Genomic DNA, 144,179 nt, shown 5'->3' with positions numbered 1-144,179 from the left:
CGTGGGCGCAATGTCCCTGTCATAGTTGTCAGACAAAACATTTGCCTTTCCAAACAGCTCATCATCTCCTGAGAGTTGAAGGGTAGTACTACTACTACTAGGCCTTTAAGTTCCCAGAGAAACATAGGCCATCGACGAAGTCCCTCCATCCTCTCCTGTCTTGGGCCATCCGCTCCAGTTGTTGCCAGGACAGCCCTTCTCTCTTCATCTCCTGTTCTGTGGTTCTTCTCCAGGTGGTTCTCGGTCTGCCTCTCTTCCTCTTGCCCTGTGGGTTCCAGGTTAGGGCTTGCTTCGTGATTGACTTCTGTCTTCTGATTGTATGACCTATCCACTATCATTTCCTCCTCCGGATTTGGGTTTTTATTGTATCTTGTTTGGTGAGTTCCCACAGGTTGGCGTTTGAGATGGTGTTGGGCCAGTAGACTCCCAGGAGGCGTCTGAGGCACCGGTTGATGAAAGTCTGCAGCTTAGTGAGTATGGTAGTGGTGATCTTCCAGGTTTCTGAGCCATATAGTAGGGTGGACTTGACGTTTGAGTTGAAGATTTGTAGTTTGGTCTGGAGTGAGAGGTTTTTCATCTTCCAGATATTGTTGAGCATGTTGTATGTTGTCCTTGCCTTTCCAATTCTGGCTTTGGGCATCCTCCTCCGTACCATTATCCACAGTAATGATAGTCCCAAGGTATGTGAAGCTGGCTACTTCCTCTAGTTGGTTTTGGTCCATGGTTATGGGAGTGATGTTGTTGCTGTTAATTCTCATTACTTTGGTTTTTGATGAGTTAGTTTTGAGCCCGAGCAGAGCAGCGGTATCCTCTAGCTTGCCAGATTTTTCCTGCATCTGTTGATATAGTGAGCCAGTAATGCCAGGTCGTCAGAGTTGAAGGGTACTGGGGTGAAAAGCATAGAAGAAAAGCATAGAAGACATGACAGGTGAATACTACTGAATCTTTGGGAAAGCTGGCTGATTATGATGTCTAGCTTTAGCTATTTTCCGACTACATCCTGCAAAATAGTTTACAATATCTAACCTGGCTGCGTCCTTAGCATATAGGCCTATACGTGTATTTTATGACGTTTAATAGCCATGTCTAAATGCATTCGATTAGGCTATACCAGACAGTAAACGCTATGTGATTAGCCTACCATGTGGGCCTCATTGCCGTCAGGCTGGGGTCAGACGTAGCGTTCTCCTGAACATTCTTCGCCACAAATCCAAATGAAGATTTTGGTTTTGCCACCCTTTCATCCTGCTCTTTGCGTTCATGCCACTTCCTGCAGCCGCTTTTGTGTTTGAAGGGCATGGGGTAGCCTACTTATCGCTTACTCAACACGCAATGCAACACAACACAGGATGGGAAACAATCGCAAAAAGTGTGGGTGGGCTATAGAATCTTTGACAACAAAATTACCCAAACATACTTGCTATTTTTCCATGGCAATATTACTTTATAAAAACGAGACTCGTATTATTTAGCAAAAGGCAAATGAGCCAATATTAATGATTTGCTGTTGTCAAGACTGACTATTGTTAAAATGGTTATTGGGCAAATGATAGCTCATAATTATGAATAACTGTCACCATAATTGAGAAATGTTTGCGAATTGATGGGACTGGATCATACATATTCTGCGATTTCTCATAGCGGGGGGCCCGGTCGGTTCCTTAATGTTAAAACAAATGTTTCGCTTCTGCGATAAGATCAAGGACGGGCCCCCTTTCGCCACGGGCCTTAGTGCAGCTGCACTCCCTGCACTCCCTATTGTTACGCCACTGGCCGCACTCAAAGTGCTACAGACACTAGGGAGAACTAGGCATATTCTAACTTATAATTAACTAATCACAAGTTCACTAGGAACATATTCACAGAGCACAGGTTCACAAGGAATATATTCACTACACAGGTTCACAAGTTCACTAATCACAAGTTCACAAGGAACATATTCACAAAGCACATAATAGTATCCACACAGCTAGATACCAATTCCACTTAGCCTCACAGCAGGTAAGTGTTTTCAGCCTCTCAAAGCCTATCATGCCTGTTTCCAAAGTTCTGCCAATGCCATCTCAAAACCTCATGAACATGAGGCACCCTTTAAATAGGGCATCCAATTGGGTTTAATTGAACCAATTTGGTCTCCCGGGTCCAGCCACTATAGTGGGGGAACCCGGACCCAACCATTGTGGGAGTCCACCCCACACCAGGGCAAAACTCCTCATAAGTCACAGTGAGAGGCAGGGAATACTGTCATTCAAATGTCCTTGGCTGTTTACTCTTATGTCTAAGATCTCAGGTAAAATATAAAACATGATGTATCCAGGTCTCATGTGGTGTAAACATTTAAAATGTTTGTATTCATTGAAACACATTGGAACTACATTTCCAATTTGTTTGCAGGTTCCTACTGGGGAGATGAAAAAGATGAAATATGTATATCTCCAAGCTAAGTTTCCAAATCACCTTCTGGAGAAAGTGGTTCTCATTTCTTTCCAAACTGGATATATTTTTCTACAAACAGACAAAACAATATATACACCTTCAACCACAGGTGAGATAATATCACTTTCCTCACCATCATCAGCACTACAAACTTTTTTTGGGGGGGCGAATTTCAGACCAGGAAGCCCTTTGCCAATTCCTGAATCCACCCAGGGCAGAGTAAATGTCAGTGGTCAGAAGTTAAAATCACACTGTAAACATACAATACTATTAATCATCTGCCTCTCCATGTGCTGGACAGAACCCCCCAATGTTTTTTTCTTAATGAAAATTCCAATATGGGGTATTAAACGCACACAAATTCCAACCGCGGAGCAACATCCACATCTTTCATTAGTGACAGCCAGATAAGGATACTGTGCCCTAAGCACGGAATTGTTTGTCAATATTGTTAAACCACCATACAAACATTAGCCTGGAAAATTGCCCTCCATTAAAGCACCACTATACTAACATTTTGAGGTATGTTGTTATCAGTAACTACTTTTGGTATTATCTTCAAATTCATTTTGATGGCATATGGCCATGTGAAATATACATACAGTGGGGCAAAAAAGTATTTAGTCAGCCACCAATTGTGCAAGTTTTCCCACTTAGCGTCTTTGAGTGTTAAAAAAAGCGCTATATAAATATAAATATAAATTATTATTATTATTACTTAAAAAGATGAGAGATGTCTGTCATTTTCATCATAGGTATACCTCAACTATGAGAGACAAAATAAGAAAAAAAAATCCAGAAAATCACATTGTCTGATTTTTAAGGAATTTATTTGCAAATTACGCCCTAATCTGAAAGGGCAATAAACTGTGCATTACAAGTGTGACATAATGGTAGTCTGCAGATGGCAAACCATCAAGAAGAGAGGGGTAAAGAAGTAATGTAATTTGCATACTCAAAGGACACCAGAGTGCTGGGAAGCTTTTCTGGGACAGCTAAAATGGCATATTGATTTGTGGGTGTGCTGTTTAATTTGTGTCTTTTGAGCCAATCATATCAACAGGAATCCTGACATGGTGTGACGACAAGCCACTCCAATTCAAGTCCAACTTGAAAATATTTGAATTCTTTATTGTCATTACTAAATATGTTGTGGGTTGAACTGATAAAAGCCCAGCACAGTGCAAAGTACCAAAGTGTGATCATTGCATGTATTTTCTTTATTGACTACTCTAGCATGCAAGGGGGGGGGGGTTGCATGCTTCTGTGTGTGCGTGGGTAAGACAGCTCCCAGCATGCAAGGAACTCTTTGTTGATAAGAATTCTATCTTGGAATAATGTGATTATACTTTGTGTCTGGTTTTAGCCTGAGTCATTTAGTTCCATTTAGGTGAAAAACACTTTGTGACTGATTATGCGGTGGAGAAAAGAACATGCTGTGTATGCGTTTATCGGTACACCAAAAACATTAAGGTCATCTTGAAATCATCGTCTTGTGAAATAACAAAATATTTGATCATATTTGCATAGCTTAAGGCAACATTATGCAACAATTTGACACTTACTGAGGTATGGTTTTATAGGCAGCTAATTTTGGTAACTTTCTCAAATTCACTCTGATAGCATATGGTCATGTAAAGGACAAATAAACATCTGTGTCTTTCCCACTAGCCATCCAGGATATGCACTATGTAGTTGTGTTTCTGTCTGTAACACCCTGAAAAAATGGAAGAAAAGTTTTAACAGCATGACATTGCCAGCCATACTACCAAAAGGCACAAGTTGGTGTGTTGGCAAGTTTCTATCAGCGCCAACTGTTTGCAAGGTTTTTGCATGCCTTTTAGGTAGTTAGCTTGCTAGTTTTGGAACAGAACTACTTTAACTGCTTTAAGAAGCCATTTGGTAGCATTGACAGTCAATTTCAAGTCGAAAACTGAGTGGTCAATGTTATGCTGTCAAAATGTGTACAGATTACATTTAATGAGCCTACCAGACATTGAAACGCATATGCCGGTTACATTTCAAAGATGGAAGTGTCGGAACGCCAACCTTTTTGATTTTACGCACCCAAATGAGGCGTTGGTTCGCCCTCGAAGGCACTTATGTCTGCACACATTTGTTTTGATATGACCAAAGGAATGTCCCCTAGTAATCAAAATAGCTTTACACAATGCGCTTATTTTATTTAATATAAGAACTCACCGTTAGCATCTATGTTTTGAGGTTTAGTGCTAACCAGAGAAAAGGAAAACTTGCAGCATTCACAACATCCATACTCTACATTTGTACAGGTTTTGATATCTGATGCCTTTTTCCCCCCCCATGTTTCATTTAGTTAATTATCGGATATTTGCCCTCAAGCCAGATTTCACGCCATCCAGTTCAACTGTGGACGTGAAGATAATGGTTAGTCATGCTATACACTTTGCTTGTGTTGCCCGAAATTTCAAGATTACAGTTCTATAAATGTTTGTGCTCATATGATGTAAAAGGTCGGGATAGCCTTCGCGCTTAGAGCAAGATGTTAGCTCAGGAGGACTCAGGAGGTTGAAGATGTTAGAAAAGATGGGCATTTATTTTACCCAAATAAGGCACAAAGGCAGTAAAAACAATGACAATACTTAATCAATATAAATAATACCATTTCCAAAAAGACAAATAAATAGGCACCATAGCCTCAATACAAATATACATAACACAAGTCGACTGTATCAAAATGACCACATTAGCTGGCCAGTGAGAGCTTGTAAGGCTTACGCCTTATTAAACACAAACACTCTCACAAACAGAAAAAGGCATGTTAAAAGGACCTAGTGATGTTACAAATGAACCCGAGGGTTCGGAGCTTGTGTCGCTAAAATGAAGCACTTCCTCACCGGAGCGCGTATTGAGGCTTGTATCGTTTTGCCGAGATTACGTCACCGGTGACGTTTGAAGCCTCATTTGAATCAAGTGCTTCACCAAGTGGTTCGCTCGTTGACTTTTCGCGGGACGCTTCGACTATACGACGTCCCAAAACTCATCTTGTATTCGTGGTATTGTCAGTGGTTGGAGAATTGGCGATAGTTGGACATTTAGCTGTAGTTGGAGATTTAGATTGTTTGGTGTTGTTGGTAGTATAGAATATTTGAGATAGAGTTATAGAGGTATAGGAAGAGAAAGAACTTGATCCAGTTGCACAAAGCACTTTCTCCCCCTTTTCAGTGCCCTGCACTGACCAGTTGTCCAAAAGCACTCATTGGCTTTACAAAAGTACTGACCAGTATTCAAAAAGCACTTTCACTCTGTTCCAACGGCATAGAGAGTTAAGATAATTAACAGGCTTTAAAAAAAATCTAAAGCACCGTTTAAAATCCACTTTGGTCAGGATTTCGAAACTGATCAGATCAACGTTCAAGACGACGTCGCTTACCGTTGTGCCACCATATATTTCTTGATGTTCAGATTGAACTATTATTAGAACAATGAATACAAAAATAAATCCTTAATTGTCATTGTATTCGCCTACAATGAAATTTGAATTAATGGAGAAACGTTTTCTTCCACCATACGTTTGTGTGCATGTTATTTTAGCAGGCCTTGCGCACCACAACAAATTTAACAAATTCACTGTCCCGAGAAAATCTTTCTTACACCGAATTTTATTGACCTGCAGGTGTCACTAGAGAGCGAACGACGCTTCGAGTAGTGAACCTTTTTTCGACACGTCTGGCTGGAAAGCTTCGAGGGTTCAGAAAGCTTCATTTCGCCATCACTAAAAGGACCATTGTAACTAGTCCATGAGAGCTCCAAAGACTTACGTCTTGTTAAACTGGAACTCTCCTGAACAAAGGAAAAGGGGAGTTAAAGTAGCCAAGACACAAACCTTAATTGGCTCAAGCCAATCAAAACAGCAGGTGTGTCATCGGCACAGGCACCAACACCTGTGGCTCACAGCAGCCATACCTTAGCAATCAATGTCCCAATCACCTGGGAAACACAGGCTACACATGGTAGCAATTAGGCTCAATGACGGCATTGCCGACACATATTAAAGCAGCCAAAATACAACAATCTCATTAAACATAAATCGGGTTATCCCGGGAGTTTTAAAACTCAAGCATATAGCGCCCTCTTCAAAACACAAACTTAGAGACACTAAACACTGGTAGGCAAACGGTATGAAATATGACAATTTGATGTATGATTGTTAAACCAAATAAACTGAACATTTCAGAGACAAGACATTGTATGTTTGCTGACTTTAACTGAACAAAGACATGAACATCTAACATACAACATATAACACATACACAAAACACCTGCACCCATAGTCCAGGCAAAATAGCGTTTTACGACAGACTAATTGTAATAGAATTTTTTTCAGCATAGATCATTTCTATGAGGTGTCCAGAACAACATACTAAAAGTCCTAAGAAATCCAAGTTGAGGAAATATGTTTAATTCTCATCAATCTGAGATGTGTGCTAATAATGCATGGTAAAAATATGCCTCAAAATTTAATTTTTTTCCTTTACTCCTATCAAAATGAAACTTTACACAATGAAAGTACCCATGAAAAGTAAACATTTTTGTATTACAAGTTTCTTTTGAAATTAATTTGAATATGCACATGAGCTCCACACTTATTGAATATGTCCATAGGCAGAAACACCATTCATATGTATGACAAATACATCGGCCAAATCTTCATCCTATCATCCTACTGCCAATGGGAGATGGCAATGTTGCTTTTAGACTGGCCTCTAACCTGAAAACTGCCTGGCTTGGTAGTACCTGCCAGGGGTATGGTGTTTCTGACTATGCAATCAGGACATATTCAATAAGTGTGACGCTCATGTGCATATTCAAATTCATTTCAAAAGAAACTTGTAATACAAAAAAAGTTACTTTTTATGTATACTTTTACTATGTAAAGTTTTACTGTGGTAGGAGTAAAGGAAAAAATTAAGCCCATTGGGTGTATTTTGGGCATATTCGATTAGTGTATAGCTCATTTGCATATTCAAATTCATTTTCAAAGAAACTTGTAATACAAAAAATGTAAATGTTCATGGGTACTTTCATTGTGTAAAGTTTTATTTTGATAGGAGTAAAGGAATTTTTTTTTTTTTGAGGTGTATTTTTGCCATGCATTATTAGCACACATCTCAGATTGATGAGAATTAAACATATTTCCTCAACTTGGATTTCTTAGGACTTTTAGTATGTTGTTCTGGACACCTCATAGAAATGATCTATGCTGAAAAAAATTCTATTACAATTAATTCCATTTTTGGCTCCAAAATGGGCTATTTTGCCTGGACTACCAGTCCACAAAAGCAGCAGCCTACAGGCTGCAGTGGCGGCTCACACAGGTGCCCCGTCACAATGGTTCACATTGTTGATTTATTATTGTTTTAGAACCCCAATGGATTTGAGATGGAAAAGCTTTCGTTGTCGGCAGACATGGGAGTCATTTCTAAATCCTTCAAAATCCCTGATTATACCAGGTTTGTGCAATATTCCTCTCATGGCAGTGATAGATGTAGATAGAAATGCTGTGAACATTTTGTCATCCAATTATTATAGTCAAAGACTGCAAAAAGTGAAAGGAAAAATTGACATCGACATTGGCTTCCATATACTGGACAACAACTTAAATATACTACATTTGTTTTTCAGTCAGTCAGTTAACCAAACTTTGACCCCCTCTCTGTTTGTAGTTTTGGGACTTGGTCTGTTGTGGCAAGTTTCTCAAACACCCCACAGAAAAACTTCACTGCAGAGTTTGAAGTTAAAGAATACGGTGAGTGAGTAGTTTTTCAAGTGCTCACAGTAAGGATGGGTAATGGGGGAAACTATTGGAATTGGCACTTTTAAAATTTAAATTGATAAGGCAATGAAATAGGGCTACATCTTTTTTATTATTTATATCTACATCTACAGTAAATATACCTATTAACGTCTGTTTATTCCATTGCATGTAGAGCAACTTAAGCATGACTCATTCTACACTACATTAACTAGCACATGGGGAATTAAATGTCACACAATTGCCAATATGTCTTGTTTGGTACTTTTTACTGATCGATAGTTCAATCATCCAATCCACCAAACAACTCAAAACAAGAGTAAATACCAATAGGACAATTTTGGCACATTTTGCTTGGGTGCTATCCACATACTCAGCTGTGAGCTCATCCCACAAATGCATGTTCCTTACAAATGCAGCACCATTTAAAAGGGAAATAAACAGACTTTCCAACGTTAAAAGATGTATTGCGAAGGAGCATTGTTACAACAAAGAAATAATCTACCAAACACAAATTCCTTACTTTTTTTGCTATGTTAATTTCACGCTATGAATATGTGTCTTAAAGGGTTACTGAACATGCTGCCATTTCAGCTTATATTTCCACAAGACAAAAGTTAAGATTTCATTTTGCAGTCACAGTTTTACAAATTACAATTTTTTTGTGTTAAAGTTCTACCAAGCTTTGAGATCTCACTGAGTCCGAGGAAAACTTTTTACTATGTGGATGACAAGTATCTGATTGTTGATATTGAGGCGAGGTAAGAGTGAAAGGTGATGTGTGACTATATTTCTCATGTAGTACTTATTTATCTTACTAGTACTTCGCTCTGATAACACTACCATTTAACCCGGTGAAGGTATTTATATGGCCGAGCGGTGACAGGAGTTGGGTTTGTGATGTTTGGAGTGTTGAACAACAACCAAAAGAGGAGTCTACCACGCTCACTTAAGAGAGTACAGGTGAATGTCATTATGAAGAATGAATACATACGTACAAACACACACACGCAAACACTCACTCACAATGCAATCATTTTAATAATAATATGTAACATTTGCTGACAGATCAGTGATGGGAAAGGCGAGGTCACTCTGCAGAGAGAGGACATTGAGAATGTTTTCCCAAACATGAATGACATCGTCCATTCTTCAATATATGTGCATGTCAGTGTGTTGACAGAAACAGGTATGTATTGACCAACAAACTAGAAAATGTATAATAGCCATAAGCAACATTTATCCATATACATCCATGTATTACTATAAAGCACATGACGAAGCTTCATGGAAATACAGTATCAGTAATGAACAAGCACACGATCGATTGATAGATCGATCAATACATTGATCAATAGATAGATACAGTATATCTATAGATAGATACATGGAGTGCTTTATTGATCTCCAAAGGGATCATACACAGTTAACACAAAAATCACACAATGAGATAGGTAAGAGAAATGCACAATATATTACATATATAATATATTGTGCATTTATCTTACCTATCTCATTGTGTGATTATATATATATACAGTATATATATATATATATATATATATATCTATATACACACACACACACTATCACGGAACAGCCAGACTCCGAGATAGGAATGCTTGAAAAAGAGTTTATTGCAAACAGAAACTGGAACTAAGGCGATGAACGTAACGGGTACAAACTACAAACTATATCGGGAGCAAATGTAATCCACAGAAAAGTCAGGGGCAGGAATGACTTCCTGGAATGATCCATATTACAGCGCTCTCTCCAGAAAAAGCTCCAAAGGTTCCAGGAGAGCCCCCAGCACAGCCAGCCTTCTAAATCAGTCTGTTCCACTTCTTAGTGTCACTGGCTCCGATGCTGTTGTCCCAATAGATGGCTGCAAATAAAATTACACCTGACAACACAAACTGATTAAAAAAATGCATCACCTTACTGCACACTTTAAAGGACCCAAGCCTCCTCAAGAAGTAGAGGCTATTTGGTTCCTTTTGCAAACAACCTCAGTGTTGCATTTCCATTCCAGTCTATTGTCAAGGGGACCACTATAGTATATTGGTACTGGAACGAGACAGCCCCAGAAACTTTTCCTGACTCGGCCAAAAGATAAAGACCAGTCTCTCCAGCTGCCTCTTCACCTAGCAACAGTCAGGTGGGCGGGGCAGGTAGAGGGGGACTCTAAGACCACATTTACACTTAGCCGGGTATTTACAGAAACGAATATTTCTGCCCCTCCGTTTTCAAAAATAACGTCGTACACACAAGGTTGGTATAAAAAAAGTTTCTGTTTACATGAACCCGCATATACGCCTCCAAGCGCCATTATAACTTTGCCAAACCTGCACAAGTAGGCTAATCCATTAAATTGGCTATGAATCCTAGATATTTAAGTGTATTTAATCTGGGCTACCACCAGGGGCGGCCCTAGCACATTTGGCGCTCTAGGCGAGCTTCACTCCTGGCGCCCCCCCCCCCCCCTCCCCCTCAAACGCTATTTTGCTTTGTAAGACTGCAATTATTTCACATAAACACAACAACGATCGCAGCAAATAAACTGTGTTACCGTCACACACCTGTATAAACTCAGTCCCAACACAGAACAACGACATGCAATAAGAACAGTAAGGAACAGGTACATCGTTAGTGCATTATCACACATAGAAAAGTATATGCGCCCGCCGCACGGCATTATGGGGCGACTATGCCGGCATGATACAGTCAGTATTATCATTATTTGTTAAATTTAGCTTTGTGGCGAAATGTATTTCCTCGCTTCAATGTCATTAAAAGAATAGGCTACGTTACTTTGCGCATAGGCCTATGTGATATTGTTGGAAGAAGTTTGATTTGTAATTAGTTGCAACAGACGAGGACCTGTCGAGCGACTGTTCCCATAAATCCATGTACATGTTCGTCATTCACAATAATGTTTGATAACCCCCTGAAGAAGTTGTATTAATGTTTTCCCACGTGTTGTCTATCTGCTCATTATACACTGTTTCTCCAAAATCAGTTTGATCTCTGAAATACTGTGTTCATTAGTGTTTTCATGATAACATATTGTAGCAACCCTTAATGTGTATTGTACATCATAAGTGGACTTCCCTGCACCTTGCGAGGTTGTAATATCATTACTTTCAACTGTCTTCCCGATGGTAAAGAGATATATCGATAAGTTATGCGATCCGGACCGTCTAGTCATGCGCGCGGATGGGGTTAATCCTCTTCAGAAGAAACATACACATTCGCACCAAATGTTTCGCTATGCTAGCATGATCTAACAACACCAATGAAGAACATACCCCTCCGTTCTCGAGTTTTGGCTCATTTTACCATAATGTTAGATGATTTTTTTTATGTCAAAATATTGGTTGGAGATATAGCAGGAGCGCCAACTTATGCGTCCGGGAAAAAAAATTAAAATGGTGTTTTTTTTTTTCTTTTTTCGGGCGCATTATTTGGCGCTCCCCCTCTAGATGGCGCTCTAGGCGGCCGCCTAACCCGCCTGTAGGAAAGGCCGCCCCTGGCTACTACAACAGGTAGACAAGATGGAATGGAAAACTCGTTGTCCACTGGTGAAAGGGTGGGGGATACCATTGTTAAAGACAATAGTCACTCACTGGGAAACGGTTGAGATTCCGTTAGGCTATAGGGTTGAAAGAATGCAATCCTGCGTTTGCCTTAACGTATAAATGAGCACTACCTTGCACCCATGATCAGTAAGCAAACTAACTGTAAACATAGGACGCTCACATGACATGATGCAATTTTAGTCGCATACTGTGACGTTTGAGAAACTAAAACTCAGTTTGAACCAGTGCACACGCAAACACAAAAACAGAGTTTTCAGAAATCTCCACTTTGGCCGGAGTTTTTAGGAATGATCGTTTTCCGTGATAAAACTGTAGTTTTTGTGTAAATGAAAGGCCAAACCTCATGAAAATATCTGTGTTTTCCCACCGTGTAAACGGGATGTAAGTTCCTTGGTGTAAGTTAAGGCAGGAGGTATAATATGTAGATGTGACTTGGTTGAAGTCCATGGTGAGGGTGGATGTTGGGGGGGGGGAGTCTTTGTGTGAGTCTTTGATCCCAATCAACTGGTTGTATGCAGTGGCGTCAGAAGGTGTTTCACATTGGTGGGTGGGGGGTGGGAGGGTATGATTCCATTAACGATAAGTTATGTGAAAAGAACCTACGTTTCTGCTGTTTGTATTGTATGATGGGAAAAATGTTGACTCGCAACCCTGTGAAAGAAGATATATAGAGAGATAGATATATATACATGTACGTATATTGGAAGTGTTTTAACTTGTTTGGGGGTTCAAAGTTTTAGTTTGAAAAGTGATGGGGACATGAATTAGATTTGACATGTTCCTACCTGTCAGTATTATTATGAGCTTAGACCAGGGGTGGGCAATTATTTTTCCCAGTGGGCCAAATGAGCAACTGAAAATATTTTGGAGGGCCGGGCCAAAATGCCGAACTCAATTATGCATAATATAAATTTTATTTCTATATAAAAAGCAGTAAATGGCATTATTTTGACCGCTGGTAAGAGTGTATGTTATTATTTGGCAATTCAAATGTGACTTTGGCTTTCAAAAATATAATTTATTCAAATTGGATTTCCAAAATGATAAACAAAATGTGAAACATTTGACTCATATTCAGTCACATTAATAACAAAGGGCAGTTTGAGTTTCATATACTATTGAAACAAGGATTTTCTTAGCTTTCCAAAGACATCACATCATCTTTGTAGCCAAAATTAACAAGACAACAAGTCACTGAACTGTGTAACTGTGTAAAGAAAAGAGTCCCAGTTGTGTTGCCTTTTTGACTTTATATGTCTATATCAGTGGTCCCCAAACTTTTTAGGCCCAAGTTCACCAACCTTTGCCTTGGTGAAGGCAAGATCTACCTATTGAGGCGTTGAGAGAAAAAAAGACCGTCCAGAATCCAAACTGCACTTACAGCTTATCTTTGTATTAGGCCTAGTTGTAATTGAATTAATTCAAACACTTTGGTCTAGCTTTCAAATTGATGTGACCAAGTACACATTTAACCAGGGGTTCTCAAGTATATCAATTATCAATCCATCTCAAACTATTTCCGCAGCCCATATAGAGCCACAGACAGCAATTATTTTATTAGTTTAACGCTGAAACTGTGTCAGATTTCATCTTCATATCCAATTTAAAATCTCTATCTGTCTGCAATACCGCTCGCGGCCACTACGCAACTTCGGCGCTCTCACACTTGCCATGCATACACAGTAATACAAAGCACACGCAGCATATACTATTTGGGCAAACCTGGATACAGGGCTGTTAACAATGTGTTTTTCGCCTGGAAGTCTCTAGAAATCTGGCGCCTTATTCAATTTCAAGTTCAATTTAAGATTTTTTATTTTTTTGGAGATCGTCAGGGAAAGTCTCCGAGATCGACACTTTGATCATGATCGACGGGTTGGGCATCTCTGGCCTATATTAAATATTTAATGTTTTCAGAACTGTGCAAAAAAAATCTTGAAATCTTTCGCGGGCCGGTAAGAATCACCCGGCGGGCCGTATCTGACCCGCGGGCCGTACAATGCCCAGGTCTGGCGACAAATGCACCTAATTTCATAGGTTAACCCACAAGGTTGTAGTGTGTTAAAACTAAAATGTTAAAACATGCTAAAAACTGCTAATATACTGTATGAAAATGAGGGGCCAGTCGATACAGAACTCTGCAGTGAGAAACCTCATTCCCCGGTACTACAACAACAACAACAACAACATGACAAATCCAGGGATTTTAGCTAATTATTAGCACCCCCACCTCAGGTGTCCGAGGATATTTGCTATTCAAGCCCAGTGCGGAACTATGTAGATGTAAAACCGCATAGCTCCATCCCCACCTTGACTGGTAAGACTCAACAGGATTTTGTGTCTCGCACGTATTCTTAGGGCCTCATTTACTAACATTGCGACCGCAGGGCAAATAGCGTCTTTGCCAAACCGCAAATAGCGCATGGTATTTTGCATCCTATTTATCAAACCAAAGAACCTCGTCGCATCACCTGCGCCTAACACCGCCCATCAGTGTTAGCGCCCCGCTAAAATAGGAAAGAAAGTGCCTGTGTTTTCCTGCCACCATGGATGATGAGTTAAAATTAGAATAAGAGCTTTTGGCTGACGAGGTTACAGCAAACTAACTCAGGTAAATATAGAAACTCATACATATTTTTCCGTTTACTTTAGCCCTTCCGTCCATACTTGTGATCACTTTGAATTCAAGACTGTCTTTTATTGGTGAGCTGATTTTGGGAAATTAAACTTTTCAGTTAACTTTGAGTTTCTGGGTTTATATGGTTACCCCTCAGGGTGCCTGTGCAGCTTCATATTAACGAGTTTATGTTCACAAGTTCATATTTACACATGAAAAGACACAGGCAACTGCAAACTGTTAAGATGGTTTTCTAAGCTAGAGATAGCTAGGATAGTTAATAGCCAGGTTAACTGATCCATAGCACCCCGTTAAATAGTCTGTTAGGAGGGGCCACATGAGAGAGTGGGACTGTCGTGGAGGGCTGGACCAATAGGCTGAACTCAATTCAGCATGAAAAATTTGCATGTTTTTGCAGTATTAAAGGTGTGCCCAGAGGGCCAATACACATGGCACACACACACGAGAGAAAGCTTGCAATGTAATAGTATACAAGTTAATAGTAATATACATTTTTATCGTTTAACGTTTGAATCCTAATTCCGCGGGCCGGTCAAGGAAAGCCAAGGGGCCGCAAATGGCCCTGGGGCCGCACTTTGCCCAGGTCTGTTCTACGTAGTAGGCGATCACTGTACCGGGTGTGCTTGAACTATGGGTGAAAATACAGTTTAAACCATACAATTAGCGGTGATTCTGGGTAAGACATGACCGAACATCTAGCTGGTGGGACAATTTTGTATATGCCAATATATTAAATAGTTTATCCAAATGTAAACATTTAAAAAAATGTTCGTGTTTTTCAAATTTCTCGCACACACAAAGTTTTCATTCAATAGCTGATATGTCATGCTGAAACACCTCTTGTTTCGTTACTAATACATAATCAGGCGCACTTTACACATTTCCTCCCATCTCTTTGCGACGAACACCCACTTTCCCTTGTACCCGCCCAGCAGCGGTAATCTAAAGTGCGCCGTCTTTGTAGAATACTGTTTTATGTTTGTACCCCCTATTTTACGCCTAAAACTGGCGCATTCCTGTGAGTAAAAGAGGCCCTTAGTGTGGTATGGATTTATCTGTTCTGGGAGTGAGCTGGGGGATCTGCCAATTGGGGGGGACTTGACACCCCTGCCCCCCTGTTTCCAACACTCCTGTGTATGTGTGTGTGTGTGTGTGTTTGTGCGTATGTGTGTGTGTGTGTGTGTGTGTCTGTCTGTATGTGGCTGTATACGTTTTACCATTTTGGTGTGATGTTCAATGTGATCAAGGGGGCGAGATGGTGGAGGCAGAAAAACGAGGCATTCAGATTGTCACGTCTCCATACACCATTGACTTCAAGAGAACCCCTAAATACTTCAAGCCAGGGATGCCCTTTGATGTAACGGTAAGTCCACCCCCGGTATCCTCGCTGAGGTGTGACATGCTCAGCACTCTCAACAGCGACTGAAGGGTTAGAAAAGGCAGAATTAATCTGTGACTGCTTTTGTCTTCACAGGTCTTAGTAACCCAACCTGATGGAACCCCTGCTCCAGCAATCAATGTAGTTATCACACAAAAAGAGGCTGCAGAGGAACACATAAGGAAAACTAATGATAATGGCATAGTGACATATAGTCTAACCACACCAACTGCAGAGAAGCCACTAAAAATCGAGGTAAACTTAATGCAATTATTGCATGGAATAATAGTGAAATCTTATCTTCTGTTTACACAAGCTATAAATCATCTCGCCAGTTTTAGTAAATATTTTTGTTTAACTCAACAAGATAATTTTTATTTTTGTTATTTTCAAGGTTCTAAGACTTCAAGATTTAGTTTTCAGATATTTGTAACACAATAGTATTTGTAATTAAACCAAGTGGAGGTTTCGCTCCACACTTCCGTTGTGTGCAAATGGATCTTTTGATGAATTGCTCTAAATGATTTCATTTTCAGGCTAAAACCCAGTGCACTGACCTCAAAGATGAAAGGCAGGCTTTACAGGAAACAACAGTCATTCCGTATAAATCCAACGCTGGGTCCAATAATTATCTGCACATTGACGTTCCTGCAAGACAACTGAGTATGGGAGAGAACTTCAAAGTCACCTTGAACTTTCCCCGATCTTCATCACAAGACCTCACATATATGGTGTGTTGACAAATACACACACAAGTTATTGGATGTTCATGTGCTGGACTGCATATTTGGTGTTCAGGTTTTTGAAGTCAGTGTAAGTGATAATAGAAGGCATTGTGTGTGTGTGCGTTTGTGTGTGTCTCTGTGTGTGTGTGTGTATTCCTAACTTATCTGCACTGTGCCACAGCTGCCAGAGTCCCTATCCCTTGCATATGGCACAAGGTTTTTTTAAAGTAATTTTTTGTGGGAGCGTCCTTCTTAAGAGTGTAGAGAGACACAGACAGCGAGTATGTTACTAGGAAATGACAGCAAGTTGGATCGGAACGTGGGCCCTCATGGGCACTTGGACTTGTACTGCTAACACAATTCCCTAGAGAACATCATGCATGCATTTTTTCAAACTTTTTTAGACCAAGGACCACTTAGCCAATAAAAAAAACTTACGGAGCCCCTGCCTCCTACCAAGACCTGTCGCCAGACAATTGTGAGTGGCACGTGATTTCCGCGGGTGGGCTCTCCTTTTTTACGTACCGGTAGGCTAGTTATAGATATGACAATGCGCAAGGAAAAGCATCCGGAACACTGCTCCAATCGTGACTTGGTTATGTTACAAACTATAGTTCGCTCACAGCCTCATACTCCCATACTCCCAGGCTACTACTGGCTGTGTTCTCTTTGTTCTGAGTTATATGTTAGAAATGTCGCAATAATTTACTTTTGGCCGTCGCGGACCATTACAGGGCACTGGTGCACCACCAGTGGTCCACGGACCACACTTTGAGAACCACTGCTGTGTAGTGTACAGAACACATTCTGTCCTGCGAAAGGCATTAATCTCTTACAAAGTTGAGAAAGTGAGAAGTGCATTCAGCCTTTTGTCCACAAAATGAAAGACATGAGTCAATTCAATACACAACATGAATGATCTGTTTTGTTTTCTGTGCACAAAACAAAATGTGCTCGGTTTTATATGCATCATGCGTTCTGTATAGAAAATAAGGTTGTCACACTTGGTGCCCAATAGTCCTCTGCCTTGAATCATCACATTTGTATTGTTCTTTTCATATTCGCCCACTTCAGAGTGTCAGTCTATGTTAAGGCCTAGGGTTGCCAGACAATAAGGGAGGCAGAGGCAAGTGATTGCATTCAAAACGGTGGTATTTATTTATGAACTGAATAAACTTGTTCTCCAAAAAGGTCAGCGGAACAGTCATCCGTAGTGTTCAACAAACAGCTCCGTCAGGGTGTAGTTCGAATAGCCTCCAGAACAGTCATGGAAGCAGCTCTTTTAAAGGTCACGGCTACACCTGCGTGCCGGGTGTAGCTCCTCAGCTGATCAAGAACGGCCCCGCCCACCTGCACACCTGAATCCAAGCGCTGGGGAGCAGACGATCAGATATCAAACAGAAAAGGCCCAGTGGGCGTCACATCCCCCCCATAAGAAAAATCACCTAGGATTTTAGATGGGTGGATACATTGACAAGTTTGACAAACAAACTCAAAATTCAGTTTATCACACAATTTACCCCAATAACCACAGCAGATTGTAAAGCAATAATCCCACATGCTTGTATTGGGCAATTCAGTACAGCTCAAAATTTGACCACAGGCTTAGCCTAGGACCAACAAACCTAAGTAACCTACAATTCGTGACATAACCAATAATATCAATGACCTCACTAACAACACAACCACCACCAGTGCTCCCAACACCACCATTATAATGTCTAAATTTAACACCAACACATTCACTCCGTTACCCTACACATACGTGATCCTTGGAAGCAAGCACCCTGGCCTACCACACCCCCAACATTCCGGGCCCTGGAACAAAAGGGACAGACAAGACAGGGAAAAGCATAGCAATCACATACGTTTACACACTAGGGCACCAGCGCGTCCGCCATCACATTCTCCCAAACCATTTTCCACTATAATAGCACACCTATTTATAAACAATAAGTAGCACACCGCTCTTTCAACGTCACAACTGGGTTCATACGTGTCTACCCCATCCAGCGCTGCCACCGCTGGCGGAGGGGATGCAGACGTTTTGCGACAATCAGAACATTCAGTCCTGTCCTCACCCGATGCTGCCACCAACGGGCTGAGGACAGGGCTCAAATTAGTATACCCATCTGCAGAAGTCATTCCATTTTTGCCAGGTATACGTCCACGGTCGAACGGTCTAAACGCAGTGACAATCGGGCGAAAAAGGATAGACTTCGGCATTTGATTAGGTTCGCCAGTCAATAGACAAGTGTGACAGGTCCATACATGAGACGCGACGTCTCTTTTCACTCGAGGCCAATAACAGTAACGCAGAACCCGATCTCCCATATGACCCGCGTAATCATGGGCACTTTCCAAACTCAACTGGCACAGCGAGGATGGCACCCCCACCTGCCAAACATGCCCACAAGGAACCATGCTATGTTGTGTGTATCGACGCACTAAAATGCCGTCTTTTAGCCGATAAAAGTCATCGACTTTACCGTTATGCGCGTTGTCGAACAGAGGCTGTAGCGTGGAATCAGTCTGTTGCGCCTCAAACAGCTGCCTGCGCGGGATGGAATCCGACAGACCAGCCAATGGGGTCAGTGCAGAACTGTCACCACCAGCTGCTTTGGAGGCAGAGCGACTGGCTGAGCGCGCTACAGCCGACCAAGGACACACCCGGGGAGTCTCACCTACGTCAAGGACAAGTTCGGGCTCACCGACTTTCATATGCGACACATAAGCCCGCACACGTCCTCCGGCCAATCCATTCCCCAAATTCATATCAACGTTATCTGCTAGGGCCACAGGGCGCACACCCAGAAAGATTCCTACGCTGACCAACTCTGATCCTGAGGGCACTTTATGCAGAGGCACGGACAAAATGTTGAGGTTTAATGCTCGAACAGGCACCGGCTGCCCAGAATCGGACGCAGTAGAGAAGGGCAAAGCTAGCGATTCAGCTGAACTAGTGTCCCGAAGTATTTTAACTGGTACCCTTTCTCCATCAGCGGTTGGTGACACCAATTCATCACAAATAAAGGGCGCAAAACTCTACGAGGGGTTGGTTTGCATCACCCTGCTGACTAGCGAGAGACACTGCCAGGGCTCAGCCCTTCGCACAAACCCGGGGCTTTTCCTTACCCTTCAGTACCGGACACTCATATTTACAATGGTCTTTCTCAAAGCAATAATTGCATATTTTAATTGGGTTGCATTTGCTCTGAGCATGGGGTTCAAATTTGCTAACAGGCCTAGAGGCCCCTTCAGATAAAACGTTAAGTTCTGGCTGAGCACTCGGAAACTCATGATCACCATGGTCATCCCCAAAAGACTGTTCTTCGATCAGCTTTAAGCGTTTACGCTCAAGCTCCAATTTTCCCCGCTCTAACTTTTGCCTCCTGAGTTCACCGTCATATTCAAATTTCAGGATGTCTATCTGCAGCAGTGGGAGCTCCTTCTGTAGGTCGTAAGTCGGACCAGCAGGAGGACGGAGGAAATCATCCAATACGGCTATTATTCAGATTAGGCTATACGAAACACCCAAACAGGTTTACGAGTCACCAAACACAATTCTCCAGGTCAAAAACCAAAGCACAGCCTACCCATACAACTCACCCAGACCTACACCACAATTAACCTAGTCTGTCTTCGGAGGTTGCCGGGCTCGAGGCAACTTTGCAGCTACCCCCCACGGAAAACCTAGTCTCCCCCGGAATAGCCTCCCCACCACCAGGATTTTACAAAAAACAATAAATGAGTGCCCGATGGAAGAGACTGAAAACAGTTCAGCAGGGCACTCCTATCTGTCTGGGGAAATAGTATGCGTTCAACAAACACGGCTGGCTTTAGACAACCACTGGAGAGTTATACTTGCAAGTTATCAAAATAACAGAATTTCAAATTCAATATCAATATTCAATATCACGCCTCTCGCCCCCCACCAAAAAAAGGAATGACGGAAGAGGTTAAATTTCCAAAACACGTGCAAAGTTACTTACGTGCCAACAAATCTCTGCAAAAGCGAAACAATCAAACGTTAGTTCGACGAGCCCCCATTTTGTTAAGGCCTAGGGTTGCCGAAACAATAAGGGAGGCAGAGGCAAGCGATTGCGTTCAAAACGGCGGTATTTATTTATGAACTGAATAAACTTGTTCTCCAAAAAGGTCAGCGGAACAGTCATCTGTAGTGTTCAACAAACAGCTCCGTTCAGGTGTAGTTCGAATAGCCTCCAGAACAGTCATGGAAGCAGCTCTTTTAAAGGCCACGGCTACACCTGCGCGCCGGGTGTAGCTCCTCAGCCGATCAAGAACGGCCCCGCCCACCTGCACACCTGAATCCAAGCGCTGGGGAGCAGACGATCAGATATCAAGCAGAAAAGGCCCAGTGGGCGTCACAGTCTACTTCCAATTTACACCAAGCTTTGTAACCGACATCAATTCACTAGTAGTAAAATTGGTCCCCTTTCAGCAGAACTTCCTTCTCTCCAACCATTCCTCATGCTGTTTTGCTTGATATGAAGCTTGTTTTTTGATAGAGATTATTTACAAACACTGTTAATGACTTAAGAATATAATCATCAAGTGACTTGTATTAATATGTTCCTTGCATGAATCATCTGCTTATGAAAGCAGGAGCATGGCTTTTCTCTGTGTGTGTGTATCTAGAATATTAGGTGCCACTAAGTCTGGATATGAACAAGAGCATGTTTAGACCAGAGGAGATAAGAAAGGAACTGTGCTTCTTCCGACCTTGTGCAAAACTGCCATCCTTGCAAGACAGGGAGCCTCGGACGTGAGAAATCCACCACGTGGTTGTCCCTGCTGAAAGCTAAACTTCTGACTATACCTTGAGCGAAGGGTTTATCATGCCTTGACTTTAAGCCTCGTGCTTGGAGGGGAGCCCGATTGCAATTGTCTTTGTTTGTTTGTCTAATAAATATACTTTCATACAGCTCCGGAGTCCTGAGGTAACTAGGGTGAATTTTCACCTATCATGTTTTTATTCTATTCTGGTTATTTTTTCAAATCCACATGACATCCAATTTCATCAATCATCAATGGTGTCCACTCTCTTATTGCTGAAAATGTGCGAACCTCATTGACAATGAATGACAGCTTGTGAGTGTGCGTCTCTAATTGAGAAAGCAGTAAGGATATGTATAAAATGACTAGTCTTTTTAACATGTGTTTTCCCATCAGATCCTAAGCAAAGGAAACATTGTTACAGCAAAACGGTACAAACTAAAGGAGCAATCTATAGTGGTCTTGAACTTAGATGTGACCAAGGACATGGTCCCCTCCTTCCGTATCGTGGCGTACTACCATGTGGGCTCATCTGAGGTGGTGTCTGACTCAGTCTGGGTGGACGTGAAGGACACCTGCATGGGAACGGTAATATTTTAAACTTAAACATATACAGTATATATGTAATTCAAATGTATTTGTGTTATTTACAGAAAAAATACCACATATTACCCAAAAATGTAGATTAGTCATTTAGCCAGTAAGATCTACATATGTTGTAGCAAATTAGGTCTTTGCATTGCAGTGCAGTCATTCTCACGCTTCACATATTTTTGTTTGCTCACAGTTGACCATAGAAAGGGGGAAAGGTACAAAGGAAAAGGGCACTCTCAAGCCCAAGGATGCTTTCAAACTGAAAATCACTGGTGATCCTGGGGCGAAAGTGGGTCTGGTGGCTGTAGATAAGGGAGTCTACGTCCTCAACAACAAGCACAGACTCACCCAAAGCAAGGTCAGAGATCTCCCACTATCACATTCATGCAGTGTATGATGAATGTGTATAATTGTATGTGTATGTGTATAATTGCATGTGCATGTGTAGTAGAGGCGGAGGGGCCATCGGGACGACCGGGAGATTTCCCGGTCGGCCGGCAGGCCAATGAGCTCAATGAAGCAGCCTGAAGACTGCACGCAGCCGTGGGAAGTTCATGAGCGGCCTATTGAGTTAAAAATAAATGTCAATCAAGTCTTGTTCCCGTGAAAATCGCCATGTTCTCCGACAGCTGAATCCAGTTGTAGTCCAACCAATATTTATAACACTAGTTGTCTCTCTACATCTCAATCATGGTGTGTGTCGAACTCACTTTCATTAATCCAGCCTACTGATTTTTGTTTAACCTCCTTGATCTAATTCTTCTTATTCATACGTTTTATAACTTTCATGACCACAAATATAAATTGGCCAGTGATTTAAATAGTTTTTTTGTTCAAAAATTAATGTTGAATGGTCGAAGCAAAGCCTCATGGGAAATGGCACCTGCGTATCGCTCTGCCTTTGTACAGTGAACGTAACTTGGGCCAGATTGGCTCGTTGTGAGCCGGTGGTGGGCCGGTGCCGACAAAATTGTCCCAGTGGATTTTTGTGTCCCACTCCGCCCCTGATGTGTAGGATTGCATGTGTATGTGTAGAATTCCATGTTTTATGTGTAGAATTCCATGTGAACATTCCCAATAGATCTGGGACACCGTTGAGAAGTTCGATACTGGATGTACCCCTGGCAGTGGTCAAGACAGTATGGGTGTTTTCTACGATGCTGGACTGGTTTTTGAGACCAACATCGGCGGAACGTTAGTCAGGAAAGGTATCTCTATCTTGTCGTGACGTAGACAGCCAGCAGTTGATTATGGCTCAAAACACTCAAAGCAGATGTAACTGAATGTGTATACAATGTGGAAAAGAATATATCCTCTGGAATTCATAGTCAAGTGATTGAAAATATCAATATTGAGTCCAATACAGTGTTTCTATAGTTCCCAGCTGTCCCTCTCCGTCAAACAGAAGACGCCGATCTGTCACTATAAGGGAGGTCCAAACCACACTAGGTAAGATATTTCTCTTCATCGCGCAAAAGTGAATTTTAAAAAGTGTCATACCTAAGTGTATACCCATTACAGTAGTATCCAATTGGTGTACATTATGGGGCAGAATTACCATCCTTCACCCAATTTTGTGTTAAAAAGTGTTGCAAGTTGAGCCGTTGTGCCTAACACAAAATGGGATGTGACTAATATTTTCCAATTTTGACTTATTGCAAATGCATTTATAGGATTGTCTTACTAAAAGTGCAAAGGCTGGCTTGAGAGGGTGGGTCTACCAACAAACCTGATCGTAGATCACGCCATGTTGGAATTTAAAGCCTATCAAAACCAGATCATCTTTCTGGCACAGCTATAGCTAAAGGTATTTTAGGTATTGGAGAAGAGTAAAATCATTTGCTACAGAGAGTTACAGTTTGTTCTTAAAACATTTTAATCTATGATGTCTAAGGTAAAGCGATGTCATTCACATGCATTTAATGAATAGAAAATGAAACAGCAATATCCACATCAACAAAATTGTTGCCCATGCTTATTTTTTTTTCCTCTGCATTCTCCATAGTTCGTCAATGGCTTTAGTGCCATTTCATTTTCAAAAAGAATTAACTCCTGTGCAAAACAGTTCTTTAAATGGCATCTGCCTTATTCAAATGAATATTATCGCAATTGAGTTGATCTGCATGAACTGTGTTGGTTAATATAACTAAATATGCCACCACCATAGTTGCCACTTGTCACAAATCTGTGCACAATTAATCTTAGTAATTATGCCTTTATAAGGGTTTCCCTTACCTACCAAACACTTTCTGTGTGTTTACCTGACCTTACCTGACCTGACCTGACCTGACCTGACATGACCTGACTATCCATCTATCCATCCATCCATCTATCCATCCATCCATCCATCCATCTATATATTCATTCATCCACTCATTCATCTCTATGTGTGTCTCAGCCAAAAACTATACTGGCGTGGACAGGCAGTGTTGCGTTGATGGGATGAAGGAAAACATACTGGGCTACTCCTGCAACCGTCGGGCTGAGTTCATCTTCGACGGCCAAAACTGTACCAAGGCTTTCCTCCACTGCTGCCATGTAATGACTGCCTACAAGGAGGAAGAGCGAGAGGTGTACCTTCAACTGGCCCGCAGTAAGCCACCCTTTCAGATTACATATTTATTCCCTCAATTAAAATATGAATCGGCCCATTCCGGTTTTAACCACCCTGTTATGCTCAAATTTGTCTTCACTAACCTTATTTTCACTTCCCACTTTGGCACTCACGGCTGAAATTGATAATGATGCAAAAAAATCTATCTTTTTTTTACATCCGATATCAGGCTGTTCACACCTTGCATTAACATGTGTCTTGGGTAATCCTATCACAAGTGGACAGCTCTAAGGACTAAGGACTCTAATCAGCTCACACCTTGTAACGATCAGTGTTTTGTACAGGACTTAATAGCAGACTCAGAGACAGGGATAAAGAGTAAATCAAAACGTTTTACTTTCAGAGTTCGGTACACGATAAGGCAGTCCAATAATAAGTAAACAAATCGAACAAGTGGCAGGCAGCGGCAGGGGTCGATGTAGTTCAAGTCCAGGTTCTGTACACAGGTGGACGGCAGACGATCAGGCAGAGGTACAAGTAGGGAAGAGGCAAAAGTAGAGTTGAGAAGGCAGGCAGGGATCGGTATCACGAGGAAATGCATGCAACAAATCAGACATCTTTCATTTATGTTACACAGCTAACAATGCCTTAGTTACACTGTACTCCAACCACGCAAACTGTTCCAACCAGCTTTTACAAAAAGTCCTTTGTTGGACATGCGAGGTGGATATTTCTTTTCGGACCATCCTGAGCGTTCATGCTAATGTCACTGATGCTGCTAGCACCATGGTTAGCACCCTCAGTAGTGGTGCAGGGTTGCCCACCTTTATCACAACGTTCCTCTCCTTAAAAATCCACACCAGATATCCCTGGCATTTCTCTTTCTTCTGTGTCACTCTCGTTTCTTAATCATTCTTCCAAACGTGGAAATGTAGGTAGCAAAAACCGATGCATTGTTGATGTTAACTCGAAACTACCAAGCAGTAGCTTGCACGCTTTCTCCTTCCACTGTGAGGCAAGTCAGGCAATGTCAACGTTGACGCGTGCGACGTGAAGATTGGGTCAAAGGTCATGACAGCATGATTGCTATGTGTCCAAAACAGTCTGTTAATTTCAATCTGTTATAATTGTATTTTGTGAGTTAAATATTATTATCACACAATAAATAACGCAGGATGAAATTAAATAACAGTAATAAATAAACAATTTTTTTATTGGGGGTGCTATGGCTAATCCAGGAGGAGCTAGAGCACCCCCTAGCGCCGCCCCTGTTCATGAGCATGGTTCAAAGACGCGCTTGAAAAGTATGGAAGTTAACTTTGGTAAAAGTTTTTGAAGGACTGAATATGAACGTCCCGCAAAGGACCACAGGTAAAGGTTACGGCAACGTTTTTGAAGGACGTCCTGGGGACGTGTGCTGAGAGACCAAATCAGAACGTTCCCTAAAATTCAAGTTCAAGTTCAAGTTCAAGTTTATTTATACAGCACATATCATATTATATAGGCTACATAGACACAATGTGCGTTGAGATAAACAAACATAAAAACTATAAAATGAAGTGTTAAAAACAAAAGACCTATAGTCATGAAAAGTTTGAATTCCCTTTTTAAAAGAGAGCACTGAGTGCGATGACCTTAACTCCAGAGGTAGGCTATTCCAGAGGGTTGGGGCACAGTAACTAAAGCAGGGGTGGGCAATTATTTTTCCCAGGGGACCAAATGAGCAACTGAAAATATTTTGGAGGGCCGGGCCAAAATGCCGAACTCAATTATGCATAATATAAATTTTATTTCTATATAAAAAGCAGTAAATGGCATTATTTTGACCGCTGGTAAGAGTGTATGTTATTATTTGGCAATTCAAATGTGACGTTAGCTTTCAAAAATATAATTTATTCAAATTGGATTTCCAAAATGATAAACAAAATGTGAACCATTTGACTCATATTCAGTCACATTAATAACAAAGGGCATTTTGAGTTTCATATACTATTGAAACAAGGATTTTCTTAGCTTTCCAAAGACATCACATCATCTTTGTAGCCAAAATTAACAAGACAACAAGTCACTGAACTGTGTAACTGTGTAAAGAAAAGAGTCCCAGTTGTGTTGCCTTTTTGACTTTATATGTCTATATCAGTGGTCCCCAAACTTTTTAGGCCCAAGTTCACCAACCTTTGCCTTGGTGAAGGCAAGATCTACCTATTGAGGCGTTGAGAGAAAAAAAGACCGTCCAGAATCCAAACTGCACTTACAGCTTATCTTTGTATTAGGCCTAGTTGTAATTGAATTAATTCAAACACTTTGGTCTAGCTTTCAAATTGATGTGACCAAGTACACATTTAACCAGGGGTTCTCAAGTATATCAATTATCAATCCATCTCAAACTATTTCCGCAGCCCATATAGAGCCACAGACAGCAATTATTTTAACGCTGTTTAACGCTGAAACTTTGTCAGATTTCATCTTCATATCCAATTTAAAATCTCTATCTGTCTGCAATACCGCTCGCGGCCACTACGCAACTTCGGCGCTCTCACACTTGCCATGCATACACAGTAATACAAAGCACACGCAGCATATACTATTTGGGCAAACCTGGATACAGGGCTGTTAACAATGTGTTTTTCGCCTGGAAGTCTCTAGAAATCTGGCGCCTTATTCAATTTCAAGTTCAATTTAAGATTTTTTATTTTTTTGGAGATCGTCAGGGAAAGTCTCCGAGATCGACACTTTGATCATGATCGACGGGTTGGGCATCTCTGGCCTATATTAGATATTTAATGTTTTCAGAACTGTGCAAAAAAAATCTTGAAATCTTTCGCGGGCCGGTAAGAATCACCCGGCGGGCCGTATCTGGCCCGCGGGCCGTACAATGCCCAGGTCTGAACTAAAGGCACTGTGTGCAGCATTGGTGTTTATTCTTGGGGTCGTGAGAAGACATTTATTGGAGGACCTTAGACAACGCGATGGAACATAAAAATAAATCAAATCGGAAATATGGGGTGGGGCAAGGCCGTTAAGTGATTTATAGACAAGAAGGAGTATATTAAACTCAATTATTTGTTGTACAGGGTTCCAGTGAAGTGATTTAAGAACAGGGGTGATATGATTGCATTTTGAAGTCCTAGTGACTATTCTAGCAGCTGCATTTTGGATGAGTTGAAGTTTGTTTAACATCTGTTTTGTTAGACCAGCATAGAGTGCATTTCAGTAATCTAACCGACTTGAGATAAATGCATGCAAACAAGTCCGATTTAAGGCTCATGCATACGTCCCACAGAGGACCACAGGTAAAGGTTTTGGGGACGTTTTTGAAGGACGTCCGGAGGACGTGTGCTGACAGACCAAATCAGAACTTTCCCTAAAAGTCCGATTTAAGGCTCATGCAAACGTCCCGCAGAGGACCACAGGTAAAGGTTACGGGGACGTTTTTGAAGGACGTCCGGAGGACGTGTGTTGAGAGACCAAATCAGAACGTTCCCTAAAAGTCCGATTTAAGGCTCATGCGAATGTCACGCAGAGGACCACAGGTAAAGTAATGGGGACGTTTTTGAAGGACGTCCTGGGAACGTGTGCTGAGAGACCAAATCAGAACGTTCCCTAAAAGTCAGTTTTAAGAATCATGTGGACGTTACAGAAGGACCAAACGTAGACTTGCTACGAACGTCAAAAACGTTCTGGTAAGGTCCTCTAGCGAACGTTGTGGCGGGGACCAATTGGGGACGATTGGGGACGTTGCGAATGTCCTGTCCAGGGGACGTCCCCTGTTTGCAGGGTTGTGATCCGTCCACACCAGGGAAGGGTGTTCAGCTCCCTCCAGCCAGTGGCTCCACTCCCCCAGAGCCACCTTAACAGCCAGAAACTCACGTCATAGTTCCTCTTGACAGGAGAGAGTTTTTGAAAGAAGAAGGCGCAGGGATGGAGTTTGTTGTCCGCTTGAGACCTTTGTGAGAGGATCCCCCCGATCTCTTAGTCTGGGGCATCGACCTCCACCACAACTGTTGATGACGGTCTGGAAGAGTGAGGACAGGAGCCCAGGTGAAAATCTCTTTCAACCTCTTGAACGCTTGTTCAGCCGGGAGGGACCACAGAAACTGGACGTTGGAGGAGGTTAGGGCATGTAGCGGAGCGGCGACTGAACTGAAATTCCTAATGAACCGCCTTTAGAAATTGGCGAAGCCCAGGAATTGCTGAAGCAGCTTGCAGGTTGATGGTTTAGGCCACTCTGTGACAGCACTGACCTTCGTAGAATCCATCTGAATGTTATCCTCCGAGACAATGAATCCTAGGAATGTTATGGAGGGGACATGAAATTCACATTCCTCAGCCTTAGCAAAGAGGTGGTTGGCTAGAAGGCGCTTCAGAACGTGCTGGACAGGGCCGGATTAGCCAATGGGTTTTCTGGGCACGGGCCATGCAGATCGTTTTTTTTTTTTTCTTTTTTTATTAAATAAAAAAAAATATATACATGTATTTATTTTACATTTCAACAAAATTATGTGATTTATTGGTTAACAAATAAAAAAAAAATGTATTTATTTGACATTTCAACAAAATTATGTGATTTATTGGTTAACAAATATAGTAACTACCCGGGAATATTTCTCTACTACAGTATGTTGCCTTGACTGCCCTGCAGCACTACCTAATTATAATGAACATAACCATAAGCTTGCGTCACCATGATGTTCTGTTGTTGTACCCGCCCATAGTAGTAAGAAGCGCAACGCATTTTCAGATGAATGCACAGAGCACGAAATAACACTAAAAGGACGGGAGCGATTTCAGACATTTGTGCCCAGTGTGTGATTTGTTAATCCGGCCCTGGCGCTGGACATGTTCAACGTGAGACTCTTCATCAGGGGTGAAGATTAAGATATTGTCAAGGTAGACAAAAACAGACTGGTTCAGCTTGTCTGGGAGGACATCATTCATCACCAGTAACTGAACTACGGCTAGAGCATTTGAAAGACCAAAAGCAATCACATGGTACTCATAGTGGGCACTAGGGGTGTTGAAAGCTGTGTTCTATTCATCACCCTTCCTTATTCTCACCAAATGGTTGGCATTTCTTAAATCCAATTTTGTGAAGATCTTATTCAACAGTTCGAAGGCTGAAGAGATGAGAGGGAGGGGATACCGATTCTTGACTGTGATGTCGTTTAAGTAGTCAATGCAGGGGCGAAGTGTCTTGTCCTTCTTATCGACCAAGAAATAGCACGCCCCGCTAGGAGAGGAAGACTGCCGAAAGAGACCATAAGCCAGGGTAGACTCTATGTATTTTGTCATAGTCTTCAACTATTAGACAAAGAGTAGAGGCGCCCCCTAGGGGGTGAAGCGCCTGGTACCAGATCAATGGCACAGTCCTAAGGTCTGTGAGGCGGTAAACAGGTAGCTCTTATTTTATTAAAAACCTCCTTGAGGTCGAGATAGCATGGTGGAACCTTGGAGAGATCCGGAAAAACAGTCCACTGATGCTAGGAGAACAGAGGAGGCAAAAGAGTGAGAGGCTGCAGGGGGTTCGGGAAACCCAGGACATGACGAGACCGTGGAAGGAGGAACTTCTGAGGCTGAAACTGATGGCACGCAGGTGAAGGATCAGCCAGCAATGAAGTGGCCCAGCTGGGCACAGTATATGCACCTGCCCTCTTGAACACGACGCTGTCGTTCCTCTGGAGTGAGTTTGTTACGTCTAAACGGTAATACTTCCTCCAAAGCAGTAGGTAGGTAGGTTAAAAGTATTAACATGAGAAATCGCTGGGACGCTAACAACACGGAGGAAACTTTGATGAACTGGCAACGATGAGATGGGGCAGACAATCAACAAGACGGAGCGCACACAAGGGGCAGAGCTTGAGATATGAAGACTCCATTTCTCTCTGTTCCTGTCAATACAGGCCTTACTTCCTTTATGCCACCATTCCCCCCGCGCACATATTCAGCCTATAACACTTGAAATTGTGAAATTGTCTGAATTCCATTGTATTCCGTGTCTGCTCATTTTGTTCACCCTGAGGTAGATTGGTGGCTTCAAATTAGTGAATAATATGTGCCACAAGTGACCCGAACCTTCTAAGATTGTTTTTTGCCAGCCATCAACAGAACAAAAGACAAAAACTAATATTATTTTTAGGCGATTGGGCGAATGAGCGAATAATGTGACAGGCTCTAGCGGAGGTGTGTGAGCAGGGGGGCGTGGTTGGAGCGGAGTTCAGTGCAGACGCAACATGTTGTCAGCGGTTCTTTTAACAGTGCATGAAATGCCCTGTATTGTTATTCCTAGGCTTCTTCTTCTTCTTCTTCTTCTTCTTCTTCTTCTTCTTCTTCTTCTTCTTCTTCTTCTTCTTCTTCTTCTTCTTCCCTTTTTCTGCGATTAATTCAGCCCGAACCGCTTAACGTAGAAACTTCATTCAAACTTTGTCGCATAGGTCTTGTGAAGGACACTTATGCTATGTATTTTTCACTTTTCTAAACTTTATACTTTTTAAGATATTAAATAAAAACGAATCTAAATTTTCCCATTGACTTACATTGGGCCATTATGACATCATAATAGGGTCTTTAAACTGGCTTGCACCTGTGCTTCACTGACAGCTGCACCAAATCAAAGGAACCTCTTTTCTGTCCCTCTCAATTTATCTGTAACTAGGAACATTAAGACACCTTCCATTCTCTACTTTTTTTTCTCTCCATCTTTCTCTCTATCCCTCTCAGTCTACTTTCTCTCACACTCAATCTCTCTTCTTCACTCCATTTTTATCTCCTTTTTTCAATATTTTCACTCTCTTTTTCTCTTCCACTCTTCTTTCCTTCTTCCACTCTTCTTTCCTTTCTTCTTTCCTTCTTCCACTCTGCTTTCCTTCTTTCACTTTTCTTTCCTTTCTTCACTCTCCTTTCTTCTTTCCTTCTTTCACTCTTCTTTCCTTCTTCAGCTATTATTTCCTTCTTTCACTCTTCTTTCCTTTCTTCACTCTTCTTTCTTTTCTTCTTCCACTTTTCTTTCTTTTCTTCTTTCCTTCTTTCACTCTTCTTTCCTTCATCCTCTCTTCTCTCCTTTCTTCACTCTTCTTTCCTTCTTCCACTCTTCTTTCCTTTCTTATTTCCTTCTTTCACTCTTCTCTCTTTTCTTCTTCCTTTCCTAACTTTTGCATTTCATGCACTGGTATTTCCTTCAGGAAATGCATTTTCTAGTTTTAATTAATGGTTGTTCATCGTTGTGATCATTGTCGTGTTTATTTGAAAGAAATATAGTCTTGCAGGGCAAAATACAGGGGAATTTGGGCGATTTTGATGCACAAAGTAATGTTTCCGTCTGAAAGTTGCAATTCCATTCTAAAGGGTACATTCTGTGAATCCGTCTGTTTTCCGCTATCACAGAAATTCGTTGGCTCTTTACTTGTAACTATTATTAAGCTGAATATGAGTATACGTTAGTGTTTTTGGCAATGCGACTTGGCTATCCAGACTATTTAAAGCATAGTCTGAAAATGTAATGGGCTTTTTCACTTTGAAAAGGCAAATCAAATGTTCTCCCCACGTACCCCTGAACCACTTCACCCCAGGGGTACGCGTACCCCAGTTTGGTTACCCAAGCTTTATCCCCTCCTCCTTATCTACATGCCTTGAAATGCCCTTTTCAGGAAATACAAATCTAGATTTGACATGAACCCATTGACTAACCACTGTACTTCCGCTTCAGTGTAGCCCAGGACACATTTGCATACATACTGCTGTGCTGTGCTAAATGTGGACTTATGTTTCTCAAATCGGATCTCAATGCATCCTGAGTTCTCTTGGGGACATTCACACATGTACTTAGATCTGTCCATTTATCAACGGATCACCCAAGACACTTTTCAATGCCAGGTGTGAACAGGGTCCAAGACTATATTCTAACACATCTGGTTACCCACAATATACAAGGTGGCCGCCTATGTCCCTCACTGATACATTACAACTTTGTCAACAACGCTGTCTTCAACTGACCATCCTTCATTTAACACTATTTCAGTGTAGTGCATTTAAGAGGGAGCCATTTTATAACAAAACTTGAAAAATATGAGAAGTTCTGGCGTTGATGGTTACAGAGGCCATACATACGTGTTCTTACTACAACACCCTGGGCCTACTGTACTAGGAAACACTATATATGTTGTGAGATTGTGTGTGGGTGGGATTGTATGTGTGGGTGATGTCTGTCCACATGTGTGTGTGTGTGTGTACCTTTGGTATAAGGTGACATTGATGAAGATGAAGATATGGATGAGGATATGGATGAGTATAAGACCTCCCGTTCACACTTCCCAGAGAGCTGGTTATGGGTTTTGCGGGACCTTCCCAACTGTGCTGAAAATAATTGGTATGCTAAAGTTTACTTAATTTTCATGGGTCATCCTCATGTGTGTCATTTTGTTCCAAGGGATTTTCTTGATGAGCCTAGTTAATAAGGTGTGGAGACCCAAGGAGTTTAGTAATCTCCTTGCACTGTCAATATTTTATCAAGTTGTTCTTGCTCTGCTCATTTTTTATCCTTCTCTTAATGGGCCAGGACTATTTATTTAATTTATTAGATTTTTTTTATGTCTTGGCTCTCTGCAGGTGTCTCTTTGAAGAGTGTTGTAGTATTCTAGCCTATCTTATAAACACGTATAAACACATTTACTTCTGTTATCAGAACTCTAAAATACTTGGTGCTTGCCATTCTCATTTCTGGATGTTGTTAGTCTGTGCTTGTCATTTGTTGTGTTTCATGCAGATTATTACATGTCTTATTTTACCTAACCTAACAAAATCAAGATAATGAGACATTTTAGATTGTTGCAGGCCTAACTTAACACCAAACATGACATAATGTCATATTTTTAGACATAATGGGCCCTATCTTGCACCCAGCGCAATTGACATTGTCACCGACGCATGTATCATTCCTATCTTGCACCCGGCGCACGGCGGGATTTTCCCTCCAGAGGCGCGCGTCGAAATGAACCTGCGCCGACATGGGCGGGGGCGGAACAGAGAAGGCGTTTTTTCTGGCGCAAGTGGTATTTTGCAGTTTCAAAACAACGCCGTGCGCCGTGCACTGTTGACCAGGAAAGAGCTGGTCTAATGTCACAGGCGCATTGTCTAGAGTCTGTGGCGGGTATTCAGACGCTATTTTAAGGGCACGTGTGCTTGCCCGTACAGTATAGGACCTATAGGCTACACGTAACGGTACTTCTGTCATCTACACGAGAGATTTACACCAATTTTTTGGCAAACCATATATGGGCCATTCTACCGAATTGGTGCAAAGTCAGGTCGGAAATATTTGGATTTTTTTTATGTTTTATTCCCAAAACTTTGTCCGTATGTATATTGTACCATATCTAAAGTACACTTATCTAGTAAAAGAACAGTCAATTTTTATATTGTATTTTCAGAATGTGTTGGAATGTTTTTCCTCTTCCAAAAATTGTCACTACCGAAACATCACATTTACTATAGTAAAAAAGTATTATTATTGACCTGTTCAGATTGTGTTTCCTTCCCTTCTCTGAAGAGTATTTTTACAAATATTTCTTGAAGGTTTTCACAATGAAATCCATAAAAATGAATTTTTTACCAAATTTTCAAGTTCAATTTATACAATTCATCAAAATCTAAGTGCAATATTTCTTTGTAAAATGCTAAATACTGATCATATTGATTCCAGAGTTGTTCATTGATGAAATTGAACATACATTAATCCAATCAGTATCATAACATTTTAGTTGATTACTCAATATACTTAATTTTTTACAAAACATCCTGTGTTTCGGTAGTGCTGCACTGTTTCGGTAGTGACATCCAGTGTTTCGGTAGTGACTGCACTGTTGGATGGATGTTCATTTCTCTCCCAAAATCTTCCAAAAGGTGCTCTGGGCCGCCCTTTAGTCCACACAACACATTTATTTAAAAATTATGGGATTGAACTACTTACCAATTCATTTTGTCACTACCGAAATCATCTGGTCACTACCATATGTTTCGGTAGTGACTGTTTCGGTAGTGACAATTCTAGCTAACTTTAAGCATAAATAAAGAATTCTAACAAGCACACGGCATGCAAACACATCTTTGAAGAGGTGAACACACATACAAACATAAGATTTTCCATGAAACCCCAAAAGGTTTACTTAATTGAAGAAAACATGCGTTTCGGTAGTGACAATTCTTAAGGTTACACGTCGATTTTCAGACTTTGGAACACATTTATATAAAAACTATGGGATTTAGCTACTTACCATTCAACCATGAGGGTCAGAGATGCAGTGTCACTGCATGGTCAAAAATGCAGAGTCGTGGCTAAAACACAGGCTCAGCCAATGGACTAAAACTCTTGTGTTTCGGTAGTGACATGAAAACTAGGGACATGATTTTTTGAGTATAGAAAATTGATTTAAAAATTAAACCCACAATAAATCTAAATATTCCAAGTTCTGTTTCAACCCAATCATAAAGATCTTTGAAATTAAATCATTGAAAAAAATCTAAAAAAATTGAAAAGTGTTATTTAAAGGCATTGAAATTTAGATGTCAGGGTTGGGGACAGCTACTTCCCAATAGAAAGTACCCTATAAATGATGATTTTGTATATATTTAGCTTATCACTATCTCATGTAATGCATTGGGTTTATATAGACCATAACATTTTCTAATTAAATATCTATGCCTAAATACCTAATTGTTTTGTAAATAGTTTTTATTGTTGAGGGACTGCATATTACACGAATTCGGTAGAATGGCCCATATAATTACAAGGAAAATAAAGTATTTACCACATGAGGAAATCATTGTGATATCCATATCCAAGATATTTTAAAAATAGGCATACATGTAGCGTACACATTGACCCAAATGATTCAGGTTAATTGTAATGGCAGTGTTGTACCCGATGCAGCACCCTCCGCGGCAGATGCACCCCCTCGATATTTAGGCCGAATCTTGATTCTTCCCCTTGCCCCTTTTGCTTTGTCTTTGTCTTGTCTTAACCCTAGCACTTGCAAGTGTAAGGGCCAAGGGCTGAAAACTTCCCCCTATGAAATGAGACGCCACTCGGTTTCGGGTACGTCACTTGGCGTCGCTGGATAATACAGGATGGTACATGTAAAGCACAGGTCGATGTCTTCAAACAAGTGCTGTCATTCACAGATATCAAACGGAGTTCGCGGATAAGTTATCTGTAGACATGCGTGACTGTATGAGCTATGAAACTAGCGATTTAAAAAAAGTTTCAATTATGGTTGCAAATATATACGACTGTACCAGACTGTCGTAATTGTTTTGTGGACGGTACATGTAAAGCACGGATCGATGTCTCCAAAGCAAGGGCTGTCATTCATATCAAATATCAAACGTAATTCGTGGATAATAAAGTTATCTATTCTGTACACATGCATGGAGTCAGGCTAGTCCTAGCAAGCTACCATATAATCCAATGAAGTGGTGGCATACGCGCTAATTGTAACCTAAAACTACCGTTTGAAAGCTTCAGTTAAGACCTACAATACTATGCATAGTTCGTGTAGCACATTTCAGATCAAACCGAGTCATTATAAACATATAAAAAGTTGTGTAGATAGCTTTATTCATGTAAAATATTCCTTGCTTCAAGCAGCCATTTTTAAAAAAAAAATTCCAGAGCCTTTCGCTGTGTGCTCTGGGATAGCCCTTGGAGGAGCAAGGTAGCTCTCTGATCAGCTTAAAAACGAGGGCCATACACCACTTAATCTTACCCCTTAATCTTGATCAAATTGGGTATTGAGACACCACTAGCTCTCACATGAACGCGCAACTTCAAGGGTAAGGGGAAAGATAAGGGGTAAGGGGAAGTATTGAGATTGGGCCTTAGTCTTGTGAAACGCTGTGTCAAATACATTCAACTTGCTCAAAGGAAAATTAAGTTAATTCATTTTGTAGTCATGGCTGGGGTAGGCTATATTTCCACAGAACAAAAAGGTGTTCTTTTGCGTTCGCTATTATACGAGGTTTTTGGAAGAAAAACATCGGTTGTTTGTACTCTTTAGAACAGTTATAAAGACTGTAATCACTTGTGTTCTTCTCTTCCATCTCTTTCACAAATAATGAAATCGTAGTATAGTATTTTACCCTGCGTTTGTTTAGGCGAACTGCTTTCCTTTCCGATCAAGCGAGTGGTACGCGCTCCCTCGAGGGGGTGCATCTGCAGCGGAGGGTGCTAAATCGGGTACAGAAGTATGGGTTCCCTGGCGTCCTTGGCGCTATAGACTGCACCCATTTTCACATACGTGCCCCCCCAGTGTTTTACACAACATTGCCATGAATCATGGATGTGTCAATGACATAAATGAGGATAGATTAGAGGACTTTAGAAGACGTGAGGTTGAACTGCATGTGTCGATGCCATTAAACCGAAATGCCCCAGCAGCAGCACGAGAGAGGAGAGCTCAACTGACAGAAGCGCTACTTCCTCTATAATGAGGTAAGCAAACCATTGCCATCTCCAGTATTGCTTGAGCAAATTGCAATATTATTACCATGCATACATAACCTAGTGATTCAGTGAGGGGGAACCCAAAACATCGGAAAGTATGTTTTTGTGACTTTTATTTCAAATATGTTGGCACCAAAAAACGAATGCTAGTAACTGAAAAAATACAAACGAGAAATAAGTAGAAACATTTCTCCAAACAAGCATGGGAAAATATTGCCGTGATTGTTTCTGTTAACACACGTTCTGGTGGCCTCACGGTCTTCCTCCAGGTAATTCCGCCATTATAATAACAAGCCGCTATGGAATATGCGCTACTCGCTCTTAAAGGGTATGTGAGATGACGCTCTGATTGGTTTATTGCATATTACGCCCAAACCACACCTATTGCTGAGTTACCTCCTTTGGACCAACCCATTTGACACCTGCGCTGGCGCAAGTGTGTTTTTTCCGCCGTTATAATAGCAAATGCGCCATAGAGCCGCCCACACAGCTACTTGCGTTTGGCGCTGTCCTACTTGCGTTTGGCGCTGTCCTACTTGCGTTTCTGATCGTTAAAATAGGGCCCATTGTCTTAAATAAACGGAAACAAAAATAAGTTGGAACATGTACAGCACATGCAGAATTTTAAGATGTCTTCTTCAATAACCCTCAGTGATGAGACATTTCACACAGAACTAAGTGCCTTCCCAGACTCTATAACCAGCTGGATAATCACTGCTGTCAGTGTTTCACACACCAAAGGTGGGAATCATCATTTGTTAATTATTACCACTATACACTATTTGTGTTATTTATATCAAATCATTGAGTGTGACATTTGTGGTCTGTATAGGTATTTGTGTGGCAGAAACCTTGGGTTTGGTGGTTGAACAGGATTTTTTTATCAATCTGAAGCTACCCTATTCTGCTGTACGGCATGAGCAGATAGAGATCAAGGCCATTATTCATAACAACCATGATGAACCCTTAAAGGTGAGCCGTTTTTTTTTTTTTCATTCTGAATTACACACTTAAAGGTTTGGTGTGTCATTTTTAGTGGCAATTAATTGTAGAAATGTAGGTGACAACAGCGTATAATAGATAGGATTCCAGAGCTTTGCAGCGTTGTTGGGACACCCAGAAGTGGAGGCAACAAAAACAGACAGGAAGTAGGAGTGTTCAAATGGTAATAAATGAATTCCAAAAAGCCAGAAGATGAATAAAAAAATGCAAAAATAACACATTTTTCACTCAACAGAGAAACATTATCTAAAGTGGAATGTGACTGGTGGGCAAACAAACAAACAAACAAACATTGAACAGCGCATTTACTAAACAGCACAAACAATACAAAAAAATACAATCAAAATACAATCATCCTCTTCTGCTTACAGGTAAGAGTGGAGTTTTACAGTACAAAAGACGTGTGCAGTACTGCCAACAAAGCTGGCAAGTCCCGAACCATAGTAAATGTTGACAGGATGTCAACCCTCGCTGTGCCCTTTGTGATCGTACCTATTGGTGAGCCAGGGAAATATACCATTGAGGTGAGGGCGATGGTGTATGGGGCTTTTTTTGCCGATGGAGTCAAGAAAGATCTGCTGGTTGTGGTGAGTTTTCTTGATCTTCTGCTTCCAAAGTCTGTTTGTATTTGTTTCTTCATTTGCTTTTGTGTACATTGGTACCTACCAACTTACTTTTTAAGTCTGTAGGAAGTATATATTGCGAAAATAAGTAAAGTAACAGTGAAGTGCTCGGGAAAATCCCCCATAATTCAATGTGTTCCATCTAGATAGGATGACAGGACCGGTAGTTTTAGGGTGGAGTTTAGAGGCGATGTTGCAAAAGTGGAACACCCGGAAATGGTGGGCTTTAAAAAAACTGACTGGGCTTGTGTGGAAAGGTGAATTCCCCTCCCACCATTCGCAGTAACATGGAGTTAATCTCGCGATGAACAAGAGTGGGAGAGAGACCTGACTCACATTGCCTGGAAGAGCGGGATTTAGAGACATTGGACTCACACACACACACACGCATGTATTTCGTCATGCATTTCACTGGCCACCCTTGTCATGCGGCTACGGATATTTAGTGAGAGTTGGCTTGAGTACATTTGTGACTCCATTACATGGCTGCAACACAGTTTTCCCGCGGCATGACAGAAAACATATCATTCACCATTGTCACTATTCACCTGTTTTATTATCATCACATCCATGTCATAGTGAGGTATCACATTTACTCTCTGTTTCAGCATAAAACCCTGATTAATTCATTCATACATACATACTCACACTCTCACCCAGCACTCCCGTACTGCTGCTTGTTTGCGGAAGCCTTTTCTTCACTTCCCACAGGGGACAGAAGGAGGGAATTGGCATGAGGGGTGTTTGATGTGACGTTTGTTATGTATGTTTGTTAATAATATGTGTGGTAAGTGTAAGATGTGTAAATATGGAAAATGTATGGTTATGTGAACATTGGTGAACTTGGTGGTCGGTTTATGTATTTGTTAAATGCAATGTATTAATGTATATGTGGGGAGGGTTACCCCAATGAAATGGAGGGGTCCAATTGGGGCGGATTGGTCCAATTTTGCCCAATGGGCCGCATAAATTAAGGGTGGCTCATTCCTTTTGAAGGGGTGGAAGAGAAGAAGTGCTTGCCTGATGATAGGTGAAGTAAATACTGTAAACACTGTTTGTAAACTGTTTGGCTAGTTGGGTAGTTGGCTAGTTTTTGAGTACTGTTGAAATACAAATTTTTGTTTGTTTGATTTGTATATATGTTTGGGGTCATTGGAGGAATTCCACCCCAGCAAAATAAGTCATAACATATTTTTCTTAAGAAAGCATCATCTCCTGCACAGTGTTTTTCCATCTTCATCACTAAACTCCATTTGCATACATCCCAAAAATGTGGGGTGACTGCCCGGTCCCTCACCGCTTACTAAACTAAACACTGATTATCAAGAGGCAAAAGAATGATCCTGACCACAAGAATATTCCAAGTTAATGATATGTGGAAAGAAATGTAACTACCAATTGCCTTTAAAAGGGACATCGCTGACACCATGACACCATTTTACTCTTCCTTCCAGGGTGAAGGTGTTCGTACAACAAAAAAACAGACAATTATTCTGGACCCATCTCTTTATGGTAATGTGGTCTAAACAAGTCAGCTGTATTGGCTGCAGAATAATATTAGGTGTTGCAAAGAATATTATAATATGAGGTTTTAGCAAGAAATAATTGATATGCCTTTTCTTCAATGCAAAAGAAGGTGGAATCCAGAGGGGCAATGTAACTGCTCTGAGGACAGATAAGAAACTACCAAACACTCATGCGAAGACATACATCACAGTTCAAGGTAAAACTCTACATGATAAGACAGATTGAAATGGTACCCTATGTGACTGGCAACGTTGTCTTGCAACAGCAAAGTTTCAGCTCTCAAAACATTTAGGTCTTAAAGCAGGAAGCCAAAAACAGCTAAATTATTTATCCACATTATTTGTACAAGCTTTGATCTATAGCTACCATTCCAAAGTTGGAGGTCACTTACAAACAGGCACGTGCACAGATAGACCCCTAGTGGCGCTCAAGCACCTGCCCTTTTGCCCTGTATGAGAAAAGTGGCCCTTCTGCTGTAGCCTATTCTTTTTTGATTGGTCCATATTTCAGAATCAAAATTACTCTCAATGTCATCAATTTCCCCAAAATGTGTTTGATATCTGACGGGGAATTTATTTGAGTCCTAAATTTCGCCCCGAAATGCTCCGCGGTGCTCACAGGCCCTTGCCGAGACCCTCCCTCCTCCTCCAAGTGTTCATGCAGTGTTGAGCGCAAGGCCAAAAAGTCTTCTCTGACCCGCACATCAGACAAACAGGTAATGACGGTGTTTGTGCAATCCCCCAACGTTGTTTGGTAGTAAATTAATCACAACATTAGCGCCACTGAAAACTTTACTTTGCAACTGGTTCGACATTTCCTTAAAAAATAAACAAAAAACTCACGAAATCCGTGATTAAAAAAATTCTTGTCCAGCTGTTTACTGACGGTTGTCATGTTTAAAGAAGAGAGAGAGGGAGAGAGAGACAGACAGACAGGCAGGCAGGCAGGCAGGCAGGCAGGCAGGCAGGCAGGCAGGCAGGCAGGCAGGCAGGCAGGCAGGCAGGCAGGTAGGCAGGCAGGCAGGCAGGCAGGCAGGCAGGCAGGCAGAGAATTTAAAGGCAGTTTTACTGTTCTACAAATTAGACAAGTTTTGCTACATGACAGTCTGGTTGAGCTACATGACAGTCTGGTGAGGTATATTGTGGTATATTATTAGTGTAATGCTGATTAACACGTGTGTTCTGTGTTGTCAGCCTTATATACTCTAGATTATGTAAGTCACTCTTGATTATTATGAACAACATTAATTTATCTCATTTAAAAAATGTGCAGCATAATGCCAAGAAAAGAGCGACTCCAAAAGCAGAAGGACAGGGAACTGTAGCAAGCAGCTCAGGGTAGCAGCTCCCTTTTATCTTGGATTAGGCCATCAACTAGTAAAACCACTGTGTTTTTTATTTATTTATTATATTTATTATTTTTAATTTTATAAATCATTTTGGCGGTGGGTGCCCTTTTTTTGGTTTGAGCACCTGCCTCCCAAAATGTCTGTGTGCACGTGCCTGCTTACAAATCTCCTTGTTTTCCATGAACCTACCTTATATGAAATGAGTTTGAATAGGAAATAGAGTCATTGACAAGGCTAGAACTAATATTTTTTAATTGAAATCATAATTGTTTCCTTCAAACTTTGCTTTCATCAAAGAATCCTCCATTTGCTATTCTTTCACAAATGAGTACATTTCTAAGTGACCCCAAATGTTTGAATGATAGTGCATGTCTTCTATCATTGGTGTGTTTTAGGGGCAGGAGTTGTAACTTAGACATGGTGCACAAATTATGTTTAGGTTTTTTTTTGGTTTATCACCTGTCTACACATATGGCTGCAACATTCAACCAATACCAGTGAATCATCAGCTATGTCTTTCTTGTTTGTTTCGTAGGCGATGACTTGGGAGTAACCATTGAGAAGGCAATCAGTGGGGAGACCATGAGTGCCTTAATTGCAATGCCAGGCGGGTGTGCCGAACAGAACATGGCTTCAATAACCATGCCTGTCATTGCAGTCCACTACCTGGACAAAACCATGCAGTGGGAAAAAGTGGGTGTTGAGAAACGAAAGGAGGCCATTGAGTTCATAAAAGAAGGCAAGTGACTATCACTCACTGTACATATCCTTTTGGTCGTACCTGACCACATGACAGAATGCTAAGAAAACAGGAAATAGTGTATTAAATGGTGTATAGTCTGTTCAACAATGTTCTATATCTCTCCAAACATATCTCTAGGTAACAAGAAATGGCTTTGATTGGCTCTAGCCATATTTTATTAGGCATTCATTAGTGGTGTAGTTCATATGAAAAAGTCCTGAAATTACAAAAAAAATATTTTTCAAATATTACTATTTGGAAAATATAAAGTAAAACATTTGAACATTTAATGCAACTCAATGCATAAAGAGAGAGACAGACAAAAGAGAAGGAAGGTAGCAAGGAAAAGGAGAGAGAGCTGTGAAAAGATGGCTGGATTGAACGATAGATAGAGAGAGGACAGGAGGGAGAGGAAGAGAGACAGTATTGAGTGTGACTGGAAAAAAGTAATAAGGACTTAAAGAAAGATAGCATTAAAGATAGACAGATAGAGAGAGAGAGAAAGAAAGAGATAGAGATAGATAGAGAGATACCATAATTACAACCCTAGTAACCACTTAATTTTCCATATCTACCACCATGACTACCCTATTAAGACCCTACCAACCCAAGCAAAATTTGAGCAACCACTACCTTAATCCCAATAGTTTAGCAACCACAATGATTACTCCAGCAAAAAGCCTACATGAATTCAGAAGCACAAAACCCGCTGCCATTGCCAGTGGTCATACGTTTGTCCAGTGGTCATTATCAAGAAACAGCAATCTAGTCTAATACTGCAAACTATATTACTAGATATGATATTATTTAGTAGCAAATTGTGAGGTAATCAAAATATGTGTCACAGGTCATAAAACGCAGCTTAATTATTACAAACCAGATGGCTCTTCTGGACTATTCCAAGGAAACGCTGGTAGTACTTGGTGAGTCAACACCATCCATCTTAAGTATTGACTACAGTCTTGTCTATAGATTATAGCAATCGAGATGTGAGAGGCTTGTTTTCCAAACTGACAAGACTAGACTTGACAGGTTTGCAAAAGCAATACAAAGATTAAAAACACATGTCATACTTTTTCCCAAAAAACTTGTGACTTGTGATGACAACTCTTATATCCTCCCCTCACTTTGGCAGGCTCACAGCCTACGGAGCTAAAGTCTTCTCCATGGCCAGTGAAGTAATCAACATTAACGAAAATGTGATCTGCGACTCTCTCAACTGGCTGATCAAGGAAAAACAGCAGCCAGATGGTTCTTTCACAGACACTCGTGAATATACAGTATGTACTCATGTTATGTCTTGCTCTGCCCATTTCTATTCAACAGGCCCATTCTCCTAACAACAGTGAATCTTGGCGGTTACACCACGCTTTCTCTATGAGTGATTATATGACATAATCTTATTTTGTTTGTTAGTTTCCCAAAGAAGCATGTAGCGTGAACATGGCGTGAGTATGGGTTCCCTGCTTCACTACTATTAAGTAGTAATTAAATAGACATCTTGAATATAAGGCATACTCAAGAAGTCCAACAAAAGCTCATTGCTACTTGACTTGCACATACTGTATTTCCTGTCGATGAGCGAGGATCAGGAAGAGGTTGAGGAAGATAGTGAGTAAATTATTATAGGCATTTAGCTGATTTTGACGCAGCATCAGTCTTTCTTCTGTTCATATTTTCAAACTAAACAATCAAACATCTGCAAGTATTAAACACACACGCACACACACCTTGAGAGCCTTGTAGTGCCATGAACCTCTTCTATTTAACAGCTGATATTTTAAAATGCCAAGGATATGATTTAGTATTTCCAGGAAGATTTGATGATATTTTAATAACATCTATGCGCAGTTAAACTAAAGAAGATGGTGGTCCGAGAGTGGACAAAGGTGGCACACCACCAGTGAGGTGCTGACCAAAGAGTGCACGTATATACAGCCGCGGAAAAAATTAAGAGACCACTTCAAAATTATCAGTTTCTCTGGTTTTACTATTTATTGGTATGTGTTAAAGTAAAATTTGCATTTTTCTTTTATTCTATAACCTACTGGCAACATTCCTACCAAATTTCAAATAAAAATATTGTCATTTAGATCATTTATTTGCAGAAAAATGACAATTGGTCAAAATAGCAAAAAAAGATGCAGTGTCTTCAGATCTCGAATAAGGCAAAGAAAACAAGCTCATATTCATTTTTAAACTACACAATACTAATGCTTTAACTTAGGAAGAGTTCAGAAATCAGTATTTGGTGGAATAACCTTGATTTAAAATCACAACTTTCATGTGTCTTGGCATGCTCTCCACCAGTCTTTCACATTGCCGTTGGGTGACTTTATGCTACTCCTGGCGCAAGAATTCAAGCAGCTCGGCTTCTTTTCATGGCTTGTGACCATCCATCTTCCTCTTGATCACATTTCAGAGTTTTTTTTATGGGATTCAGGTCTCGAAATTGGGCTGGCCATGACAGGGTCCTGATCTGGTGATACTCCATCCACACCTTTACTGGCCTGGCTGTGTGGCATGGAGCATTGCCCTGCTGGAAAAAATACTTCTCAGAGTTGGGGAACATTGTCAGAGCAAAAGGAAGCAAGTTTTTCTTCCGGGACAACGTTGTACTTGCCTGGCTGAGGTTTGTAAAAGACCATAAGGATTGAACCAAAGCCGACTGGAGGGTCTCCTAGTTCGTCTTCTCTGATGAGTCCAATTTTCAGCTTTGCCCAACACATGGTCGTCTGATGGTTAGACGGAGACCTGGAGAGGCCTACAAGCTACAGAGTCTTGCACCTACTGTGAAATTGGACTCATCAGAGAAGACGAACTAGGAGACCCTCCAGTTGGCTTTGGTTCAATCCTTATGGTCTTTTACAAACCTCAGCCAGGCAAAGTACAACGTTGTCCCGGAAGAAAAACTTGCTTCCTTTTGCTCTGACAATGTTCCCCAACTCTGAGAAGTGTTTTTTCCAGCAGGGCAATGCTCCATGCCACACAGCCAGGCCAGTAAAGGTGTGGATGGAGTATCACCAGATCAGGACCCTGTCATTGCCAGCCCAATTTCGAGACCTGAATCCCATAAAAAAAACTCTGAAATGTGATCAAGAGGAAGATGGATGGTCACAAGCCATGAAAAGAAGCCGAGCTGCTTGAATTCTTGCGCCAGGAGTAGCATAAAGTCACCCAACGGCAATGTGAAAGACTGGTGGAGAGCATGCCAAGACACATGAAAGTTGTGATTTTAAATCAAGGTTATTCCACCAAATATTGATTTCTGAACTCTTCCTAAGTTAAAGCATTTGATAGGTGAGAAATCACCTTAAGTTACTTCAGGACTCCGGAGTTGTCAATAAGTATATTTATTCAACAAGAACAATTGTAATCGGGCTCACTCACAAAACGAGGATGAGAAGTGAAGCAATTTCACTTAGGAACCACAAGGTTTATATGCTTAGATTTGTCTAATGCTGACGCTGTAAGTGTAAGAAATCATAGTCAAAACAAGGTTCTCGTCCGAGCTTCTTGCACATTCACAAGGTTAAGGAAACAATAAATGGCGCCAGTGAATCAAGTTACACATAATACACAGAGACACAGAAAAGCCATGTCTCTGAGAAAAGAAAAGCATATTAGATCATTATTAAAATAAGGCACTTGATTCATATATTCTTATGTTATTAAGTGTTTGTAAATAATCTCCATCATTCCCTCCTTTTATCCGTTTCAATGGATAATCTAAAATTACAAACAAAATCAAAATCAAAATCCAAAAATCATCTTTGTTAAGCGTTAATTATCAATTCAATGGATAACCTCAAAATCATCACTCTGAGCTTCTTCACATGGATTTTCGGAACAGAGGTCATTAATGAGCATTATTTCATCTACCTTCGTAAGTAATTATTAAGCAAACTCTCCATCAGAGGCACAGGCGCTCCGTATTTGTAAAGCAAGGTATTTGTCATCAGGAGTTTTAATCATTTCAGTCACCATCTTCCGTATACAGGGTACTACACAGCAGGCACAGGTTGCCAACACACAAAGAATAACCAAAATCACTCCCACACAAGATATCAACATTCCTTCCCATGAGGAAAACATTGTCGACAGTGCGCCAAACCAATCATGCGTGCCGGAACTCGTTTGCATTTTATTTGACAACCGTTGCATCTTTTTTAGGATTAGATCTAAGTCTTTCCCATATCCGGTGTTGTCAGGGACATATGTGCAACACTGGTCAGTACCAAGCATGACACAAATGCCTCCCTTCTCGGCAGTGAGGATCTCAAGCACAGCCGTGTTTTGCCGTGTTACCCTGGAGTTGGCGTGTAGCTCCGCTCTGATCGTCTGTAGGCCATCTCTGGTCAGGTTTTGGAATTTCATCTCTGCGTAGTAAAGGAAGTTAATCCAATCTGTGTGTGCTCCGATGACGCACCAGGGGCAGAGGGTGGATGCCAAGCCATTCGCTGCTGGGTTTAAGGCCTTGTAGTCGTCTGGAATGCCTCGGGGAATGCCCAGGCGGTCAAACCAAATCTCGCTGTCATCGCCTGCCTCTCTCCTCCCTCGTGCGGAATGCATTGGAACGTTCCTCAGGTACTGGTGCATCTTGGACCTGGGGGTAATCTGAAAAGGTTGTACTAACATTGCTCTAGCACAAGTCCCAGACCAACCCACAGGCAGTGTAGCTCTTAATTCTCCATTCCCACATAACCACCACATATCAGCTATGGCTATATCCTGTACTTCAAGAAGTCTGCCATTCAAACACATTCCTACAGTTTTACATTCAGATGAAGTATTTAACTGTATTTCTCTTCCATTATCAAGCACATATGTAATGGTTTTACATTGTGTCCAGTGTCCTAGGTGTACATCGTTCTTTTCCTCAGGTTTTAAATAGCATTCAAACAGAGCATCTTTGCTAATAATGTGTGGAGGTGGTGAAGCATTGTCTTGCATGTAGGGCCAGTTAAAATGAGAACAGTGATGTTGTATAGCTGTATTATTAAACGCCCTATTTCCCATCATCAACAAACATTCTGCAGAACACATAGGCTGTTGTATGTAGCCACACTGGACAGGAAGATGTGAACATTCTTTTCTACGACACAAGGTGTCCGCTAGATGGCACATCTTACACGTGCACTTGTTGGCTAAGAGCAAGTTGACATGCAGCTTCCAGGCTTCACTTTCTCTAAATTCATTGTCGCAGTGATCTAGGTCATAAGGCACAGGGGTCGCCAGGAGTGGTTTCGTCGGCACCCTGGGCCCTGCACAGACTAAACAGTCACCTTGTGGTACATGCATTCGGACGGTCTGATTTACCCATTTCCACCACGGATGATCTTTTGCCAGGTCCCAAGGTGGATATTCGTCCAGGGTCGGTATTTGCTGCATCATCCACAAGTATGTTATTAGACCAACAATGTAAAATCCCACAGTCGTTGCTAGGAGTCCCCCACATACTTTGGCCCACTTTGAGTAACCTCCCATGACTTTGCAGAGGAATAGACCTTTTACTCCACAATTTCCACTCGGTTCTAATCCCACAGGACAGTACTATATCTACTGCCAGCGTTTGAGACGAGAAGAATCTATACATCAACCCCCCTTTGTAGACTGGTCTTTCTGTCACTGCGGGCAATACCTGGGAACAGCAAAGAAAGATGGTTCTTACTCCTCTGCATCCGTCATTTGCAGGCTTACCCGTTTACAGTGAGTCAGATGTATCCACGTGGCTCTCTCAGCTATTTTGACTGCGGTGGGTGTTGATAGGAGCACTTGGTATGGCCCTATCCACCGGGGAGAGTGCCAATGTTTTCTCTTGAGACTTTTGGTCAGAACCCAATCTCCTGGTCCGACCTTGACTTCAGCCTCACAGCGTTCCTGCGGAGGGGAAAGAAATCTGAGAGCATTTAGTCTCGTCAACATTTTTGCCATGTATTCTGCAAGTGTGTATTCAACATCTTTGTCCGTTCTAGTAAATGGCTTAAGAGCTGGGGCAATATAGGGTCTTCCATACATCATTTCAAATGGTGACAATCCTTTTGCTGTCTTAACTACATGCATGCTTAGTTCCACTAATGGTAAACAATGGACCCATCCTTTGCCTGTATCTTGCATCGCTTTCCTTAGCTTGCCTTTAATCGTCTGGTTCGTCCGTTCCACCAGTCCTGCTGACTGTGGGTGGTATGAACAGTGATTTTTCAATTCTATCCCCATTTGTTCGCTGATTAAACGCAGTGTTTGGTTCACAAAATGAGGGCCGTTATCACTGTAGATTCTGGTAGGGATTCCGAATTTAGGAATAATTCCTGCGCATAATGCCTTTGCTACTGCATGAGCATCTGCCTTCCTGCTTGGAAATACTTCTACCCATCTAGTAAACACATCTACTATGACTAGGCAGTATTTCTTCCCCTCATTCAAGTTCAGTTCAATGAAATCCATGCACAGATATTCAAAAGGATATTGTGGTTCTGGAAACTTGCCAGGTTTCGGTCTGAAGTTCCCCTGTGGATTATTCTTTGCACAGATTAGACATCTTTCACAAAAATGCTTTGAATAAGAAGTAAATCCAAAGGTAGTAAAGATCTTATCTACCTCATAGCACATCCCTCCTTTTGAAACATGGGCCACCCCATGTGTCAATGTTGCAACGTATCTGAACAGTGCTTTTGGTAAGACTGGTTTGTTGTCATTTTCCCACAGGCCTTCGTCAGTTTGTTTTGCTCCGTGTTTTAACCACAGTCTTTTTTCCTGTTTTGGTGCTTGGTGTTGCATGTCTTTCAAAATTGTGAGGTCTAACTCTTCAATTGCGTATGTGTCAGTGGGTTGTTGCAGTGCGGCCTGTTTTGCGGCTTCGTCTGCTCTTTGGTTTCCCAATGAAACCGGGTCTTTTGCATGTGTGTGCGCAGCGCACTTCATGATTGCCACTGCCTTTGGAAGTTGTAATGCTGATATCAGTTCTAGAATCAGGTCTCTATGTGTAATAGGTTTACCTGTAGATGTGATCATTCCCCTGTTGGCCCATTGACCCGCAAAAACATGACATGTGGAGAAAGCATAGTTGCTATCTGTGTAGATATTAACAGTTTTGTCTGTCCCAAGCTTGCATGCCTCAGTGAGGGCAACGAGTTCCGCTGCTTGTGCGGAATAGTGGGAAGGTAGTGGCTCTGCCTTCAAGGTTTTCTCTGCTGTGACTACAGCGTAACCCGTTGCATTACTGCCATCAACGTTCTTTTTGCTTGAACCATCAACAAACATGGTTAATTCAGCTTCTGGGAAAGGCATATCTCGTAGGTCAGCTCTGGCTGCCATTGTCTTATCTGTCTCTGCAATGCAATTATGTGGGTTACCGTCTTCTGCAGTAGGTAACAGTGTAGCTGGGTTTAATGTCACGCATCGCTCAATGACTATATGGGGTTGTGAGAGTAAGACTGTCATGCAAGATAAGTGTCTGGCTGGTGACATGTAAGCATGTTTTTGTTGTAACAACAAAACAGACACTGCGTGAGGAACTTTCAGTGTGAGTGGACTGTATAGTACAATTGGTGCAGAGGCCTGGACTGCCAAGGCTGCAGCCACCACTGCTTGTAAACATTCAGACATTGCTTGGGCTACTGGATCTAGCCGTGTGGAGTAGTATGCTACTGGTCTTAACTTAAGTCCCCACTCTTGCATTAACAGAGATGTCATATAACCTTTTCTGCAGTCTACTGCTTGTATGAACGGCTTGTCGTGTCATGGATGTGCTAAGACAGCAGAACTGACCAAAAGTTGCTTAATGTGATCAAACGCTTGCCTTGCCTCCTCAGTCCATTCAATAAGATCTCTTGCTGACATGGGTTGGGAATAAATTAAACTCTGCAATATTTGTGTTTCCAACGCATAGTTAGGAATCCACTGTCTACAGAAGTTAGTTATTCCTAAAAAGGACATCATTTGTTTCTTTGTCTGTGGTTCTGGTGCTGCTAGAATAGCTTTCTTTCTCTCTTGGTCTAATGAGCGACCTTGTGCAGAGATAACATAGCCTAGATATTTAACTTCAGTGGACCACAGCTGCAACTTGTTTTTGCTGGCTTTGTGGCCTTGTTCAGCTAAAAAATTCAATAGGGCCATAGTATCCTGTTTACAAGTCTGCTGATCAGGGGAATTGATAAGGATATCATCAACATAGCACAGAATGTGACTAAGTCCAGGTGGTGTGAATTTAGCTAAGTTTGAGCTTATGGCCTGTGAGAATATAGTGGGAGATTCACAATAGCCTTGTGGAAGGCGAGTCCAAGTCCAGCGTTTCGCTTCAAAAGTGAATGCAAACCAGAACTGGCACTCGGGTTTCACTGTAATTGAAAAAAATGCGTTTGCTAAGTCAATTACAGAAAAATGAGTTGCATTCTTAGGTATTTCATTCAACAGAGTGCTGGGGTCAGCTACAATGGGAGCCCTGGGAATGACTGCGAGATTGACGGCTTTCATATCTTGCACAAATCGCCAGGATTGTGATGGGGGTGCTTTTTTGACAGGAAAGATTGGTGTGTTACATGGGGAGTCTGGGCAAGGTATTATTACCCCTTGTTCTCTCAGTGATTTAAACACAGGAGTTATGCCTTGTATGGCTTCTCTTCTGAGTGGGTATTGTCTTTGGTAAGGTCGATATGACCGTTTAGCTGTTATCTCAACAGGAGCTATGCCAGTTATTTTGCCTACGTCTGCAGGCCCTTGTGACCAGAGGTGTTGGGGTAGACGATTTAACTCAGTTTCCTCCTCAGTGGTGAGATGAAATGTTTGTCACTGCCGTAGCAGCCCCTCCCCCTCTTGCTCACTGACCCTGACTGGCATAAGGCCATATGTTGTTGGAACAACTCCAATCCCCAGCCCACACATAACATCTCTTCCCAGTAAATTAACGGGGCATGTTTTTGAAACAATAATCTGGCATTGCGCTGTTTTGCCCGTTTGCGGGTCTTCGAAGACAAGAGGATCTGTGTATGGCTCAGCTTCGAGATGTCCGGAGGCGGATCTGACTATGACTTTTTCTCCAGACAATCTCACTGTGCTCGTCATGTCTTGCTCTCTGAGTACTGTTCTGCAGGCACCAGAGTCACACAAAAATGTCATTGTTTTTCCAGCCATTATCAGTGTGAGTCTTGCGCTGTTTGGAGTAGCCATTAAAGCGAAGACATTTTCATAATCAATGTTTAAAATTTCCTCTAAGTCACTGCTTTTTAAGTATTCTGCAGTCGGGCTGAGAGGGGGCGGCCAACTCTCCTCAGTTTCCACGACTAGTCATTGTCTGCTGTCCTCCCTTTCCCAATGAACTCTGTTGTCATGCCTTTCCCTAGGAACTCTTTGAGCTCTTTTTGAGCAGTCTCTGGCCCAATGCCCCTCGTGCCCACATACATAACAGAAAAATTCCGCTGTTCCTGTATTTGCTGTTCTTCCACCTCTTCTTTGTCCACCCCTTCCTCTATTTGATTGCCCCCTGTATACCATGTCACGGGTTGTTTGAACCTCATGCATTGCCAATTTGTTAATCATTTTCTTCTCTTTCTGTATGAGGAAACCCTCTGCGTGATCAGCCATTTGTTTAACAGGGAGAAACCCATTGGTTTGCCAATGTATCAGCTGTTTTTTTATAAACATGCTGATGTCGGGTTTCATCCCTGTCATGAATGCATTTTTTATGTCATGTGCCATATTTCGTAGTTTTGTAATGCACTCTCCTGGACCCTCTTTAGGGTGTGGAATGTCGGCGGTTACGCCTCTGATATCGTTTATTGTCCAAGCTCTATATACCCACACTGTAGGTTCCGCACCTTCTTGCCCTGCATTAGGGTTTGGCATTTCTATCATCGGAGCAACTAGATTGTCTTCATCAGCTTGGAGAAGTAGATTACTTCTTAACACTCTATCTGTGATAGGCATCTGTGCTTTTTTGTTCATTTTAGCGCGTTCAGCGAATCTCCCTCTACAAGCTTTTCCTGAGCATAAATTCGTTGGAGTTGGAAGAAGCGTGGGAGTTTGCCTCTCACTCGCTTGTGGACAGAGTATTGGAATATGAAGAAGCGCGGGAGTTTGCTCCTCATTCGCTTCTCCAGTTCCGGCTATCAGTGGTGTATCAAGCTGAATTAGCAGAGGAGGTTGCTCCTGATGCACTGTCACTGGGGTAGCAGCAAGCTGAATTAGTGGAGGAGATTGCTCCTGATGCACTGTCACTGGGGTAGCAGCAAGCTGAATCAGTGGAGGAGGTTGCTCCTGATTTGCTGTCTTAGTTCTGCCTATCACTGGTGTATCATTATCTTCATTTGCTTTGTAAGCAATTAACTGTTGGGACATCTTTTGTAATTGTTCGTTTACTGACTCTTTTAGATTAGTTGCTCTTCTTATTGCTACTTTATGCCATATTTTGGCCTCCCTTAGCCCAAGTTTCTCTTGCATGTCGCTATCACCACAGGCCTTCTCCCTGATTTGTTTTATCAAGTCAGTAGTTGCCTCTATTTGTAGCTCTCCTTCAAATCCAAAATCTCGTTTCCACATATGTCTATGCTTTACACAGTCAGCACTTCCGTATATTGCCATATGTTTCATATCCCCTTCTAACTGGGATATAGCATCATTTTTAGATCCTTTGTTTCCCATTTTCTCTTATTGTTAAAATTCGGCTAGACAGGTATGTCTCTATTCGTTTCAGACTATATCCTTCTCTTTTGCCGTTTTCTTCTTTCTTTTAACAATGCACCAAGAGGCCTACCAGAAGACCCAACAGGAAAACAAAAAGTGAAAAGTGTGTTCCCTTCATCCAAGGCGAACAGGAATGTATACAAAAATATCCGGAGAAAATAGGCCTAGGAAGTTTTCAAATTCAGACACAAGCACTATCCTTCACATAAGGAAAATGGCATTCTTTACATATAGCCTTTACCGTTCAAAACAAAACTGAACGGTACCCTTCCTTCCACCCTTCATACAAGGCAAACAACCGGAAGGTGAACAGTGCCTATATAACCATATAGCGCGCGCTATCCTTCACATAAGGCAATTGGCATACTTTACATATAACCTTTCTAACGGTACCCTTTTTTTTCCCTTCAAACAAGGTGCTATCCTTCACATAAGGCAAATAGCAGGTACGTGAACAGTATTATATAACCTTAGCGCATCTCTGAATAGGAAAATTACAGACAGGAGTCTCTCTAACTTTTGCAATTCGTTCAACACACGGGGCAAACAGGAATAAATCCCTCCATGAACCTTAGTTCCCCTTTCCACCCCACGGCAAACAGGCAAAAAGTTAGTCACAAACCCCACCTGAAGACAGGTGTACGCAAACCCGAAACAAACTATCGTACACGCAACAACCAACAAAAAACAACCAATATACTCACAAACTGCTCAGAGTCCACCCCACTATAGTCCAATTCAATTCCTTCACTCTCGGCTCTCCCCGCCGGCAGGCCCTGGCCTCCTTCCAATTCAAGTTGGAGGTCTTTAGATTAAGGAGATATTGTCTCCCCCGTGCACGGTTTCAGTTCCTGATGTTTAGCCCAGCGTGGAGAGTCGAAGGAGAGTCAATTTGATAGGTGAGGAATCACCTTAAGTTACTTCAGGACTCCGGAGTTGTCAATAAGTATATTTATTCAACAAGAACAATTGCAATCGGGCTCACTCACAAAACGAGGATGAGAAGTGAAGCAATTTCACTTAGGAACCACAAGGTTTATATGCTTAGATTTGTCTAATGCTGACGCTGTAAGTGTAAGAAATCATAGTCAAAACAAGGTTCTCGTCCGAGCTTCTTGCACATTCACAAGGTTAAGGAAACAATAAATGGCGCCAGTGAATCAAGTTACACATAATACACAGAGACACAGAAAAGCCATGTCTCTGAGAAAAGAAAAGCATATTAGATCATTATTAAAATAAGGCACTTGATTCATATATTCTTATGTTATTAAGTGTTTGTAAATAATCTCCATCAGCATTAGTATTGTGTAGTTTAAAAATGAATATGAGCTTGTTTTCTTTGTATTATTCGAGATCTGAAGACACTGCATCTTTTTTGCTATTTTGACCAATTGTCATTTTTCTGCAAATAAATTATCTAAATGACAATATTTTTATTTGAAATTTGGTAGGAATGTTGCCAGTAGGTTATAGAATAAAACAAAAATGTACATTTTACTTTAACACATACCAATAAATAGTAAAACCAGAGAAACGGATAATTTTGAAGTGGTCTCTTAATTTTTTCCGCGGCTGTATGATCGCTATCTAGAATTACTGGCATTGAATGTTTTGGAAGGTAGTGTCCGAAATCCCTCCTTGCTTTCAATGTACATACAAAGTTAACTCAATAGATTGTTCTATGTAGTAAGTGAGTGAGCCGACAGGTGGAGAATCCAAAGGCAGCTTAGTCATTATTAAGGAATTTTCCTCCTTTATGGAACTTTGTTCCTCAATCCCAACCACTTTCTGCACCAACTTGAGAACTGGGCCTACTGGGGTCCGTTCGGCATAGAACTGAAGCTAAGTTAATCAATTGACATTTTAGCACGTCAAGTTTATCGCGCTAAATGAGGAAATATCGGCTCGTCAACGGCTGATTCGCATCCTAATCATGTGGTTTATGTCAACCAGGCTAAACTTATCAGTTAAATTGTGCGTGCACCTCCTACTTCAAAAGGCAGGAAAGGTCGATCACCAAAACCATGATTTTTTTTAACGGTACAATAGTCTAAATTCAAAGGAAAATAAAAAAAAAAAATTCCGCTGAGGCAGGAGATGACCATGAACGCGTTATGAAGAATACAAGACCATAATCATGGCAAAATCCACCACCACCGCTGCAAGAGCAATACAAGAAACTGTCTATGGGCTTTGTACGGGGTGATATCTTTTGTATGCAGGTACAGTCATTGGAATATGCGACCTTTGGTGCAGTGGGTAGAGCTCACGGTTTGAATTAAAAAAATTGCTAGTTCGGTTCCCCTCACCTCCGTAGTTTGACATCTCCTTGTAAATCAATTTGAATAAAAGCGTCTGCTAAATGACTAAATGTAAATGTATTAATAAGAAAATCAATACATTGAAGCAATGAAAAGAAATTGTGTGTATTTCTCTATTCTTATCATGCATCCACCTTAATCACTTTCTACAAAAATGATATACTATGGTGAAGTAAACTTTTTGCTTTACTCACTACTGCACAAAAACTAGACACGTTTGCAAAACTAGAGGTTTGCAATGGTATAAGTTGCATTTGTTGATGACGTATGGTTAATAACATAGTCAATGTAGAAGGGACATGATAAAATCAAGATCTTAGGTAGGTAAAACAACTTTCGCCGATATCTCCGTAAGAGAAATGGGTTAGGTGCTCAATTTCCTGGGATAAAAAGAACAAGGTATGGGGGCGCTGTTGAGCATGCCTAGAGAGTAGACGTGTCTACTGCAGCTCCTGCCATATCCTAAATATAATTCATATTTTGTGAACCTTTCAACTACCTAAACTCTAATATTTCGTTCCCGAACGTTTAATATCTATATGATGTCGCACAAGACTACTAAAGACTCGAGAGAAAGTCGGTCAACCTTGAGAAACACAACGAACTCGGAGGATGCTAATTCAAAAACTATGGATGCACTAGCAAAAGCCGTTGGTGGTATCCAAGCTTCCATCGACTCATTCCGAGAAGAAAACCGGGCGTCTATCTCATCTTTACACTCAACACTTAATGCATTTGGCCTGAGGATTACGAGTGTGGAGGAAGGACTTAATGAACTGAGTACAAGATTCATTAGTTAAGGAAAATCGCGAGCTGAGGGACAAAGTTTCATACCAAGAGAATTACACAAGACGGCAGAACATAAGAATCGTGGGGATAAAGGAAAACATCGAGGGAGCAAAGCCAACTGAGATCATCGCTAAACTTTTTGTGGATTTGTTTGGAGAGGAGAACTTTCAAATGTCACTGCCTGTGGATAGAGCTCATCGAAGCTTGGCTCCTAAACCGCGAGAGGGTGACAAACCACGACCGTTCATCGTAAAGCTACACCATTTCCAGACCAAAGAGCGGATACTGCGCCTTGCGCGAGAGAAAGGTGCGCTTTCCTACAATGGATCGAGAATTCATATATTCCCCGACTTCAGCCCCGACATAACAAGCGCCGCGCAGCCTTCTCCGATTGCAAGCAGATGCTCCATGCTGCACACATCAAATTGGTATGTACTATCCAGCCACACTGCAGTTCATCCACGACAAGAAGCGTATGAAGTTCACCGACCCCGTAGACTCTAGAGGCACTTGCATACATCAACCATCACATCGCTGGCCAATCTCCTACACGCTCCACATCAAACGAGGATAATCAAGGTGACGAGTCAACTCCAGAATGACTATGAACTACATATGAACAATTGCATAAGGGGGTAAGAAGCACTAGAATCCTAATGTTGATGAGCATTGTGTTTTTTTTTCTTTTTTCTTTCTCTATTACTCAATGACCTATCTGCCATCAATGCAGCTATACAACATATGATGGACAGTCTTTTCCCCCCTACACCGTCAGTATAGTTTCATGTGCAAAGTATGTCTGAGGGCATGACCTATTTTGTATTATTATTATTATTATTATTATTTTATATACAAACATAGAGGTTCACAAAGTTTAGACTGCTTGTTTAACAGCAGGAGAGTTGCAAATGAGAGTTTGCGAAAAGTTCATGTGTTTCAGGGGGGGATGCCATTATCAGGCATTAGGGCTCTGTTTACTATATGTTAAGTGTAATTGTATGTGTATATATGTTTTTATTGTGTTTTGTGCATCCATTATCTTATACTGTTCAAGTAGGATAGACACAGGTATATTTGATATGTTTACTGGCAATGACACATAATACTTCTAATGCAAATCTAGGCAACAGGGATGTGAACATTATAAGTTGGAATGTAAAGGGTCTTAATCACAATGTTAAAAGGAAGAAGGTTCTCTCACACTTGCAACATCTTGAGGTAGGCATAGCAATGCTACAGGAAACTCATCTACGCAACAGGGATCAATTTAGGATTCATAGAGACTGGGTGGGACAAATGTTTCATTCAAAATTTGATGGCAAAAGTAGAGGAGCAGCCATACTTATTCATAAGAATATTCAATTTGATGCAACAAGTACCATCTCGGATCCAAATGGTAGATATGTAATGGTTGTGGGAAAGTTATTTCAGATCCCTGTCATATTAGTTTGAATATGCGCCTAATTTTGATGACCATTGTTTTTTTGAGAGGATGTTTAGCTCCATCCCTAATCTTGACAGTCATCGTCTTATTATGTCTGGTGATTACAATCTAGTAATGGACCCAACATGGGATCGTTCGTCTCACTCTGTGTCAAAACCAACTAAATCAGCTCAAAAAGTGCAAGCATTCATAGATTTGCATAAACTGATCGACCCATGAAGATTTAAAAATCCCTCTAAAAGGGAATATTCTTTATTTTCCAGTGTTCACAAATCATTTTCAAGAATAGACTTTTTTCTAATTGATCCTTTTCTTTTAAATGTTATCACCAAATGCAAATATCACTCAATCATGATCTCTGATCATGCCCCTGTAGGTATGACAATAACACTTCAATCTCAGAGGTCCAAGTGGTCATGGCGACTTGATCCACTCTTGCTGGCTGACTCTAACTTTGCTGAGTTTGTCTCAGAACAAATAGATTACTACTTGGAAACCAACAGAACAGATGACATATCAGCCTCAACTCTATGGGAAGCACTTAAGGCATATCTTAGAGGACAGATAAATTCTTATAATGCACGCACTGGGAAAATCCACCGTAATACTATTATAGATTTATCCTCCAGAATTAAGACTTTGGATAACCTCATATCAACGTCCCCCACCCCTGACTTGGTCAAAACAAGAATTGGCTTACAAACTGAAGCGGATCTTCTATCTACCAATGAGGCAGAAAGGCTGATATTCAAGACACATAGTCGATTTTATGAAGAGGGGGATAAACCTTCTAAACTACAGGCCAGCCAGCTTCATCAGAAAGCAGCATCTCATATCATACCACAAATTAGACTTTCTGATGGTTTACTAAGCGAAGACCACCTAGCTATAAACAACCAATTTAAAGAGTTTTACTCAAAATTATATTCATCAGATTTAAAACCAGATCAACACCAATTTGATGCTTTTTTCTCCAATTGAAACATGCCCACAGTTGATCCCGACTGTAAGGCAAAACTTAGACCAGCCCCTCACACAGGAAGAAATCATCACTGCAATAATGTCTTTACAAAGTGGTAAGGCTAGTGGCCCGGACGGGTTCTGTACTGAGTTCTATAAAAAATTCCAGGATCAACTAGCACCTCTCCTTCTTTCAGTGTATGAGGAAGCACTGAAAACCAAAGTCCTCCCACCCACACTCCGACAAGCATCCATTACACTACTACTTAAGAAAAACAAAGATCCACTTGACTGCTCATCTTATAGACCCATCAGTTTGACGAACTGTGATGGTAAAGTGTTTTCCAAAGTAATTGTCCTTCGTCTTGAGTCAGTCCTACCGGATTTGGTCTCTTATTATCAGACTGGATTTGTTCAAGACAGGCAGTCTTATTTTAATTTGAGACGCCTGTTTAACATAATTTATACCAAATCTGATAAAATAGTCCCTGAAGTAGTCGTATCTCTTGACGCCGAAAAGGCATTTGATAGGGTTGAGTGGGACTATCTCTTTTATACACTACATAGATTTGGTTTTGGCCAAAAGTTCATTAAGCTAATCAAATTAATATACACTGACCCTACTGCTTCAGTTTATACCAATTCTATCTCCTCTGATTACTTTGGTCTACACAGAGGGACTAAACAAGGTGACCCTTTAAGTCCACTACTTTTTGTTCTAGCTATAGAGCCACTTTCAATTGCATTAAGAAACCATGGTAAAATACAGGGTATTGTGCGTGGGGGCCTAACACATACTGTCTCACTATATGCTGATGATTTATTGTTATATGTTACTAACCCAGTTACCAGTGTACCTGAAGTCCTTAATGTTCTTGAACATTTTGGAAAAATATCAGGGTACAAGCTTAATTATAACAAAAGTGAATATTTTCCTATTAATAAAGCTGCTGAAATGTATCCCAACTTGCCCTTTAAACTCTCAGCTTACTCATTTACATACCTAGGTGGAAAGGTTACCAAGTCCTATCATCACTTATTTAAAAACAACTTTGCGTCTCTTCTGGAGCAGACCAAAAAAGATATTCAGCGGTGGTCCATTCTACCATTATCCCTTATTGGGAGAGTAAATTCTGTAAAGATGAATGTAGTACCCAAATACCTTTATTTATTCCAAGCTATACCTATATTCATACCAATGTCATTTTTCAAAGCCTTCAGCCAGTCAGTATCGTCTTTTATTTGGAATAGTAAGGCTGCACGTATAAGAAAATAATTTATGGAGAGACCTAAAGCCTGCGGTGGATTGTCCCTGCCAAATCTCCGTTCATATTACTGGGCTGCTAACTTAAATGCTATCTCTCTATGGCTAAAGGACTGGGATGACACAGCCCCTGCGTGGCTTCAAATTTAACTGGCTACAAGTAGGCCACACTCACTTCCTGCTTTACTCTGTGCATCTTTACCAACAATAGTGAATAATGTGAATGGAAATGTAATTGTGAATCAGTCTTTGCGCATCCTCAAACAATTCAAAAAATGTTTAGGCATCCAAAACATCTGTATCTACTCTCCTTTAACAAATAATCATCTTTTCCAGCCCTCTTTGTTAGACAATGGCTTTGAGATCTGGCGTGATAAAGGTATACATAGCATAAGGGACCTGTATTTTGAAAACACTTTTGCCAGCTTTGAACAGTTGTCCGCAAAATATGAACTGACAAATGCTCACTTCTTTCGCTACTTACAAATAAGAGACTTTGTGCGTAAGAAATTTCCTAACTTTCCAAACCTCCCTCCTTTATCCTGCTTGGACTCTTTGTTAAAGGTTAATTTGTTTAAAAGAGGTAGAGTATCAATGATTAATGCAGAGATCATGAACATACTGAATCCCTCTGTATCCCATTTAAGGGAGGAGTGGGTTCATGATATTGGGGTAACACTTTCTGATGAAGAATGGGAGATGGCTCTTTTCAGTGTACATGCCTTGTCTATTTGCTCAAGACATGCCTTAATACAGTTTAAAGTCTTACACAGACTACACAATTCAAAAGTTAGACTTGCTAGAATATTTCCAGATATAAATCCTGTCTGTGACAGATGTAAACAGGCCCCTGCAACCAACGGCCATATGTTATGGTCTTGCTCAAAACTCACTGATTTCTGGGATTCCTATTTCAAAACTTTTTCCCAAGTATATAACTATCGTACTCTGTCTTCCTCTGCAAGTGCCATCTTTGGTATCACACCATGGTCAGAGGACTCTTATCCACAAGCAAACCTACAAAGGGTCATTGCTTTCTCCTCTTTACTGGCTAAGCGTGCCATTCTTTTTAAAAGGAAAGATCCAAAGCCTCCAACGCATAATCAGTGGATAAGAGACATGATGCAAAACATAAAACTAGAAAAAATAAGATGCACACTGAATGGTTCAATAAAGACATTTCATAAAACATGGGATCCTTTTATACAACATGTAAATATGTTAACTGCCCTAGAACTATAAATACATATTGTATTATATCTTGTCACTGTAGTATATCTTGTCAATATTGATCTGTCCTACTAATATGCTGAAATATAGGGATATCATTTTATGAAATATATATGAAATATTAGGATGTTGTTTTGTCTTTTTTTTGTTGTCTTTTTTTGTCTTTTTTTTTCTTTCTTGTTCCCTTAGGTCTGTCTGTCATTTGTCATGTGTGATTGTTGTTGTAACATAATGTTATATCATATTACTTATAAAATGTTTTGTCTGTAAAATGGTTAAAAATCTCAATAAATAAAGTGTTTTAAAAAAAAAAAAAAGAACAAGTTATTATGCATGTGCAAACTAAAAATCACGTGTCAGGATTGCTGCACATGCAAGTTATTTCGGGTGTATCAACTGAACCCACGTCTCAACTGTACTCAGTCTACCTTACTAATAACACTGTCATATAATTATGAGTGCTTTGTTCTCCACATCACCGACATTACAAAGATGTAGGCTACCACTCGCAAAAAAGCGCAAGACATTAAATTTTTGACTGTGGTGTGTGCAATGAATGACTTGAGAAGGTCTTGTAAATTAATTATTCCTTGTCGGCTGAATCGGTAGCGCTCATACAAGAACTCATCATGATGGAAAAATGGATCTTGGCAATCGCAAAGAGCTCTCTCCCAACACTAATCTTACTATCTAATAGGCCTATCGGTCAATGGGATTCCTCCTTTTTCCGGGGGTGTGTCAAGCTTATCCAGCTACACTTTTGTTAGCCTGCCCTGGAGCAGGTTAGTGCTAATTGATATGTTACTATGGTGATTTATCTAAAGTTGCTTCGCCGAACCAAAAAGGGGGGCATTTTTTATTTTAGCCTGGAAAACCCGCTTAGTGAGCTACGCCGAATAGGGCCCTGACCTAAAATTGAATAAATGTATTATTATTATTTCTGTTCTTGTTGTTCTGCCATACAGCATGATGACACATCTCTTTGTAGGGGGATGTTTCAGGGGAGGACTGTTGGTATTTTTCATAGTATCAAAAGGTTGGTGGAGACTCAGTCAGAGAAAGATCAATCTGGAAACAGGCTTTATTCTTGCAATGATGCACATCAAGGGAGAGAAGGAAGAGAAGGAGGAAGTTTAAGTATCCTACCCAGCAGCCTACCCAGCATAAAGGGGTGTCAACCAATTGCACATAAAAAGGTATCACCTCTGAGGCAGGAAATGCCACAATGTTGGTTCACAGGGGAAGTTTTCATTAAGAGATCCAGCTGTTGCAAATGTCTCAGAGGCCTGTATTCATGGGGGTAGAGTATAAAAAATACAAAGACACTTTGATATGATCTGAGAGGAGAGGTGAGGAGGAGACACCTATGGCCTCACACCTCTCTAGGGCATTCCTTATGGCAGGACATTCAACCAGAGACCCTCACATTTTAACCTAAATCCAATTTAAAGGCAACAAATACAAATTCATATGAAATTCATTTGATTTTTGATTATTGTCATCCATTATTAATTCTGATCTTCTGATTCTGATCTGCAACGCCTTCAGACCTCAGGTGCTGCCATGACAGCCTTTGTCCTGATAGCCTTTCAAGAGAGCAAGACGATCTGTGCCAACAAAACCAATGTAAGTCATCCTTACCTATATAGAGTGTGCACATGTCTAATTGTCCTAAGGAGTCTACATTTATATACAGTACTGTGCAAAAGTTTTAGGCAGGTGTGAAAAAATGCTATGAACTAAGAATGCTTTGAAAAATGTAAACAATAAATGTTTATTTTTTATCCATTTACATGGTAAGACTGAGCACAGCAACAAGACACAACGTAGTTATACTGCATCAGCAGGGTCTCTCCCAGACAAAGATTTCAAAGCAGACAGGGGTTTCAAAATGTGCAGTTCCAGCTCTTTTGAAGAAGACGTTGAGGATCGTAGACGCAGTGTTCAGCCAAGGAAACTTAATGCAGCTGATGAAAAACACATCAAGCTTATTTACCTTCGAAATCGGAAGTCTGGCCAGAAGTGGTCTTCATGGAAGAGTTGCAGCCAAAAAGCTCTACCCCGACAAGGAAACAAGGCCAAGTGACTGAACTAAGCATGTAAACATAGAAACTAGGGTGCAGAAACATGGCAGAAGGTGCTCTGGACTGATGAGTCAAAATTAGAAATATTTGGCTGTAGAAGAAGGCAGTTTGTTCGCTGGAGGCTGGAGAGAGGTACAATAATGAGAGTCTGCAGGCAACAGTGAAGCATGGTAGAGGTTCCTTTCCAGTTTGGGGCTGCATTTCTGCAAGTGGAGTTGGAGATTTGGTCAGGATGAATGGTGTCCTCAATGCTGAGAAATACAGGCAGATACTAATCCATCATGCAATACCATCAGGGAGGCGTATGATTGGCACCAAATGTATTCTGCAGCAGGAACATAACCCCAAACATACAGCCAATGTCATTAACAACTATCTTCAGCTTAAAGAAGAACAGAAAGTCCTGCAAGTGATGGTATGACCCCCACAGAGCCCTAATCTCTACATCATCGAGTCTGTCTGGGTTTACATGAAGAGACAGAAGAATTTTAGGAAGCCTACATCCACAGAAGATCTGTGGTTAGTTCTCTAAGATGTTTGGAACAATTTACCAGCCGTGTTCCTTCAAAAACTGCGCAAGTGTATCTGGAAGAATTGATGCTATTTTGAAGGCAAAGGGTGGTCACACCAAATATTGATTTAATTTAGAATTTTCTTCTGTTCCTTCACTGCATTTTGTTAATTTATGAAGAATTGATGAAAATAAACTGTTAACACTTCCATTTTTGAAAGCATTCTTAGTTTACATTTTTTCACACCTGCCTAAAACTTTTGCACAGTACTGTACATTTGACATATGAAATATCTGAAACATCTATATGTCTGTCTCCCTGCCCACCCTATTGCATGCAGAATCTTGATGAAAGCATGAAGAAATCTTTAAAGTATTTGAATAATAGCATTCCCCATCTGGAGAATCCTTACACTGCTGCCATGGTGTCCTATGCCCTGGCCAGTTCAGATGAACCAGACACGAGCATTCTCGACAAGTTCTCCCGTGACAGTAGGTTCTTGGAATTTCCACAGAAACAATGTATCTTTGGTTAAAGAACTTGAATAGACTGAATGGAACATGCTACGCATTTCACTTAAGTTTATGACTAAATGATCTCTGGTGGGTTCTTGCCATTTATAAGAAAACAATACTTTGAGCAAATATTTTGAATGTAATTATAAGGGTTAAACTCAATGTTAACATCATTTTTCTGTTTCGCTATTTTCCTCATCAGCAGTTCTGAAAAATGCCTGATGCAGTATATGCTTTCTAGCATCTAAAATGATTTAATTCGGCCATCTGGAATTCGATGAGCTGTTATGGCGATTACTGAACTGATAATTGTAAACATAATATAATATATTGTCACATCATTAGACAGCATTCATGATGTGCCCTAACATATTTATTACAGAGTTGTCTTAGAAGGGTCAAAAAAGGTGTGGTCAACTAAAAAGGGTCATACTGCCTGAGTAGGAATTTTCACTGTTGTGGTAAACTCTTCAGATGGCACTCACTGGCCTGTGGAAGGCAACCATCATTTCACTCTGGAGGCCACAGCCTATGCCCTGCTGGCCCTGGTGAAGATGAAGGAGTTTGAGAAGGCAGGAATCGTAGTGAACTGGCTGAACACACAGAGACGATCTAATGGAGGATATGGCACCACACAGGTAGGAATCATATTGTAATGTGTCATAATCACAGAGATCTGTAATACACCATGTAACTATGCATTTAGCTTTCCTTTACAACTTATATTTACCAAGAGGACTAAACACTATATGCCTACTTATAAAGTAATGTGTCGTAACTACAGAGATATGGAATACACCAAAATGAAGCTATGCATTTTCAATATATGTTTTCCATGAGTACTAACCACTATATGCCTTCTTATAAAGTGACAGATCTGTCAAAACAACCCTCCATTCTCCTTCTGCTTTGGGTCTCCTCGTTTGTTGTTGACATTCCAGTAATATACCCTGTCTACCGCTTATTTGATGTTTATTCTTCCATTACAAATTCAAGTTTCATGCTCTAACAAAATACTCAAGGCGCTTTACAATGCATATTAAAGTAAAACCATCCAGTATTACTATAATAATAATAATGATAATACCAAATACCAAAACTATGATTATATTTAAAAAAGTATGGCTGAAACTGAATAAAAAATGGACTGAGATGAATGATGTTTAAAAAGGTGAGTATTGAAATGCAAATAAATGTACCAAGCTGGAACAGACCAATCACTAAGAATTTACCCTATATAAGCTTGTAAAGACCATATTTGATAAATATTATAAGGGGTGAATAACTGTTCTTCTGTTACTACCACCTTACAAGCCCCATACTGAACCATGCGTATTTAGATCATAATTCATATGCAACAACTTACTTAATAGCTATTAATAAGGGCTAATTAGGAGCTTATATAGGGTAAATTCTTAGTTAACTGTCTATTATGGGTAGAATAAGGTCATGCAGAATAAGGTATTAACTAGTGGTTTACAAAGACTTATATGGTAGCTAGTAGCTAGTTTGCTACTAATACACACGTAAGTAAGTAATTAATGGTGAATATGTGTGTCTTAATATAAAGTGTTACCCAAAGTTCTTATAATTCCAAACCAAGACGTTGACAATTGAACTATTTTTTGTTGTGGAAAAACAATGGCGAAATAAACATATTTAAATCAATATCTTTGTGTTGAAATGTTAATTGGTTGACTATAGAATTGTTTTATAAAAGGAATATAGTACTCGTGCGAGTGGGGTAGGTAAGGGATATTCCCACAGGTGTTGTTGCCTGCGCCACTCGGCCTCCGGCCACGGTGGCTACGGCCGCACACCACCCGTGGGAATACCCCTTACTTCTTAAATCTTTGTCTTAAATGAGTCGGTTGCGTTAAATGACCGGACTACTTGCGGAATGATATGAAAGATGTGAATTAGAAGCACAAAACCCGTTGCCAATGACAGCGATCATTATCTTTGGGATGTTGGGATGGCCCATTCAAATCAATGGTACTTCTGAAGAGCCGTGTAAGTAAATGTAATTAAAAAACCATCTGGTAAACAAGGGTTCTCCTTTATAGACATCACATTGTATAATTGTAAATTGCTGTTGTTGTTTTGTAGTTGAAAGTGAAAGTCCTCTCTATGGCAGAGGTGGTGTAGACACACACACTCTGAAATCAACCTCTGCATTTAACCCATCCAGGGAAGTGACACACACACACACACAGTGAAGTGAGGTTACACACTAACCCGGAGCAGTGAGCTGCCTTTGGTGGCGCCCGGGGAGCAGTGATCGGGGTTAGGTGCCTTGCTCAAGGGCACTTCAGCTGTGGATGTGGGCATGGGAGAGCAGTGGTCTGTCGGGGATCGAACCGGCCACCCTACGGTTTCCGGCCTGAAACCCTAACCAGTAGGCCACGGCTGCCCCAAGTAATGGCCTTTGTTACGAGAATACACTGTAGACTGTAGTTGAAGGGGGGGGGGGGGGGGGGGGCGGCACATGGGAAGTGGGGAAAAAAGTGTATGTGAAGGAAGGCGACCATCTTTGAGATGGTGGGCAAATTATTCAATGACAGCACTGGTGAGATGAAGGATCTGTATTTGAGCTTTCTGTTACTTAATATGTTAAATTTCAGCTGTTATAAATGTTGATACTGATAGATAGAATTGGCTTGTATAACCCAATAATATTGGCTTGCCAATTCATCAGTTGGGCTCCACTAACATAAATGCCATCTACAGATCTATTCCTAAGATATAGGACCTTAATATTGACCTCTGACCTCATTCTATTTAGCTCTGCATGTTGAATCAACATCCTGTTGTCATCTCTCCCTCTCATCCTGTTGCTCATCTCTCCCTCTTGCTCATCTCTTCCTCTCATCCTGTTGCTCATCTCTCCCTCTCATCCTGTTGCTCATCTCTCCCTCTCATCCTGTTGCTCATCTCTCCCTCTCTCATCCTGTTGTCTTCTCTCCCTCTCATCCTGTTGCTCATCTCTCTCATCCTGATGCTCATGTCTCTCTCTCTTCCTCTTGCTCATCTCTCCCTCTCATCCTGTTCCTCATGTCTTCCTCTCATCCTGTTGCTCATCTCTCCCTCTCATCATGTTGCTCATCTCTCCCTCTCATCCTGTAGCTCATCTCTCCCTCTCATCCTGATGCTCCTCTCTCCCTCTCATCATGTTGTCATCTCTTCCTCTCATCATGTTGCTCATCTCTCCCTCTCATCCTGTTGCTCATCTCTCCCTCTCATCCTGTTGCTCATCTCTCCCTCTCATCCTGTTGTTATTTCTCCCTCTCATCCTGTTGTCATCTCTCCCTCTCTAGTCCACCATCATGGTGTTCCAGGCCGTGGCAGAGTACAGGGACCAGGCAAATACAGCAACCAAAGGCATTGACATTGAAATCCGTTCATCAGGCCGACAAGACTTAATTAATTGGGCTTGGACAAAGAATAATGCATTTGCAACCCGCTCTGAAAAGGTCTGTCAATGGCAACACTTTACAATCTCAATCTGTAACAAATAGCACCATAATAATGAACTGGACTTCATTAATATCCTGTAAAATAATGTTTTGAGCTGCTGTTGTGTTTACTTACTGGGGAGAGACATTTTATTTAAGTGTCAGATACAGAATAATGCATTTGCAGAGGGGAAAGGGCCCCTTAAAGTTCAAGTAGTTATCTGTTACATAATCCACAAATCAATATGTCAGTATGCATACATTGTATATGTACATGTATATGTATATAACTGCATGTTTGTATATTTGTTTTCCAACCACAGTTTGACCTGAGTGAAGACCTCATCTTCACAGCCAAAGGTGGAGGCAAAGGCACGGTCCTTGTAAGTTGAATTGTGACAGTGATATTATGGACTGTACAGTTAATCTGCTGCTGAATAAAATAATAAGGTTCTCAGCCCTTTAGACATAACATTTGAAAAATAATAAAATGCATGTTTACAGACAGACAGACAGACAGACAGACAGACAGACAAGATTGAGTACCACATCAATTTTCTTTTGGGCTGCATACTGGCACAGTGTGTGAGCTTCAAAGTGTTATCTGACTACTATCATTTAATTAACTGCTTTAGGTCGAGCAGATATATTATGTGGCCCCAATTGAGGAAAATCTGAAATGTGAAAACTTCACCCTGAATGTGACCATGGTGAAAAAGGACAGGGGTAGGATGAACTCACTTAATGTGGTCTTATGGTTTATTTTTGATATTGTGATATTATCTTTTATATGATAAGAATTTGTGAATACTTTGGCAGAGCCTGGCGATATAGGACACAAAACTTGCATAGTATTCACATCATCAAAATGCATAATATAATAGCATTACTAATGTATTAAAACCAGCAATAATACAACCGTTTAGAAGTATTTAGAGGCTGCCGGAGTAGCATTGTGCCCTAAAGCAATGTGTGTCTGTATTTCCAGTTAAGGAGGGTTATAAGGAGAGTTATCTACTCACCATTGATGTCCAGTAAGTACCATACTGCACTGTCTTTTCATGTTTGAAAATTGAATTCACCCAGAAGTAGGTTTGGGTGTGAAGCGGGAACTTTTACACTGTAATATGACAGTGAGACATGACACAACACTGAGACATGTAGCACTGTTTTAGTTTAAATGTAACATAAATTACTAGCATTTGGAAAGAAAGAGTTGAATATGGTCATCATTTCCAATAATAAACCTACATTAGTTATCCTTCTTTTTACTTCAAGGTAACATTTTACAAACGTATGAACATATAAAGGCTTTGCTCCACACAGTATTGAAGCTGGGGGTTGAATAATAGTGCACACACACACATTTGTGAATGAGTTACATTTCCATTTGAACTCAAAGTTAAGCCAATTTATGTTCTGAAAATAACTGAAATATGTATCGATAAATATTATTTTGAGACTTTTTGTAACATATTTTCATTAACCTCGACTCCCATCACTATAAAAGCGCCTTAAGACAATTGTATTGTTTTGCCAATATATGAACACAATGAATTTAATTGAATAACATCTTTTGAGGTGAGGGGGTTGAATATTTCTGATTGCAACTGTCTCAGGTTTATGTCAAATGTAAATGATGATGCCTACATGGCCATCCTGGATGTCACCTTTCTGACTGGATTTGTAGTAGATGTGACAGACCTCTCCGTGGTAAGAAGCTTTCTTTGCAGTGATTAAACCTTGTTTAATTATTTATAGTAGTAGTTGGCTTGGCATCAGTTACTGGCTTATTTATTAATGAAGCCTTTCTTTGCTCTACAGCTAACTAATGGGAAAGACCGTTACATTCAGAAATATGAGATGAACCAGACAGACAGCCTCAGCAACAGAGGTTCCCTTATCATCTATCTTAATAAGGTATCATTATCTAAATCATCTGTGCAAGTGAAGTGTTCGTCATAAGGTATCATTATATAAATCATCTGTGCAAGTGTTCTTAATAAGGTATCATTATCTAAATCATCTGTGCAAGTGTAGTGTTCTTAATAAGGTTTCATTATCTAAATCATCTGTAAAAGTGTAGTGTCCTGGTGCCTGGAGCTTTGAGAGGAACACATCATTCTTACCACCATTTTTCCACATCATCAGAATCACCAAAGCGAATGAATCTGATGCCTGACTCCAGGGTTAGACAGACAAAAAGCTTGTATTGGACTTCATCGTTTATAATCCACAGAAGACAATCCCCAAATGTTTCCTATGGTTACGACCCAGCTCGTGAGGCGCAATATAAAGTGGAGACACACTGAGCTTACAAAAATAGGGGTTTATTACATAAATACATTTACTTGAAATCTAGGGGATAAATATAACATTGGCCATGCAGGGTTACGGATGTCACCATCTATGGCTGCTTTTTATAGCCTGGTGACACCAGCCTACGTATTTCCGCCTGAATTGATTTCAAGCTCATACTCAGTCTGGCCCAACCCCATTGACAATCGTCTCCAAAACTCAAAATTTTGCAGGACCAATCAGCGAACAGTTCAGAGCTGTGACTCAAAACTCGCCTTGGAGGAAAAGACACGAAAAGCTATCGGAAAAGTTGTCTCAACTCTCGAGAACATCAGAAAATTAAAAGGAGAACAAGAGTATTTTCTTGTAAGTTTTATGATTGGAAAGGACGTCGTAGCTCTTCTCCCAACTGGCTTTGGGAAGAGTTTAATCTACCGAATGCTTACTAAACGTTGCTGATTGGTTAAGGGAACTCCAATGATTTTAAACCTCAAGATAAGCACCCGCCGATCTCGGAAACCAAAATGCATTGGGTTGGCCCAGACTGAAAGACGGAATGAAATGGAGTCACAGGCTGGTAATGGCCAGGCTATGCTTTTTATGCCTCACATACAAATCTCTCTGTACCAGAACCAAATTATCTAACGTGAGCTAGGTTGTACACAACTACCTCAGCTAACACAAAGTTTGCAAACTTTAGGTCATGCCAGTAAGTAAGCAGGCACAGCACACTCACCTGGGGCTTGTATTTCAAAAAATTTAACCAGATCAGAATGATATGGATAACCAAATCCCCCTGTTCTCAGCCACAGATCAACCTGATCTATCCCGGTATTTCAAAACTTTGCCGGATTGGATCAGCGTGATCCTGATACCAGCAGATTCGGATGTCTAAATCCGTCCCGCCCCCTGGATCACAGACAGGAAACAGAAGATGGAGCGAACATTTTACCGAAAAAAGGGGAAGCTAGCATTGTTTCTAAATGAAAGTATAATCTTGGTCAGTTTTGATGCGTCTAGACTAGATGAAAGGTATAAAATAGGGGATATTGATGAATCCCAAAAAGAACTGTATAGCTGATTTAATGAAGAGGTGACACTCGCCACAGGTCTGTCCGGTTAGAACAAGAAGTGATGCCAAAGTTCCAATGTTGACTGATGTTTATTGCACACACAAATTGAAGACTTGATGGAACAGGATGATATTGAATGAATGCTGAATTTATCCGTGTAAAGGACTTCTAACATTAATCCGTAATGACTGATAATCCGTTAACTGAATGAGACATTGATCCATGGTTTATATGAAATAATACAAATGACAAATATATACAAACATTAGCAATCAAATACAATAAATTAACCATTATTTACAGCATGAGTGGATATGAAATGTTTCTTGCTGCGTCACGGTGAACATTCTACGGCTACATAAACAACGGTAATGGTGACAGTATGAATGCTCAATACACCAAATAATTAACAGATATTTGTCTACACTAATATTTACAAACTTAATATCTAAACACACATGTAATAGCAGAACACTGTCACTGCAAGGCAATGAAGATTGACTGATTATGAATCGTCCAAGCCCACTCCCCGATGATGACTTCTCCAACTCCTGTTTCTTTTGCCCGACAACTTGGCCATGACATGAGAGGGTCAGACTTATATAGGGGGAAGGTGACAAAAGGACATGAAACTGTCTCTAAATTATATTGAGGCTGCCTTGAAACTGTCTTGGGGGTGGCCAAATGGACAGTTACATTCCACTGTTTAAGACCCCCACGGAACCTAGGGATGGTCTGATTGGTCTGACCTTGTTATCACCCCAGGTCCTATGAGTGGCCCAAACAGCAGGGTGCCCAGCTGGATGAAGCTGGTGGAGGCAGTCGTTTTTACAAAAGGGAATCATTATATTGAGTTAACCAATTATGTAAATCAGCACAAAGTTGAAAGAATAGCTTAACGATGTCAAATAAAACCGAGTTTGCGCTAATGCAGGCTAACGCTGCTCCATTGACTCCTGTGTTAAGGAGCTGACAAGTAAGTAAATAGGGTAGCGTCTGTATGTCGCGGTCCAGCGTCCACATTTTAATGCATTTACTCGCAAGGCATTGTGTGTCGATTTTAAAATGAGTTGTACATATCTTTTTAGGATACAGTTGTCAACAAAAGGGACAGCCCTAAAACCTTATTAGTGTTTTTCCTTTTGTGGAAAGAAAAGACAGGCAGTTAACACAGACCTGCTCCAAATTTGAGCTTTGGCTATGGAAATTAATTATGTGTGCTGAATGCATGGTAATAAATACATTTGACTGATTTTCAGTGGAGGCTTTTATCAGTGTGTATAACTTAACAAAAAACTGTTACTTAAATAAGGCATTCATATTCAAACTGTCGGTGTGTTTTTTGAAAAAGAAAGGCAAGTGCAACGAAAATAAACATTGATCAAACAGCAGTGAATTGTAGCTATTGTATCAAACAAAGAACTTTGGGAGCAGTTACACTTAAACTGTTCAAACCTGTACATGTAAACTCCCTCAAATCCACCTCTGAGGTGGGATCAGGGTGATTCTGATTCTTAGGATCAAACTGATCCAGATTTCCCATTTAAATGTTTTAATACTCAACAGCAGTGTTTAATCCAGATCAAAGGCAGGATTGGATTCCCAAATCTGAATCTGAATCTTCAGGATCAGATTTGCTTTGAAATACCCGTTTTGAGGATCTGATCAGGATTTAATCCAATCCAGAAGGATTTATCCTGTTGGATCATTTTTAAATACCGGCCCAGGATTTCTCGTATGACTTATTGAAAGACAATGAGTCTAAAACATTTGCAAGATGCGTCACAAAACTACAAAAATCTAAACTTCACCATATTTTGTCCCAATATTTCATTATCTCAAGCCTACTTGTGCTCATCCGTTCACCGATGAGACTAAGTTCTCCAGGTGTAATTTGTCTATTTTGATGGCAAATCACAAAGTGCATAATAAAATGACTATGGGCCCTCGTTGATGGGCAACACAGCTGTGTACACTGTGACCTTAAGTTCATTTATTAGCTAAAAATAAAAATAAAATCATTGAGCTAATTACAAAACATGAGCTAGATTCTAAGTGCCAAAATGCAGAGTCAGTGCGATGCAGCACAATACTTGTACAATGACTTCATGTGGGGCAGGCCTCCTGCACAAGAACTTCCGTCTCCTTTGGTGTAAATCGATATGTACTGTTTTGTTTACTTTAGAACAATTACTGAGCTTGTGTGAAAGTATGGCATGGGGTATGGTTGAATCATTGTGATTGGTTCAACACATTTATGCTTGATTGCACCCTGATTTGTACCAATGAATCAGCAGGTATCAGTAGGTTTCCCCACCTGTTCTCACTGCGTGGATGATGAAGCTCTAACGTAGTGCTTGTTGCTCTTTCAATTTAGGGCCCTGCATGGCCACATCCTGTCTGTATTAACAAGTATTTTCTCTTTCCTGCACATCTCAATTAGATCTCACATAATCAACCAGACAGAATTGCCTTCAAAGTGCACAAGTTACTGGATGTGGGTATGCTACAGCCTGCAGCAGTTACAGTGTATGAGTACTATAGGCCTTGTAAGTTCCCCTTACATTCACACACATACACACACACACAGTTCCCTCCCATCAAAACTTCCTGGTGAGAATGAGGGAGAGATAAGCACATGTGCACCGACACATCCAAATACACACACACACACACACACACACGCACACACCCACACACACACACACACACACACACACACACACACACACACACTCACACACACACATACACAAAGACACACACAGACCAATAAATAAAGGTGTGTGCCGATATGTCTCACCCCTTTCAAACATTTACATTCCTTGTGTCTTTTCAGACCACCGCTGTGTGAAGTTCTACCACCCTGAGAAACACAGGCATGGACTCAATAAACTTTGTATTGGAGAAGTCTGTCAATGTGCCGAAGGTATGAGGCTTTACACAATTTATTTTCTTTTTATGTTACCGAACCACAATTTCACAGCTTGTAGGTCCCTTTTAACCCTTGTATGGTATTCATTTTTTTGTTACACAGAAGGTATTGTGGGTCTGGTGGACCCGCTCGATTTTTGGGTGTTTAATTCAGTACAATCAAACAATTTTTTGGGTAAAATACTCAATAGATGTTTACTTCATCTCAATTACAACCAATATGAACAGCAAATATGGTTAATATTGGCACTTTAGCTTTGTTATATCACATTTATGAATTTAAGTGCTACCCGTTTTTTTTTTAGTTTTTTTTACAAAAATCAAGAAAATCAATAATAATCAAGATATCAGTGGACAAACTTCAACAAATTTACAAATGAAGCAAGGATTCTCATAACTATTTGATTTATGTGAATTTAATTTGAAAACAGGTCAGTTTACATAGCTCAATATGGGTGGTTGGGGCACTCCTGATGGTGGCTTCAGAGGCTGAGATTCTTGGAACATGATGTCTTCTCAGGGTTTAAAGGTTTCCCCAATGTCTTTCCCAGTTCCTTGAGAAAAAGGCTTATCCTCTGGAGCTTCCCTCTCTTCCAATCCGGGTTCAGTGCCATCCAGGTGACAAAGGCGTTGTACGCCAAGATGTCCAATATGTAAAATAAAATCGGCAGTGGCCAGTGTAGGGTCCTCCTTTTGCAGCTGTAGGCAGACACCAGCTTGTCCATGTTGTCCACCCCACCTTTTGTGGCATTATAATCCATGATGATCTCTGGTTTTTGATGCTCCAGGCCAGAGATGCTCCCATCCGTGTGCAGTGTTCTCATGAGTACAACATTCTTGCGTTTCTTTGGCACATAGGATACCAGGGACGCGCCAGCCGTGTACATACATTTAGAAGAGTTGACAGGCCTGTTCTATGTAGGCAGCAGTTGGGGTGGGAGCTCAGATCTGTTTTTTACTTATTGTTCCCACCATGGTGAGCTCCTGTCCCAGCTTGTAGGATGTAAAAAAAATTAGCATGTGATGTTGTGTCCACTGAGTCCCTGAGCCATGTCTAGGAAAACTCTCATTCCTTGATTTTTCTCAGGGTGTCCTCATCAGGTTACCCTATGTAGATTTGTAAGTTCAAGCATATGAGGAAGTCCCATCACAGAGGCAGCCCAGATCTTTATACCATATTTTGCAAGTTTAGATGGTATATAATGTCTAAAGGGGCAGGGGCCCCTAAATGGCATCAGCGGCAGAAACACAAAACTCTTACTCTAACCTACTCACACACTCACTCAATCACACACACATACTTAGCCTACATACAACAAGGTCCACAAACACACAAACACACACAAGTGTGTGTGCACACACACAAACAAACACACACACACACACACACACACTTGCAGGCACACTCACATACACACGCGGGGCAAACACACACACACACACAAACACAAACACACACACACACACACACACACACACACACACACACACACACACACACACACACACACACACTTACACTTACAGCAGACCCAGAAAGGAGGAAAACTGACTTTAGGTACACAGGACCTACAATTTCCACACTTTTATTTGCCCCGGGTCCAGTGGACCCGAATACCCTCTATGTAACAGAAATGTGTAGGGGGGGGTTAGGGTGTGCGCTCAATGAAAATGTAGACTGATATCTCTTCTTCGCATAAAATGAGCCAAAGCCAATGAGTTTGAGTTTGAAAAAATTATTAGAAGTATTATTTTTGTTTTGATCAAAAGTGAAAACGGGTCCCACAGACCCGAATACCATACAATTCAATAGTTTAGATTCAATAGTTTAGAATCAGTTCCATTTGAAAACAGTTTATTGAAACCAGTTGTGTATTCACAAATGTCCACCATTCTCTATGGCTTGAAACAAACATGAGGGGAAATGAAAGAATGAAAGATGACACATGCCTCTTATGTGCTCTTCTCACAGGACAGTGCAGCAAACAGAGGAAGACCAAAGAGGAGTTAAAGGATCGTGATGTAACATCCTGCAAAGTTCATGTTGATTATGGTAACTCTCTCCCCTTCCATCTTTCTCTTCTCTTAGTCTTAGTCTCTTAGTGATTGTCTTGAAGCATTGCGCAGAAGTCATTCTTTCTTTCTTAATTCTAACAATAACTATGTTCTATTGACTGTATGTCTTCACAGTGATCAAGGCCACTCTTTTAAATATAAGTATTTCAACAACAACAGACACATACTTCCTCAGAGTGGCTAGCCTCATCAAAGAGGGTACGTATATTGCAACAGATAAGCTGCATGATTTACACAGGACAAGATGTAAAATTGCTCGGACCAATGGTTAGGGTTCCTCACACAAACACCAGATCTCTCAATCTGCCATGCATACCTCTAGAACTGAATTACCAGTAAGGCACAGACATAACAATTATTCACTCAGCAAACGGTTTTATCCAAAGCGATTTACAGGTGAGATACAGTACATTACCATCAGTATGTATACACCCTGGGAACCCAACCCATTATGTTGATATTGTTAGCACATCAGTTGTTCAACGGGATGAGCCAAAGACACACACATACAGAGAGTTAAATAACACTGCTCTTATCCTATGCCATTACAGGAGAAGTAAGTTGTACATGAGATGAGATTGGATAATTCCCTTAATGGAATAAATGAGCAAAACCTTAAATATTTTTGGATCTCATTCCAAATGTAGGGTGCCTTATAACAGAAAGCTGTCTTACCCAGTTTAGTGTTGACATGAGGCAGGTATGCTGAAAGCCAGCTCTGGGAGCGGGTATTGAGGATACTGCTCTTGTCCCATGCCATTAGGCACACATGCAGGGAGTTAAATAACACTGCTCTTGTCCTATGCCATTAGGCACAGATGAGATGACTGAGGGGACGGATCGTGTTTAAAAAAAATTGGATTAAAAAAAATATGTACTGTATATATAAGAGAACACACATGCAGATAATGAAATAACACTGCTCTTGTCCTATGCCAATAGGCACAGATGACCTCATGTCTGAGGGGAGCGAGCGTCTTTTCGTAGCTCATCCAAGCTGCAGAGAGAAAATGGACCTGCAGGTCAACAAAAGCTACCTGATTATGGGAGCGAAGGAGGATGTTCACAAAGTTAAGGACGGGTGAGTCAGGTGGCACCAAGAGATTCCACTACAGCAGAACCAGGCCTAGAAATATAGAAAATGTATTTTCCAACATTTGACTTTGTTAGACGTCTGACATATCTGCTTTCTGTGTGTGTGTTTTGTGTGTGTGTGTTTACAGCTATCGGTTTGTGCTTGGTGAGAGAACCTGGATAGAATACTCTCCCACAAAGGAAGAGGCCCAAGGACCAGAGTTTAAAGACAGATTTAAGGGAATTGCAGACCTTGTCTCTAAATTTGTAAACACTGGCTGTAGCTTTTGATGTCAAATATCCAAGAAAGTATTCCTAAAGAAGCTTGTTAAAGCAGGTCAATGTTTTCACCTCAGCAGCTTTGATTAAGCTAATGATGTATGTTTAACCAATTAACCCTTGTCATCACTGTTTTCACTTCTGTTTTAGCGCAATTTTATGTTGTGTTGGCATGAATGTGAAAGGGGTGTCTTCCCATTCTAGACATGTGATCTCCTTAATGCTGGCCAATCAATAATAGCAATACTGTGTATACTGACATGTTTGTAATACCTGTTGGATTGATATGAGGTATACCTTTGCAACTTATAACAAGAATGGATAATACAACTGAGATGTTTCTTGTTTGCCTGTATGTTAATTAATAGTGTAGGTAGAACACGGAAATGTGTCCAACCCTCTACCTGTTGGACTTAGATGTAATACCTTATGTGGGTAGATCAGAGAATCAAAAGGGCTTCCATTTTGAGAGTTTATCTTCATTGCTGTTTACTGCCTTATCATCTAAACATCAGTGTCATTATTCTGGTATTAAACATCAGTGTAATTATTGTATGGTATTAAACATCAATGCCATTATTCTATGGTATTAAACATCAGTGACATTATTCTATGGTTTTAAACATCAGTGATATTATTCTATGGTATGCAACAGGTTATCCAAGATTAGGGTTGGGGGACGTAACCCCCTTGGGAGTACAAACCCAGATTAGGGCAAGTATAGGAGATGGGAGTTACCCTTGAGAGTACAAATCCAGATAAGGGTAAGGGACTAAACTGGGATACTGTCCCTGGTGGTACTCAAACATCTTGCAACAACAGGCTTCCCTTAATAAAGGTCAATTCACATGTCCCAGAGTAGGCTTACAATTGTTGGTGCATGTGATGTGATGCAGAAGATGTTACATTCCATGTGCTATTAATTGATGACCACAGCAGCCAGGCCTCTCAATGATATGCAAGTAATCATACCAAAAATATCTAGCCTGTGTATTACCACACATCAGGGTGCACCACAACCACCACTGTTATTTAACAAATAACAACAAATCCTAACCACAACAACAATAAGGGGGTCCCCTCATAAGAATTTCAGTGGGGTGTTCAAGCAGGCTCTTTCCTTTAAGGGAATAAACTGCGATACTGTCAAACATCTTGCAACAACAGGCTTCTTCACTTAATAAAGGTCAATTCACATGCAGAGTAGGCTAACAATTGTTGGTGCATGTGATGTTTCATTTATACGCCTTTGAAGATGTTACATTGATTCGGGACCACAGCAGCCAGGCCTCTCAATGATATGCAAGTAATCATACCACCACAACCACCACAGTTATTGAACAAATAACAACAAATCCTAACCATAACAACAACAATAAACAGACCCCCTCACAAGAATTTCAGTGGGGTGTTCAAGCAGGCACTTTCCTTCGTCAGTGTTTCATTACATTAGGCCCTTTCCTTCGTCAGTGTTTCATTACATTAGGCCCTTTCCTTCACCAGTGTTTCATTACATTAGGCTCTTTCCTGCATCAGTGTTTCAATACATTAGGCCCTTTCCTTCACCAGTGTTTCATTACATTAGGCCCACAACACCTCCTGAAGGCCAAACACTGGTGTCTGTTGACCCAAAGCAATTTTATTTGTTTGTCAAAATACTGCACCTTTCCATCTATAGTGATCAAAAATTGATATGCTGATCATTGATGGTGCGCCGTCTGTTGTTATTCCTCGGAGCGACGTCCATGTCAAACCAGCACGCTCAATTGCTTTACACAGTTGGGGCCACTGACCTCACATCTGATCCACACAGCCTAGAGGCTCAGTGTGATTGCAGTGTGACGACACACAGGTTGCAGGACGGAGGGGGCAAGTGGAGAACACAGGCAGTGATAGGAGTCAGTAGAGCCCATGGCACATCATGTCTTTGGTGGCGGGGGGATGTTTGGCTTGGTCCCACTGACTCTCATCAATCTCTCTCTGTCTCTCTCTCCCTGGTTATGGATGTGACTGACAAAAGCTAAATAAATACATGCTCAGTTCAGGTTGTTTCCAGAAGACTTTATTAATGATATATTAAAAGACTATTACAAAAATGCAGAGTTCATCAAATCACACATCTTCAGATATACAGTAGTTCCTCAGGTTGCTTATGGCTCGTAGTGGTGACACAAAACATTACATCTCACAAACATCCAGGGGCATAACGTTTAACCACAGAAACCTTACCGATCTTGGGATCCTTGCAAGTTGAACACAGTGTTAAAGGATCAATATGTGATTGAATGTACTAAAACATGAAAGGAACATGATATGTCATCAGAGATTAAGGAAACATGCTAAAAATAAATAGTTTGGCTTCTCCGACAACAATGCTACAGCCGTTATATTCTCCTTTTAAAATGTCGGTCCCAAGTAACACATGCTAATGTACTGCTATCAGTCACACCAGAGGAGCAACGGGCCACGGGTATTTACTACCTCTGCAACAACCAGTGTGACACAAATATACAACTTCAACTCAATTAACAACACAATTACTGTACACCAAAGGTCACCAACCCTTCGACGTGTCGATCTTGGAGAGTTTTCCTGTCGATCTCCAAAAAAAAGAAAAATAATAATTACATTTTCTGAAGTGTCTTCAGACAGATAGAGAATTCAATCACATTGGACATGAAGATGAAATTTTACACATAGTTTCAGCGTTAAACTAATACAATACAACTAATTACAACTAGGCCCAATAAAAAGATAAGTTTTAAGTACAGTCTGGAGTCTGGACAGTCTTTTTCAGGCAACTATTAATGGTAGAGCTTGCCAAGGCAAAGGTCGGTGATCTTGGGCCTAAAAAGGTTGGTGACCACTGCTCTATACGTTGAATACTGATGTCCAGTAAGGTTGTTCATGCTGAAGGCATTTGATTTTGGTTCAGAGTAAATAATGATTTACCATAGTCAATAATTCAATGCATCTTATATTTAGTTGTAATTGCTGTTTTATTTGGACAGGCTAGAATGTAAGCATTTCTGGTTTAATATACTTGACCTGAGTGAGGTGTGATAAGTGGTCTCAATCTCACCTCCTTTTGGTCAATTCAATGATGATGGTCCTGGGCCCCATGAATACAGGGTGGCACCCCTTATACTCAGAGGGCATATAACTGAAATGGTTAATTAGAAGATTCTTAACTGAAGCTCTGTGGAGTGAACGTCTGTGTCTCTCCCCTGGTGCGCACCATTGTACAAGATTAAACTTGTTTCCTGGACTGATTATATCTCATACTGAGTCTCCAAATATATGATATAAAATCGTCCTATCAATACCCATCCATATACAGTTCTAGCTACTATCTTATCGAATAGAAACCATATACCCATTTTAGAAGACTTTATTCAATTTTGACAATCAATGAATGTGGTCAAATCTTACCAGCACTCTTGTCTTTCTCCATTGTGCGTCTCCTGGTTTTTCCTCCCTGTACTCTTTTTCCGCACTCTACTCTTCGTTTCGAACCAGGACCATACCTGTCAAGTCTTGTTTATCCGGGAGACAACAATTTCTCATTTACGTGACACTGAACCTCGGGGTTCTCTAAGTGAGAGACTGCCATGTCCGCACTGTGTGGCTCTATGTCTGTGAAGCAGTTTTAGGCTGCTATAATCAACAGAGTTTCAATATTCAGCATAACTGAGCAACAAGGTAAACCAGACCTGTTAACAGACCTGGGTACTGTTCGGCCGACGCTCGCTTAGCGGTTTAGGGAGCTAGATTCCAGGCTAAAAAAAGAGGACGCCCCTTTATCGAGTTCGGCGAAGCAACTTCTGATAAATTACCATAGTAACATATCGCTTAGCACTTACCTGCTCCAGGGCAGGCTAACCAAAGTTTAGCTGGCTAAACTTGCCACACCCACGCCAAAAGGAGGGATCCCATTGACAAGGAGTCATATTATAGTTTGATTAGCGTAGGAAGAGTTCTTTGCGATCGCCAAGAAGATCCATTTTTCCATCATGATGAGTTCTTGTATGAGCGCTACCGATCCACCCGACAAGGAATAATTAATTTAGAAGACCTTCTCGAGTCATTTATTGCATACAACACCGTCAAACATTGAATGTCTTCACTTTCTTGCGAGTGTTAGCCTTCATTTTTGTAATGTCGGCGATGCGGAGAACAAACAAAGCACTCATAATTGTATATGACAGTGGTAGCCTACTAGTACAGTTGAGACATTGGTACAGTTGATGAACCCGAAATAACTTTCATGTGCAGCCTGAGACATGATTTTTAGTTTGCACATGAATACTAACGTTTTCTTTGAACCCAGGAAATTTGAGCACATAACCCATCTCCATTACGGAGGTATTGGCGAAAGTTGTTTAAGATCTTGATTTTATGTCCCTTCTACAATCACGATGTTTTTAACCATACGTCATCAACAAATGCAACTTACATCATTGCAAACGTATAGTTTTGCAAACGTGTCTAAACGTGTCTAAAAAAGGTGGATGCATGATAAGAAGAGAGAAATACACACAATATATTTTCATTGCTTCAATTTATTGAATTTCTTATTAATACATTTACATTAGGCATTAGACGGTTTTATTCAAAGCTATTTACAAGGAGATGTAAAACTACAATTACTAGGGAGGCAAAGGGGTTCAAACCAGCGATCTGTTGCATGCAATCTATGAGCTCTACCTGCTTCACCAGTCACAAATTGGACATCAGAAAAGATATCAAAACTTATACAGCCTATAGACAGTTTCTCATATTGCTGTCACAGCCGCGGCAGTGTTGAATTTTGACATGATTATGGTCTTGAATTCTTGATAACTCGTTCATGGTCATATCCTGCCTTAGCGGAGAAAAAAAATTGTCTTTTTCTTTGAGTTTAGACTATTGTATCGGGGGGAAAAAATCATGGTTTTGGTGATCGACCTGTCTTGCCTTTTGAAGTAGGACGTGCACGCGCAATTTAGTTGACGAGTTTAGCCTGGGATAAAATAACTTGACGTATAAATAATTTAGCGCACGTCGCCAGACCGGCTTGGCCTGTTCTCATTCAGCGAGCTATATTATCTCATGTCGCAAGCTAAATTAATTATCTTAGCTTCAGTTGTACGCCGAACAGGGCCCTGAAATGTAACAATATGCTTGCACGTGTTGTCTTTTGTGTGTATCTTTGGGTGGTGGAAATGGCTCACATATTTCCGTGGATTTCAATCGTGTTAACTTGACAGGTATGCAGGACCTGCACTCTCTCTTTCTCTGATTTCACTACGGTCATAGATGTGTTCCCATCTACCAGTGCCTGTCCATCATCAGCATTACCCCAGTGGTCACTCAGTCTCTTACTGATACTACAGTTCTTCTAATCTTGCCCCAATAATTGATTTAATTCAATCACAAACCCTGCATTTTAACTTTGGTTCAACAGGGGCATTACAACGATTAACAATTAATATGAACCGAAAATGGGTTTAAATATTGGTAATTGTTAGTATCAAAGACATTTCCCATACTGCTTTGTTTGGAGTTTGGTGTGTAGCAGGTTCTGGTGGACGACGATATCAGAGAAGAAGAGCTGCTAAGTGTAAAAGTGTTTTGGCTGGCACTATAGAAGTGCTGAAAGTTGCTGATACTACTATAAAGTTCAAGATGCATGGGCCTATGCAAAGGTCCTACACATGCAGTACAAACTAAATTGTCTCACACTTTAAATAAAAAAACGTAGCCTATTTATCTTGCACAATATTTGGCATTTGGACATGGTTGTTGTGGAAAAGTGTGAGGTGTAGGTGGTGTTGATATGTGTCTTCAACATGGGTCAGGGTTTGGAGGGTTTGGCTTCAGCCAGTTAGCATCCAAATTGACTGCCAACGTCTTTGAAAATGCTGTTCCTTGGGTGCTCACTTCTGATCACATTTTTTACGAAAAGCCAATCAGGCAATAAGGCATCAGCAGCCAGCCTCCTGTATCGTCTTTATCTCCAATTTCTAAAATTAGAAATGTTATCAACATGCATGCCTGAGGAAGCTTGTATCCAGCACCAAATTCGGGCATGATCAGTTTTCAAGCTGGAAACATCCACCAATCCGCAAAGATGACACACTATTTTTCAGTACATGTTGCCATATGTTATGTGGTGCCTAATTGGCTTTTTGATAAGAAATTGGGCGGAAGTGAGCGCCCATGGAACAACATTTTAAAAGGTGAGGGAGGAGGGGGGTGGGGTTGTTGCTCTGGGTCAACAGACAACAGCGTTTGGCCTTCAGGAGGTGATGTGGGCCTAATGTAATGAAACACTGACGAAGGAAAGTGCCTAATGTAATGAAACACTGACGAAGGAAAGTGCCTAATGTAATGAAACATTGAAGAAGGAAAGAGCCTGCTTATAATGAAACACTGACGAAGGAAAGGGCCTAATGTAATGAAACACTGATGAAGGAAAGAGCCTAATGTAATGAAACACTGATGAAGGAAAGAGTCTGCTTCAGAACCCCACTGAAATGCTCGTGAGGGGGTCTCTATTGTTGTTGTTGTGGTTAGGATTTGTTGTTATTTGTTCAATGACAGTGGTGGTTGTGGTGCACCCTGATGTGTGGATTAGGCCATTGCAGTGGATTAGGCCATTGCAGCAAACAGCAATGAAGATAAACTCTCAAAATAGAAGCCCCTTTGATTCTTTGATCTACCCACATAAGGTATTACATCTAAGTCCAACAAGTAGAGGGTTGGACACATTTCCGTGTTCTACCTACACTATTAATTAACATACAGGCAAACAAAAAAACATCTCAGTTGTATTATCCATTCTTTTTATAAGTTGCAAAGGTATACCTCATATCAATCCAACAGGTATTACAAACATGTCAGTATACACAGTATTGCTATTATTGATTGGCCAGCATTAAGGAGATCACATGTCTAGAATGGGAAGACACCCCTTTCACATTCCTGCCAACACCACATACAATTGTGCTGAAACAGAAGTGAAAACAGTGATGGCAAGGGTTCATTGGTTAAACATACATTCATTAGCTTAGTCAAAGTACAGGGGTGAAAACATCTTTAGCAATACTTTCTTGGATATTTGACATCAAAAGCTACAGCCGGTGCTTTGGAGTTCATAGACAAGGCCTGCAATTCCTATAAATCTGTCTTTAAACTCTGGTTCTTGGGCCTCTTCCTCTGTGGGCGAATATTCTATCCAGGTTTTCTCACCAAACACAAACTGATAGCTGTCAACACACCCATACACAGAAAACACACACACAGAAAGCAGATATGTCAGACGTCTAACAAAGTCAAATGTTGGAAAATACATTTTCTATATTTCTAGGCCTGGTTCTGCTGTAGTGGAATCTCTTGGTGCTACCTGACTCACCCGTCCTTAACTTTGTGAACATCCTCCTTCGCTCCCATAATCAGGTAGCTTTTGTTGACCTGCAGGTCCATTTTCTCTCTGCAGCTTGGATGAGCTACGAAAAGACTGTCACTCCCCTCTGTCATGCGGTCATCTGTGCCTATTGGCATAGGACAAGAGCAGTGTTATTTAACTCTCTGCATGTGTGCCTCCTATATATACAGTTTTTTTCAATGTATTCATTGTACCCTCGGCACCATTGTAAATGAGGGTCTTATTCCTCAATGTGTTTTCCGAGGCTTAAATAAATAAATAAATGAATACCGTAAATCCTCAAATAAAGACCGGGATTCAATTAGAAGTCGGGCTTCAGATAGTAGCCCGGGTCGTGGTCCATACGGACAAATAAAGGCCGGGCCCCGAATACAAGCCGGGGGTAAAATAAAGTAGCCTATATTACTGTAGCCTACCAGCATCAGTCCGTCGGCTCAAAGTACACATCACAATTAAATTTAATGCATTTCACAAATACATGTTCTCTTCATGTTTAATATTATATTATATAATATTGTTGGCTAATTGCATGGTCTGTTTGCAATAAAAAAAAGAAATTTCCCCACGTAGGACTACTAAGCGAATTTGTTATTGTTTAGCCTAAATGCACGTATCGTATAGCCTACTGTTGTTTATCTGTAACGTTTTAGTTGGCTAGGTTACTTTTTCCAGAAGGGATCATAAAGCAGTAGTAGACTTACGTAACTTTGATATTAAATTCAAAGAGATGGTGTATGCTGAACATTCGGGAGAAAAAGCAGCAAAGAAGTTTGACATTGACCCGAGACGAAGGCGATAAGCTAGGACTAGCAGGTGGAGGCAGAAAGAAAGTTAGGCTGGATATCAAACCAGCTCGTTGAATACATTCTTTCATTCCGCGATAAGCATAATAGAGTGTCTAGAAACATTATTAAAATCAAGGCTTTGGAAATCTTTTCCTCCGTGACTGACAGTGGAGACCATAACTCTGATGTTTATTTTTTACGTTGACACCGCACCTAAAGCGCTACGCGATGTGCAGGAAGTGTTGAACGCATATGCAATGAATTATATTAGCCTACTGCAATTATGCCGATTATTTAAATAATAATATTCTATAACAGAAGATGAGTAAGAAATAAAGGCCTGCCCCTTATACAAGCCTGCCCCAAATACATTTGAGGATTTACGGTAAATCAATGTTATTTTACTCACTGCATGTGTGTCTAATGGCATAGGACAAGAGGAGTGTTATTTAATTCTCTGCATGTGTGTTCTCTGTGCCTCACCCCATTGAACAACTGAGGTGCTAACCATGTCAACATCATGGGTTTGGTTCCCAGGGAGTACACATGCTGATGATAATGTACATCTATACTGTACATCGCTTTGGATAAAACTGTTTGCTGAGTGAATAATTGTAAGTTATGTGTACTGTACTTTTCTCCTAGGGCCACATGATCATTATAGTAATTTCAATAACTGATAAGCACAACTTCTTTTTGGCGTGGGGAAGATTCAGAAAATGTAAAAAGTTGGACTTTGTGGATTTAATAACATTTATTGTAGGATTAACATGGCGCTCTAACTTCTGGGTCTCTCTCTCGCACTGTATGTGTATTTTCTAATAAGCCAGGACAACACATGCCTTCAGAGGTGTAAGATTAACATGGTGCCAAATTGTGATCTCTGAATAGAATAGAGGGAAGCTGGTACTTTAGTTATAGAGATATGCATGGGAGGATGCATCAACAGCATGAGTTCCACACATGTACTGTATATGTATATCTGTACTGTAAATTGTTTTGGATAAAACCGTTCGCTGAGTAAATAAATGTAATGTCTGTGCATTGCTGGTAATTTCGTTCTAGAGATATGCATGAGAGGATGAGAGATGGCCATTGTGTGAGGAACCCTATCCAATAGCAGAAGCAATTTAACATCTTGTCCTGTGTAAATCATGCAGCTTCTCTGTTGCAATATACGTACCCTTTTTGACAACTGTCACCACTCTGAGGCGGTATATGTCTGTTGTTGTTGAAGTACTTAAATTTAAAATAGTGGCCCTGATCACTGTGAAGAGAAAGTCATAGTTATTTTGTTATTATAGAATTAAGAAAGAAAGAATGACTTCTGCACAATGCTTCAAGACAATCACTTAGAGAAAGATGGAAAGGGAGAGAGTTACCGTAATCAACATGAACTTTGCAGGCTGTTTTATCACGATCCTTTAACTCCTCTTTGGTCTTCCTCTGTTTGCTGCACTGTCCTGTAAGGAGAGCACATAAGAGGCACTCACAAATGTGAAGACCACACCTTCCCTTGCTGTTTACACTCCAAGCAAATCACTCACACATGTGAAGACCACACACACACTCTCCAAGCAAATCCATTAAACCTTTCCTACACTTCTTTCATTCCCCCCTCATGTTTGTTTCAAGCCATAGAGAATGAGTAGATGGTGGACATTTGTGGACATTTATGAATACACAACTGGTTTCAAGAAACTGTTTTCAAATGGAACTGATTCTAAACTATTTTAACGGGGACCTACAAGCTGTGAAATTGTGGTTCGTTAACATAAAATGAAAAGAATTTGTGTAAAGCCTCATACCTTCAGCACACTGACATACTTCTTCAATACATAGTTTATTGAGTCCATGACTATGTTTCTCAGGGTGGTAGAACTTCACACAGCGGTGGTCTGAAAAGACACAAGGAATGTAAATGTTTATGTTTTGTTTAGAATGTCAAACTTTATAGGTATATGCAATATGAAAGGGTGAGGCTCTCTGTGATTTCGATATCAACATATTGGCACACACCTTAATTTATTGGTCTGTGTGTCTCTGTGTATGTCTGTGTGTGTGTTTGTGTGTGTGTGTGTATATGGGTGTGTCTGCGCATATGTGCTTATACCTTCCTCATTCTCACCAGAACGTTTTGATGGGAGGGAACTGTGTGTGTGTGTGTGTGTGTGTGTGTGTGTGTGTGTGTGTGTGTGTGTGTGTGTAAGGGGAACTTACCAGGCCTATAGTACTCATACACTGTAACTGCTGCAGGCTGTAGCATACCCACATCCAGTGCCTTGTGCACTTTGAAGGCAATTCTGTCTGGTTGATTATGTGAGATCTTATTGAGATGTGCAGGACAGAGAAAAAACTTGTTAATACAGACAGGATGTGGCCTTGTTTGGCCCTAAATTGAAAGAGCAAGATGGGGAAACTTACTGATACCTGATACCTGCTGATTCATTGGTACAAATCAGGGTGCATTCAAGCATAAATGTATTGAACCAATCACAATGATTCAACCATACCCCATGCCATACTTTCACACGGAGCTCAGTAATTGTTCTAAAGTAAACAAAAACATCGATTTACACCAGAGGACACGGAAGATCTTGTGCAGGAGGCCTGCCCCACATGAAGTCATTGTACAAGTATTGTGCTGTATCGTGCTGACTCAGCATGTTTGCACTTAGAATCTTGCTCATGTTTTGAAATTAGCTCAATGATTTTGCAAAGTTATTAAATTAACTGTAGGTCACAGTGTACAGCTTGAACTAGGGCCCATAGTCATTTTATTATGCACTTTGTGATTTGCCATCAAATACACAATTGCATCCTGTAGAACTAAGTCTTACCTGTGAACCGATAAGCACAAGTAGTCTTAAGTTAATGAAATGTTGGGACAAAATATGGTGAAGTTTAGAGTTTTGTAGTTTTGTGACGCATCTCGCAAATGCGTAGCCTAGTTAAACATTGCATAGTTAGCATTTTTGCTGCACACCTGTGACTTATCTTTAGACCCATGGGCCTCATTATCAAACGCAGTTGAGAAGAATTTAAGAAGGACTTTCTTCTGAACTCCATTTCGGTGGATTTAGGAAAACATTTGCCATTCGCAATAGTTTTCTCATCTGGGATTTCTTCTGAACTTCAGAAGACTTTTCAGAACGCAAAATAGCAGTCGTAAGTTTGCTGGAGTTTGTATCAAATGCGATTCCTCAATGCGATTCCTCAAATAACCAAATAATGAAAGAAAGTTCATGAACTCGTTTATAATTTTGGTGAATGTGAACTGAACGTACTGTATAACTTCCTGATGCACGATACTGTGAACGCATTCATTCTGGTGTCTGTGAACGGCACAATCCAGATTTCTAGAGACTTCCAGGCGAAAAACACACAATTTACAGTCCTGTATCCAGTGTTGCATTACCAGTCAATTGCTGCGTTGGCTTTCTTCTACTGTCTATGTGTGAGAGTGCCAAAGTTGCATAGAGGCCGAGAGCGGTATTGCAGACAGATAGAGATTTAGTAAAATGACTGAGCTGCTTTCGAGTAGACTCGGTCGATTCCTTACTGCTGTTGCGTGCCCTTATAAGGAGCTGTATGTATGCAAATCCAGGTGCACATGAACGCGCGTTCAACTTAAGAAAGCTCTTCCGGGGGAGCCAGCTCAGAAGACTTCTGCTGCTTGCACATTTTCAAGCGTGCAAGAATGCAGTGGATGTCTTTTGCTCACGTTGTTTTTCCGAAATTCAGAAGAACTTCAGAAAATGATCGAGAATGAGGCCCATTGTCTTTCAAAGTAGTTGACATTTACAGTTTTTCTCAATCGCTTTGGCGAATTTTTCCATTCACTGTTTACTTTTTCAAAACAGCTCACACACAGCCCTTAACTGAAGCTGAAATGACCAAAACACTATATGATGGTTGCAGAATGACACTACCTTCTCAAAAATGTATCACACATCCATCAAATCCAAACAATTCCTTCAAAACCTACAATTTGTGCTCAATTGAAAATGTATGTTTTCTCATTTATTTAACAATGGATAGCAAAACTCAAAATACAGCTTTCAATATCAACCTATGAAAGCATCACTTCAACTTTTGTGCAACACCCTCCCAGTATTGACTACTGTATTTTACCACTGACAACGTACTACAATTTGGGTTTTGTACTGAGCACTCTTGCTGAAGGAATACTGTCAGAAAGTATTCGAAACCTGAACATTTGTATACAGTAAAATTTAGATTTTTGTATTGCTAAACACTATACATGATGATATATATGACTACGTAACATTTGTTCTACTGTTTTTTACAGTATTGCAGTCCTTTTTCCACAATACATGTATATTCTGTACGTCAAAATGAGGTCAACTCTGTTCTGCAGTGAACAATCTCCCCCTGCCACCAGTTTGGGCCAGTGTGTTGATTCTGTAAAAATAGTGCAATAGGCTGTAAATACTGTAAATTTACGTAAAGTATTCAGAATTCGACCGTATATGTTGTAAAAAACTTTAGTGAAACTACAGTATACATTGTATTGTGACAACATACTTTACAAAAGTATAGAAATTGTTGTTGCCAAGAGTGCAAATACAGTGAAACACAATACATTATATTGACTGTGAAGGCCAGCAAAGTGTCATTGTCATTGCTGAACGTACAAACAATTGATGCCACAGTATGACAGCTCAGGTTTGAAAGAACCCTTTGGCCAGCCTCTCTCATGGTGGTCATGATTCACTATAGATCAATGACTCTTGCCCTAATTTCATTTGAGCATCTTACACGAATGCCACATCCCCTGACAGGGGCCCCTCTACCTCTACCACAACCTCTTCCTTGTCCTCATCCTGGTGGCCTATTCGTTACATGCTTACTGTAGTATCAACTTCGATCTATTGACCCTTTTTTAGAGGTTGAGAACTGCTTGATTAGTTTTGCACAGAGAGTTCACACAGGTGCTGACGATATTTAGAATATAGAGAGCAGTGCCAGTTGGCTGCTACTAAGTGTCTGCAATGTGTTGACATGGTTATTCAATTAGGTTTTGTGTCTTTCTCTGAGAAGTGTGTAAACTGTTTTGAAAAGTGTGTTAAAACTCAAAGAAATTTGTGTGAAAGCAATGAGAAATGGTTAACCCATTCGCCAGAGAAGACTCTTGCTGTGCAAAGAAGATGTGAGCATTAGATGAAGTTGACCCATGATTCGCTAAATGCCTGAAAACGATTGGGAAAAACTGTAAATTATTATCGGAAATGTATGGAAATTATTATCGGAAATTCCTTATTTGTAACTCCCAGAAGACAATCCACAAATGTGGATCATGACCCACAAATATTTCACCATCCAAACATGTATTATTTGAATTTGCATTGTGCATGAAATCCGCAAACATACAGAGTAAGTGGGCCACTTGGCATTTGTAACTTTCCTCCTATGTGTTTGTCGAATTTATTCCAATTTGTAACGCAACTGATCTGAAAATTACCACGAGTATAAGGTGCAGTTAGTTAGGTTGACCAGACGTCCTCTTTCCCCCGGACATGTCCTCTTTACACGACCTAATAAATGTGTCCGGCAGGGATTCAAAAATTGTCCGGGATTTTGCCTTGTCGATATTTGTGTTTCTCTGGGTCTTTCACAAACTAGTTATTACGCCCTTACAAGTTTTGGAAAGGGTATCTCCCTTATGTTCTACATTCTTGCGCGAGCTCTGACTGTAGAGAGAACTGTCAATGGTCGACAGCCCTGTCAGTGCTGGCAGATGTATGTTAATTATCTTTTAAATACGATCATTCTGAGCCTTTGGTAAACTTCGTCGCGGGGGAGGGGGCGGGGTCATCTGCACTTGAACAGATGATTTAGATAATGATACCTTATTAAGAACACTTCACTTGCACAGATGATTTAGATAATGATACCTTATTACAGTTTGTATCCAATTTCACGAAAGAGAAATTACATTCTCAAAACAACACGTGCAAACCTCCAAACCACTGGGCACTGGTTCACAACAGATTGGCATTTCTCATTCCTTTAATCAAATTGCAATTGTTTTAGAAACTCCTTGCAAATGACAAGTACAATTGCCTACAGTTTGCACACATTTCAAATGATTTAGCACATCTGTGTAAATGGTTAGGTACAATTGCCTTCAGTTAGCCAAATTACCAATTGAATACATCTTGCTGGTCTCCTTGAGTACATCATCACCTGCAAAATAGTTCACTCTACTGTCAAAATCTTTCAGGCACATAATACCATGACAAACATCATGGTATATCCTGTAATATGGATCTATTGGATCATCAGCTTACAGTAATTTTCAGGTGCAACTAGAACTTTACTAATCAAGGGGGAGATTCACACATCCGATCACCAATCACACAGTAAGTTTAGTTAGCTGACAGGTCCTATCCAGGACTATAAATGCTTCCATCAAATATCTAGAGCTTGACCAAGTTCAGTACAATTTATGAACATAAAAGCACCTGGCCAGGGAAACAACCAAGGGCAACTGCCTGTTAGAGGAAGAGGAGGAAGAAAAAGAGGAGCAACGGCGGATGTCCCAGGCCAGCGCGGGGGCAACATCACCATGTGTAATGCCATTTTAGAGAATAGTGTAGTCTCCCACATTTTCCAGTCTTGGCCCATACAATACCCAGAATCTCCAGGTTGTGTTGTTAGTGTAGGCTATACATCATTTTAGTTTTGATGTGCTTATTGTATGACAGTATATTGTGCCGTATGCATTTTCTGTTACTGTAACCACGATGTATGGCAATAACTGTAACAATTTCCATGGCAGTATCAGTGCAGTATGAGTTCTACCTTGTAGGCTACGCTTGAATTATTCTTTTTTCTGTTTGACAAACAAAGTATGCTGGAAAGAAAACATCTACTGCAGTAAACATTCAGGGCCCTATCTTGCACCCAGCGCAATTGACATTGTCACCGACGCATGTATCATTCCTATCTTGCACCCGGCGCACAGCGCGATTTTCCCTCCAGAGGCGCGCTTCGAAATGAACTTGCGTCGACATGGGCGGGGGCGGAACAGAGAAGGCGTTTCTCTGGCGCAAGTGGTATTTTGCAGTTTCAAAACAACGCCGTGCGCCGTGCGCCATTGACCAAAAAAAAGCTGGTCTAATGTGAGGCGCAATGTCTAAAGTTTGTAACGCGTATTCAGAACGCTATTTTAAGGGCGCATGTGCTTGCCCGCACAGTATAGGACCTGTAGGCTACACTTTACTTCTGTCGTCTTCACGAGAGATTTACACCAATTGTTTGGCAAGCCATATATAATTACAAGGAAAATAAAGTATTTACCACATGAGGAAATCATTGTGATATCCGTATCCAAGACATTTAAAAACTAGGCATACATCTAGCGTACACAATTGACCCAAATGATTCAGGTTAATTGAAGCTGCGTGACATTTGATTTATTGTATGGCTTTGTTGCATTTATTTAATGCCAGTATTATTATGAATCTTGTAAACTCATCTCTGTGTATGTGGACTTTATTTATGTACCTTGGGTTTGGTCAGCTGGTGCACTGGCTTGGGTGCTGATTTCCATGCCCCCAAATCCCTGCACGCTTTCAGGCGTGAGGGTAGACGTGGCGATGTCCTCTGCTGCCGTCAGATCCTGGGTCGAGGCAGATCCACCTCCCGTGAAGGCACGAGAACGTGTGTTACCTTCCAGCTTGGATGTCCCACGTCCCCGGACGTCATTATAGCGTTTTCGGCAACGTTTTCGGGTGCCCCGTTGCAGAAACAATCACGGCAATATCTTGACATGCTTGCTTGACTTTGCTTACTTTTGGAGGGTTTCTCGCATCCCCATATATATCTATCTCCCGGCTTTTTACAAAGCCATACAATAAATCAAATGTCACGCAGCTTCAATTAACCTGAATCATTTGGGTCAATGTGTAGGCTACATGTATGCTTATTTTTAAAATATCTTGGATATGGATTTCACAATGATTTCCTCAAGTGGTAAATACTTTATTTTCCTTGTAATTATTTATGGCTTGCCAAAAAATTGGTGTAAATCTCATGTCGGTCTCCTCGGCTGTGAACTTCTCCGGTCTTCCACCAGGTAATTCCGCCATCAAAATAACAAGCCGCTATGGACTATGCGCTTCTCGCTCTTAAAGGGAATGTGAAATGACGCTCCGATTGGTTTATTGCATATTACGCCCAAACCACACCTATGGCTGAGTAACCTCCTTTGGACCAACCCTTTTGACACTTGCGCTGGACGCAAGTGTGTTTTTTCCGCCGTTAAAATAGCAACTGCGCCATAGAGCCGCCCACACAGCTACTTGCGCTTGGCGCCGTCCTACTTGCGTTTCTGATCGGCAAGATAGGGCCCTCAGTGTCAAAGGACTGAGCCAAGATTGAAATGTGCACTTGAGGGATATTTCTATGGTCCACTGCCATACTGGCAAAACATCTAAACGTTTTGACCTGCAGTGCTTAAACAATGCCAAAGGGACTTTTCATTTTGGGGGCACTGACTATTAGTATGAGAAAAGGAATTAGTTTTAATTGATGAGTTGTCTGTTTTGGGAGAGATATGACCTTTTGCAGGTGTGCCATAGTGTTTTGATAAACCATCTAGGTTATTTTGGCAAATATATTTAAAGCTTGGAGAATGTCCTTTTCTTTTCGGGAAGGAACTTTTCATTTTGGGGGCACTGACTATTTTTATGAGAAAATGATTTGGTTTTGAAGCTTGACTGAACTGTTTTGGGTGAGATATGACCTTTTGAAGGTGATCTATGTAGTTGTGCTGAACCATATAGGCTATTTTGCTAAATGCACTAAGAGCTTTGAGAATGTAATTTCGGTTTCGTGAAATTGCCCAAAGCAATGGATAAAAACTGTAAGAACACTACACTTGCACAGATGATTTAGATAATTATACCTTATTAAGAACACTTCACTTGCACAGATGATTTAGATAATTATACCTTATTAAGAACACTTCACTTGTACAGATGATTTAGATAATGATACCTTATTAAGAACACTATACTTGCACAGATGATTTAGATAATGATACCTTATTAATAGTGCTGTCAGTTTAACGCGTTATTAACGTTATTTTTTTTTTTTAGATGAACGTTCTTTTTGCCCTCCCAAACTGTGAAGTAGGCTAACGTCACGTTTGAGTGAATGATGAGCGCGATACGGCGAAATAGATGATAAAAAGCTTCTAAAAAGAAAGTTTACCTTTAAAAGTTGTGTTGTGCAAAAGAAGCGAGCTTCACTGTTGTCTGAAAATGTCAACAGGCAGCTGGTTGAAAGCACAGAAGTAGTTGGCCTACCTTTTATTGGCAACCTAACTGTTACGGTTTATTGTTTTTGAAATAAGAGGCCTGACTAATAATAAGCCATGGTTTAACTGCACTATAGGCTGAGTCCTTGTTTATCTTAAATGTGCACTTTATAATTTTATTTTGTACCGCCCTGTTTGGCAATGTTGATTTTCAATAAAATAAAACATTCCTTAAAGCAAGCCAATCCACTTTACCATGTTGATAAGAGCATTAAAATAAAATAGAAATGAGGGAAAAAAATTATTGAAGGGACATTTAGAATAGATACAAATTTGCGAATGCGATTAATCGCGATTAAATATTTTAATCGTTTTACAGCACTACTTATTAATAACACTACACTTGCACAGATGATTTAGATAATTATACCTTATTAAGAACACCTTACTTGAACAGATGATTTAGATAATGATACCTTATTAAGAACACTATACTTGCACAGATGATTTAGATAATGATACCTTATCAAGATAGATGATAAGGGAACCTCTGTTGCTGAGGCTGTCTGTCTGGTTCATCTCATATTTCTGAATGTAACGGTCTTTCCCATTAGTTAGCTGTAGAGTAAAGAAAGGCTTAATTAATAAATAAGCCAGTTACTGATGCCAAGCCAACTACTACTACAAATAAATAAATGACAAGGTGCAATCACTGCAAAGAAAGCTTCTTACCGCGGAGAGGTCTGTCACATCTACAACAAATCCCGTCAGAAAGGTGACATCCAGGATGCTCATGGTGGCATCCTCATTTACATTTGACATAAACCTGAGAAACAAACGCAGCATCTGTCACTTCCTCTGTATGCTAATTTACTGTATCTAGTCATGTGTAGCTCACTATTTCAAACACAGATCCACAAGCTATCACAATTAGCTTATTTATATTGATGTACGTAGTAAACAAATTGTGATAGTTTATGGATGTTTAACATGAAGGTTTTAGTTGCAATCGGATATATTCAACCCCTTCACCTTCAAAAGATGTTTTTCCAATCAATTCAATTCAATTCAATTTTGTTTATATAGCGCCAAAACAATAAAATTGTCTCAGGACGCTTTTATAGTGATGGGAGTCGGGGTTAATGAAAATATATGGCAAAAAGTCTCAAAATCATATTTATCGATACATATTTCAGTTATTTTGAGAACATAAATTGACTTAACTTCGAGTTCAAATGGAAATGTAACTCTTTCACAAATGTGTGTGTGTGCACTATTATTCAACCCCCAGCTTCATTACTGTGTGGAGCAAAGCCTATAAATGTTTATACGTTTGTAAAATGTCACCTTGAAGTTAATAGAAAGATTTCTATTGCAGGTTTATTATTGGAAATTATGACCATGTGATAGCAATTTATGTACGTTTAAACTAAAACACTGCTACATGTCTCAGTGTTGTGTCATATTCCAGTGTAATAGTTCCTGCTTCACACCCAAACCTGCTTCTGGATTAATTACATTTTCAAACATGAAAAACAGTGCAGTATGGTACTTACTGAACATCAATTGTGAGTAGATAACTCTCTTTATAACCCTCCTTAACTGGAAATACAGACACACATTGCTTTAGGGCACAGTGCTACTCCTTCAGCCTCTAAACACTTATAAACTTTATAGGTATTGCTGCTTTTAATACATTAGTAGTGCTATTATATTATGCATTATGTTGATGCATATACTATGCATGCTTTGTGTCCTATATTGCCATGCTCTGCCAGAGTATTCACACATTCTTATCAAATGATATATAATATCACAATATTAAAAAGAAACCATAAGACTACATTGAGTGAGTTAATCCTACCCCTGACTTTTTTCACCATGGTCACATTCAGGGTGAAGTTTTCACATTTCAGATTTTCCTCAATTGGGGCCACATAATATATCTGCTCGACCTAAAGCAAGAATTTAAATGATAGTAGTCAGATAACACTTTGAAGCTCGCACACTGTGCCAGTATGCAGCCCAAAGAAAATAGCTGTTGTACTCAATCTTGTCTGTCTGTCTGTCTCAATCGAGAAATACATGCATTTTATTATTTTTCAAATGTTATTTCTAAAGGGCTGAGAACCTTATTATTTTATTCAGTAGCAGATTAACTGTACATTCCATAATATTACTGTCACATTTTAATTTTTGGATTGGTTACTTACAAGGACTGTGCCTTTGCCTCTACCTCTGGCTGTGAAGATGAGGTCTTCACTCAGGTCAAACTGTGGTTGGAAAACAAATATGCAAACATGCAGTTACATGTACATATACAATGTATGCATACTGACATAGGCTATTGATTTGTGGATAATGTAACAGATAACTTCTTGAACTTAAAGGGACCCTTCCCTCTGCAAATGTATATGACATTAAAATAGATATGACCTATCTTCTCAGTAAGTAAATATTTAGGAGCTCAATATGTTATTTGACAGGACATTAATAAAGTTCATTATTATGTTACTTTTTGTTAGAGATTGAGATTGTAAAGCGTTACCATAGACAGACCTTTTCAGAGCGGGTTGCAAATGCATTGTTCTTTGTCCAAGCCCATTCAATTAGGTCATCTCGGGCTGATGAACTAATATTAATTTTTAGGTCTTTGGCAGGTGCTGTCTTTGCCTGGACTCTGTACTCTGCCACGGCCTGGAACACCATGATGGTGGACTAGAGAGGAAGAGATGAGCAAGAGGATGAGAGGGAGAGATGAGCAAGAGGGAGAGATGAGCAACAGGATGAGAGGGAGAGATGAGCAACAGGATGAGAGGGAGAGATGAGCAACAGGATGAGAGGGAGAGATGAGCAACAGGATGAGAGGGAGAGATGAGCAACAGGATGAGAGGGAGAGATGAGCAACATGATGAGAGGAAGAGATGAGCAACAGGATGAGAGGAAGAGATGAGCAACAGGATGAGAGGAAGAGATGAGCAACATGATGAGAGGAAGAGATGAGCAACAGGATGAGAGGAAGAGATGAGCAACATGATGAGAAGGAGAGATGAGCAACAGGATGAGAGGGAGATATGAGCAACAGGATGAGAAGGAGAGATGAGCAACAGGATGAGAGGGAGATGAGCATTACAGCATTACAGCATTACACTAATAATACACAATATACCTAACCAGACTGTCAAGTAGCTCAACTTAAAACCTACCTTTCAATGCAATTATGAGGATTTTAAATTAAACAAAACCAGGGAACTTGTCTTATTGGTAGAAAAGTAAAACTGCCTTTAAATGATCTGCCTGCCTGCCTGTCTGCATGTCTGTCTGTCTGCCTGCCTGTATCTCTCTCCCTCTCTCTCTTTGTAAACATGAAAAACGTCAGTAAGCAGCTTGAAAAGGATTTGAAATCACGGATTTCGTGATTTTTTTAATTTTTAATTTTTTAGGAAACGTCGGACCAGTTGCAACGCAATGTTTTCAGTGGCGCTAATGTTGTGGTTAATTTATCACCAAACAACGTCGGGGGATTGCACAAACACTGACATTACCTGTTTGTCTGATGATTGTGAGCAACATTTTCACAAGAACTCAAATAAATGTCGTCAGATATCAAAACACATTCTGGGGGAATTGATGACAGAGAGAAAATCTCTCATAAACAACAACAATCACCGCCATTTTTCCCCCAAATCTTTATTTATTGGTGCCAAATAAAGCAGGATTCCAGTCAATAGAAAAATGGCCTCTCCCCACCGGGGATTGTTGTTGTTTACGATTTTCTATCAGTTCTCACCACACAACGACGTCTCATCTTTGCTCCTTGAATGTCGATATGTAATGGTATGGAGTTGTTGAAACTTACTACGTGTAAAAAAAGACTAGAAATTGAATCTTTATTTTCGAGTCTCAAGCCTATAAAGTTGCACTGGGTGCCTTTAACATTTTTTAACATTGAATTTAATTTAACATTTAACAACATGAAAGGTACAGGGTTGCCGTGCCACTGCCATTTATAAACATATATCTTGCAAACAACTCTGAGCTAACAATTAATAACAACTTATTAAAATAATTCACAGATATATAGTTTTTATTTCATCATACATAAAAAAGGGACAGTGAGTCCTCAAGGATTTGTCGATGGCACACATCCTCCCACATTAGTGAGATGTATCTTCTTTTCAATAACTCCTGACTGACGCGATCCAACGGATGACGGAGGAGGAGTCTGGCGCATGGAGTTGTGTTGACAACATAGATGTTATAGTGAGATTGACAGGTCAACAAACCATGCACCGCTAGCAAGTTATTAAGATTGTAGGTAGTAGCATGCTAACATTAGCTAGGGGGCTCATACACCTCGCAAATCCTCTCAGACTTATTTTTCAGTTACAATTAACGTTTTTTGACCTTGTACAGTGTCTATTTCTCTCTATTTTTTTTTTTTTTAAATCTAAGCAAAAACATGTCAAACTAACATTTTATAGGTACAAACAAGACCAGCTATGGAGTTTGGTCAGCCATCTTTTATTTTTGATCTTCGCACTCTTTAGACTTGTGCCTGTGCTGTCGTATTTGCATGAAAGGTGCTGTGAGTGAACCGGTGCCCAGCTTCAGAGAGCTCCTGTGGGTAGCTGAATGTGTCGATTGGACTGAAAGATAACGTCTTCTCGATCAATTTATACTTTCGCTACAATATTTTGGATTTATGTTAATGTAAATTTAAAGGGAATAAATACAATTCTGATTCGGAAGACATTTAAATTTGTGGGGAAAAAAATTGGTTTAATTTTTTTTTTTTTAGAAATATTAAAAAAAATTGTCTTATCAACAAAAGATTTCGCGACCCCCCTGCAATACCTCCGCGGACCCCCTGGGGGTGGCGGACCCCCTGTTGAAGACCCCTGGTTTAGACAATTAACCGAAGCGGTAGACAGGGTAAAGTATTAGTGAACTGTCAACAACAAGCAAGAGGAGACATGAAGTGGAAGGAGAATGGAGGGTTGTTCTGACAGAGCTGTCACTTTGTAAGGAGGCATATAGTGTTTAGTCCTCTTGGTAAATACAAGCTGTAAAGGAAAGCTAAATGCATAGCTACATTTTGGTGTATTCCAGTGCTTTGGGAGTCATCTCTGTGATTACGACACATTACGATATGATTCCTACCTGTGTGGTGCCATATCCTCCATTAGATCGTCTCTGTGCGTTCAGCCAGTTCACTACGATTCCTGCCTTCTCAAACTCCTTCATCTTCACCAGGGCCAGCAGGGCATAGGCTGTGGCCTCCAGAGTGAGATATCGGTCGCCTTCGACAGGCCAGTGAGTGCCATCTGAAGAGTTTACCACAACAGTGAAAATTCTTACTCAGGCAGTATGACCCTTTTTATTTGACCACACCATTTTCGACCCCTCTGTCATTAGACAGACATAACTCTGTCATAAATATGTTAGGGCACATCATGAATGCTGTCTAATGATATGACATTATATTATATTATATTTACAATTATCAGTTCAGTAATCACCATAACAGCTCATCGAAATTGAGATGGCCTTATATAAACATGTTAGATGCTAAAAAGCAGAGACTGCATCAAGCTTGTTAAAAACTGATGATGAGGAAAATAGCGTAACAGCGAAAATAGCGAAACAGATAAATTATGTCAACAAATAAGGTCAACATTGGATTTAACCCTTATAATTACATTCAAAGTATTTGCCCAAATTATTGTTTTCTTGTAAATGGCAAGAACCCACCAGAGATCATTCTAAACGTTAGTGAAGTGCATAACATGTTCCATTCAGTCTATTCAAGTTCTTTAACCAAATATACATTGTTTCTGTGGAAATTCCAAGAACCTACCGTCATGGGAGAACTTGTCGAGAATGCTTGTGTCTGGTTTGTCAGAACTGGCCAGGGCATAGGACGCCATGGCAGCAGTGTAAGGATTCTCCAGTTTGGGAATGCTACTTTCCAAATACTGTAGAGATTTCTTCATGCTTTCATCAAGGTTCTGCATGCAATAGATGGGCGGGCGGGCGGGCGGGCGGGGGGGGCGGGCAGGCAGGCAGACAGACATATAGATATTTCAGAAATGTATAAATCAAATGTATATACATGAAGACTCCTTAGGACAATTAAACATGTGCACACTCTATAAAAGTAAGGATGACTTACATTGATTTTGTCGTCACAGATCTTCTTGCTCTCTTGAAAGGCTATCAGGACAAAGGCTGTCATGGCAGCACCTGAGGTCTGAAGGTGTTGCAGATCAGAATCAGAAGATCAGAATTAACAATGACTGTCAATAACCAATAATCCAATTAATCCCATATTCATTTTTTGCCTTTAAATTGGATTTATGTTTAAATGTGAGGGTCTCTGGTTGAATGTCCTGCCATAAGGAATGCCCAAGAGAGGTGTGAGGCCATAGGTGTCTTCTCCTCACCTCTCCTCTCAGATCATATCAAAGTGTCTTTGTATTTTTTTTTGGATCTCTTAATCAAAAACTTCCCCTGTGAACCAAGATTGTTGCATTTCCTGTCTCAGAGGAGGCAGAATGATACCTATTTATGGTTGATACCCCTTTATGGTGAGTAGGATACTTAAACTTCCTCCTTCTCTTCCTTCTCTCCCTTGATGCGCATTATTGAAATAAAAGGCTGTTTCCAGATTGATCTTTCTCTGAGTCTCTACCAACCTTGAAACCCTGAAACATCCCCATACAAAGAGATGTGTCATCATGCTGTATGGCAGAACAACAACAACAACAACAACAACAACAACAACAATAATAATAATTACAGTGCATGAAATGCCCTGTATTGTTATTCCTAGGCTTCTTATTCTTATTATTCTTTTTACCGACTTCTGCGCTTAATTCAGCTCGAACCGCTTAACTTAGAAACTTCGTTCAAACTTTGCTGCGTAGGTCTTGTAAAGGACACTTATGTTATGTAATTTTCCTTTTTCTGAACTTTATACTTTTTAAGCTATAAAGAAAAAACTAATCAAAATTTTCCCATTGACTTACAGTGGGCCATTATGACATCATAATAGGGTCATTAAACTGGCTTGCACCTGTGCTTCACTGACACCTGCGCCAATGTTCTAAGGCTCCTTTTCTCTCTGTCCCTCTCCATTCAACTGTATAACTAGGAATATTAAGACACCTTCCATTCTCTCCTTTTTTCTCTCCATCTTTCTCGTTATCCCTCTCAGTCTACTTTCTCTCACACTCAATCTCTCTTCTTCACTCCATTTTTATCTCCTTTTTTCAATATTTTCACTCTATCTTTATCTCTTCATCCAGAGCCACGCTTGTTCACTATTCTTTCCTTCTTCCACTCTTCTTTCCTTTCTTCTTTCCTCTTCCATTTTTCTTTCCTTCTTCCACTCTTCTTGCCTTTCTTTTTTTCTTCATCCACTCTTCTTTCCTTCTTCCACTTTTCTTTCCTTTCTTCACTCTTCTTTCCTTTCTTACACTCTTCTTTCCTTCTTTCACTCTTCTTTCCTTCTTTCATTCTTCTTTCTTTTCTCCTTTCCTTCTTCCACTCTTCTTTCCTTTTTTTCACTTTCTTTTTTTTCTTTCCTTCTTCCACTCTTCTCTCCTTTCTTCACTCTTCTTTCCTTTCTTACACTCTTCTCTCCTTATTTCACTGTTCTTTCCTTTCTTCTTTCCTTCTGTCACTCTTCTTTCTTTTCTTCTTTCCTTCTTCCACTCTTCTTTCCTTCCTTCACTCTTCCTTTCTTCTTTCATTATTTCACTCTTCTTTCCTTCTTTCACTCTTCTTTCCTTTTTTCACTCTTCTTTATTTTCTTCTTTCCTTCTTTCACTCTTCCTTTCTTCTTCCACTCTTCTCTTCTTTCTTCATTCTTCTTTCCTTTCATCTTTCCTTCTTCCACTCTTCTTTCCTTTCTTTTCTTCTTCCTTTCTTAACTTTTGCATTTCATGCACTGGTATTTCCTTCAGGAAATGCATTTTCTAGTTAATTTATTCAATTCGATCAATGCTATGGCAATCGTATGTGTTCATCATTTGTCACCTTTTATTTTATGTAAATAAGCTAATTTTAGATCTTAAAAATATGGACACATAATTGGTTAAGCTATAACTGTAAAGGAGACGTTAAAAGTTGTTGACAAATGTTTCCATATGTTTCATCTTAGCTTAGCTTAGCTTTTTTTGTTGGGGGGAATATAGTAAGCTAGTAGGCCCAGTTCTCAAGTTGGTGCAGAAAGTGGTGAGGATTGGGGAGCAAAGTTTCATAGAGAAGGACAAAATCCATAATAAAGACTGAAGCTGTCATCGGATTCTCCAACTGTCCACTCACTCACTCAGTCACTACATAGAACAATCTATTGAGTTCACTGTGTATGTACGTTGAAAACAAGGAGAGTTTTCGGACACTACATTCCAAAACATTCGATGACGGTAATTCTAGATAGCAAGCATGTATACGTGCACTCTTTGGTCAGCACCTCACTGGTGGTGTGCCTCTTTTGTCCGCTCTCGGACCACCATCTTCTTTAGTTTAACTGGGAATAAATGTTATCAAATCTTCCTGGAAATACTAAATCATATCCTTTTCATAGTCTATTTAAAATATCAGCTGCTCAATAGAAGAGGTTTATGGCACTACAAGGCTCTCAAGGTAGACAAAATGGTAAATGGTAAAAAAAAATATAAAGGGTTGGTGAAAAATAATGAAGAAGTATAGCGTGGCTATGTCAGTTATTGGACAGTGACAGTAATAATGGATTAAAAATCATTATGCTCAGTTTAATAATGGGTTAACATGATAATGCGAACGTACACGCCTTCCAATAAATAACACCGTTACGATAAATATATATAACGAATAAATAAAAACAAGTTTCTAAAGCAAGTGGCTAATGGTAAAAAAAAATATAAAGGGTTGGTGAAAAATAATGAAGAAGTATAGCGTGGCTATGTCAGTTATTGGACAGTGACAGTAATAATGGATTAAAAATCAATATGTTTCAGTTTAATAATGGGTTAACATGATAATGCGAACGTACACGCCTTCCAATAAATAACGCCGTTACGATAAATATATATAACGAATAAATAAAAACAAGTTTCTAAAGCAAGTGGGTGTATAACTCACCAGCTCGAAAACCTGTGAGCAAAATGCCAGCTGACCTCCAGTGGGCTGTCAATGGTCCATTAGCCTTTTGCTATCTTGGACTTAGCTAAATCTTAATGCAAACATGGCAACGGACCTTCTTGCCTTCTGTGAAATTAGTAAAATGCTGTAACTGCTTGTAGTTGGTTTTCCCCAAAAAAGGGGTGGACATTTCAGATATAACTCAGTGTGTGTGTGTGTGTGTGTGTGTGTGTGTGTGTGTGTGTGTGTGTGTGTGTGTGTGTGTGTGCGTGTGTGTGTGTTTTTTTTAATACTGGCATATGGTTTATTGTTAGATATGCAGATATTTAAGTTTACTTGTCTTTAAGTCTGAAAGCATGTAAATCCAGTGACGTTCAAAAAGTAGCTCCTGATATCACCCAATTAGATTTCAGCAACAGACAGTGTCTGTTAAGTACTACTTAATAGTAGCGAAGCAGGGAACCCACACTCACGCCATGTTCACGCTACATGCTTCTTTGGGAAACAAAAAAATGTTTAAAAAAAATGCTGTCATATAATCACTCGTAGAGAAAGCGTGTTGTAACCGCAAAGATTCACTGTTGTTAGGAGAACGGGCCTGTTGAACAGAAATTGGCAGAGCAAGACATAACATGAGTACATACTGTATATCCACGATTGTCTGTGAAAGAACCATCTGGCTGCTGTTTTTCCTTGATCAGCCACTTGAGAGAGTCGCAGATCACTTTTTCGTTAATGCTGATGACGTCACTGGCCATGGAGAAGACTTTAGCCCCGTAGGCTGTGAGCCTGCCCAAAGTGAGGGGAGGATATAAGAGTTGTCATCACAAGTCACAAGTCACAAGTTTATTTGTGAAAAGTCTGACAAACGTTTTCAATCTTTGTATTGCTTTTGCAAACCTGTCAGGTCTAGTCTAGTCAGTTTGTCAAATGCTGCTGGATCATCATGGAAAACAAGCCTCACATCTCGATTGCTATATTCTATAGACAAGACTGTAGTCAATACTAAATATGGATGGTGTTTACTCACCAAGTACTACCAGCGTTTCCTTTGAATAGTCCAGAAGAGCCATCTGGTTTGTAGTAAACAAGCTGGTTTTGATGGCCTGTGACACATATTTTGATTACCTCTCAATTTGTTACTAAATAATATCATATCTAGTAATATTGTTTGCAGCATTAGACTAGATTGCTGTTTCTTGATCATGACCACTGGAAAAATGTATGACCACTCGATCAAATGTCACTCAAATGTCGCCAACTCGAAATCTGATTGGTTATCACAACTGGCTTTTTCAGTTAATTTAAGTTGATAATAAATAAACTAGTTTACATCAACTTGATAATTCCAGTTTTTGATACAATTACAATTTCATTTTCAAGACGGACCTTTCAAGAAAAACTGGATATCGTGAGGATCGGGTAGGTTTAATGAAACTGCTTTGCAGGTGGGACAATGCGATGTTTATTGGACAAACTTGTTAAAGCTCACATAGGCTTCTTTCGGTGGACTTAATAAAACTTTGTAGACTAATCCCTGAAAATCTCCTTTTATTTTTAAGTTGTGACAGTAATATCCAAGCAATCATATAACTGAGAGTTTACTACTCTTAATGTATTATTAATACGGGTGTATTGATTTAAAATGCTCCGGAAATATGAATAAAGTCTGTTGTACTTGACTATGTTAAGTTGATGCAATGCTCACTTATACTGCCTTTCTGTATAAATATATGGTTCGAGAGCCATGGCGTCATAATGATGGTATTAAGAGGTGGATTCACTCAGTTTAGAGATAGAACATTGTTGAACGGACCATTTACCCTTTATTACACTATGTTCTGTTTTCTTAACATTTTGTCATGTGGTCAAGTGCGACCAAAAGGATACTTATTGTGAGTGATAGACACTTAGCCTGGTGACACCAGCCTACGTATTTCCGCCTGAATTGATTTCAAGCTCATACTCAGTCTGGCCCAGCCCCATTGACAATCGTTTCCAGAACTCAAAATTTTGCCGGACCAATCAGCGAACAGTTCAGAGCTGTTACGCAAAACTCGCCTTGCCGAGTTGCATGTAGTCCAGCCGAGTTTGTAGTTTAACAGTAGGCTATAGCAAAAATGGCTACGGAGGAAGAGACACGAAAAGCTATCGGAGAAGTTGTCTCAACTCTCGAGAACATCAGACAATTAAAAGGAGAACAAGAGGATTGTCTTGTAAGTTTTATGATGAGAAAGGACGTCGTAGCTCTTCTCCCAACTGGCTTTGGGAAGAGTTTAATCTACCAGATGGTCCCCCTAGTAATGGAGAGACTGGGAAGACCGAATGCTGTTACTGTGGTTGTGTCCCTCCTCGTCGCACTTATGGAAGACCAGGTTAGAGAGGCCGGTAAACTTGGAATACGTGCCGGTCAACTCGGTGTTGCAGACGAGCGAAAGATCCGCGACGGTCATTTCTCGCTTGTTTTTGGAAGTCCCGAAGCTTGGCTCCTAAATTCGAAGTGGCGAAGGATGCTGAACACGACCATTTACCAACAAAACCTTGTTGGTGTTGTCGTGGATGAGGCTCATGTCACGTACAAATGGTGAGTCTGCATAGTGTTGTATTTAACTGCTATTATTACGTAGATCTTATTTGTCAAAGTTACATTTGTTCCTCGAAGTTTTGCTGTAAGTTTAACTTTCTATTACGTTGCTCCGCATTGCCTTATCTTACGATAAGGACAAAGGAGGTAGGCTAAAGATGTATAGACTCCCACTTTCCGTATCCCGTGTAGTTTGTTTGTTGTTTTATATGTATATGTGTATTCAGTTTGTGTGACTAAGTTAATTTGGGCCTGAACTTCCCACTGAGGATAAATAAAGTTTCTCTCGCTCTCTCAAGAACTACGTCGCACAGCAAACGTCATTACCAAACGTTGCTGATTGGTTAAGGGAACTCCAATGATTTTAAACCTCAAGATAAGCACCCGCCCATCTCGGAAACCAAAATGCATTGGGTTGGCCCAGACTGACTGACGGAATGAAATGGAGTCACAGTCTGGTAACGGCCAGGCTAATAGACACTTGCCCCGTTCAATGAACTGAATGGCCCTCGCTCGTTTCTCAACACCCACTTCGTCCCACTGCATGGTTTTGTCCAGGTAGTGGACTGCAATGACAGGCATGGTTACAGCAGCCATGTTCTGTTCGGCACACCCGCCTGGCTGTTGAATAAGGGCCTCCATGGTCTCCCCACTGATTGCCTTCTCAATGGTAACTCCCAAGTCATCGCCTAGGAAACAAAACAAAAAAACAGGAAAGACATTACTGATGATGCACTGGTATTGGTTTAATGTTGTAGCCATATGTAATAAACCAGAAAACAGGTGATAAACCAGAAAAACCTAAAACATAATTTGTGCACCATGTCTAAGTTACAACTCCTGTCCCTAAAATACATCAATGATAGAAGACATGCACTATCATTCAAACATTTTGGGTCACTAAGAAATGAGAAGCAAATGGAGGATTCTTTGATGAAAGCAAAGTTTGAAGGACCCAATTATTATTTCAATTAAAAAACATTAGTTCTAACCTTGTCAATGACTATATTTCCTATTCAAACTTATTTCATATACGGTAGGTTTTCATCGAAAAAAAGGAGATTTGTAGGTGACCCCAAACTTTCGAATGGTAGCTGTAGATCACAGCTTGTATGCAAATAATGTGGATAAATAATGTAGCTGTTTTTGGCTTCCTGCTATAAGACCTTAAATGGTTTGAGAGCTGAAACTGTGCTGTTGCAAGACAACCTTGCCAGTCACATAGGGTACCATGTCAATCTATCTAATCATGTAGAGTTTTACCTTGAACTGTGATGTACGTCTTCGCATGAGTGTTTGGTAGTTTCTTATCTGTCCTCAGAGCCGTAACAGTGCTCCTCTGGATTCCACCCTCTTTTGCATTGAAGAAAAGGCATATAAATGATTTCTTGCTAAAACCTCATATTATAATATTCTTTGCAAAACCTTTCCTTAATAACTGAAGTAATTCTGCAGTCAATACAGCTGACTTGTTTAGACCACGTTACCATGTTGAGACGGGTCCAGAATAATTGTTTGTTTTTTTGTTGTACGAACACCTTGACCCTGGAAGGAAAAGTGAAATGGTTTCATGGTGTAAGAGATGCCACTTTTAAAGGCAATTGATAGTTACATTTCTCTCCCTAGATCATTTACTTGGAATAGACACGCTGTGAGGGACCCGGCGGGTCAGGAGATGATGCTTTCTTTAGAAAAAATATATTTATCTATTGTACTGGGGGGGGATTCCTCTAACGACCCCAAACATATACAAAAACAAACAAACATAAACTCGTACTTCAACAGTACTCAAAAACTAGCTAACTACCCAGCTAGCCAAACAGTATCCAAAACAGTATTTACAGTATTTACTTCACCTATCATCAGGATCCAAAACAGTATTTACAGTATTTACTTCACCTATCATCAGGATCCAAAACAGTATTTACAGTATTTACTTCACCTATCATCAGGATCAAAAACAGTATTTACAGTATTTACTTCACCTATCATCAGGATCCAAAACAGTATTTACTTCACCTCTCATCAGTATCCAAAACAGTATTTACAGTATTTACTTCACCTATCATCAGGATCCAAAACAGTATTTACAGTATTTACTTCACCTCTCATCAGGCAAGCCCTCCTTCTCTTCCACCCCTTCAAAAGGAATGAGGCACCCTTAATTTATGCGGCCCATTGGGCAACATTGGACCAATCTGCCCAAATTTGACCCAACCATTTCAGTGGGGTAACCATCCCCACATTAGTCCTATAATACACCTAATACATTGCATTTAACAAATACATAAACCCACCGCCAAGTTCACCAATGTTCACATAACCATACATTTACCATATTTACACATACCACACATATTATTAACAAAATACATAACAAACGTCACATCAAACACCCCAACGTGAGACAGGTCTCTCTCCCGCCGTGAGGTGGCAACGTGAGATTAACTCAATGTTACTTCCAACGGTGGACGGGGGGAATTCACCTTTCCACACAAGCCCAGTCAGTTTTTTTTTTCCCCACCCTTTCCGGGTGTTCTGCTATTGCAACATTTTCCTTGGTCCACAATTTTCTGACATTGTTTTCATGAGGTAAACCAGGTACCTGGGTTGTTCTGTTAGTAAGTTTTGAACCTTGTCACATTAAAGTGTTTTATCAAATTAAAGGCTTTTAATTAGCTCTTCCCTTTAGGTCAAAGATAACCATGATTATCAACGCCACTAAACTCCACTAAAAAACTACCTGAGAGCTTCACTGTCATAACTCATTTTCACAATACATAGGCTTACTGTCATTTTCCTACAGGCTCTGCCTAAGAAGGTAAGTAGGGAGGTACCAATGTAAACAAAAACAAATAAAGAAAACAGACTTAGGAAGCATAAGATCAAGAAAACTCACCACTACCAGCAGATCCTTCTTGACTCCATCACCAATAACGAAACCAGACATCATCGCCATCGCCCTCACCTCAATGGTATATTTCCCCGGCTCACCAATGGGTACGATCACAAAAGGCACAGCGTGGGTTGACATCCCATCCACATCTACTTTGATTCGGGACTTGCCATCCTTGTTGGCTGCACTGCACACATCGGTTGTACTGTAAAACTCCACTCGTACCTGTAAGCAGAAGAGGATGATTGTATTTTTGTATTGTTTGTGCTGTAGAGTAAATGTGCTGTTCCATGTTTGTTTGTCGGTTTGTTTGTTTGTTTGTTTGTTAGTTTGCCATCCAATCACATGCAAATGCAGATAATGTTTCTCTGTTGTACATTTTTGTATTCAGCTTGGGTCTTCTGGCTTTTTGGAATTAATGAATTACCATTTGAACAATTCTACTTCCTGTCTGTCTGTTTCTGTTGCCTCCACTGCTGGGTGTCCCCACAACGCTGCAAAGCTATGGAATCCTATCCCATGTTTGTTTGTTTGTTTGTTTGCCCACCAGTCACATGCAAATATAATGTTTCTCTGTTGAGTGGTACATTTTTGTATTAAGCTTGGGCTCTTCTTCTACTTCCTGTCTGTCTGTTTTTGTTGCCTCCACTTCTGGGTGTCCCCACAACACTGCAAAGCTCTGGAATCCTATCTTTTCAACTCTGTTCTCACTTACATTTCTACAAATAAATGCCACTAAAAAAGACACACCAAACATTTAAGTGTGTAATTCAGAAAGAAACAACAGCTTACCTTTAAGGGTTCATCAATGTTGTTATGAATGATGGCCTTGATCTCAATCTGCTCATGCCGCACAGCAGAATATGGTAACTTCAGGTCGATGAAAAATTTCTTTTCAACCTCCAAACTCAAGGTTTCTGCCACACAAATACCTATACAGACCAAAAATGACACGCTCAATGATTTGTGATAAGTTACACAAACAGTGTATGGTGGTAATAATTTACAAATGATGATTCCCACCTTTGGTCTGTGACACACTGACAGCAGTGATTATCCAGCTGGTTATGGAGTCTGGGAAGGCAGTAGGTTGACTGAGTATGCTGTACATATAGTGAAAAATAGATGTTCCAATTTATTTGTGTTCCAGTTAATTTTATTATGTATATATATATATATATATATATATATATATATATATATATATATGTCTAAATATTATGTATATACAGTATATGTCTAAAATTATGACATTATGTCACTTTTGGTGTTAAGAGGCCTACAACTACGTCAGATTCAAGATCAAGTATTTATTTGTCAGATACACAGAAAAACACAGAGTCAGTCTGGTCACTGAAATTCTTAGGACAAGACGCCGTACAACACACTACAATAGCATAACATAAAATAACATAACATAATATAACATATAAGTACTCTGAACATAAATTGCACATATAATAAACATATTTTAAATATACAAAATAAATATACAATACAATCTGCTAAACATATAATACACATTTAGTAACCTTAACTAACCTCATATACCTATACTAACCTAAAGAAAAATCAAATGGTATCAGGTAGTGCAATATTGCTATAGTGCAAACAGTAGAAAACTGTAACAGGTCAAGTGTGAGGTGGCAATCTGATGACCCTTGGAAAGAAACTGCTCTCCAATCTACGGGTGCGAGATCGAATACTTCGGAAGCGCCTACCAGAAGGCAGAGGGGAAAAAAGTCTGTAGGATGGATGGTAGCAGTCTTTAAGGATCCTGCCAGCTTTTCATCTTGTATGGAAGAAGTCCTGCTGGGCTGGGAGCTCCTTGCCTATGATGAATTCTGCAGACCTGACCACACTGAGTTGGGCCTTACAGTCTTTGGCCGTGCAGCTCCCGTACCACACTGTGATGCAAACAGTCAGGATGCTCTCTATAGTTCACCTGTAAAAGTTAGTGAGGATGACTGATTCCATACCAAACTTCTTCAGTCTCCTGAGGAAGAAGAGGCGTTTCCGGGCCGCTTTCACCACCTTGTCCGTGTGAACAGACCAGGTGAGATCACTGCTGATGTTCAACCCAAGGAACCTGAAGCAACTGACCTTTTTCGACTACAGATCTATTTATGTATAGGGGCGTATGTTCTTCATACTGCCGTCTCCTATAGTCCACAATCATCTCTTTAGTTTTGCTGATGTAAAGTAAGAGGTTATTAAACTGACACCATGTTGTCAGGGTATCAACCTCCTCTCAGTAGGCTGCCTCATCATTGTCAGTGTGAGGCTCACAATGGTTGTGTTGTCAGCAAACTTCACGATGAGATTTGAACTGTGCATAGCTGCACAGTCGTGCGTGTACAAGGAGAACAGGAGAGGGCTGAGCACACAGCCCTGGGGGGTGCCTGTGTTGGTGATCACTGTGGATGAGGTGCGGTCACCGATTCTCACCACCTGTGGCCTCCCTGTCAGGAAGTCAAAAATCCACCTGCATAGGGAGGTGCTTAGCCCCACGTCTATGAGCTTGGCGACGAGACTGGAGTGGATGATGGTATTAAATGCGGAACTATAGTCAATGAACAGCATTCTCACATATGTATTCCCTTTATCCAGGTGGGAGAGAGCAGTGTGCATAGTCAGGGTGATGGCATCATCAGTAGACCTATTGAACTGGTATGCAAACTGATAGGGTCCAGGGTGGGAGACAGCAAGGAGCAGATGAAGGATTTAACTAGCCGCTCGCAGCACTTCATTATGACAGAGGTCAGCGTTTCAGGGCGATAGTCATTCATGCAGATGGCCTTGGTGTTCTTGGGCACAGGGACGATGGTGGTCCTTTTGAAGCAGATGGGGAGTACAGACATGCTGAGGGAGAGGTTAAAGATGTTGCTGAAGCGCAACCCCTGAGGGCCTTTCCTGATATGCCATCTGGGCCAGGTGCCTTGAGAGGGTTGATCTTTTTGAAGTAGTGCCTCACCTCAGCTACAGTTAATGTAGGCACACCACTTGATAGGCCTTCAGGTAACTCCACTGCAGGGGGGTCACTGTCCCTCTCAAAGAGAGCGTAAAAGGCATTCAGCTCGTCTGGATGTAGGACAGAGGACTGGGTCTCACTGTAACTCCTCCCTTTATTGTCAGTGATGGCTCTTAGTCCACTCCACATGCGTCTGGGGTCAGAGCCATGGTAACTGGACTCCACTTTAGTTTTGTAATTCCTCTTTGCTGCTTTGATTGCCTTCAAAAGGTCGTATCTGGCCTTCCTGTACTGATCAGGATCCCGGAGTTAAGGGCCGCAGACCAGGCTCTCAGGTTCGCGCGGACCGCAGCGTCAACCCAGGGCTTCTGACTGGGGAAAGACCAGGCAGCCTTCTTGGGAACGACATCATCGATGGAGTGTTGGAAGTAGCTGGAAACAGTATCCGTATATTCATTTATGTCCCCATCTGGGTCTGGTCTCCACGTGCTGATGGTATTTAGGTAGGACTTTCTTCATGTTGGCTCTGTTGAAATCTCCAACAACAATGAAGGCTCCAGGTGCATATTCTCCAGACCATTTATAATCTCATACAGTTTATCCAAAGGAGTAGCCTTATCTGCCTGGGGGGGATGTAGACTACACTCACAATGACTGCGTTAAACTCCTGCGGTAGATTGAAGGGTCTGATTTTTACAGTTAGCAGCTCAAGGACCGGAGAGCAGTAAAATGCTAGAACTGCTATATCCGTAGCCCATAGAAAGTTAACCATAACACAGACCCCTCCGCTTGCCTGAATCAGCTGTTCTGTCCTGACGATATATGCTGAATTCCGATGGTGTAACTACCGTATCGGAGATCTCCGGGACGAGCCACGTCTTCCCGAATGCCAATACACAACAGTTCCTGATGTCCCGTTGGAATTTGATACGTGCATTAAGTTCATCCATTTTGTTGTCGATGGACTGAACATTAGCAAGTAGGATGGTTGGCAAGGCAGGTTTGAAATACCGTTTCCGAGTTCGGACAAGGACTCCAGCACATCGGCCTTGTTTCTTCTTCCTCCGTTTTGTAGGTAAACAAAGCAACGGGTTAACAAATAGCCCACTGCACTCCGAACACATACTTTGGAAAGTTGAAAGTTGAAAGTCGTAAAATAAACATCTAACAATAACAAAATTAACAAAAAGCTAGGTAGTATCGACAGAGCTCTCATCATTGCGGCCATACTGCAGGTGCAACCATGGCAACCAAAAAAGATTAGGTTAGGTTAAATAAAATACGTAATAAACTGCCTGAAAGAGAACAAATGACAAGCACAGACTATCAAATCCCATAAATGAGAGAATGGGAAGGGAAGTTATTTAGAGATCTTATAACAGAAGTCAATGGGCCTCATTGTCGATCTTTTCCTTAACTTTCTTCTGAAATGTTTTTTACGAACTTCGGAAAAACAACGTAAGAAAAAGACTTCCGCTGCATTCTTGCACACTTGAAAATGTGTTCATAAGCAGCAGAAGTCTTCTGAGCTGGCTCCCCAGGAAGAGCTTTCTTAAACTGGGTTTATGGCTGGATTTGTGAGTAACCGTTGGTGATTGCGTTCACGTCCACTCTACAGACATCCTTGGATTAAAATAATTATAATAATAATAATAAATACGAGAATATTTGTATCATTAACAATTACGTTTCACATTTATAGTCATGATTCTACGAGGCATCGTGATGTCAATAAATAAATAAAAGGACTACACCAGAATGCTAATCCAGACAATTCTCATTTGTAGATCCACGTTGGTGGAATGAACTGCCTAGCTGGCACTACCAGAGCAGAAGCGTCCCTCTCTACCTTTAAGAAGCTTTGAAGACCCAACTCTTTAAAGAGCACCTCCCTTCCTAACTGACACTTCGATTAGTGCTTCACTTGCACTTACAGCGGTTGCATTCCTGCACTTATTTTTTTCTTTTCTACCTCGTTTTTCTATTTCTTATGTAAAGTAGTATTTATTGTTACAGTAGGTCTCTATTCCTCGTAGCTTGACTGTTCTCTCCCTTGTACGTCGCTTTGGACAAAGTCGTCTACCAAATGACTGAATGTCAATGTAAATGTACACGAACACTGCAAATGTAAGTGAATAAATAAATAAACACTAAACCCAATCGCGTTAAAATAGCCATAGTGGAATAGAACGGACACATAACGTCCTGCAGTACCTCCATGTCTGCAATGGTTAAAATAAATTTGCGTTTTTTGCTTGCTTTCCGCTTAGACATGACTCGCTTTATGAGGTGCTTTCGTGTGGATTCGGGAGATTCCGGCAGCACACGTTTCTACGGTTGCGTCTCCTAATAAGGAGCTGGTGGGGCGTATATGTATGCAAATCCACCCTCACGAGAATGCACATCAATTTAAGAAACTAATCCGGGGGAACACAGCTGAGAAGACTTCGGCTGCTTATGAACGCATTTTCAAGCGTGCAGGAATGCGGCGGAAGTGTTTCCCTAACATTGTTTTTACGAAGTCGCATAAGTAACATTTCAGAAGAATTTCAGAAAATGAACGAGAATGAGGCCTGATGGAAATTGATATTACCATTGATTCATATATTTACAAGTACATTGCAAGCATGCATACTCTCCCGTGTGTGTGTTTGCCATGTGCATTGATCACCCATGCTGAGGCCCTCAGATGTGGCCTAAGCAAAATAGGCCTCGGCACCTTTCCAGACATCCTCTCCAGCCAGGGTGATTTAATACACACCACCTATTTTACATGTTGCCTTTGTGCCTTTGTGTGTGGACCTTCCGGAAGCTTCCGTGGGGTAACCTCCCCTCCCCTCCCCTCCCCTCCCACTCACAAGCCCCTGTCCCACCTCTGAACTGTAACACACCCCCATTGATCTGTGACCTCCCATAGCCGACCTCATAAAAAGTCCTACTGTACATTGATATTCAATCTGTTACCCTGTCTTCATTGATGTGGAACTGATTCCCTATAGGTGTACGTGGAAATAAACCTTCAGAGCCTTTGATTCACCTCGTGGTACCTAATTTAGCGTCAGCCATTCTTCTGACAGACCACTTGGGTCTCCACACCTAATTAACTGGGCTCGACCAGAAAAACATCACTTGGAACAAAATGAAACACATGAAGGTGACCCATTAAAATAAAGTAAGACCTTAGCTTTAGCATACCAATTATTTTCAGCACAGTTGGGAATGTCCCGCAGATCCCATAACCAGCTCTCTGGGAAGTGTGAGCGGGAGGTCATATACTCATCCCAATGTTCATCCATCTCCCCATCTTCATCAATGTCACCTAATAACAAGGTACACACACACACACGTGGACAAACATACACTCACACCCACACACAATCCAACAACATATTTTTTTCCTAAAAGTTGTAGTAAGAACACGTCTAGTATGGCCTCTGTAACAATCAACGCCAGTACTTCACATATTTTTCATGTTTTGTTATAAAATGAATGACCTCTTAAGTGCAATACACTGAAATAGTGTTAAATGAAGGACAGTCGGTTGAAGACAGCTTTGTTGACAGAGTTGCGAAGTATCAGTGAAGGACAGCGGCCACCTACAGTCCTGCTCACCATTATTGGCACCCCTAGTGAATGCTGGTATTTGAGGATAAACAGCAAAGACATATTTTTTCATAGCCTGTTTGCTCATATTCACTAGGGGTGCCAATAATGGTGAGCAGGACTGTATATTGTGGGTAACCAGATGTGTTAGAATATAGTCTTGGACCCTGTTCACACCTGGCATTGAAAAGCATCTTGGATGATCCGTGGACAGATCTAAGTACATGTGTGAACGTACCCAAGATGCACTCAGGACGCATTGAGATCACTCAGACCACATTAGGAGGTGGGACACATATGTCCACATTCAGCACAGCACAGCAGTGTGTATGCAAATGTGTCCTGGGCTACATTGAAGTGGGAGTTAATTTTTTTAAATAAAATATAGATTTGTATTTACTGAAAAAATCAAATAATAATGATATAAGCGATCAGGCAATTCAAGGCACAATGAGTAGGAGGGCATAAAGGAAGTTAGGCCTATATTGACAGGAATAAAGAGAAAGGGAGTCTTCATATTGGAGCAGGTGTCAGTGAAGCACAGGTGCACGCCAGTTTAATTACCCTTTTATAATGTCTTAATGGGATAAATGTCTACGGGAGAATTGTTGTTAGTCTTTATTATTTTAAAAAGTATGAAGTTCAGAAATGAAATATACATAGGACAAGTTTGAAGAAGTTTTTGCGTTAAACGGTTCAAACTGTATTAATTCCAGAAAAGGTGACTCAAGCTGATGTACTGAGAGCTGTCCACATGTAATCTAGCCTGGATACCAGCCTGAACTCCGCCCACAAAATTTTTGGTCTGGGAGATTCAGTCTGGAATCGAGTTAGTTGGGAGAGATTTAACGTTTCAAAAAGGTTGAGAAAGCAATCTAAACCAATCAAATTGTAAGGGCGGGCTTTATACGTTGATGGACAGATATAGATAGAATATACCGGAATATATATCAAACAAAGATGGCGCCGTCTCGGGAGCTTAGTGGGACATATTTTATATGATTTAAGCTATCTACACAACTTTTTTATGTCTACATTGACTCGGTTAGTTGTGTATACGCAAAACGAGTGTTGCCGAGGATTTTAGGTCCTAACTAAAGCACTCTAGACCATTATTGATCGGTTATGCTAACGCGTTGGCCAAAAAAATCATTGAAACTAATGGTAGCTTCTAGCCTTGAGTGCTAATTAAGTAACGTGAGCAGGCATATCTCAGCAGATATTGACAGCGCATTCATTTTGAAAGAGGAACAGAGAAACGCGATCAAGGCATTTGTCGATTGAAAAGATGTTTTTGCCGTCCTTCCTACGGGATCAGGTAAAAGTTTAATCTGTCAGATGGTAATACTACGTTGCTCTGATTGGTTCTAGGTATCCAATTCAGCGAAGAGGAATTTTCTTTCCTGGTTTGTTGAAACACGCCCCATAATCACAGCCCAATTGTCCGATCTCAGACTCATATTCTGACTAGAATTATGAGTATGACATCGTCAGGCTACATGTGATCGGATCTTAATGCAAGTAACCCTGATATGTACTTGTAACTATATTTTAAGAAAATATTTTCTTTCGCATCATCATCAATTTCAGCAGTGACAATCCAACATGGGAAGTGAAGACCAATTTGAACATAAAAGGATGGACCGAATGGACCGAAAAATATTGTTATTGACGGAATAAATATTATAAATGTAATCTGAAAGGGTGGCTTACTGCGTGCCAGTTCAAGGTACACCTCTCTCTCTTCCTCCTTGTAGGCAGTCGTTACTTTGCAGCAGTGGAGGAAAGCCTTGGTACAGTTTTGGCCGTCCATGATGAACTCAGCCCGACGCTGGCAAGAGTAGCCCAGTATGTTTTCCTTCATCCCGTCAACACAACACTGCCTGTCCACGCCATTATAGTTTTTGGCTGAGACACAGAGATGAATGGGTGGATGAATGAATAGAGAGATGGATAGATGAATGGATGAATGGATGGTTGAATAAATAGATGGATGGATGGACACTTTTTTAAATTCACTTTTGCACGATGAGGGGAAATATCTTACCAAGTGTGGTTTGAACCTCCCTTATAGTGACCGATCGGCGTCTTCTGTTTGACGGAGAGGGACAGCTGGGGACTATAGAAACACTGTATTGGAATATTGATATTTTCAATCACTTGACTATGTATTCCAGAGGATATATTCTTTTCCACATTGTATACACATTCAGTTACATGTGCTTTGAGTGGTTTGAGCCATAATCCACTGCTGGCTGTCTACGTCAAGACAAGATAGAGATACCTGTCCTGACTGACGTTCCGCCTTTGTTGGTCTCAAAAACCAGTCCAGCATCGTAGAAAACCCCCATACTGTCTTGACCACTGCCAGGGGTACATCCAGTATCAAACTTCTCAACGGTGTCCCAGATCTATTGGGAATATACAAATGCACATGCAATTCTACACATACTGTACACATGCAATTCTACACACGCACATGTAATTCTACACATACACATGCAATTCTACTCATTCATCCTACACTGCATCACTGTGATAGTGGTAGGTCTCTGACCTTGCTCTGGGTGAGTCTGTGCTTGTTGTTGAGGACGTAGACTCCCTTATCCACAGCCACCAGACCCACTTTTGCCCCAGGATCACCAGTGATTTTTAGTTTGAGAGCGCCCTTGGGCTGGAGTTTTGTTTTTTCATCCCTTTCTATGGTCAACTGTGAGCAAACAAAAATATGTGAAGTGTGAGAATGACTGCACTGCAATGCAAAGACCTCAGACCTCATTTGCTACAACACATGTACACTGCAAAAATGCAGCTATTTCAAGCAAATATTACTTATTTTAAGAAATCTTAACAAGCCAAATTTGCTTAACGCACTGGCAGCCAAATTTGCTTGTTTTAAGCAGATTTTGAAATAGGCAAAAATAACCTTACCAAAGAGCACTAGGTAAGTACAATTTAGCTAGAAACAAGACCAACTAGATTTTTTCATCTCAATATAAGAGTAATAACACTAGGTTAGAAAAGCATTTTTGCAGTGTACAACACATGTAGAGACTCTAATCCACATTTCTGGGTAATCTGTGGTAGTTTCCTTTGTCAATAACACAAAAACATTTTACTTTCATATATCCTGTATATGTTTCAGTTTAAAACACCATTCATTTCACAAAAAGATTGCCTTACCTTCCCTATGCAGGTGTCCTTCACGTCCACCCAGACTGAATCAGACACCACCTCAGACGAGCCCACATGGTAGTATGCCACGATACGGAAGGAGGGAACCATGTCCTTGGTCACAGGTAAGGTCAAGGCCACTAAAGCTTCCCCCTTTCTTTCGTACCGTTTTGCTCTAACAATTTGTCCTTTGCTTAGGATCTGATGGGAAAACACGTTTTGAAAAGACTAGTAATTTGATACATATCCTTCCTGCTTACTCAATTAGAGACACACAGTCACAAGCTGCCATTAATTGTCAATGAGGTTTTCATATTTACAGCAATAAGAGAGCGGAAACCATTGATGAAGTGAAATTGGACGTGGCATGGATATAGTAAATATAAGAGTAAAGCTGGAATAAAAAAAATTAAATAAAAAATGAATAGAATAAAAACAAGCTTCATATCAAGCAAAACAAGATGGCGAATACTAATGGTAATACTGGATGGGTGGAAAGAAGTAGTTTTCTACTATATATTGGAAAACACAGTCATGGATTTGTCAGTCATGTATCAGGTTTATTCTTGAACGATGGTGGTTACCATCGTGAGACAGAGGCTTGAAGTCACACACTCACTCACAGTGTTTCACCTTAGCTTATCTAACCTACTCCTTAAAGAACAGGCTGTTATATACAAAATGTTTAAGGGGTGTTACCAGCTATTCAAAATAGGCCATGGCTGCAGACACTTTTGCCCAAACCTGGGGGGAAGGGAGTTCTCACCTCCATCCCCAGGTCTGAACAAAGAGCCCTCACCAAGAAATGTTTAAATGCCAATAAAAGTAATATATTTATACTAGGTATAAATAAGGTGGAATTATTGCAAATAACCAGTCCCTTCATTGGGTGGAGAGAAGGAAGTTCTGCTGAAGGGGTACAGATTGTACTGCTTGTGAACCGATGGAGATTAAAAAGCTGGCTTAAAACAGAAATAGACTAACACTGAAGTCGGCCAATACGAAAACAACAATAGAAATATGAGGACTATTGGATGCCAAGTGTGACAGACCTTATTTCACATACAGAACACATTCTGTGCTATGACAGGCATTCATTTTCTTTTCCGGTAACCATGTGACACTTTAATGCTCTTTGGCCACAAAAAGCGCATCGCGTTAGCATTGTGTCTACAAAATATTGAATAGAGCACATTCTTTTTTGCACAAAAAACGAAATAGATAATTCAGGTAGTGTTTTTCACTTTGTGGACAAAATGCTAAATGCAATTCTTACTTTGTAACTTTGTAAGAAATGATTGTCTTTCGGAGAACAAAATGTGTTCTGTACAGTATACAGCCACTCTTGTTGGCCAATACAGACCCAGATGTAGCGTTTAAAATTAGTTTAAAGGCACCCAGTGCAACTTTATAGGCTTGAGACTCGAAAATAAACATTCAATTTCTTGTCTTTTTTACACGAAGTAAGTTTCAATAACATTACATATCGACATTCAAGGAGCAAAGATGAGACGTCCTTGTGTGGTGAGAACTGATCAACAACAATCACCGGTGGGGAGAGGCCATTTTTCCATTGACTGGAATCCTTCTTTATTTATTGGTGCTACGCTCTTGCGGCTAGTTTAAGCGCTCTTTTTAACGCCCAAAGTATCAAATAATGATGAAAATGTGCTAACTAAATAATGATGCTAAGTGTGTGAAGTAAATGTCAATATCATAAAGATTGTCTTTTCCAGAATATTTCCATTTTAATGCCCTAATGTTGCACTGGATGCCTTTAACATAAGTGCCAATGTGCAAATCCACAAGAATAATCCAAAAAGCCAGAACCTGGTCAGAATATGATAGATCAATCATTCCACACTATCTGCCCAAATGTGAATCCAAATATTAAAGTTACAATGTGTAGTTTGTAGTGGCATCTAGTGGTGAGGTTGCTGAATTGCAACCAACTGAATACAATGTTCCTGTGTGCAAGCGAGTGGCTACCGTGGCGGTTCTGAGCTACTGTAGAAACATGGTGGTGCAACATGGCGGACTCTGTGAAAGAGGACCTGCTCCCTATGTAATTATTATTCACTAATGAAAACATAATTATGGATGCTATATTCTATATCTACATATCAATATATTCCATATGCCACGGAAAACTACACACTGTATCATTAAAGTCGTATACAAGTAGTCATAGTCAAAAAAGCTTAGATCATGCATCACATATAATACGATATTCACAATGAGGCAAAGCACAGAGTCTTTAAAAAGCAGTTATGTTGTGGGGGATTTGTATAAGAGGCTGTAGAGTGAGCAGTTCAACTGCCCATGAGGGCTCGTGTTCCAAGTCCAACTTGCTGTCATTTCCTACTCCCACTCTCTGTCTCTGTCTCTCTACACTCTTAAGGAAGACAACACTTTTAAAGAACTAAAAAAGAACTTTGAAAAATCTTGTGCAACAGGCAAGGGATAGGGACTCAACAGCTCTGGCACAGTGCAGATAAGTAGGGAATACACACACACACACACACACACACACACACACGCACACGCACACACGCACACACACACACACACACACACACACACACACACACGCACAGACACAAACACACACACACACAAAATGCCTTCTGTTATCGGTTACACTGCCTTCAAAAGCAACAACAAATCTGCAGTCCAGCACATGAACAACAAATAACTTGTGTGTGTGTTTGTCAACACACCATATATGTGAGGTGAAGTTCTGGTGATGAAGATCGGGGGAAGTTTAAGGTGACCTTGAAGTCCTCTCCCATGCTCAGTTGTGTTGCAGGAACGTCAATGTGCAGATAATTATTGGTCCCAGTCCTAGATTTATACGGAATAACTGTTGTTCCCTGTAAAGCCTGCCTTTCATCTGTGAGGTCAGTGCACTGGGTTTTAGCCTGAAAATGAAATCATTTAGAGCAATTCATCAACAACAAATTCATCTGTGAGGACAGTGCACTGGGTTTTAGCCTAAAATGAAATCATTTAGAGCAATTCATCAACAACAAATTCTATTGTGAATTGTTACAAATATTGGTACCACTTTACAATAAGGCTCCATTATAAATGGTTTATAAAAAGGTTATTAATGAGGTTGTAAACCCTTTGTAAGTCATTAGTAAGCCCTTATAAATGAGTTATAAACGCAGTTTTTATACATCGATGCGGGCTCACTATTTGGGAAGATCCCCATTTGTGAATACAAAATCTTGAGGGCTTAGAACCTTGAACATAACAAAAATAAAAACATTCTCTCTTAAATGTTAAACAAAAATATTTACTTAAACTGGGAAGATGATTTGTAGCCTGTGTAAACAGAAGATAAGATCTCACTGTTATTCCATGCAGTTATGGCATAAGGTTTACCTCGATTTTTAGTGGCTTCTCTGCAGCTGGTGCGGTAAAACTAAATTTTGCTATGCCATTATCAATAGTTTGTATTGTCTGTTCCACGTTAGCCTCTTTTATTGTGAAAACTACTTGGATTCCTGGAGCAGGGGTGCCATCAGGTTGTGTTACCAAAATCTGTGAAGACAAAAGCAGTCACAGATTCATTCTGCCTTTTCTAACCGTTCAGACGCTGTTAAGTGTTTAGCATGTCACACCTCAGCGGGGATACAGAGGGTGGTCTTACCGTTACATCAAGGGGCATCCCTGGCTTGAAGTATTTAGGGGTTCTCTTGAAGTGAATGGTGTATGGAGACGTGACAATCTGAATGCCTCTTTTCTCTGCCTCCACCATCTCACCCCCTTCATCACAGTGAACACCAAATGGTAAAACGTACACAGACACAGACAGACAGACTCACACATACTGTAAATATATCGTCTGCTAAGCCTAAAACCCCAGACCTTTGTACAATACTGTGTGCATATCTATTATATATATTGGTATTATATATTGTGCACTTCTCTTACCTTTCTCATTGATGACTGTGTATACTTTTTGAATGTCTTTGCAATTTGTGTTAATTACTACTGCAATAAAACAGTTGCCCTTCAATAAAGCTATCCGTCTGTCTGTCTGTCTGTTTATATATATATATGGGCCATTCTACCGAATTCGTGTAATATGCAGTCCCTCAACAATAAAAACTATTTACAAAACAATTAGGTATTTAGGCATAGATATTTAATTAGAAAATGTTATGGTCTATATAAACCCAATGCATTACATGAGATAGTGATAAGCTAAATATATACAAAATCATCATTTATAGGGTACTTTCTATTGGGAAGTAGCTGTCCCCAACCCTGACATCTAAATTTCAATGCCTTTAAATAACACTTTTCAATTTTTTTAGATTTTTTTCAATGATTTAATTTCAAAGATCTTTATGATTGGGTTGAAACAGAACTTGGAATATTTAGATTTATTGTGGGTTTAATTTTTAAATCAATTTTCTATACTCAAAAAATCATGTCCCTAGTTTTCATGTCACTACCGAAACACAAGAGTTTTAGTCCATTGGCTGAGCCTGTGTTTTAGCCACGACTCTGCATTTTTGACCATGCAGTGACACTGCATCTCTGACCCTCATGGTTGAATGGTAAGTAGCTAAATCCCATAGTTTTTATATAAATGTGTTCCAAAGTCTGAAAATCGACGTGTAACCTTAAGAATTGTCACTACCGAAACGCATGTTTTCTTCAATTAAGTAAACCTTTTGGGGTTTCATGGAAAATCTTATGTTTGTATGTGTGTTCACCTCTTCAAAGATGTCTTTGCATGCAGTGTGCTTGTTAGAATTCTTTATTTATGCTTAAAATTAGCTAGAATTGTCACTACCGAAACAGTCACTACCGAAACATATGGTAGTGACCTGATGATTTCAGTAGTGACAAAATGAAATGGTAAGTAGTTCAATCCGATATTTTTTTAAATAAATGTGTTGTGTGGACTAAAGGGCGGCCCAGAGCACCTTTTGGAAGATTTTGGGAGAGAAATGAACATCCATCCAACAGTGCAGTCACTACCGAAACACTGGATGTCACTACCGAAACAGTGCAGCACTACCGAAACACAGGATGTTTTGTAAAAAATTAAGTATATTGAGTAATCAACTAAAATGTTATGATACTGATTGGATTAATGTATGTTCAATTTCATCAATCAACAACTCTGGAATCAATATGATCAGTATTTTGCATTTTACAAAGAAATATTGCACTTAGATTTTGATGAATTGTATAAATTGAACTTGAAAATTTGGTAAAAAATTCATTTTTATGGATTTCATTGTGAAAACCTTCAAGAAATATTTGTAAAAATACTCTTCAGAGAAGGGAAGGAAACACAATCTGAACAGGTCAATAATAATACTTTTTTACTATAGTAAATGTGATGTTTCGGTAGTGACAATTTTTGGAAGAGGAAAAACATTCCAACACATTCTGAAAATACAATATAAAAATTGACTGTTCTTTTACTAGATAAGTGTACTTTAGATATGGTACAATATACATACGGACAAAGTTTTGGGAATAAAACATAAAAAAAATCAAAATATTTCCGACCTGACTTTGCACCAATTCGGTAGAATGGCCCATATATACAGCCGCGGAAAAAATTAAGAGACCACTTCAAAATTATCAGTTTCTCTGGTTTTACTATTTATTGGTATGTGTTAAAGTAAAATGTACATTTTAGTTTTATTCTATAACCTACTGGCAACATTCCTACCAAATTTCAAATAAAAATATTGTCATTTAGATCATTTATTTGCAGAAAAATGACAATTGGTCAAAATAGCAAAAAAGATGCAGTGTCTTCAGATCTCGAATAATGCAAAGAAAACAAGCTCATATTCATTTTTAAACTACACAATACTAATGCTTACACTTAGGAAGAGTTCAGAAATCAATATTTGGTGGAATAACCTTGATTTAAAATCACAACTTTCATGTGTCTTGGCATGCTCTCCACCAGTCTTTCACATTGCCGTTGGGTGACTTTATGCTACTCCTGGCGCAAGAATTCAAGCAGCTCGGCTTCTTTTCATGGCTTGTGACCATCCATCTTCCTCTTGATCACATTTCAGAGGTTTTTTATGGAATTCAGGTCTCGAAATTGGGCTGGCCATGACAGGGTCCTGATCTGGTGGTACTCCATCCACACCTTTACTGGCCTGGCTGTGTGGCATGGAGCATTGCCCTGCTGGAAAAAACACTTCTCAGAGTTGGGGAACATTGTCAGAGCAAAAGGAAGCAAGTTTTTCTTCCGGGACAACGTTGTACTTTGCCTGGCTGAGGTTTGTAAAAGACCATAAGGATTGAAAAAGCGGACTGGAGGTTCTTCTAAGTTCGCCTTCTCTGATGAGTCCGATTTCACAGTAGGTGCAAGACTCTGTGGCTTGTAGGCCTCTCCAGGTCTCCGTCTAACCATCAGACGACCATGTGTTGGGCAAAGCTGAAAATTGGACTCATCAGAGAAGACGAACTAGAAGACCCTCCAGTCCGCTTTTTTCAATCCATATGGTCTTTTTCAAACCTCAGCCAGGCAAAGTACAACGTTGTCCCGGAAGAAAAACTTGCTTCCTTTTGCTCTGACAATGTTCCCCAACTCTGAGAAATGTTTTTTCCAGCAGGGCAATGCTCCATGCCACACAGCCAGGCCAGTAAAGGTGTGGATGGAGTACCACCAGATCAGGAACCCTGTCATGGCCAGCCCAATTTCGAGACCTGAATCCCATAAAAAACCTCTGAAATGTGATCAAGAGGAAGATGGATGGTCACAAGCCATGAAAAGAAGTCGAGCTGCTTGAATTCTTGCGCCAGGAGTAGCATAAAGTCACCCAACGGCAATGTGAAAGACTGGTGGAGAGCATGCCAAGACACATGAAAGTTGTGATTTTAAATCAAGGTTATTCCACCAAATATTGATTTCTGAACTCTTCCTAAGTGTAAGCATTAGTATTGTGTAGTTTAAAAATGAATATGAGCTTGTTTTCTTTGCATTATTCGAGATCTGAAGACACTGCATCTTTTTTGCTATTTTGACCAATTGTCATTTTTCTGCAAATAAATGATCTAAATGACAATATTTTTATTTGAAATTTGGTAGGAATGTTGCCAGTAGGTTATAGAATAAAACTAAAATGTACATTTTACTTTAACACATACCAATAAATAGTAAAACCAGAGAAACTGATAATTTTGAAGTGGTCTCTTAATTTTTTCCGCGGCTGTATACTCTGCATTGACCAGTTTAACAACTCCAATTGTCTTTCATGTTTCATATTTCCATTTTTACACTTAAATTAAATATTTAAAGATATAACATTGTCTTTATTGGTTTGGCTTAATGGTATTCACTTTGAAAATAATCCCTGGTAGATAACTTGTCATCGGTAGAATTTCTAAGATAGAGTGTGAACAGTATTACAGACATTAGGCCCAATAAGTACACCAACCTTTCCAATTAACAAATGTTGTTGCTTAATAATAATTATTACTAGTAGTGACATCTGTAGAGACATTAACATTAGCTATTTCTTTATCAAAATGGCAAAGCCTAGTCATTGAGAGACAACCTATTGCGTGAGTACTTTTACATTTACTTTCATTTTCCTGGGTACTTGTACTTTTACTTAAGTACTAAACTTAAGTACTTCTTCCACCACTGCTTTTTGCCATTATATATCATCCAGTTCGATGGTCAACACATACCTGTTTCTGTCAACACACTGATATGCACATATATAGAGGAATGGACGATGTCATTCATGTTTGGGAAAACACTCTCAATGTCCTCTCTCTGCAGAGTGACCTCGCCTGTCCCATCACTGATCTGTCAGCAAATGTTACATATTAACATAAAAATGATTGCATTGTGTGTGTGTGTGTGTGTGTGTGTGTGTTTGTATGTATTCATTATTTCTAATGACATTCACCTCTACTCTCTTAAGTGAGCGTGGTAGACTCCTCTTCTGGTTGTTGTTCAACACTCCAAACATCACAAAACCAACTCCTGTCACAGCCCGGCCATATAAATACCTTCACAAGGTTAAAGGGTAGTGTTATCAGAGGGAAGTACTAATAGATACTAGTTGATACATAAGTACTACATGAGAAATAGTCACACGTCTGAAATCCTTACATTCTTACCTCGCCTCAATATCAAAAATCAGTTTCTGGTCATCCACATAGAAAAAGGGTTTCCTCGGACTCAGTGAGATCTCAAAGCTTGGAAGAACTTTAACACAAAAAAAGTTGTTATTTGTAAAACTTGAAAAATTAAAATCTTAACTATTGTCTTGTAGAGATATAAACTGAAATGGAAACATGTTCAGTAGCCCTTAAAGATACATATTCATAGTTTGCAATGCTAATATGTTACTGAAATATAACCAAATTAGGACAGCCTTGTACATACCACATGTCTGAGTTTGAATTTGCATAATGTTTGCTAGCAATTTAGTGTATCTTGGTCTCTGGTGAAAGTCACTTAAAGATGCTGGCCGCAATTCAGTTTTGGCAATTCAGTTTTGGTTTCGTGAAATGATGTTGTTGGCTTATGGCATTTTCTTTTAAATCTATCTTTTTAATTTACCTTTAAATCTATGAATTATCTATCTGCTCATTTGTAAAGCATTTTGAATTGCCATTGTGTATGAATTGTGGTATATCAATAAATCTGCCTTGCCTTTTTAACAGATAATATGTGTCAGATGTGTAGATATAAATAGTAAAAAAATATAGCCCTATTTGTATTGCCTCTATTAAATCTTAAGAGTGCCCATTCTAATAGTTTCCCCCATTACCCATCCTTACTATGGGCACTTGAAAAACTACTCACTCACCATATTCCTTAACCTCAAACTCTGCAGTGAAATTTTTCTGTGGGGTGTTTGAGAAACTTGCCACAACAGACCAAGTCCCAAAACTACAAACAGAGAGGGGGTCAAAGTTTGGTTAGCTGACTGACTGAAAAACAAATGTAGTATATTTAAGTTGTTGTCCAGTAGATGGAAGCTAATGTCGATGTCAATTTTTCCTTTCACTTTTTTGCAGTCTTTGACTATAGGCTAATAATTGAATGATAAAATGTTTACAGCATCTCTATCCATATCTATCACTGCAGAATATTGCACAAACCTGGTGTATTCAGGGATTTTGAAGGATTTAGAAATGACTCCCATTTCTGCCGACAACAAAAGCTTTTCCATCTCAAATCCATTGGGGTTCTAAAACAATTATAAATCAACAATGTGAACCATATTAACACAAACATTTATATAACTGTAATCTTGACATTTCGGGCAACACGAGCAAAGTGAATAGCATGACTAACCATTATCTTCACGTCCACAGATGCTTTGGATGGCGTGAAATCTGGCTTGAGGGCAAATATCCGATAATTAACTAAAGGAAACATGGGGGAAAAAAGGCATCAGATATCAAAACCTGTGCAAATGTAGAGAATGGATGTTGTGAATGCTGCAAGTTTTTCTTTTAACAGCATAACATTGACCACTAAGTTACTAAATTGAATGACCATGCTACCAAATGGCTTCTTAAAGCAGCAAAAAGTAGATCTGTTCCGAAACTAGGAAGCTATCCACCTAAAAGGCTTGCAAAAACCTTGCAAACACCACCAACCGCCCAGTTGGTGCTGATAGAAACTTGCCACCACACTAACTGGTGTCTTTTGGCAGTTTACCTGTCAATGTCATGCGTGTGAAATCTTTCCTTCCATTTTTGCAGGGCGTATATAGGGCATATCCTGGATGGCTTGTGGGCCATATGCTATCAAAATTAATTTGAGGATGGTACCAAAACTAGTTGCCTATAAAACCATACCTAAGAAAGTGTCAAATTGTTGCATAATGTTGCTTTAAGCCATGCAACTATGCTCAAATATTTAGTTTTTTCACAAGAAGATGCTTTCAAGATGACCTTAATGTTTTTGGTGTATCGATAAACGCATATAGCATGCTCTTTTCTCCACTGCAAACTCAGTCACTGGAGTTTTTTCCCCCAAAATGGAATGAAATTACTCACGCTAACACCAGACACAAAAGAGAAGGCAAAATCACATTATTCCAAGATAGAATGCTTAACAACAGTTACAGAAACAGAGCGCCAGAACATTACAATATTTACGGTAATTCGCTCGTGAAGCAACGGGTTTTTTGAATGGAGAAAAGCGCGGTCTTTTATTCACGAGATAACGACAAGACAACAAGATGGCAAGTCCAAATTAATTAGATTTAGCTTTAATTATAGAGAAAGCTGTTGCAGCTGGCGTTAGGGCGGCTCTCCAAAACCGACCTACATTGGGAACAAGTGCTGCAACCAACACCACATCCCGCTCCACGAGCGAATTACCGTAAATATTGTAATGTTCTGGCGCCAAATCTTAAATGTAGACTGAACATAATTCGGACATTTAACATTTAGATATACATTTAACATTTACGTTTACATTTAAGTATTTATATTTTACATTTACATTTAACACTTATATTTAACATTTATATATAACATTAAACATTTAAGTTTATATTTAATATTTACGTTTACATTTATCATTTACATATATATATATATATAACATTTACATATAACATTTAACATTAACATTAACATTTATTTACAACAACTTAAACAACAATTTCTCTCTAAATGTTTGAAAAGTTGACATGTGAATATTGTCTTGCTTTTTCCCCCGTATTATAATGTTAAATGTGCCAAAACTGAGCAGGATTTTAGAACGTGCAACATTTTACAAACGGCGCCCCATAATTGTCTGTAATACTGTTCACACTCTATCTTACAATTCTGCAGATGACAAGTTATCTACCAGGGATTATTTGCAAAGTTAATACCATTAAGCCAAACCAATAAAGACACAATTTTATATCTTTTAATCTTTTATTTAATTGTAAACGTGTACCAAATGGAAATATGAAACATGAACAACAAATGGAGTTGTTAAACTGGTCAATGCAAAGTTTTATGCTCTTTTGATTGCAGAAAAGGGAAAAAAAACATATTGAGTAACCCAAGACTAGGCATTAAGTTTGCATGCCAGGCAATAACCAGTCAATAAAAAAAGGCAAATCTTCACGTTAGCTTGACATTGCTAAACTACCAGCTTTATCTTACCACTACGTTAAATAAATAATCAAGGTACAATCGTGTTATTTTGATGCTATTGCTGTATGTACTTTGCTACATACGGTATAAAATCATGTCAGTAACCGCATACGACATGCAAAAGTCATAGACATTAACTCAGCATAACTCGACCTGTTTCTCCAAATTTGAAGGTGCATTTTTGAAGGCTAGCAAATCCTTTTTTGAGGTAGACAGGAAACGCACTGAAATCTCCACCAGTTATTCTTGGGGCCTCTGAACTTGAACATGTCCTCAGATGAGGCTGACTCTGAATCCATGCTGAAAAGTTGTCTGTTAGTCAGGCTGTTTGACGAATGTTTAAGCAAAACAGGCAAGGCTACCGTAGTGCTGCTGCCAAATAAACACTCTGCTGTCATTGGAGCTGATAGAGCCACCTGATTGGCTGAAAGCAACGCAATCCATATTTTTGTGTAGGCAACATTTTTGGCGAAACTGTGTTCATAAAATGTAACGAATAACAACACATATTGTAGAAATGTAGAGGAGTAAAATAATAGATAATAGCTGCAAAATGTAACGAAGTAAAAGTAAAAAATATGCACTATTATTTTAACTTAAGTAAAGTACAGATACGTAACTAAGTAAAAATACTTTGTTACATTCCACCACTGGAAATCACAGAATCTTCAGACCTGGCCCCATGCTTCAAAGAAGAGGCAGATACGAAAATATACGTCTACATGCAACAGCAAATGGAAGTAGCACAGTGACAATCAAAGCAAACGACACTGATGTTGTTATTATAGCAATACCCTGCTTCCAATCCTCTCTAAAGCAATACAGTAGGTCTGTTTGTTCGCTAGTTGCTTATTCTGACATCGAAAAAGACTAGAATGAACATACAATTTGATTGGCTGTATGGTACTATATAAGGAGTAGCACTACCCTCTGTTCTCATTCCATATAAAAAACAACCTTTAAGCTATGTGTAGAGGACAGTTAAAATTGTTCATAGCTAGATTTGTCGCTATAGTGGCTTTTTTGCACTTTTTATGCTTCACTCGTCCCAGAAGTCAGAACTTCTGCACATACTGGAATCTGGAATCGTCAAGCCTGATGTAGAGCCATGCTGACGCTATCATTATTGACGGGTCAGCCTTTTTCAATGCCAACCCTCCACGTGGATCAAAAATGTTTAGGGACTATGCTGCAGAAGACATCCTTCCTAAGGTACAGGCATATTGTTCGAAGTACAAGCGAGATGTCATAGTCTTTAACGTTTACAAGAAGTCCAGCCTGAAGTCAGAAACCAGAGCACAACGTGGGAAGGCCATTAGAAGAAGGGTGACAGAATCTAGTAAGGCTCCTTCAAACTGGAAAAACTTCCTACGAGATGGTGACAACGAGACTGAACTCTTTAGCTTTCTGGCAAGCAAAATATGTCAAGTAGTAGCAGAAAGCACTATTGTGGTGACAAACGGAGAAGAGATACTCAGCAACAAGAGTAAAATCACAGAATCTTCAGACCTTGCCCCATGCTCCCAAGAAGAGGCAGATACGAGAATATTCGTCCATATGCAACATGCATGTAGACGTATATGTTCGTATCTGCCTCTTCATTGAAGCATGGGTGTTGGCAAAGGGCTTCCCGGTGAGACATTTCCCAAAAGGAAAGGTTTGTGGTGTTGATGGTGAGGAAAGTGATATTATCTTACCTGTGGTTGAAGGTGTATATATTGTTTTGTCTGTTTGTAGAAAAATATATCCAGCTTGGAAAGAAATGAGAACCAATTTCTCCAGAAGGTGACTTGGAAACTGACTTGGAAACTGAGCTTGGAGATATACATATTTCGTCTCAGTCCTAACCAGATCCCCAGTAGGAACCTGCAAACAAATTGGAAATTTTCTCAGACAAGAGTGTTTCCAATGGATACAAAAAAATCTAAATGATTACATGAGACCTGGAGACATTATGTTTCATTTTGTACCCAAGACCTTAGACATAAGAGTTAACCGTCAAGGAAATTTGAATGACAGTCTGTGAGACGGTGAAATTCCCTCCCTCTCACTGTGACTCATGAGGAGTATGGCCCGGTGTGGGTTGGACTCCCCTGCCACAATGGTTGTATCCGGGCTCCCCCACCATAGTGGCTGGACCCGGGACAGAAAATTGGTTCAATTAAACCCAACTGGCTGCCCTATTTAAAGGGTGCTTCATGTTCATGAGGAGAGACTTTTTTGAGATTGCATAGGAAGAACTGGAAACAGGCATGAGTGGCTATGAGAGGCTAAAAACACTTACCTGCTGTGTGGCTAAGTGGAATTGGTATCAAGCTGTGTGGATACTATTATGTGCTTTGTGAATATGTTCCTTGTGAACTTGTGATAAGTGAACTTGTGAACCTGTGTAGGGAATATGTTCCTTGTGAACTTGTGCTCTGTGAACCTGTGAAGTGAATATGTTCCTATAGTGAACTTGTGATTAGTGAATCTGTGCCTTACATGCTCAAGAATATGCCTAGTTCTCCTTAGTGCAGGGACGTGCACATGAATTTTGAAGGGCAGTCGCTCTGCCCTGGAGAAAAGGGGCAACACAACATTTTTTTCACAGCCGCTGCCACGCCCCCGCCCTGTAATCGCAAATTTTCAAAATATCATTTTAAACTGTCACTTACCGCGAATGCCACGCCCCCGCCATGTAATCGCAAATGTTCACAATATGATTTTAAACTGTCCCTTACCGCGAATGCCACGCCCCCACCATGAAATCGCTAATTTTCAGAATATAATTTTAAACTGTCACTTACCACGAATGCCACGCCCCCTCCATGTAATCGCAAATGTTCACAATATGATTTAAAACTGTCCCTTACTGCGAATGCCACGCCCGGTCATGTAATCGCAAATTTTCAGAATATCATTTTAAACTGTCACTTAACGCCACGCCAACGCCATGTAATCGCAAATATTATTATTATAAAATATTTCCTTAGGAGGGGCAACAAATTTCCTTTGGAGGGGCAACTTCAGTCAAAGAGAGCAAACGGGCAGTTGCCCAAGCAACCTTAGCACACTCCTGTGCACGTCCCTGCCTTAGTGTCTGTAGCACTTTGACACTAAGCATCTGATTGGATATTGCGAGATGGCTCGGTGCAAGATCTATGACCTGTGCATCACAGTCAGCTACCGTTGCACCTGAAACAGCTGTGAAAACAGCTGCCATTGTCACTCTGCTCTGCTCTTTGCAACAAATACCATTGGTAAGACATGAAGAAATGTACGCTTGAAGAAGTCTTGGAGATACTCTTAGGATTAGCTCATGGGTGCTCACTTTCGGCACTGTTTCCGCAAAAAGACAATTAGGCACCACATTACATACGACATATATAACATGCACTTAAAAATAGTGTGATGTCTATGCAGATTTGTGAATGTTGAAAACAGGGTAAGCAGTTCATGACTAAGCCTATTGTACTTATCGTACTTGACCAGCTCCATTCTTATGCCAAATCTCTGCTTGCAAAAGTGTCAAGCCTATTTCACTTGCTATGCTAGCTATGCTTTATGGTTGCAGCCGATTGTATCGGAGACAGTTGTAATGCATGTTACAGTTTGCCCCGGCTGACCACTCCTAATATTTGATATGATATTTGGAATCTAATACATTGTATGCAACTTTATTGAGGTATACCTTCCAAGTCTTGTAAAATGCTGAGAGACACCAAAACTGGGAAACCCACCCCAGACCAACCTTACAAAAGTATCTCTTAGAGGAGATATACTATAGCTTAGAAGATATTGGGAAAACTTAAGGTACAACTCACTTAGCACCAAGAAGGCTCTGGGCAACCCAGAACTGCTCAGAAAAACTAAATCTGACAGGATCGCCTGATAGCAACACCTGCACCGCACTTATCTGGTTTTTAATCAAAATGTTAGTTTTATTGATATTGAGTACATCTGGAAGAAGAATTTTTGTAATTCTGTTGAAATGTGTGGCAAATGTCTTTCACACAAGTTGAATAGTAAAGCAGTCATCAGTTTGAAAATCACCAGGAAATGTATTGGTCTCCCATATGAAAAAGAATATATCTTAATTTTCTTACCTCGATTTCGGCTAGTTCCTGAAAGTTGTTGGCTGCAGTCAGGGTTACACTTTTTTCTTCAAGGAGTGTTCTGGTGGGGAATCCGAGGACACTAACTTTGACTGTTAGTTGATTTCCGGTGTAGTCTTGGGCCTCCACAAACACCTTCTCTGGGGTGCCCACCCTCAGGAGGTTAGGAGCCGACATCACAAAGCTGAAAAAGCATCATGTTATCTGTGTGAGTGTGTGTATATATATGTAGATACACACAGACAAATGTATATGCATGAGCGGGAGAGAGAGATTTTGACTAACACACACACGCAAGCCTGGTTATTAATATAAAAGTATTTCGCTAGCCACCCTTTCTATACTATTTTAACTCTGTGAAAGCTGGCGCAACCTCAGGTGCTGATGCCATTACGTTACATGGGTCTAACATAGTTTTCTCGTATGGCAGAACACCTCAAATACAATTGTCACTGTTAAATTATGATCACCCTGTTTATTATGATCGCCATCCATGTCATGTAGTGCAGTATCCATTATCTCATGTCCACTTCACTCCCTGTTTCCATGTACAACCCTGGTTACTTCACACATACTGTTACTCCCACTTTTTCATCACTCCCGTCCTGCTGCTCGTACGTGGAAGACCAATACATTTCTCCATGTCCCACGGGGGAGGGAGAAGAGAATCGTCTTGAGGGGTGTTTGATATTCATTTTCGTATGTACAGTATGTCAATAATATTTGTTGTGTGCGTAAGGTGTGTAAATATTGTAGTTAGTATATGTGTAGCCCGGGTGCTACCCAGGTGTATGCTCAAGTGCTATGTTACAAATAGTGCCCACTCATTAAACTGCATAATTTCAACTGTGAAATGTATTGTGTGAAAAAACTATAATCTACATTACATCAGACTTTATTTGGTGCATGTCTTTGGTTGGCCAACAACCCTTAGGCTTATTGAAGTTCCGGTATTAGGGATTTGTATTGGTTGGGGGGGGAGACACAATGAGGGAAGCCAGGACAACAAGACAGGTAGAGAAAAACACCTGTGCACAGTAGTTAGTAGGTATACCGAGAAGCCACCTTCAGTGAGCTCCAGTAACGTTGAGTTGACACTGGAGCATCAGACATTACTGGGTATTTGCAGTTTTTGTTATTGCCAGTCTTTTAAGTTTAGCTCTCCCAACGGAGATATTAACCAAGCCCACTGCTAGGTCCCCACCTACATGCTAGCACAGTTGTAGCATTCCGTAGTCATTCTACATGTGGCAGATTGGGCTACGCTTCCACAGTTCATCCCCTATGCAAACTTTCCCCCAGGTGAGATTAAAGGAACCATAGCAACACTGATTACTGGACGGGCTTGTATTTTGATATTTAGCCCAGCGTATGTCACGGGGAGGTACTTTCTCCTAACCTTGTTTTGCTTCCGGGGTGACCCTCAGTTAGTATGGTGGCAGGGGGGTTGCAAGTTGCACTTTGCGGACTAATGTTGATAACCAAGGAAAGCAACTTTGGCAGTTAGCCACGTCGTCCATTGCTGCGCCTATCATGGTTTATAATATGCCTTGTTTCACTTGTCTATTATTCAGCGTGACTGGTTCATTGTTGTTGGCAAGGCCAGTATAGCAGTTGCTCGGACACTGGGTGCTCGGTGGGAATCAGCTGGAGGTAGGCTGGTTCAGTTAATAGTACAGAAGCCTCCGAGCCCCAAAATCGCTGCTGTTCTGTTCTCTTGTCAAAACGTTAAGGACTGACTGGAATGCTCATGTTTGTTTGTATCTTTCTTTGATTTCGTCCATGCATTGGGCTGGGCTGGGGTATGCTGCCATCTATTTCCGCTTGGCCTTCATGTTTTGATGATTTGTGCTTCTGCTGTGTTAACTGTGGTGGTGGGAATTCTGAGTGTGACTGTCATCTAGCCTAACCGGGTGTTTGCTGAAGTGCCTGCGTGTGCATATGTGTGTGGATGTGTGTGTGCGGCTAGGGTTACCCATGTTACTGTGACCAGGGCTGCTAACCCCCGCTAAACCGTCCCAGGGGTTGTGGTGTCACAGCCGGAGGTCCTCTCAGTCCTTAGCCCCTCTGCTAAAAGATAGCCTCAGTAGTATAGCACACACTATTAAATCCTGTCCTTGCCTTTTCACTGTCAAGTGTATTGCTAATTCCAGTGCCTCTATCTCTCTCACTGGACAGGTGGTGGTTTCACTTGGTACTCCATTATCAGAGTCAAGTTGAGTATGCACTATGAGCGGTACGATTTTTCCTGATGGATTCTGGCTAATTTGACCCTGAGGAACAAAACTAGGGTGCTGTTGTTTACTGTATGTCAGGGGGGTTACTCGGGGATTGAACCCGAGATGCTGGATGTGGGGAACCAGCACAGCCCAGTGTGCTAGAGAGGACCCAATGGCAGTGTAGCGTTCTTTAGTGTCTTTATTGGCAAACAGAAGTAATCCAACATACAAGAGATATGCCAAACAGATGATGTCGCAAAACTGGTTAATGTCCAAACACAGGAAATAAGAAACAAGGCAAAAAGTCCATAAACTTAAAGAGCTACCAAAAGGGTAACTATCAAAAGACACTTAGGCCTAGCAGCGAGAGGCGAAGCCCTAATAGCAACGCAACAAAAAGCAGTTTGAGAACTGCAGGAGATCCATACCTCAGGAACTCGCGCTAGCCAAAGAGTGGAAAACTCTAACGACCCGATAAGGATCACAGGAGCTAGCCAGGTATTTAAACCCCTAATAATCAGAGGATACATGGGACACAGATGAGTAATGCAATCAGTATAGATGGGACACAGATGAGTCACACAATCAGCATAAATGGTTCACAGGTGAGTAACACAATGTCACTTCTACGATCAACCTGTCCAATTGTTCTTTGGCCACCAGATGCCGCCAAATGGTGGCAATCGCCTGCCAAAGTCCTGACACTGTAACCCGAGCAAACATTGAGATTCTGCCACGCCCTTTTAGCACACCTCCAGCGCATCTGTATCTCAGCCTCTGAAGGTCGTAGACACTTTAATTGGGTCTCAAAATGACCCGAATAGGCATGTTTATACTGTATGCACTGTGTAGGTTTCTAAGCTCTAAAACCATTACTTTTCGAGATATTTGTCCTCCTGTTATCCCCACAAGTGAACCCCCTCTACTGTCTCCCCTTCCTGACATCACCTATAGTTTATGGTTTCAACCCCCAGTATTTTACCTGACTGAATGCTATAAATGCCAACACATTGTACATTCATGTACACCATTCTCTGAGCAACACACTTAGAGTGGGTCCCCTTAGAGGGGGGACTCCAGAAATCCTGACTGCGTCTTCCAGTTGTTCTTCAAGTTGGGCTTGCTCATTTATATTCTATCAGTTGCAACCATGGTCCACCTCAGTATCATTTGCAAGAAGTTAATTATATCTTAGGGTAGCCTACCAAACCTCAGTGAGTTAAAATAATAAACATAAAGTCACCAATTTAGACTTAAATCAGCTAGACCAGTCCATGCAAGTGGAAAGTGAAATGGCTACGTTTGTACATGTTTGCAATCCTACAATAAAATATATTTCACTGATTCTTGAGATAAGGGACAAAAGTACTTTTGAAACCTAAAAAACTAAAATGGGCAGCACATTCATTTGGAATTGATTTTCTTATAAACACAGGTCAGACCTAACAAACCATGTAAAGGAACAAGTTTTTTATAAAATCACTTTTTATAAAAAACTGCATTTATCCAATTTGTGTGTTGACATTTGTCAACTCCGTCTGATGCATTAGAAATCATTTTATTTAAATTGAAATGATTTGGTGACACTTTAAAGTATTTAAATATCTAATAATAGTGGGCCTACTCCTAGTTATGTGATAAAAAAAACTTTTTTATTATTTTACACAGTTGAGGATAAACGCCATTGGAAAAAAACTTAATTTAGTTATTTCTTTTTTAAATTTAATATATTTTATTCGTGGTTATATGCAATCAAGACACCACTGCATGTAGTCCATGCAATGTTTTAGTGAATTAACTCAATAAAATGAACAGAAGTAAAAGGCATTTTTAGAAAAAAGACAAAAACTCACATCTTAGGGTGGGACAAAACTGACGGTGTTGACGGACTGATATAGAATTACAGCAAACAAGGTCTGTTAACAAGGCCCGTAAAGCACGCATGGGAAATGTATGTGTTTTCAGTCCGTCTATGCTTGGATTATAAGTGCATCTAACTGTTTAAGGCCAACTTGAATCTTATAAACAAAGTAAATGAACTATGCAGGGTCCAGAATCCTCTCTGTGTGTGTTACGAGACCATCAATTTAGAGAAATGGCACACATAACATAAACAGGCCAAGAAAATGGTGACGGTGAAAGGTAAAGATCTTTAATGATTTACCAAGAATTAACTCAATACACCACCAGCTCTATACTATGAACAAAGTAAAAGGTTAACTTTAAACTAAACCCATCCAGGTTTGGTTGATCAAACAACGTTTTACCTAACAATTAAGATAAACAAGAAGAAAGCAGGGTGCCTTTGATTAGACATTGGGCAGTAAACGGTGAACATGTTTGAGCTCAATGAAGTCCATAACATCAGAAGATATGCTATACAGCTCTCTTGTGCGGCTTGACTGGAGTGGAGATGCGCTCCCGGTTAATTTCATAAGAATGTCCTTGAGCGGACAGAAACAGACATCCCTCCTTCCATGTTTGGGATGGAAATTGGCTGTAGGACCACAAGGATGCATAAACTCCACTTTCAGATCTTGGTGCTCACAATCTATTTGCATGCACTTTGCTAGCCACCAGTGGTCATCATAAATCACTGCTAGCCAGTCTCCTTTGTCAATGTTGTTGATAGTTATATCAACCACAGTTACATCGGGACTTCTGAATGTCTCCTCATCCTCCATCAAATCACCATTTTCCTCTACCTCCTCCTCCATTGTATCATCTTCTTCGCGTACCTCATTTACCATCTCCTCCATCAACATGGTCAATGGCCGTTTCTTCCTGGTCCTTGCTTCAGTGTGTTGCTCATTTATTTTTTGCCAGTCAGTCAGTTTTGTATTAGTATTATGCCAATATTAGATCATAAACACATTCTGTGTTTATTATGCATCAAATAATGAGGTTTTTGGAGTATTTATCAACTCCGTCAGTTTGAACGTCAACACCGTCAGACGGCCATTCTGACGGAGTTGACGTCTGACGGGGTTGACAAAATTCAACATTTTTATTGTCTGAATTGTATCCCGTACACTGGAGCCATTTTGATTTTCCCCAGCTGCTAGCTACCTACATAAACTCATCAAAAACACCTCAATTTATTTCACAATTCTTATTTAAAATAATCATTTTTGGATGACAAAGTTGACATACAAAACCTGTGACGACAGTTATATCAACTTTGTTAGCTTAAAATGAATACAAATGTTAAACTTACGAGACCATGTGCTGTACTGCTGCATCCATCAAGAGAAGAAGCATGTAAAAGGGGTCCTCAGGGTTATAGTTCAGACCATAATATGCCTGATTTTTTTATTTATTTTTTATTCTGACGGAGTTGACATGAACTGAGGACACTACTTTGAGCGGCAAATATTAATGGATAATTTGATTGGTATTTCGCTTTATGTATTTGGTTACATTTTATAAAGCCATGCAATTCATTTCATAATAATATTTATGTATTTATTACATTTTTAATGACTTTTCTTTGCAATTAGAATTTGTGACCTCTTGCAGAGGACATGTTAATTTGCATGTACTTTCTAGGACAATGCTTGCACTTGGTCAAATTGCTATGAAAATATATAAATATAGACAAAACTAAGTACATTGGTGTAGTTAAGTCTTTCATATTGAGCTATTAAAGTCTATTTCAATTCATTAATATCTGGATTTTTAAGCCAAAATTTGTATTTCAGTGGAGGACATGTGTTGTCCCTTATCTCAAGAATCAGTGATATAATGAAAAACTCCATGAAACAGCTGCACGATCCAGACTGTGTGGTGGGGAAGGGGTTAAATTGAGATTGAGCGGGACTGATGAACTGTTAACCCTCCTATTATCTTTGGGGTCAATTTGACCACATTCAATGTTTAACGTCTCTAAATAAATGATTGTCATCATTTTTTTCTTGATATTTAATGACTTTTCCTAATTTATTGAGGACAACTGGGTAAACATAAAATGAACATGAAGATATGTTTTCAATGTCCTGTAAACATTCTTGATAACATAAATTGTTTTTCATTCTCAAAGTTATAGCTGACAACAATATGTACTTAGAAAATAATATAAAGCCATGAAAACACCATAAAGATATCTCTTTCCAATTTTAGGTAGGATTTATGGTGATCTGCATATTTCTCCATAGTCGTGTAACAGGTATTCTAGATGTATAAGGGGGGGGTGGGTGGGGGGGGGGTTGTTTTATTTGTTGTCAACAAACAAACATAAAGTACCTAACAAACAAACTTGGGTAAACATTTGAATTATAATAATTTTCTGGAGGTTTAAATTGCTGGGGTCAAATTGACCCCAAGGGGTAAAATATGTTTGAAGGTTACAGGAGGGTTAATGCAGCTCAACTGGGAAGTGGTGGGGGCTTGGGGTATCTATTAATGATTAACATGGGAAGCGGCTTATGCTGCATTTGGGACAACTCGGATCACAGAGCGTCTGACGTGTCAACCAGGGAGGAGCTCAAAAGTGAGACAGTGTCTCCTCCCCGTTGTAGTTTGCAACTGACAAACCTAACGGGAGATCTCATGGAATTGTGTTCCTTATTGTTGTTTACAGGGAATACAGTTGATGCTTGACTTTCCTTTTACTTGAAATGAACACCTCTGGCAAAATAAATAATATTGTTCATTTGATAAATCGCTGTACAGTCAAAAGGTTTGCATTGCAGATTACATCAATTCTGTGTTTTGTGGACATTATTTTTTTTTTTGCACTAATGCATAAAATTGGCCTTATTTAATGATTTAGCAACAAAAAGTTTCATGAACAGTACCCAGTAGAACTGGGCGGGCGGTAGTCAGGACGCGCTGCCAGTGAGTAGGAGACAGTGGATGCACAAAATAATCTTTGTGGTTCTCCCAAACTTTTTAAATGAGTGAATAAAATGGGCTGGCTGCATTACTCAATGACACTATGTGTGCACAGCAGGAGGGTATTGTAGTATTAACTCTTAGTTAGCAAACATAAACAACTGAAGTTTGCTATTTCCGCTGAAAAGCAGACATCTATTGGCCTACTAACATAATTCAAATGTGCATTCCTAAAGTTCTTGTAGTAAGTATGGAACAGTACAGAGTATGCACTTTTATACGTGTAAGAAAACAGTCTACTCACAGTGGGTCACATGTTGAGAGATCGGGGAGAGAGAGAGCCACAGCGGCCACACACACCACCAGCAGGTCCACACGCATCCTGGCGGGGTCCTGGGTCAGCTGATCTGAGACCTGTATCTCCCGCAGGTCTGGGATGAGAATGCCTCCTGGTCTTGTGTACTGCTGTTTAAATTGCCACCGCAAAGGTAACCCCACCCCTACTTATGGACCAATAGAAGCTTGTGTGTGTTGAAAGGGGAGTTGAGTATGTGAACAGGATCATTGTGAGGAAATCACATGGTACTATTGGCATGGGGGGGGGGGGGGGGGGAGCTTTCACCATTATCAAGGACTCTATCTTAAATACTAGACACAATGTTGATGCCAAAATAATTATCGCTTTGAAAGCAGGTTGTGATAATGACATCAACACCTCAGTGGATCTTTTGCCAAAGTGTTGATTGGCATTAATGTGAGGTGCTAAAAATGTACCGTCTCACATCAGACACAGACGGGTGTCTGGAGGGCCTGGGGCCACTGACCTCACCTCTGATCCACACAGCCTAGAGGCAGAGTGTGTTTGCAGTGTGACAACATTGGGGGGGGGGGGGGGGGGGAGTACACAGATATTTTGCGAGAAATCACGTGGTAGCACTTGGAGTGGATCCACCAGCTGTGAACTGCTTTGTGTGTGTGTGTGTGTGTGTGTGTGGAGGTGTGTGTGTGGGGGGGTGGGGGGGTTAAGAGGTCACAAGTATGTGTGTATGTATGTGTGTGAGTGTCTCTGTGTGTGTGTCTGTGTGTGCGTGTGTGGAGGGGGGAGGGGGGGGGGGTTACGAGGTCTCAAGTACAAAGAATACAACTTCATTTGTTCATTACTTTAAGTAATGTCTCACTTAATAAGAGTAGTGCATGTTAAAGTCTGATCCACACAGCTAAGTGTGCTTGCAGTGTTACGACACCCAGGCTGCAGGACGAAGGGGGTAGGTGAAACACACAGGCAGTAATGTGAGTCAGTGGAGCCCATGGTACATCATGTCTGTTTTTTTGGGGCGGGGTATTGTCCCATCCCTTACCCTGGATAGCCTGTGGCATACCATAGAATAATGACACTGATGTTTAATACCATAGAATAATGTCACTGATGTTTAATACCATAGAATAATGACAACGATCTTTAATGCCGTAGCATAATGACACTGATGTTTTATAGAATAATAAATACCATCAAATAATGACACTGATGTTTAGATGATTAGGTCATTGCCGTAAACAGCAATGAAGCTTGTTCTTTCGAATATCTCAAAATGAAAGCTCTTCTCTTCTCTTCTCTTCTCTTCTCTTCTCTTCTCTTCTCTTCTCTTCTCTTCTCCTCTCCTCTCCTCTCCTCTCCTCTCCTCTCCTCCCCTCTTCTCTCCTCTCCTCTCCTCTCTCCTCCTCTTTTCTCCTCTCCTCTCTTCTTCTTTATTCTCCTCTCCTCTCCTCTCCTCTCCTCCCCTCCCTTCTCCTCTCCTCTTCTTTCTCCTCCTCTTCTTTCCTCTCCTCTCTTCTTCTTTATTCTCTTCCCTTCTCCTCTCCTCTCCTCTCCTCTCCTCTCCTCTCCTCTCCTCTCCTCTGCCCTCCTCTTCTCTCCTCTTCTTTATTATCTTCTCCTCTCCTCTCCTCTCATCTGCCCTCCTCTCCTCTCCTCTCCTCTCCTCTGCCCTCCTCTCTTCTCCTCTCCTCTCCTCTGCCCTACTCTCCTCTCCTCTCCTCTCCTCCCCTCTCCTCTCCTTTCCTCTCCTCCCCTCTCTTCTCCTTTGCCCTCGTCTTCTTTCTCCTCCTCTTCTCTCCTCTCCTCTCTTCTTCTTTATTCTCTTCTCCTCTCCTTTCCTCTCCTCTCCTCTCCTCTCCTCTCCTCTCCTCTCCTCTCCTCTCCTCCCCTCTGCCCTCCTCTTCTCTCCTCTCCTCTTCTCTCTTCTTCTTTATTCTCTTCTCCTCTCCTCTGCCCTCCTCCCCTCTCCTCTCCTCTCCTCTCCTCTCCTCCCCTCTGCCCTCCTCTTCTCTCCTCTTCTCTCCTCTCCTCTCTTCTTCTTTATTCTCTTCTCCTCTCCTTTCCTCTCCTCTCCTCTCCTCTCCTCTCCTCTCCTCTCCTCCCCTCTGCCCTCTTCTTCTCTCCTCTCCTCTCCTCTCCTCTCTTCTTCTTTATTCTCTTCTCCTCTCCTCTGCCCTCCTCTCTTCTTCTTTATTCTCTTCTCCTCTCCTCTGCACTCCTCTTCTCTCCTCTCCTCTTCTTTCCTCTCCTCTCCTCCCCTCTCCTCTCCTCTGCCCTCCTCTTCTCTCCTCTCCTCTTCTTTCCTCTCCTCTCCTCCCCTCTCCTCTCCTCTGCCCTCCTCTTCTCTCCTACTGCCCTTTTCCATCAGAGTGACCTGAGCCTGTAGGGTCAAGTTTGTGTGGGGGGGTATCTCTATCTATCCTCAGACTCTATCGGCCTCAAGCAGATTGCCCCAGTTTTGGTCAGCTTTATTGTCTTAGCGCTATATAAAC

At 40.4% G+C, this 144,179-nt stretch overlaps 1 protein-coding gene across 1 annotated transcript; it reads right to left on the bottom strand.

The window, feature by feature from the left end:
• Positions 1–84,346: 84,346 nt before the first annotated feature.
• LOC308368236 (complement C3-like) lies at positions 84,347–141,752 on the bottom strand (the record flags this gene model as incomplete). The annotated part of the gene is made up of 41 exons (XM_080842365.1): positions 84,347–84,488; positions 84,635–84,773; positions 86,636–86,719; positions 86,835–86,915; positions 87,261–87,350; positions 87,673–87,778; positions 95,264–95,359; positions 95,474–95,567; positions 96,298–96,343; positions 96,606–96,696; positions 96,955–97,014; positions 97,301–97,459; positions 99,905–100,068; positions 100,602–100,752; positions 100,917–100,994; positions 104,515–104,659; positions 104,901–104,976; positions 106,940–107,143; positions 107,718–107,807; positions 107,942–107,999; positions 109,354–109,575; positions 110,143–110,282; positions 110,374–110,453; positions 115,517–115,640; positions 117,638–117,832; positions 117,972–118,043; positions 118,209–118,335; positions 118,482–118,634; positions 119,108–119,299; positions 121,819–122,019; positions 122,489–122,647; positions 122,757–122,872; positions 126,791–126,911; positions 127,015–127,117; positions 127,229–127,316; positions 127,924–128,006; positions 128,219–128,307; positions 128,415–128,485; positions 131,920–132,088; positions 134,311–134,503; positions 141,676–141,752. 41 exons carry the CDS (start codon positions 141,750–141,752, stop codon positions 84,347–84,349), a joined length of 4,929 nt encoding a protein of 1,642 aa, XP_080698491.1.
• Positions 141,753–144,179: the final 2,427 nt, after the last annotated feature.

Source organism: Sprattus sprattus (genome assembly GCF_963457725.1).
Source record: "Sprattus sprattus genome assembly, chromosome: 1".
Lineage (NCBI taxonomy): Eukaryota > Metazoa > Chordata > Actinopteri > Clupeiformes > Clupeidae > Sprattus > Sprattus sprattus.
Note: the sequence above shows the minus strand (reverse complement) of the source record. Positions and strands in the feature narration are given on the sequence as shown.